At 41.5% G+C, this 144,179-nt stretch overlaps 1 protein-coding gene and 1 pseudogene across 4 annotated transcripts; both read left to right on the top strand.

Moving 5' to 3' along the window:
• The first annotated feature begins 13,703 nt into the window (after positions 1 to 13,703).
• Positions 13,704 to 23,440, top strand: LOC131235121 (IAA-amino acid hydrolase ILR1-like 3). Of its 4 annotated transcripts, none has more exons than XM_058232256.1 (5): positions 13,706 to 14,207; positions 15,624 to 15,660; positions 16,083 to 16,390; positions 18,328 to 18,456; positions 21,442 to 23,440. In XM_058232256.1, exons 1-5 carry the CDS (start codon positions 13,836 to 13,838, stop codon positions 21,814 to 21,816), a joined length of 1,221 nt encoding a protein of 406 aa, XP_058088239.1. In that variant the 5' UTR covers positions 13,706 to 13,835; the 3' UTR covers positions 21,817 to 23,440. The 4 variants fall into 4 exon arrangements, with proteins under 4 accessions (XP_058088240.1, XP_058088239.1, XP_058088238.1 ...); XM_058232255.1 differs by having other exon boundaries at positions 13,721 to 14,207; positions 15,624 to 15,749; positions 16,076 to 16,390; XM_058232258.1 differs by having other exon boundaries at positions 13,965 to 14,207; positions 15,604 to 15,749; positions 16,076 to 16,390.
• A 39,877-nt stretch (positions 23,441 to 63,317) lies between these two features.
• LOC131235503 (IAA-amino acid hydrolase ILR1-like 7) lies at positions 63,318 to 88,315 on the top strand (annotated as a pseudogene).
• The last annotated feature ends 55,864 nt before the right edge of the window (positions 88,316 to 144,179 follow it).

Here is a 144,179-nt window from a genome sequence, read left to right as displayed (position 1 = left end):
CATGTTTAATTGTTCTGCTTTATCATTACTGCTTGATTGAACTGATAACATGTTAACCTTTGCTTTATTGTTCCACTGAGTTGATCACTCACTCCCACGTTCTGAGGCGGTGTTAAACACCCACCAGACTCTGTCTTAGTTGCTGATGTTGCAGATATTGAGGCAACCTCTGAGGCAGAGCGGGAGACTGATGATGATGAGGCTGCTTTCTCTTTTATGCAATTTTCAGACGGGTTCTAGTGAGCCTCGTTCTGATGCGCGGGATGCTGGAATTTCTTTTGGGAATTAAATGATGTAACCTGATACTTGTAATTTTGATAGTAACGCTTGAAATACGACCTGGTATGTATATGTACTTCAGGGATTTGCACTTGTACACATATATTTCTATAAGTCTTCCGCTTGCTTTCTTCACTTATCCCTGAATTATATTTGCTATTTGGCTTCATCTATTATTCCATGTTTTATGCACTAATACAGACAACATACATCCATCATTAAATATGTTGCATAAGTGATGTTTTGGAACTCGGGAGCTGAGTTATGCTCGACCCCCGAATTTCAGGGCGTTACAATTATCGGATTAGATAGGATAGGACTTCGATTCCAATTGTGTGATCTCATTAAATCAAGTAAAATAATATTAAAGAAACTATAAGTGGATCCTTGGTACTCTAGTGTGATATTTCTGATGGTTTCTTCATAATTACTTTTTTAAACTAGATTTTAGTAGTTAGTTTAGATTCTAGTTCTAGTTCTAACATATTCCAAAAATCGCACAATAGCAAGTCTATGTGGGTACAACCTTGGTCTCATCAAGTTATTACAACATCGTAGCCCTGCACTTGGGGTTGTCATAACAAGTTTTTGACGTTGTTGTCGGGGACTTCGGTTGTATTTTTCTTAAATACATTAGTATTAGAATTAGGTTAGGATTATGTCTAACTTTTTTTGTATTTCTATATTAGTTTTTTTTATAAATACTAACCTTGTTTTTTTGTAGAAGCTAACATAGAATCATCGATCCGGTAATATCCTTTCAACTCTTCTTGCTATAGTATTTCAGATTTCTTATTTTTCTATAGTTTTTCTTTTTCTGCAGTAGGTTTTAGTTTAGATTTAGGACTCAGAGTGTTTCATGCCCAAGTGGGTCCGTGATAACACTATGTCTCTTCAGTGAAAGAGGATTAGTCGAGGGTTTGCCTATCCATCACCGGATTAGACACACCTTGAGATCCTCTCCGTTAACAGAAAATATGGCTGCAATCAACTTCATCATCCCACTGAAGAGCAATAAGACAAGAATAATGTACATAACGCTCCTCTACCTAGAACTCTATGTGACTATTTACAACTAGCAAGGGCGAGTATACCTTCCTGCATGGTGTTCCCACACAATGCAGAAAATGTGGATTTTAAACTAAGAGTGATCCAACTACTTCTGAAGTTTCATGGACTCGATTCTAAGAGTAATAATATTTCTAAGGACACTTTAAGATTAAAGTTGTTCCATTTCTCTTTAAAGGAGAAAACCAAGTCTTGGTGTAACATCTCGAAAAAATCCGTACAAAGACCCGAGTACCACCTCAGGCAGGAAGACCTAAGGATCGTATTCTGTGGAAATTTAGACAAAAATTAATTAAGCACTAAACTTATTAATCGGTGGAATTAGCTCAGACTACCATTTACATAGATGGCAAGACCTAAAACTAGCAATACTGCAAACTCAACACCACTTAAAAACCTAGGCAAAATCCCGTGAGCCTGTCGCTCTCGGGAGTATATTGAAACTCCGTATCAGACCTGGACCGCACGTCGAAAGTCCGATGACCGTGAAACTATAAGGTTATATCCGTCCTACTGGGCTTGACAGCCATCACATAAATCGAGCCCAGACTATGTCTAGAAACGCATAACTTGAGCCCTAAGTAAAGTGTGTGAGAAATGCGAATATCTTTAAAAAACGTATTGAAACTTAAGTAAATTGGGTCATCCGTTTAAGCGCGAAATTGAGGATTTTGGATCGTCAGTTTCAGACCAAACTTCACCCATGGAAAAGGAAAATTTTTCTACAAGTATCCGTATACTTCTGGCCCCGATCGAGCAAGTACGACCGTTGATTTGACACAGGTCCTCCACGGTCGATCGGCCTATCCAATCGCGCTGAAATCACATCTTAGGATAGATCCATTGTCAGGGAACTTTCTCCATGACGTAAGTGAGTAGTGGACCTCCAGATGAGCCCCGTTCGTCAAAAACAGGCCCCTTTGGTTATAAATTAAATGTACCACATTTACATCAGTTCTGGGCCTATATAAAGCCCTTAAACCACCCCATCTCTCCCTCATACGAATTTTCTAAAAACCCTAAGGGAGAGGGAGAGAGAGAGAAAAGGATAGAAAAGAGGAAGGAAGGAAGAAGGATTCTTAGAATCTTTGCTGGGATTCTTTCCCACAACTCCACGTGCAGATTCACCTCTCCACTTCGCTACACAATCGTTTCCGGTTACAATTTGGGTAAGAAATTCTAACACTAATCTTGATTTACAAATCCTGATTGAGTAATCGATAAACTAGCTAACCTATTTCATGATTTAAGTACCCATTGTTCTGTATTCGAGAACATAGTATTTGAGCCGAGTCTAAATTAAGTATTCCGACGGAAGGTACGGACTATAAACGTTTAGATTATGGTTTTCAATGCTTTCAATATCAGCTAATGATTTATGTCTGACTTGATTACTACCATATGATCTTAATTACGACATTTTTGATATATTATACATGTGTGAACTATGTTGAATACAAGATGCATTCCATGTGTTTGTTGAAATGTTTGATGAACATGAAATTGTGATTTGTGCTTGTCATGACTGTAAACCTAGGATTTACGTTTGTCGAATGTATGACGATCTCTTTATGTAAGGAATTGCTATAATATACGTCATAACTAATCTAGTCTATGTATTTGGTAAAGTGTAGCCTAAGTGTTTGATAAATTGTCTGAATGAGAAATTATTGACGATGTGTACTTATTAAGTGTATTGAGATAGGATTCTCAATTACCATATCCATATGTATAGTTCCTTCATGTAATCTTCATTTCATCTACACGATTTATGGATAAAATGCAATTATTAGGGGACATGTTCAATGTGTTTGGTCAAATGCTCAAATGAGGGATTTATTTGAACTGTTTGTTAAATATTGATATGATTTTCACATGTGTCTACCTATTACATCTGAGTAAGATTGGGGCTACAACGTAGCCCAAGCAATCGGTAACAATCCATGTATAGGTGGCTGAATTAGTCTCGCCACCTTAGGTAACTCGACGAATCCGTGTTGCACGACGACGGTCGATAGTGGTTAGGGCACAAGGAGTGCTTATGCTCTCTATGTCGATTAAGTCAATGTGTGTTCATACTAATCAAACTTACTAAACAAACCAATTGGCCTATTGTATATTTACCATGTATGAACATCACTGCTTGAATCTAAGGTACCACTTACCAATGTAAAAGGCCGTTTTAACCATGGTACCACGATCCTCTAGGACTCATGAGCCGGACATTGTGGTATGGGACACCGTGGTCGAGCTGTCAGCCTACGCTGGGGTGATGAGCCTCATCGTAGTGACTAGTGAGCAACCCAAACTCGTGAGCCGGACATGGTGGTATGGGACACCGTATTCGAGTTACTGGCCTACACTAAGGTGATGAGCCTCCCCGTATTGACCACGAGTATAAACTTTTGAATTTGCTTATCGACTGCTTTTCATTTGGGGTGATGCCCTACAATTTGCCTATCGTATGTGGTTAACTAGGATTGACGACCCTAGATGGATCCTTTGATTTAGGTCAATGATATAAAGGGAGGTACCTTAGCTTCCCAAATTTGTTGTATGAATAAGCCTAAATTAATTACTTAGCTAACACGACCATGCACTGCATTTCATATGCTTTGGCGAGGAAGGTGCACTTTAAGGAGGTTATTATGCGTGAACTTGGTTGTCGGAGTCACTTGTGAGAGAGCTTTGTGCGAGGGCATACATTATTACTGCATACCATCCCTGCATTAACAAGAGTAGTTGGAATGATTTTTGTACTGCTTTATCATTACTGCTTGATTGAATTGATAACATGTTAACCTTTACCTTGTAGTACAACTGAATTGATCACTCACTCCCACCTTGGGACGGTGTTTTAAAACACCAACCAGACTCTATTGTAGATGTAGGTGATGACGAAGCCTATGCATCGAAGTTGGACTTTATAGACGAGGAGGAAGAATTCTCCTACGTTCAGCTCTCAGGCGGGTTTATGTAGACCTAGTACTGATTCGATGGGATTACAGGGACATATGGATTAGATGGACACTTTACATTTTGATATTTTGTTTATTTTGGAACAATACATGTAAATATTCTGATAAAACATGTAAATATTTTTGGAACGACATTTTTGATATTTTACAGCCTGCTGTATGAATCCAATGGATGCTGTGCATTTTGAAAAAAAAAATGCATGGAGCTGTTCCAATATTCTGATATTTACATTTTGATACTTTACAGCGTCCGTGCATTTATTTTTTTCAAAAACACCCGTAGGCGGGAAAGAGGGGGAGAACCTCTCCATTTTGGAAAAAGCTCAGGTCAGCTATGTCTGACCCGAGTCAGCAGTCCGGTGCACCGCATGTGCACACGCCCTGTGCACACGCATCATGTGAGTGGGATCCACAGTGATGTTAGAGAGAAATCCACACCGTCCATTAGGTTCGTTCACTTATATAAGGCCATGATCTTGAGAATGGGGCTGACCTAAATCTTAAGTGGGCCATACACCTAAATTCCTAGACTTAACGGTAGATTTCTGTAAATCTAATGGTTGGATCATCCCAGGATTGAGCGTCAACGGTCGAAGCGGTCCAAATGGTCATAATAGATTACTAATTACTAATATTAATATTAATTTTGTTACTATTATTACCCATTACTATCATTGACTTACAATACTAAGAATTTCATTAATGAAATTTGTCATATATAGTTTATTTTATCATAGATTATTAATACATTTAAATTATATGAATATAGTGAGGAAGAATGAAGATTAACATATATTATTTGGGGTATTATTCATGTAGTTATATCTGTCTTATGTTTTAAATTTTATATAAAATGTTAAGTTGTTTGAGTCGTGTTATTTATCATAAATTCTTATTAATTTACATCATATAATTTTTTATGGTTCGTAATTTATATAAATGACATTGCAAATGTATAAATATATTATGGATTATAATCATACAACGTTTTACTATGAAATTTTAAATATTTATAAGGTGTATGAGTAACATGTCAAGCTTGTATTTATACTAAGTTTGGTTATACTGTTACACCCGAGTATTGGAAAGTAGGGGTGTTACAAAAATCCCGCCTCAAACTAAGAGAGCATATCCAATATGATTTTACCCAAAGATCACATCGATCGAGGCGGGCTCGGTGATAAATTTATGGGAAGATTTGTATTCAGATAAGATTTTTCAGTGATTCTAGTAAATCCCATGAATCTCACATAATACACATATCTTGACATCGCCGGATAGATCCTATAAGTACTTCCACTATGATCAAAGGGGGTAAGCAACAAAAACTCTAAGGTTCTTTTTTTTTTCTGTCCTAACTTAAGTATATGAGGGTTTACAACCGTGATCAGCACATGAGGTCTTCTATATCTTGTCTTTGATGATACACTAGTGGACTCGCTTTTGTACCAGATCAAATCTGTTCACCCAGGTTTTAGCGTTAACAATATCCACTCCGTCCATTCTAGTGCTACCCTCCCTCGTGTCCACCATCCATTACCGTATATCAGCCTAATTTCTGTTATGCCCCTTCATCCTTGTCGATCCCACCCCATTCAAGTGTTGGAAGTCATATATAGAACACAGTAAACCTCACACGCAATGTGTGATGGGCATCCCTGGTCACTGTGGTTTAGCTCAACTAAGTTCTGGATCTAGCTGATCTTTTCCATTCCACGATAGGTCGTGAAGAGACAAGTCTGATGGATGGAGTGGATGCTGACACAACGTAAGTAAGCCCACAGATCTGGGCTGCTACAGGCACTGCGGACAACAATCAACTGGTATTGTAGAGGAATCGAGTCCATCCACATAAGACATTCATTGCATGTAAGCGGTAGGCCCCTATTTACAAAATCACTTCATCACCTGACTCCAAGGGATATATTTTCATCTCTGTAAGGGATCCAATTAAGTGAAGCCCCTACCATGGCCTAACTTGATATTTATTTTAATCCACACCATCCATCCATTATATCATATCATTTGAGGTCGTGGACCCAAAAATGAAGCAGATCCAAATTTCATGTGGACCATACCTTAGGAAATAGTGGTAATTGTAAGTGCTAAGATTTGAGCACACATAAGTTGTCAAATTTTGTAAAGAGAAAACCACTTTATAAAAAGAAGATCAAGCTCAAGATCAGCTTATGTTCAAGAGAAGATCAAGCTCAAGATTCACTAATATTCAAGAAAAGATCAAGCTCAAATTCAAGATGAAGTTTGAGACTAAGTTCAAGTCAAAGAAGAATCAGATATTTGATATATCTCAAGTCTTATAAAACCCTAGGAAGACCTTAGGACTATGTGCTTTCAAAATTGTTTAAATATGGGTTTTTATACTTGTTTTGCCTAAAATTTGGCCACCCTAACTTTTGGTTCGGCCAGCCCAACTTCAAGCCCTAAGCAATAACAAGTTTTTGTTGAAAATTCGGCTAGCCCGAGTTTTGGTTCGACTAGCCTGAGAAAGTTCGGATTAAATTCCAGTAGCATCATCTTTTGAAATTCGGGGGAATTCGGCCAACCAAAGGTCAAATTCAACTAGCTGAATTGTGTTGTTTGGCCAACCGAAGTTGACCTCGAGCCATTCGAATTTTGGATAATCCTTATCCCGCGCAATCCAAAATCCGTTGAACCGAATCCATTGAACTTAGACTAGTCGAAGCCTGATTCGGGCTAACCTAAGTTCCAACTTCTTTGCCTATAAATTGAGTTCTTCTCTTATTTCGAATTACACAAGTTAATTATCAGAATTCTTCTGCAAGAGAAAGAAAAGCTCAAGTTATTAGTAAGCTATTGGACAATATTTATAATTTAATTTGAATAGCTTTTTAAATTTTCTTTTATCTGAAATCTTTCAAGTTTAATCTAAGAGAGTAAACCATACTCCTCTTTTGAGATCTAAGAGAATTGATTTAAGTAGTTTTTTGGGTTTAACATAATTAAAATTAATAGAACCCTACACCCATTCTATCTGATTAAACACGACACCATCTACATTTAAGAAAGAAGTTGTTCTGCTACAAGCTTCTGCTATATCTTCTACAGAGAAGATAAGTATACATTCTTTAAACTCTTTTTAGGTTTTTCTGAGATCTCTTGTAAGAATCTCAGTTTAAGGTTTTGTCTGAGATAGCCTGGTAAAATCTCAATTTGAGTTTTTATTGTGAAGTGCATGGAAATCACAATAATTGTATAGGGTTTTTAAACCCTGAGAAAACTTTTTCATAGTAAAAGCCAAAATTACGATGAAAGTAATTTTGGGAGTGGAATAAGTGTGGTTGTTTTTAAAACACCGAACCACTATAATTCTTTATGCCATGTGGTGAATGCCTTATTTTTATTTATGGTGGATTGAATGTATTTAATTTCAGTTGAGTGGTGAATGTTATAATTATTTTATTTACTCTCGCAAGTTTGAAGTTCTGATTTTAAAGAAATTCGTGAAATAAGGTTGTCCTGCCTAAAACTTTAGGTGAAAGTTGTCTTACGAATTATTTGGAATCAAGGTTTCAATACTCAAGCAATTGAGATCTTTGTTTTATTTACATATTCAACACTTATTTTGATTATTTGGCATTGTTCTATTCACCCCCCTCTAGGACATTGTAAACTCTCCTTTTCGGTAATTGACCATTAAAAATTTACTGTGGACCAAACAAGTTTTAGATCAGCCTGGTATTTGTTTTGTTCCCCTTCATCCAAGTTTGTGTGACCTTATTTACAAGTTGGATTTCAAATAAACGCAATAAAAACATTACAGTGGGCTTAGGAAGTTTTTAATGGTGGAGCATTCAATCACCACTGTTTCTTATGTAATGGTTCGCCTAAGATTTGAATCCGCTTGGCTCATGCCCTAAAATAATGGGAAAATGAATGGACAGTGTGAATATAGAATAAGTCAATGTGGGCCCCAATAAGGGCCGCACCATCTTGGGTGAGGCTTACGTGCTATTTGGTAAACTGAAAAAAATATCTGAAAATTAATTGAAATGTGTAAAGCTTTAAAATGCTGAATTTTAATATTTATAGGTATTGAAATTTTTGTTTGATATTTGAAAATAATTATTTTTTAACAAAAACTTTGTTTTGTAAATATAAATTAAAAATATTTGAAAATTGACAATTTGTTATATTTGCTCATATCATCCTAATTTCTATCTTTTCTAAAGTATTATACAAAATCTGTTATTGATCTCCAAATTTGGCACACCTTTGATGCTTTTAGTAAAATTTTAATATTTTTCCTAACAAATAAAGCTAAGTAGATAAATATTCTAAATGTTTTATGCTTGCCACACAAAAGAACATGAATTGATTGTGTAAAGAGGCCAGTAAATAATACTCTAAGGATATGCACGGTATATTTAGATCTTCAATTTCCACGTTTGGTATCTAGTTCTATAGTCCAACAAGCACATTGGTGAGACGGGTCACACCATTGATGAGTTCCATTTTAGATGAAGAAATAAGTCAAAATTCTATTTGTTAGGGCCCATCATAGATGGCTTGTAATTCTAAAGAATCACTTTTTAAGGCAATCAACCATCCCGTCGATGGCTTGGAAAAGAATTGATCATAAAAAAAATAAGGCCAAATAATGGATGGATTGGATCATCCAATTGGTGCGGTTTTACATGACAATCCATGAAATGGATTGGATCATCTGCTAGCATTGAATAAAAGCGGATTGCCATTGTGTACTGAGTATGTGGGGGCTCACTGTGGATGCATGTATCTTATCCACACATTCCATCTATTTTTGCAAATCATTTTAGGGCATGAACCCAAAATTGAAGCAAATCCAAAGCTGAAGTGGACCACACTGCTGTTTATTTGTCATCTAGCGTGTTCATAATGTCATATAGATTTAGAGGAAGAGAAAACAAAAATCTCAGTTTGATCCAAAAAATTCTGTATCCCCTAAATTTTTTTAACCATAAGTATTTAATTCACACCGTTTCCTGTAGTGTTGTCCACTTGGGCATTGGATACGCTAAAATTTTGAGCTTGTACCCGTGATGAGCTTTTAAAAAGTGGATGGACGGCATAAATTAAATATATACACTATGATATTCCTCACAGAATTTACTTAGGTTTGTAGGCAATTCGCTTTGCTATTGGCTATGAACCATAAAAAATGAGGTGGCCCACTTTAATATCCATGTGAAATCATGTAATCCATACTGTCCCACCATTTTTCTGACTTATTTTAGGACATGAGCCATAAAATGAGGCAGATTCAAATCTAAGGTGGCCGGCTTCATAGGAAACTGTGGTAATTGAATGCTCACCCTTAAAAACCTCCAAAGGGCCCTAAAAATATTGGATGAAGCTGATAGTGTTTTCCCTTCATCCAGTTTGTGTGACCTAATTAATAGGTTGGATTGAAAATAAACATTATAGTGGGCCTTAGTTTTTAATGGTGGGCATTCAAGAGTAGAACACTTGTAAGGTATTGACATGTGAAAGTTTTATGAGCCCCACCATGATGTATGTGTTACATACACACCATTCATTCATTTTTTCATATCATTTTAGCCATGTGTGCAAAAATGAGGCAGAACTAAAGCTACCGCACCACAAAAATAAGTGGGGGATCGAACATCTACTATTGAAAACTTTACGAGAGCCACATAAGTTTTGGCTCAAGCTGATATCTATGTCGTCCAGATCTGTGTGACCTTATGAACAGGTATGATGACAAATAACATCACATTGGGGCCTAGAAAGGTTTTGAAGGTGGGATTGATTGCCCTTATTGTTTTCTGATGCAGTCCACTTGAACTTTGTGTCTACCTCATTTTCCGTCTTATGCTCTTAAATGCTCTGCCAACATCATTGGAGGGTGTGAATATAACATATACGTGATTGTGGGTTCATTGAACTTTCCCAGGTAGTAACATAATCGGTTTTGAAAGCTTGGAAGGGTAGTATTGTCTTTTCAAAATGTTGGCGGATATACAAAAGCCAACTGTAGTCCAAAAGTTTAAAGCCAAATCGCTTACCACATTGACATTTTAAACTCGAAAAAGATGGTTAAGTGCTTCTTGCATTGACATTTTGGTATTCTCTTTCAGATTTTGAACCTGAAAGGAGAGCAAAATAGCATAAGAATACACATTTAGGCACCGTAATTTAATTTTTAATTTGAGAAACAAATAAAATATCTCATGCATTAGCTTTTTGTTACCCTTGCTTATACATTTAAACTGTACCATTTATCACCACCTCAATGTTTGGCATTAGGAATCATTAACAAGATCTTAAACTTAGAAAGAAGGGAAAATGTATTATGGATTGGTATTTTGATGTCTTTACTTAGATTTTTAACTTAGAAAGTGGGTAAGGGTCTATTTGGATGCTACTAAATTTGCAAAATTTATGAATTTGACAACTAATGTGTTTGGCTCGGCATTAACTCATAAATTCACTAAAGGCCTGTTTGGAAGTGAGATTAGGTGGTGTGGAATTGTATTTGATCTATGTGTTTCATTTGGCATTTGGAATTTGATAGGATGTGGATTGAATTAATCTAAGTATTTGATATTTCAATTTCAATAGAAGTAGAAGATACATTGAGATTTTTGGTGGAATTCAAAATCCATTGCATTTGTAGACCCTACATTGATGAATGTGTTTCATCCATACCATCCATCCATATAGGCCCTTTACATGTGGCACTCAAGTTGCGTATGAATATATGTGACCAAAAACAGTTATGAAATCTAAAATTAAAGTTGAACAAGAAGGTTAAGTGCTTCTTGCATTGACATTTTGGTAATCTTTCTCAGATTTTGAAAAGAGAGCAAAATGCCATAAGAATACACATTTAGGTACCATTACTTAAATTTTACCTTGAGAAATGGAAAAAATAAAAATAAAAAATGGCTTGCTTGTAAATTAAACTTGTACCATTTTACACCACCTCAAGGTTAGGCATTAGGTATTATTAACAAGATCTTAAACTTAAAAAGAAGGAAACATACATTAGGGATTGGCATTTTGATGTCTTGTCTTAGATTTTTAACTTAGAACGTGAGTAAGGGTATATTTAGATGCTATTAAATTTGGCAATTAATGTGTTTGGCTTGGTAGATACATTCAATAAAGGCTTGTTTGGAGCATGGGATTAAATGGTATGGAATTGTATTTGATCTATGTAAATTTTAGTAGGCAATTGGAATTTGATGGGATGGATTGAATTAATCTCAAAGTATTTGACCTTCCAATTCCACCAGAGATACATCAAGTTTTTGGTGGAATTCAAAATCTATTACATCCGTGGACCCTACATTGCGCGTGTTCCATCCACACCATCCATCCATCCAAATGGGCCCTTTACATGTGGCACTCAAGTTGGATATGAATATAGGCGACCAACATCAATTATGAAATCTAGTCTATTGATCACAGTTCCAACATCCATCGTCGATTTTACTATTTTCCTAAAAGAAATAATTTAATCCTCAAATGTGAGATTGGATGATCAAAATATCATAATATTTCTAGACATAATCATTATGTAATAATAGTGTTAATTGTATTTAATGTAATTCAATACCACTTAATCTGGTATTCCAAATATGCTAGGCTGACCTAACCCAAAATGGCTAGAGCTTGAGTTATTAAACATGGCTCAGGACATTTTCTTAGTGCATGCTATAGAGTACACCAGTATTAGTAATGTAAACTATAAAGCTCATATTTTAGTTTAGGATATATATATAGGGAAAAGGTACTATGCGCTTGACCTCACGATAAGCTCCCGTGAGGTCGAGCTGTGTGGGCCCCACCGTGATGCGTGTCGACCATCAACACCGTGCATTTGATGGGTCCCCTTTAAATTATGGGCTATCCCAAAAATCAGCCGTATGCGGAACTCAGGTGGGCCATATCATCTAAAATCATGTGAAGACACCATTAAAACATAAAAACAACTTGGTGGGGCCCACCTGAAATTTTCATGCGTCTGAAACTTGGTCTGAACCCTCATCCAAGTGGGACACACATAATGGATGGGCTGGATTTGCAAACCACATCTCGGTGGGCCCAAAAATTGATTATGAATGTTTTAATGGTGCACGGCCCCTTTCTACTTCTGTATGTGGTGTGGCCCACACAAGTCATGGATTGACTTGATTATCTACAGCATTTGGGTCTCCTCTTCCATCAATTAATATCTGTAAATGTTAATATATTAAAAAACCATTAGTAAAAAGAAATTTACTCTGATCAGCAAACGGCATATATATATATATATATATATATATTTATGAGACTAAGTTGCAGAACAAAGAACCGATCTATACATTAATGATATAAATAATAATGACTTATCTTGAAGTATCTATGAGTTGACTCAGCTGAGTTTTTATGGGAGTATTCCAATTTTATTTAAAAATTTTTTTTTTTTTCTACATACAGCAGTAGATGAGTAATTTATTTCAGATAAGCAAGTATGAGTTATGATTAATTAGTAGTTATTTTTTTACTCAAAGTTATTTAATCATTTCAGCTACTCGTTCTTTATATATAGCTTTTTTACCATTCATAAATTGTTGAAGAGAGAATCAAGAGAAGAAGATAATAAATACCTTGTTTAATTACTAAACATACATATATGTTTAATAAATAAAAATTAAGCTAATCTACTCAAGGCATAAGTAGCTTTAGGTAACTTAAAGGTCAAAGGCCCTATAAGTTCACTCAGTGTTGGTAAGCTTAGCCTCCAAAGTCCAAACCTTCGTCGCAAGTCCCTATTGTGGATAAGCTGCGCCGCCACCTCACCCAAGATTGTGCGGCCCTTAGCGTGGGGACGCCTTGATGCATGTATTCTTTATCCACACCATACATCTGTTCTGCCAGGTCATTTTTGGGCATGAGCCCAAAAAGAAAGCAGATCCAATTCTCAGATAAACCATACCATAGGTAACAGTGTGGTGGTTGAAGGCCCTATCATTAAAAACTTCCTAGGCCCACTGTACTGTGTCGTAATGTTTATTTGCCATCCAACCGGTAGATAAGGTCATATAAACCTGGATGAAGGGGAAAATAAAAATGAAGCAAATATCAGCTTGATCAAAACGTTTGTGGCCCATTAATGGTCAATCACCACTGTTTCCTACGGTATGGTCCACCTGAGAATTGGATCTGCATCATTTTTGAGCTCGTGCCCTAAAACGATATAGAAAAGTAGATGGACGGCGTGGATATAGAATATTGCATCAAGGTGGGCCCCACCGTCTTGGGTTAGGTCTGGGCCGCACCTGATCCGCTCCCTAGGTCCGCCCCCTTTCTCTCTGGACATGCCCCATCAATTACGGGGCCACCATCCCAACAGTCTAGATCACCAAGCTATGGGCCCCACATCAGAATATCATGAAATATCCCATGTTGTTAGGATCAATTAGTTCAATTCATCATCAACCAAAGGCCTCTCCAACTACCAGATCTGTCTAAGTCTTCTCAATGGAGTTTCCACCTCTTCTTCCACCAACCACACGCCTCCTTCTCTTCTCTTTCATGTCTTCCACCTTGCTCCTCTCATGGGCTTCTCTGAATTCGTCCCCCCAAATGGAAATTCTCGTTGGGAAACTCCTAGAATCGGCGCGAGATCCGCATTTCTTCGAATGGATGAAGAGTGTAAGGAGAAGGATCCATGAGCATCCAGAGCTCTCTTTTGAGGAGCATAAGACGAGCGAATTGATACGATCGGAGCTCGATTCGATCGGGATCGAGTACTCATGGCCATTCGCGAAGACGGGCGTCGTCGCATCAGTCGGGTCAGGTGGACCGCCTTGGTTTTCTCTAAGGGCAGATATGGATGCTCTTCCTTTGCAGGTATGTAGGGCTATATACCGAAAATCAGTGTATAGTTTTCTCTACTGTCCTTTAATGGGCCATCTTTCCAAAACTGCACAAATTGAATGATCCCAACCGTTCAATCCATGGATAATTGTTGTTTCGAAATGAGTGACAGTAATTCAACCAGCTCTATCATCTTATTGATTGGGGCAGAACCAATCCAATGATCCCAACCGTCCAATCGATGGAGCCGCAGTATTATGACTCCTGACTGATACAACAGTAAAGAACATGCCATCAATCAGGCCAACCAAAAAAAAATAAAATGATGGGGCACGCTGGAATGGGAGATACAATCTATCTATACACCAATTTTTTTATGTATAGCGGATCATTTTAGGAGTAAGTGATCCGGGGTACCGCGTGTTTGCATTCACTGCCGCTTGATGGCAACTGACCAGCAGCGATCGGCAGGGCCCGCCACATGCTTGATGAAATGGTCCTGCTCAAATTAGCCCCACAAATGCCTAGAAGTGGGTCCCACTCATCACCACATTTGATCACAAGCGTCCCACTTGTCCGCAGCATCTGTCATATCAGATTGTTGGTCAGTGAAATGCATAGTGAATGTTTGCTTGTATACAATACACACATGACTGTTCCTCTTTCAGAAATGAAAGGATGAAACCTACTCTGCCTTAATGTCCCATGCTTCTTTAATAAAATTATCGTTACTCTTCAAACTAAAGAAGTACTGGAATGTAAATCTATAAAAATCAGGAGTATCATATAAAATTCTCTTAGAAGAAATATAATTTTCTATACGTACTAACAATGATGTATATAGATAGTCAAGTGGTGCTCTTTACCTCTGTCAAATCCTTCATTTTCAAGTAATCCTCATACAAATCAATCCATCTCTACTAAAAAATTTCACCTTCTACTCAATTTATCAATGGGTGACGACCACCAATCTCAATTTTTTATATTTATCCCAAATGTTTGTTTGAATAATTGATGTTTTATTGAAAATTGTGTTTAATTTTTGGCCTTTATTCTGAAATATACAGAGTTTTAAACATTTAGTCAATTATATGATTTGTTTTCCGAACATACCAAGTTTTGCTGACTATGGGTGGACCATGAGTGTATGTTGAATATAGGCCATTGCTCATTTTCTCCAGCCGTCGATTTATCTCAAAAATACAATGCCCACTTGATGATTTTTGGGCCAGGACATATCCAGAGTGGGCCATTGATGATTGGTGGATCTCTTACTCACATGCCAAGCTAGTGCATGAACCGTAAATCGCATCTTCAATCTATCGTGGTGTGAATTGCCTTAGCATTCCTCTTTTAAGTGTATATCAGAGACTTGTCTTTAGTCTATAGTTTGTATTTTCTCTCCATATGGATGTTTAATCTCTTACAGTGATGATGACTGTTTTGAAGGAGCGGGTAGAATGGGAGCATAAGAGCAAGCACAATGGTAAGATGCACGCTTGTGGTCATGATGCCCACATAACAATGTTACTTGGTGCAGCTAAGTTGCTTCAATGCCGAAAGGATGAAATGAAGGTAAATCCATTGCCAGTTCTTCTCATAGTTTTAAAACTTGGTGACTCGGCTCGAAACCCGGCCAAGTCAACTTGACTTGGTGAGAAATTCACAAACTTAAATGAGAATTGATCACCTATGGGCGTCTGCACCAGTGGTGCATGGTATTTTCAGCCGTTGGATTCATTAATTGTTTTTAAAAAAAAAAAAAATCATTACCCCATTTTAAGCATCATCCAATGGCTAAAAATGTCATGTACCATAAGGAGTGGTGCGGGCACCTGTAGGTGATCAGTTCTCAACCTAAATCTCATGAGTTTGATCCTACCTCTTCCTTCCCTTCGAAGGGCACAGTGAAGATTGTTTTCCAACCGGCTGAGGAGGGTCAGGCGGGCGCTTATCATATGTTACAAGAGGGTGCTCTCGAGAAGGTAGATGCAATTTTCGGACTACATGTGGATCCTAGTTTGCAGAGTGGTTCTATTGCTTCAAGACCGGGTCCCATTATGGCTGCATCGGCCCCCTTTGTAGCCACAATTCAAGGGAGAGGTGGGCATGCAGGAAAACCACACAAAAGCAGAGACCCAGTACTTGCCGCATCCTTTGCCATCCTTGCCCTCCAACAGCTTGTTTCTCGAGAATCAGATCCTCTTGAAGGCAGAGTAAAATTCTTCACTAGCCACTGCATGTTTAGTATACTATGTGGGCAGGGGATAACATACATTTGTAACAACTCATGCACTGTACACCTAGCATACGTGTGTACCAATCTAGACCATCCCAAGTTATGGGCCCCATTGGATATGAACGCATAGCCTGAAAATCACAGTTGATCAGGTGGTAATAACCGTCCAGTTCACTGGATGAATTTGGATGGCTGGTGATTTTATTTCTAGTCATAAACTTTGTGGCTACCACTTGGGCTGTTGGGAAGGATTGTCCAATCGGCCAAATTGTCAGGCTATGCTTGTTCATTATGGAGCCTGCAGTATTGACAGCCTGGATTGGCATATGCATGCATGCCCACAAGTTACATACAGTAGAAGGGCTAGACTGTAATTTTCTTTCGCTGCGACTCGCTGAATTAGGGTGCATTTGGTTGCACCCAATATCATGAAACATTGCACCAAATTAGACTGATTAACCATGAAATTCAATTGCACCCAATATCATGAAACATTGCACCAAATTAGACTGATTAACCATGAAATGCAATTACACCCAATATCATGAAACATTGCACCAAATTAGACTGATTAATCATGAAATGTCATCGTATTTCATTATATTTGGTTAGACCTGCTTAACGACGACATTATGATATCATGTGCTCCCTCTCTCTCACGGGCATTTTATATCATTCACGTGACCCACATGAACTTTGGGTTGCCCCATCCTCATGGTGACATGGTGGGGCCCACTTTGTGTATGGTCCTACATTGACTACTCGCACAGATTGGACAGCCTGGATTGGCATATGCATGCATACCTGCAAGTTGCATACATTATAAGGGCTAGACTAAATCTGCCTTTGCTGCAACTCAAAGATTAAGAATGAAATATCATCATCACCTTTCATGATATTTGGTGCAACTAAACACACCCTTAGCATGGTTTTGAATATTGGTATCGGTGGGCATATCAACCCAACTAAAAATGGATACAATACATGCATCACGTATCGATATTGGACTGTATTGGTCAAAAAATCTTTTAGCCAAAAAATTGCGGAAAAAGATCAGAAAAAATGGAAAAAGCAAGATACTCAAGAATCCTCTCTTCTTTTTTTTTTGACATGTATATGATGGTGTATCATACCATTCTTTTATGAGAATATTGTCTGTCGGCTTGACTTATTAAAAGTCAACTGTTGGCTTGACTTATTGAAAGTCAACTGAATGAACGCTAATTGAATACAAATCAAGAAGGATTTGGTAAATTAATGCCCATTACATGAAATAAAATAAAAAGAAGATGAAAATATGAAAAAAGAAAAAACGTAGATGGTTCTTTATAATTTTTCTTGTAGTGTTCATTCCACTTCAGTTTGTTGGATCTCACGCAAACCTTTTGTTCTGATCCCAAAAATAAGCCTAGATCTAGTCTAAAATGACTTCCTAAGCTTCTTCCATGGTTCCAATGAAAAAGGAAAAGGAGAACGAGAGGAAAATTGGAAAAAAAAAAAAAAAGGTTTAAATATGGCCCTTTATGGTCGTTTCAGCCCATATCAACATGCATCCAATATGGGCCAACATGGCCCCTTTTTTTAGGGTGGGTCGTTTTGACCTTGTACCGGCCAACTCAAGCCAATACAACCCTTTTTCTTATGGTGGGCCATTTCCCCCCACATCACATGTCATACCAGGCTAATTCAGATACAATACAGTCGCATCAGGTAATACGATACCTATATTCATAACCATGTCCCTTAGTGATAGTCCTCTTTGAAAATGTTTCCATACTGTATATAATGATGTTTTCATTCATTATATGGAAGTAGAGTCTCAAAGTTTTTTTTTTTACCAGAATAATCAAAGTTGGTTAAGATCTATTGACCCTCATTGCCTCTGCTGACAAGTCTACTCACCAACTGATACAGGTAGTCTCAGTTGGGTTTATATACGGAGGCGAAGCACATAATGTAATCCCAGACTCAGTGAAATTTGGTGGAACTTTTAGGAGCATGACAACTGAAGGACTCGATTACCTATTCAAAAGGATAAGAGAGGTAACAAGTTTCATGTTTCATCTACAAACAAAGTTGTTCTAAACTTTTCACTGTTGTTTAAATGGTCAGCCCTTCGAAAGATTTTCCTGTACATGGTTCAAGGGGATCTTTGAGGGGTGTGTGGAAGCTAGGGCTGCAAGTTGACCCAAACAGGTCGGTTGGGTTGGGGCTCAAAAACTCCAACCCAATTTGAAATGGTGTTGGATTCAGGTGGAGCAAATTCGGGTTGGGTCAGGTTGTATTGGGAATAATCACATATATTTGTGTCAGGTCAGGTTGGGTCGGGCTAGGGTTGAGTATAGCGGAATTTAGTTGGAAGTCGGGTCGGGTCGGGCTTGGGTTGACCCTCAACCTGACCCAACCCGCCGAGTTGCAACCCTATAAGCTCCTGGACATTCATCAGCTGGACCCACCTTGAACATGCCCTGGCAAGAGAATTAGTCTGGTCAACTCATTAGATGTGGGCACTACTAGACTAAGGGCCTTTTTGGTTGACTAAGGGCCTATTTGGTTGAGACTGAAAATGCATTCATCTCATTTTATTTAATCATAATTATGTATGAGATATGCTCCAATGCTTTTAGAGAACTATATATTATAGTGCTCCTATTTGCATTGGGAACACTTTCTCCAATCCATTGATCCAAAACTGTTTATTTGGTCCAAAACACACACATAATGGGCTACGATGTGAACATCTAACCAACCAGACAAATACTGACCATTTGATCAATAGGCTTTAGTATGGATGATCAAGATTGTTTGCACAATAATATGCTCAACAATTTTATCCATCTATTTCTTAGGATCAATATGGATTGTTTATGATATTAAAGAATAACTTTTGTTAGGCAATTGTAACGTGAAATCAATGTTGATTAGATCATCCGATCAGTGCGATTTTTGCATCATAGCCCTTGAATTGTGCTCTTGACTTTATCGACAGTTTTAAATCAATCAATTGGAATGTTCGAGTGAACCGATACAACTAGGAGCACTGCAAATTACAGTGCTCTGATACCATTGGAACATTTCTCATTATCTATTAGAGATCAGTTTTTTGGTATGAATGATCTTCAATACATGCGAGGCGTGTATGTGAGCTTTAGAGAAGCTCGAATCTCCTTGGCCGTTTCCTTCCATGTTTATAGTATGTTTATGCCGATGTGCGGATATTTTCTTTGATAGGTAATAGTATCGGACTGTCCGATGAATTTATGAACCAGATAACCGAATTTTCTCCAAAATGTATTTAATTTTCTAACTATCTAATATATATGATAGATATATTAGAATGTATGTAATATGAAATGATCTTACATTTAGGTGTTTGCAATTATTTTTGAGGGCCAAATGTCATGCGTAAATAGAATAAAATATATAAATAATATTTAAAATGGCACCCCATATATGTAATATGCACATTAACATGTTCTACTATGATTAACACATCATATGACATCATTAAAACAGCAAAAGAATAATTAAAAAATGATTTTTAGAAATTTCAAAAAACGGGCGAAATAAATGCGTAAATAGAAAAAAATATAAAAAAATATAAAATGGCACCCCAAATATGTAAATTGCACATTAACATGTTCTACTATGATTAACACATCATATGACATCATTAAACCAGCAAAAGAATCATTAAAAAATGATTTTTTGAATTTTCAAAAAAAGGGCCGAAATAAATGCGTAAATAGAAAAAAATATTAAAAAAATATAAAATGGCACCCCAAATCTGTAAAATGCACATTAACATGTTCTACTATGATTAACACATCATATGATGTCATTAAAACAGCAAAAGAATCATTAAAAAATGATTTTTCGAATTTTCAAAAAAGGGCCATAATTAATGCGTAAATAGAAAAAAATATTTAAAAAATATAAAATGGCACCCCAAATCTGTAAAATGCACATTAACATGTTCTACTATGATTAACACATCATATGATGTCATTAAAACAGCAAAAGAATCATTAAAAAATGATTTTTCGAATTTTCAAAAAAAGGGCCAAAATAAATGCGTAAATAGAAAAAAATATTAAAAAAATATAAAATGGCACCCCAAATCTGTAAAATGCACATTAACATGTTCTACTATGATTAACACATCATGTGGTGTGATTAAGTCAGCAAAACAATCATTAAAAATGATTTTTCGAATTTTCAAAAAAAGGGCCAAAATAAATGCGTAAATAGAAAAAATTATTTAAAAATATAAAATGGCACCCCAAATCTGTAAAATGCACATTAACATGTTCTACTATGATTAACACATCAAATGGCATGATTAAAACAGCAAAACAACCATTAAAATTTGATTTTTCGAATTTAAAAAAAAGGGGCCAAAATTCATGCGTAAATAGAAAAAAATATTAAAAAATTATTAAATGGCACCCCAAATCTGTAAAATGTACATTAACATGTTCTACTATGATTAACACATCATATGACATGATTAAAACAGCAAAACATATTAAAAAAAGTATAAATACCTATTTTTGACGAACTTCTGAAAAATGGCCCACCAAGCTTTGATTCAAAAAAATCTGTAATATAATGTGTTTTTATCTCAAATACCTAACTAAGGTTGGTCGAAATTAGTAGTAGAAGGAGTGAAAAACAGTTTGGAAGCAAGAGGTTTCCAAAAAACAGCAATAAATGAGCTAAAAATGAAAAAAAAAAAGTTACCATTACGGGCCCGTAACGGCCGATACGGGGACTTTATCGACAGTTTTAAATCAATCAATTGGAATGTTCGAGTGAACCGATACAACTAGGAGCACTGCAAATTACAGTGCTCTGATACCATTGGAACATTTCTCATTATCTATTAGAGATCAGTTTTTTGGTATGAATGATCTTCAATACATGCGAGGCGTGTATGTGAGCTTTAGAGAAGCTCGAATCTCCTTGGCCGTTTCCTTCCATGTTTATAGTATGTTTATGCCGATGTGCGGATATTTTCTTTGATAGGTAATAGAGTCGCAGGCAGTCGTGCACTGTTGTACCGCCACAGTGGATTTCATGGAGAATAAACGGATACCATATCCAGCGACTGTGAACAATAAAGCAATGTACGAGCATGCAAAGAGGGTAGGGGAGATCCTACTTGGAAAAGGCAATGTACGCTTGAGCCCAATGATCATGACAGCTGAAGACTTCAGTTTCTACACACAGAAGATGCAGGGTGCGTTCTTTAGTATCGGCATAAAAAATGAGAGCGCAGGGTCAACCCAACCATTGCACTCTCCATACTTCTTCCTCGATGAGGGAATTCTTCCCATAGGAGCTGCCTTGCATGCTGCCGTTGCAATCACTTACTTGGATAGCCATGTCGTTGAGTCCTGACCAGTAAACAACTTGAGACCACCCTTGATTTACACAAGGACCAACCTGAATTTTAAACAGCCTGACCCTTCATCCAGACCAGCCTCTACATTTTTGGATTTGCAAAACACAAGCTCCACTTAAATCATATCATTTTCTACAGTTGTCATTACCATTTGAACTGATGTATGAAATATATTTTGCCATCTAGTCATTGGTGTCAGAGTCATGACATGCCAAAATTCAGATTTTGCATGTTCCATCTTAACCTTCAGCTTTGTATAATTTATGCATCGTTGATTCTCTTCTTGGAAAGTCAACTCTCTTGTATCTGCTTTTATTTTCGCATCTTCACCAACAGATTTCGAATTTGGAAATTCTCCAACACCATTGCATCTTGATAATTCATAATATGGTGTTTCCTCCATGAAATCGCACCAGTTAATAACTTTCTGTGTGCATGGAACTTTTCGAGTTAGGCGAAGTATTGTTGTTTTTCAACCTTCTCATTTTTGACGAAGCTCTTTATAATAGATTCATTATTATTGTTCTCTATCTTCTTGAAATTGATGCAGTTGAAGCTTAAGAAATTAAAGTCAATGGATTTTAACTCAGGAACACAAATCTTTAAGATGTCAGGCTTGTGTATCCCACCTTTTGTATCTTCAAAATATTCTTGGACCAACTTCTCCAATTCTTCAATATTTCTCCAGTTTTCCATCCTAAAAAAGGAAACGAGATTTTTCAATTTCAATGTCCTCATTATACTATTTAGTCAACTCAAAATTGCCAGTCATATTTCCTGCTATTGCTTCCTCCTTTACCATAAGACTAGAAGTGTCACAGGATCCTTCACTTTCAACTTCGTTGAGTTCATCAACCATAGCAATTTTAAATGAAGCTCTGAAGAACTTCAAAGGTGAGTGGACCAAGAATGAGTACCTAATCAATCTCATTGACACCACCAGCCACATTGACCTCTCTTCCAAGGTCCCAGCTGCGCTACATATTACCAACGGTTAAGCGATTCTGGTGGATTGTGTTCGGGCTTGTCTTGACTCATAACAAGATGGATTGTTGTTTCAACGAGCTTCAGGTTGATGGGAAGCCTATCAGAGCTTGTGTTGAGTCATTGACGATGCCAATGCCATCATTGTGACCCATGAAGGTCTGCTTCTTGGTGATGTTCGAGTCTTCCCGGAGAAAGGAACTGTCTCCTTCACCAGTTTGCATGGGTGGGCCTTTACTCTGGCCAACTTATGGGCGACAACTTCTTCAACATGGCCACCATGGAATGGACAGACAAAGAACATCGGATCCTCTGCCTGCAAGTGCAGCTGTTACAAACATGTCAAGGATATCATCATCTCATGCATGAATGATCACAAGGACAACTTAATGACTCTTTTCTACACAAGTTCCGTGTTAGTATCATGTGTAAAGAGAAGCCGATGTCTAGGAAGGTGTTGATGGAGTGCGTGATAACTACTACCTTCCCAAAATTGAATCATATCCAAAGCTCAGGTGGATCACACCACAGGAAACAAGTGCATACAATCTAGAAGCCAAATCAAACCGAGCTGAACCAAGCCGAATCTTGAGTCGAGCCGAGCTGGTACTACCATGGTTTGATTTTGGTTTTTTTTTTTTTTAAACGAGCTTGATTTCGAGGCTTGGTTTGGTTTAAACTTCTATTCAAACCAATCCAAACCGAGCTTTTTCAAACCAATCTTAGCTGAGCTTTCGAGTTGGCTTGGTTTGTGTCCAGCTCTAACTCTCACATTGCATGAATCAGGTTATTTTTGCTATTAGGGTGTGAAGAAGTTATTTTGATTGAAAGATAAAAAAAATTCATTAGAAGGCAAACCTCTCCCCTTTGCAAATCGCCTAACTTAATTTATAGATTGCTGAATAGAGAGCCAAACTGCCTTAGTTCTCAGTCATAAATAACCGCTCATGTTTTTTTTTTTAAATCTATATTAGTGCTTGGTGTACAGGCGTTCAGTTCAGATTGAGTTGTGAAAGGCTCTGGCACATGTACGGCTTTGGCACACGTAAATCCATACATACCGATGACTGAATTTGAAGCCCAACACCCACAAAACTTGGGGTTACTAGAAATTCACGTGGTGCTTTTGCTATCTTTGGAAGAATAATGCATGGACCACATTTAAAAACGGTGAGTTGTTGGGTGCCCCTACAAGTCAGTGACCAATGAGGGACGTGATCCATGGACAACAACTTGCACTGATTATACAACCGAGCCAGTGATCATATGCCATTCGTGTCCCATCTTCAATTTGTACAAGTGGGGCCCATTTTTCTGTGATCCAAAACCAATGATACGGTGGGTCAATGGTGTACGACCATGACGGAAGGGGGAAAAAAAAAATCAGAGACAAAAAATCCCATACCGCTCACTAGGTGGGCCAATAAAGAAGCGGTCAAGAAAGAAAGCACTACTATGATTGTTGATGCAAAATCTGGATCACCCTCCACTCCGCATGGCACACCTTCGGGGGACCCTAGTCTTGCACAAAGGATTAACAAAGGAGACCTTGGCTAAGCCGGGGGACTCTCCGATGCCTAAGTCAGGTCAAGGGAATCTGGGTCTAAGTTGTAGAGTAGAGAAAGTGCAAGATGTTGCGTACCTATAGCAATGGGGTCTTACTGTATTTATACCTAAACATTGGACAGTCTGGGTCCGTTAATCTCGGCACGATTTGCTCAATCAATGTGATTTTCATATCGTGGAGATATTAACCGTAATCTAGCAATTATGTGGCGTATCGTGGCGTATCGTGTCTTAGTGGAGCATATCCGTGGACGAGATATTCGGGCATGTTTGCATAAGGGGGTTTGTTAGTTGGGTGCAAGGGACGTATATGTCTAGCCTCGGCCTCGGACCTTATTTGGAGCCCAGCGTGATCCCGATCCTAAGCCTCGGACAGTTTATGACCGCCTTGACCTCAGACTCAAGGTGCTATGACCCCTTTGTCGACTTATCAAATGAGACGGTTGGGGGCCGAGGTAAGCTTTGACTTGGAACGATGGTGAGTTCGGCCTCCTTGTTCATCAATCATACATCTCCGAGGTCTCTTTTCCATGCTCCAAGGTAGATAGCAGACTTGATTTATATTTTCCCATAACAAAAGCCCCCTACTCTTTTAGTCTGAGCGCGGACTTGAAGAGTAAATACATGGGAAGATGAGTCGATACTCGTATCTCGGCTGTCGATTGAGACGATCGGGCTATAATTAATGTGATTTGCCCCTCTGACCTCGCGTGCAACGCAACGGCTACGCCTCTTCAGTTCTCGTCCTCTCTGTAAGGGCCTCGTCGCGACGGTTATACTTTGCAGATGGCGGAGCGCGGGGAATGGCGCCACATGGGCTAGGAGACCGGAAGGGTGCCTGCGGCATTGAATGACATTAAATGTCAAGGATCCTCTGATTTCAAAACGTGGGCTCGGACATATCGCTTCCTTCCACGTGTCCTCACGGCATTGATGCTGAGTCGTATCGGCCTTCGGTATGGCAACTAATAATGATGGCGCCGTTCGATGGGGCAATTATATAAACCCCTCTTCCCCTCATTTCCCTACTTCTAGCATTTCATCTCTCTGCCTTTACGGGTCTCCGTCGGAAATCGCTTTTGCCGGAAATCGTCTTCGTCGGGAATCGCCTGTCAGAAATCTCCCTTTCGCCGGAAAAAGGGTTCCTGACAGTTCAGGAAGGAGATTCCGTCTATCAGAAGGTCTCGGCGCCAACACGACCTCCACTAGGAGGTGTCAGTAGCGTTGCTGTGAGTCTTCCAACACTTAACACATTTTCCTCTTATGTTGAGCGACTCTGACGAAATGAGTTCGGTCCGGGGAGCTGGTTCGGAGGATGAACGACAGACCTCTGCTTCGGGATTCGGAGAGTCCGAAGGCCCCTTCGAGGCAGTACCTCTTCTCAACCCAACTCTGGTCCGAGGATCTCAGAGGGATAAGAGTTGTGGCAAACTAGCAAAGAGGGCTCTTCGCGACCCTGCAGGGCGATCAAAAGCAGGCCCCCGAGGAGGTAGAGATAAACCACTGGTCCCTGGGGGATCAGTTATGACTGAGTCTCAAATGGCTCAAATCCATGAGGATTATCAGATCCCTGATTCGGTTCGCATCCGAGCCCTAGCCCCCACAGACCAAGCAGGAGCTCCAGCTAAAGGAGAGATTGTCATCTTTATTTGTGCTCTCCAGTGCGGGCTTCAATTCCCCTTCATCCTTTCCTGCGTGAGTTGACAGCGCAGCTAGGGATCGCGTCGGGGTAGCTAGTCCCGAATTCTTGGAGGACTCTGGCATCTACCTTCTTCCTCTGACATCAAGCAGGGAACCAGAGACTAATGTCAGGGGAATTTTTGTTCTTATAAATGGTCAAATATAATAACATGGACAAAGCTTGGTGGTACTTTTCGGCTAGACCCCCATGTATTCCAGGCCTAATAACGCAACTTCCTTCTTCCACTAAAGACTGGAAGGGGAAGTGGTTCTGGGCCTCGGGTGAATAGGAGACCCTAGCCTCTGAACTGGGTCGACTAGAGGCGCGAGTCCCCACCAAGTTCGCCAACCCAGGTCGAACTTTTTCCTTTAGTTGTATTGCACATTCAGTTCTTTCTTGTACCCAATCTTATTGATCGTTTCTTCTTGCAGTTCAACCGAAGAGGGCTCCTAATCTCTCCGCCTTCCATAAGCGTCAGGTTGATTGGGTGTGGGTGATCCCTGCGGATCAACGTACCTGGTTTAGGCTCATTAACCCTGAGAATCTGGTGTCATCCGGCTTCTGCAAAGTTCAGCCTACTCTCTTTGCCCTAGGTAAGCGGGGTCAGAGATATCTGAGATTGGTTGGCTACCCACACTGTGCTGATTTTCATCCCCCCTCTTTTTGCAAGGATGGAGGTCCGTGGTTCAAAGAGGAGAAGGCCTCTGTGTCCTCCGATGGGCGTTGTCCTTTCTTCCGAACCGAGGGCCCAGGCGGTGTCGAAGAAGAGGAAGGCTCCAGAGGCCGAAGTTGAGGAAACCCTAGTCATAGGCTAGGCCAGGATTGCACCTGTCGTAGTTCCTCCGGAGATTGCCCCTCATGTTGCTCCGACCTCTGCTTCCAGGGCCCTGGAGATTGGGGCTCTTGCTCGAGTTGGGGTCCCAAAGGTCGGGGCTCCTGCCCGAGTTAGGGTCCCAAAGGTTGGGGCTCCTGCCCGAGTCAAGGTCCCAAGGGTTGGGGCTCCTGCCTGTGTTGGAGCCATCACCATTTCGTCACCTTCCGCTGAAGAGCAAGCCCCCGAGGCAGGTCCTTCTGGGCCTGAGAGGGAGGTAGTAGGGGAGACTCTTGGCGAAGTGGCCTCTTCGCAACCTACGGTCCCTTTTGCTGAAACTGGACCCATGCTGGGTCGCACCGAGGTCCTGGTCGGTCATGTGGACGCGCCTAACAAAGTTGTTCAAGCTTCTGCTACCAGCAGAGTCAGGGGAGCTTCCACACCCTCTCCAATAGGGGGAGCTTCCTCACCTTCTCCAAGGAGGGCTTCTGCGCCTTCTTCTGGGGGCCCGCCTCCTGGTTTTCACATGGCTCAGCTGATTCCCTGGGCAGCCAAGCATGCACCTGAGGTGCAAATCGCCAACACCCTCTCCTGCCGTCATGTCAGCTTCGTGAATGATTATGCGGTCGTAATGTATCAGTCATTGCCGATGATAATAGAAGTAAAGGAGAGGCTGAAGGAGATGGAGCAGCTCGAAGCGGAGCGGGCCAAGTTTGTGGTCAAAAGGGCAGAACGAGAGGCAGAACGGGCCAAGTTCGATAACGAGAGGGCTGAGCAAGATGCTCAGCGGATCGAACTCGAGAAGAGGCTAGAGGCCTTGGCTACGGAGCAAGAGAGGCTAAGGAAAGCTGTCGAGGTGGGTCGGGGTGAGAGAACTGGTACTCCAAGGAGAGGTTAATCGACTCTAAGGTCGTTTGGACATTTCTAAGCCCGAGGTCAAGCGTCTGTGTTAGGCCAACGAAGACCTAGAGTTCAGGGTCATAGAGGCTGAGTCGGGGATTGAGGTGGCAAAAGAACAGCTTGAGTCAGAGCGGATGATGGCTAAGAGTCGTTTGGCCCAACAGCGGTAGGTCCTTGAAACTTTCGCATCTGCAAAGAAGGCTTCCTTATAGGCAGAGCTTGAGGCTCAAGCGATCTCCCAAGTGGCTGCAGCCGTGGCAGAGTATAAGGACTCCGCAGAAAGGGCTCAAGAGCTGGATAAGTTATATTATTATGGTTACGATACCAGTTTTGATGCTTGTCTAACCGAAGTTAAAAAACTCTATTCGGCCCTAAACCTTGACATTCTTATGGTGGATGCTGCCAATCGCTCTGAACCTATAGCCGCAGACATACCCGAGGGCGACCCTCCTCAAGATGCTCGGGTCGTCGGAGTTGTTGCTGTCGTTCAACCCCCCAATTCCACAACTGGCCCCTCTGCTCAGAAGGATTGACGCCTTTTTCCCTTTTTCTTGTAATTTTTCAATGACGGATGATACAGTTTTACATTTTAATCATAGTTGCTTTTTGGGCAGTACTTGTTGATCACCGAACCGATTTGTTTGCTGGTTTGTTCATTTTAGAGCATTGTCGAGCTGACTCCTTTGCGGGTCAGCCCATCTCAATGCCGTCTCGTAGAACTTTGAATCTTGACGATGTAGTCATTGTTTGGTTTGAACCCCTAAGGGGTCGGCCTCTCCCATGATTGGCTAGCAACTTTTAATGTGTCTATTAGTCGAGCGATGAGTCGACTCCTCTGTCAGGGAGTCGGGTCATCTCCCGGCTTTTCCCCTGACAATGAGGAGATGCCTTGTAGAATTTTCATGGGATAACCCTCAGACCTCCTCTTTTAAGGGATTGGCTCGTTTAGTGTGCCCCTGATGAGAGGCAACTTTTCCTTAGTAGATAATTTGTTAGTGTAGAAGAGATGAACTTTATTACTAGCCTTAAAGGCTGGTTGCCCGGAGACACTTATTGAGTGCCTTAAAGGCCAGTCGCTCGGAGGCGTACATTTATTGGGGGCCTTAAAGGCCATTACATCAAGGGTAGTAGACTTTTAGGTGCTCGGCGTTCCAAGAGTGAGAGAGCTGACGTCCCTCAAGATCTTCTAAGTGGTAGGAGCCTAGTTTGGTTGATCGAACCATGCGGTAGGGCCCTTCCCAGTTAGGCCCAATTGCTCCAGCCCTCGGCTCGGCAATGTTCTGAAAGACTCGTCGCAGGACTAAGTCCCCTGGATGGAACTGCCTGGTCTTGACATTAGTGTTGTAAAATCGAGTTACCCGTTGATGTTAAGCAGCGGCTTGGATTCTAGAGACTTCCCTGGTCTCTTCAAGTAGGTCTAGGTTGGTTGTCATCTGTTTGGTGTTCTGGTTCTCTTGATAGTTTCTGACCCGAGCCGTAGGGAAGCCTATTTCGACTGGCATCATTGCCTCTACGCCGTAGGATAGTGAGAATGAGGTCTCTCCGGTAGAAGACTGACCTGTGGTCCTGTAGGCCCAGACGACAAATGGGAGCTCCTCGGCCCAACTGCCCTTTGCTTTTTTCAATTTATCTTGAGATGAAGTTTGATGACTTTGTTAACAGCTTCTACTTGTCCATTGGATTGAGGGTGTCGAGGTGAGGAATATGTGTTGGTAATGCCGAGCCCCTGACACACGCCTCGGAACTTATTGTTGTCGAACTACCTGCCGTTATTAGACACAATGGTGCGCGAAATCCCGAATCGGCAGATGATATTTTTCCAGACGAAATTAATTACCTTCTGTTTTGTGATCTTTACAACGGGCTCAGCCTCGACCCATTTGGTGAAGTAGTCGACTGCGACGATGGCGAACTTGACTTGCCCCTTTCCTGTGGGCAGGGGGCTAATGATGTCAATCCCCCACTAAGCGAACGGTCATGGACCGCTCATAGGAGTCATTTTCTCTATAGGTTGCCTTGGCACAGCTGCATAACACTGGCATTTGTCGCACCTTTGAACATAGTTCTTCGAGTCTTCCCTGAGGGTTGGCCAAAAATACCCTCGTCGTAGTATATTCTGGGCCAGGGCTCGAATGCCAGAGTGGTTTCCATAGATTCCTTCATGAATTTCTCGAATCACATAATCTGCCTCGTCAAGTCGAAGACACCTGAGGTAGGGTTAAGAATGCCCTTTCTTATATAGGATACCGTCCATGATGACGTACTGCACCGCTTTGACCCTCAGACGTCTGACTTCCAGCTTATCCAAGGGGACCTCGCCAGAAGTGAGGTATCCATAAATCGGATCCATCCAACTTGAAATGTCATTCACTGGGTTGACCTTTTTTTCTCTATCTGGTCAATGCTTGGATGCTCTATGAACTCCACAAGGATGACTCGCGGTATCTTCCCTTCCGTGGCCGAGGCTAGCTTTGCTAGCGCATCGGCCCACGAATTTTCTGTTCTAGGGATCTGGTGGATGGTGCAGCTCCAGAATCTTTCTATTAATTTCCTTGCCTCATCTAGATAAGTAACCATCCTTGTCTCCTTGGCCTCATACTCGGTGGAGATATGGTTCACCACCAGCTGGGAATCGCATCGGACCTGGAGGGACTGGACTCCCAGGCTTGCCGCCAGTCTGAGTCCTGTAAGCAGGGCCTCGTACTCTGCTTCATTGTTCGAGGCTTTGAAACCAAGTCTGATTGCATACTGGATGGGTGTGGAATCAGGCGCAATTAAGATAATTTTCGCTCTAACATGCTTGGCATTAGACGACCCGTCTACATAGAGAACCCATCCTGGCTCTGATAACGCCTTTTAATCGCTCGGGAGATCAGGTGGGGGAGTCGCCTCGACTTCAGTACTGATCTCGCCTCCGCTAGGAGTGGTGAATTCCGCAATGAAGTTGGTCACGGCTTGACCCTTAGTTGTTGTCCTCGGGCGGAACTTGATATCAAACTCACCCAATTCGATGGCCCACTTGGTTAGCCGATCCGAAACTTCAAGTCTCTGAAGAACTTATTTGAGAGGAGAGTCTGTCATCACCACGACAGAATGGGCTTGGAAATATGGACGTAGTCTCCAAGCCGAGACGACAAGACTAAGTGTCAGCTTTTCCAGAGCCAGGTATCTCGTCTCGGTGGGCATCATGGCCTTACTCACATAGTATACAAGATGCTGCTTCTCCCCTACTTCTCTAATCAAGGCTAAGCTGACATTTGAGGCCAAGACCGCGAGGTACAGGAATAGAGGCTCACCTTCTTCGGGTTTGGACAGCAGGGGTGGTGAGCCTAAATGTTGTTTCAATTGCTGGATGTCCATTCCGCCTTCTTATGACCCTTCAACTACTGGAAAAAGCGGAGACATTTGTCCGTAGCCCTGGAGATAAATCGTCCGAGTGCTGCTACTCGTCCAATGAAGCATTGTATCTCTTTGATAGTCCGAGGTGAACTCATGTCGAAGAGTGCTTTGATCTTTTCAGGATTTGCTTTAATACCCCTGTGGCTAACTTGGAATCCGAGGAATTTATCGGAGCTGACTCCGAAGAAGCACTTCGAAGGATTCAGTTTCATTTGGTATTCTCGGAGGATGGCAAAAGTTTCTCTGAGATCTGTCAGGTGATTAGACGCCCTGACACTCTTTACCATCATGTCGTCGACGTATACTTCCATTGTATGTCCGATCTGCTTGGCGAACATTTGATTAACCAACCTTTGATAAGTGGCCCTAGCATTTTTCAGGCCAAATGGCATGACCCGGTAACAGTAGAGTCCCTTGTTCGTGACAAAGGTTGTCTTCTGCCTGTCTGGGGGATGCATCATGATCTGGTTGTACCCGGAGTAAGCTTCCAAGAAATAAAGTAATTCGTGTCCCGTTGTGCTGTCCACCGGCTGATCGATCTGGGGCAACAGGAAGCTATCTTTTGGACACGCCTTGTTTAGGTCCGAGTAGTCTACGCAGACCCGTCATTTCCCGTTAGCCTTCTTAAGGAGGACCACATTTGCGATCCACTCGGGGCAATGTACCTCCTCTATGAAGTCGGCATTGAGTAGAGTGGAGACTTCATAAGCTATGGCTTCATACCGCTCGACGTCAAATGGTCTCCTCTTTTACTTCACAGGTTTGTGATCCGGGTCCGCGCTTAGCCTGTGGACCATGACGTCTGGAGAGATTCCTGGCATATCTTCATGCGACCATGCAAAAACGTCCTTATGCTGCCTTAGAAAGGCTAGCATTCCTGACCGCTGCTCGAAATTTAACGATGATCCGAGTAGACCCGTTCTGCTCGGATCAGCTTCCTCAAGTGCAACGGTCACCAACTCCTCCATGGAGGAGTCTTCTGCGGGTCCTTGAGGGTCTAACATGTTAACAGTGAGTGCTTGCTTGACCGACCCCTTCTTGACCGTGATAGCTTAACATCTCCGAGCCTCGCGCTGGTCGCCTCGAAGATAGCCTATCTCGCCCTTGACGGGGAATTTCATCATCAGGTGATAAGTGGAGACGACTGCTCTCATTGCATTGAGGGAAGGCCTACCTAGAATGACGTTGTGCACGGATGACACGTTGACAACTAGGAAGTCTACCATAAGGGTGACTTGATGTTGCCCTTCTCCTGCAGTCACAGAGAGGGAGATGGCTCCTTCGAAGATTACTCTTTACCCAGCAAAGCCATGCAGGGGGGGTCTTCACAGGTCTAAGGTGGGACCTTGAAATCCCCATCCTTTCAAAGGCTTCGGAATAGATTACATCGGCCAAGCTTTCGGTGTCGACTAAGATGCGGTACACACTGTGAAAAATGGAAAAAAAAAAAAGAAGATGAATTTTGAGACGGTTTTGGACCATCTGCAAAATTCCTTGGTTTAAAGACGGTCAGAATCCGTTGTTAACTACAGAGAAAAGACGGCTATCGACCGTCCAGAATAAAAGACGGTCTTTAACTGTCTTGTATGCAGTCATCTGAGACAGTCAAAGACCGTCCGCATTAGAGACGGCCATTAGCAGTCTTATAACGGTCATTTGAGACTGTCAATAATCGTCTGCATTAGATACGGTCCTTAGCTATCTTATAGGTAGTCATTCGAGACGGTCAAAGACCGTTTGTATTAGAGATGGTCATTGGTCGTCTTTTACTGGTAATCTGAGACTGTCAAAGACCGTCTGCATTAGAGACGGTCCTTACCTGTCTTTTGAGACTGTCAAAGACCGTCTATATTAGAGATGGTCCTTAACCCTCTTCTAGCCGTCATTTGAGACTACCAAAGACCATCTACATTAGAGACGGTCCTAAACCATCTTATCCTTCCATTACCATCACACATTGGAGCATGCTTTAATGTGGGGTTACTGTGGAGGCCACCTTCATGTATGTATTATGTATCCAGGTCAAAAATTGAGAAGTTTAAAAAAATTATGAATTTCAAATATATATATATATATATAGTTGAGAAGCTTAGAAAAGTAATTAACAACGTTTAAGAAAATTTTAGATTTTGAAAAAAAAAAAAAGATTTTGAAAAAAAAATGATATTTGAAAAAGAAATTTTAAAAAATTAAACAAAATTATGAAAAGATTGACAAATTTGAATAAAAAATATATTTTAAAAAAGAAAACTAGATTTTGTATTTTAATAAGAAAAATTGAAAAGTTAGATAACAAAAGTGAGATTTTGATGATGTGTTGTATATCCTTACCGCCCATATATTTCTCCAACCCATTTTTCGGCCGGGTATAATAAATTGTGTAGATTTAAATCTTAAGTGGACCACACCACTGGAAAGAATGATAATATAGTACCTCACCATTAAAAATTATAAAGAGCCCATCGTAAGGTTTTAGTAATGTTTATTTGCAATCCAACTTGTTAATAATGTAAAGAAGATCTAGATGAAGGTAAACCACAAAGTTCAAATTGATCCAAAACTCTTGTGGCCTTTAAAAGGTTTTTAATGGTTATTCATCATTGTTTTGATTGGTATGACCCACCTAAGATTATTGAGTTCTTATGATTTGAAATCACATCTTAAAATATGATGGAAAAATATATGGACGGTGTCGATATACATAAAATATATCAAGGTGGACCCTATACAATTAGAGTAACACCCATGAAGGAGTTACCTAAATAGTGAAATGGTACTATAAGGTCACCTCATGGGAACTAATTCCCATGAGGTTAATCTGTGTGGGCCCCACCATGATGTGTGTAGAACATCAACACCATGCATTTGATGTGTCCCCTTTAAGTCCAAAAATCAGTCATATACAAAACTCAGGTGGGCCATAGCATCTAAAACTATGTGAAGACATCCCTAAAACATATAAAAGCATTTGGTAGGGCCCAATGAGTTTTGGATGTGTATGAAACTTGGCTAACTCCCCATCCAAGTGGGACACACATAATGAATGGGCTGGATCTATGAATCACATCTAGGTGGGCCCAATAAATGATTATGAATGTTTTAATGGGAGGGTAACCCTCTCAACTATAGTATGTGGTGTGGCCCACCCAAGTCATGGATTGACTTTATTTTTAAGTTCGTGGCCCACAATAAATGGTGCATCTGACTGACGGGGTCGATCCAAAGTTCAAGTGGACCCACCATTAAAAAGAGTGGGATAGTGACACCCACTATTGAAACCTTCTTAGGGCCTACTGCGATGTTTATTTGAGATCCAACCTGTTTATAAGTTAATACAAACATGGAATAAGGGAAAACATATATATTAGCTTGGTTGAAAACTTCTACGGCCCAAAGTAAGGTTTTAATGGTAGGCATTCAATCCCCACTGTTTTTTGTGATGGGGTCCACTCGAACTTTGAATCTGCCTCATACTTTGGCTCAATCACAAGAAGTTTTTAATGTTGGATATTCAATCAACACCATTTCATGTGGTGTGGTCCAAATACTTGGATGAATAGGAAAAACAAATTTCATATTGATCTGAAACTTTTGTGACCCCCGAAAGGGTTTCAACGCACATTACATCTTACCCTGTCGTATCTAGTTAGCAATGACACAGTGAATGTATTTGGTTTCTCCACACTGTTATGCCATTTTTCCAGATCATTTTAGTGGTTGAGCCCAAAATTAAAGCATATCCAAAGCTCAAGTGGACCATACCACAAGAAACAGTGAGAATAATGATTTCCACCGTTGAAATCTTCCTATGGCCTACAGTGATTTTTATTTGTCATCCAACTTGTTCAATAGATCACAAATACATGGATGAAGGGAAAATTAAAATATCAACTTGATCCAAAACTTCAGTGGCCTACCAAAATTTTTCAATGGTAGACGTTCAGTTTATACTATTTCCTATGATGTGGTCCACATCAGATTTTTATAGGCTTCATTTTTGAGCTTATGTAATAAAATTATATGTTAAAATGGATGGATGGAGTGGATAAAATGAATAAATCATGGTGGGCCCCACAGGATTTACTCAGTATGCTTGGGAACGGATTGGCTACTCCCCCTGACACTAGCCAATGGCTGGTGGTCGATGCTCTATGGCCCCCACCATGATGTATGTGTTTCATCCATGTCGTCCATATATTTTTACAGATAATTTTACAATATGAGACCAAAAATGAGATATATCCAAATCTCAAGTGGACCACATTACAGGAAACAATGTTAAATGAGCGTCGACCATTAAAAACATTTTGGTAGCCATAAAAGTTTTGGATCAAGCTGATTTTTGTTTTTTCCCTTCATCTGGTCCTGTATGACCAAATCAACAGATTGGATGTCAAATAAACAGTACAGTGGGCCTTAGGAGGATTTTAATGGTGGATATCCAATCACTATTGTTCTCATGTGGTGTGGACCACCTGAGATTTATATCCCTCTAATTTTTGGCATAAAGCTCTAAAATGATCTTTAAAAATGGATGAACAGAATGGATGAAACACATACATCATGGTAGGGCCCACAGAGCACCGTCCATGGTCCTGCCCAAAATTGGGTGCGCGCTCAAAACAACAGAGCCGCGCCCAAATCCCTCTGCCCTCTCTATCTCTCTCACCCCTGCCCTCTGCCCTCTCTCGCCGCCCTCTCTCTCTCTCTCTCTCTCTCTCTCTCTCTCTCTCTCACTCCGTCCCGGTCCCAGAGACCCCTAGCCCAGAGGTCGTGCGTCGCCCTCCTTCCGACGACGGTCTGACCTCTCTCTCTCTCTCTCACCCTCTCCTCTCTCTGTCTCTCTCTTCCCGGGGTGTAAATTTTGCCCTAAATCCCCAACCCTATCTCCCTCTCACTCTCTCGATCTCCCTCCCCCTCTAAGCGCGGCCCAAATCCCCCAAAACCCTAATCTCTGTCTCCCTTTATCTCTCTCGATCTCCCTATCCCTCTCGATCTGCCTCCGTTTCCATCTCTCTCTCTCTTTCTACCTCTCCCTCTCCTCTCCCTCTCCCTATCTCTCTCAATCTACCTCTCCCTCTCCTCTCCCTCTCCCTATCTCTCTCAATCTACCTCTCCCTCTCAGTGCATCATCTACAGCAGCAACTCATCGTCTCCAGCATCATCTTCAAATCCGGCGATCAAGCTCTTTGGGAAGACGATCCCATTGTAGGATGGTCAGATTCCGGAAGAGAAATCTGATCTCTCCTCGACGTTGGATGCCGCCAATGAGAAAAAAGGTTGGCTTTCTTCGAGCTTTTCTCTCCCTTTTTTGTAATTTTAGATCTGTTTTTAGGGCTTTTTCCTAATGAGGATTTGAAATGGTTTTATCAGATTCAACTTCCTTTCTTGGTTTTGTGTATAATGGGTATTAGCAAAGATTATATGCATGGTAGGTGTTTGTTTTTTGTCTAATGAAATGCTCTTTTATTGTCTAGTATGATTCTTTCCGATTTTATGGTTGGTTTGTGCTAGTATGGTGAAATGTTTGTGTGGAATTGGCCTTCAAGAGCTAGAAAATAGGGGATGTGAATTTCTTACTACCTCTGTTATAGGGAGTCTATTTAACTGAATTCTATGTGCTTTCCACCTTGATGTTTGGCTAAAATTTGCTTTGTACATCTCTTGTACAAGTTCATATTAGGATTTGAGCCTAAAAGTCATGTGGATCTGAAGTTAAGTGGGCCATACTATAAACAATAGTGGGGATTGAATGATCACCATTGAAACTTTATTGGGGATTGAATGATGGGTGCTTCTATCCTAATGTGAACTGGTTAAACTGATAGATGGATTGGATATCACATGGATATTGCTATTGGCTCCATAGAGTTTTTGGTTACATGAGCTCTTGTAGCAAGAAATTCATGTTTGAAAATAGGGCCTGGAATTTTGCCACAAGAACATTCTTGCAAGTAGGCTTAAATAGGTTTCTCATTTTTCTTTGTGCAAGAATGAAATGAAGTCTTGTATTAGATCTTGACTGTTGTATCAAGTTATGCTCATATTTAGCTCCATTGTTTGGTTGGATGGTTGTATTGGTGCCTTGATGTGGATGGGAACATGTCTGTTAGTTAGTTGGTATGATAATTCCCTCCAATCTTAGTCCTTTGATTTGGTCAACCCCATCAGATGTAGGGCTGAAATTTGTTTGATAAGTCATTCTATGTTATTGAATTGTTAGCCTACTTGTAAAAATTGAAATTTTGACTATTCTATATTATTAAATTGTTACCTTACTATCCTTCATGAAAAAAAAATGTTGCAGTGAACGCTTGGTGGAATGAATTCCTTACTTGCAGTTGAACGCTTACTTTCCATTCTCCTTATTTCTGGAGTTCCCACAATCATCTTGGGGATGGATGTATCACATGGTTCCCCAGGCTAGTCTGACGTGCCATTAATTACGGTGGTAAGATAAGATGCATGATTTTCCTTTTCAACTGTTAGTCATAGAGTGACAGTACTTGTTTCAATTTTCTTGGATGGATGATGATTGTATTTGCGAATATAAATGAAAATAAAGAACTTATAATATATATATATATATATATATATATATATGTTATCAATGGAGGATACCTTGGTTAGGGGGACATGAAATTCTTGTAGCTTATGGTATGGTGCCCCAATATTGGTTGTATGTTACTAGTATGTAGTAGATAATACTAGGTTCAATAGTAGATAATACTTGTCACGCCCCAAACCCGAAAATCGGATTCACAGGAATCCGATCACCGAACCCGATGTCGACAGCCTCCGTAGTACCCCATTCTCAGCTCCCAGCGTTCATATGCTAGGTTCCAATCCTAGGATCCTACAAGGAGGATTTTCCAACGTACATTTGTCTCATAAGAAGCATAACCACAAGTATACCCAAATCATAAAGGCAACATCATCATCACATATCCACTAATATAATCATTTGAATACAATGCTGAAAGGGAAATACATATATCGAAATCAAAGCTCTAGAAGACAGCTGCACACTCCAAGCTCAACACTACTACAACCTAACGCCACCTGCACACATCTATCGTATATAAGCTTATAGAAAGCTTAGAGAGTGGTGAAAGTGTGTGCACAGTAAGTGCCAAGTATACCATAAAGCCCATAAATTATACATCATTGGAATAAGCGGAAATACTGATAAGATCATGAATCATACGATATTAGAATAATCAGAGTAAGTGAAAATATACTGGTAAGTCCATGAGTCATATAATATCAGAATACGCAATATAGATCAGCAATGTAAATGAGGAGTCATGGAGAGCCGAATATCAGATGCAGAGGGTACAATGCAATATGTAAATCCTGCTAAGTCCGTCTAGGCCATATAAGTATAGAAAACATAACGACCCAAAATGCCATATGAATGCAGATGCAATATGCGATGCGAATGAAATGACTAAGCTAGAATGTGAGGTCGGGATGATAGTACGTAGTATCACAGGCTATGGGGTCCATCATAAGGGACTTTTGTCTAAACCAGTCCCATACCTAAATTTGGATAGTCAGACTCAATGTGAAAAACTCCTGGTCTCAGGTTAGTCGTGCGCCCAACCGAAATCCTGGTCATGCGAAGGTACACGTAACAAATAGTTACGCACCACCAGCCCGAGTGGATCATGAATGAATAAATGAATGAATATGTAATTCCTGGTCAATAAGTCCACATATCAGTATAGTTCCTCTCTGGGATCATCACTGGGGTCTAGTACACTCCACGCCACTTGCCGTCCCATCAAGCACACAACTGGGTAAGTGGAAAAGACCTCACTATCGGCCTAGCCAGTAGTCTGTCAATACCTACCCAGCTTGTCGATAGCGGACCTATTCCTCGAGCTAGTCAAACTCAGCCTAGCTATGCCTACTCCCTCGAGCGGGTAAGGCCACACCGCCTCTCAACCGACCACGGCACAGTGGGAGACGCGGCCTCCTAGTATTTGGCACTCGGGTGCTCATGTATATCCACTCGGTCTCGACGTTGGGGCATCTCTGGTACCAAGAGGGTTTTAGGAATTTTCACCTAGGGCTATCTATGGCAACCCGATGCTCAAACAGATTTCCCGTGTCCCATCTGGCCATCCATAATATGCCTGTGGAGGCTACGGCCCTGATGTCGCTAGGGCGTACAGTAATCATAAGTCACAATGCAAGATGCACGAGTCATACAATCCAGTCACGCATCAATCCTATGCATACCGTGCACTCACGCGAGATAACCTCCGCCTATCAGGGAGTCTCATAATAATCTGCCCAATGACATATGCAATGGTCAACCACACATCATAACAAACATGCAGATGATGCGTATGGGCATGTATCATGATGTTATGCTGTCACATACTCATAATCGGTATCAATAATCGGTATTGATAACCGGCACTGATAATCGGCCTCGACAAGCAGAATCGGTAATCAGCCTAACAAAGGGCTGAAGGGAAGGTCACAGTGAGGACATTTAACCATCATTGCCCATTAATGTGGACATTCAACCAACATTGCTCCCAAGGAGTGGCCCTCGTGGGGCCAAACTTATAGTGGGCCTAATCACAGGGGCCTCATATATACATCGAATAGGCCGCACCAATTGGGCCTTACATACATTGCAATGGGCCATAACCCATGGGCCTCGCATACCTCACAATGGGCCTCATAACATGGGCCTCATATATATATATATATATGTATATGTATATATATATATATAGGTGGGCCTCAACAACGGGCCTCATACACCTCAAGGAGGGCCACAACAATGGGCCTCATATACATTAAGGTGGGCCTCAACAACGGGCCTCATACACATCAAGGTGGGCCTCAACAATGGGCCTCATACACATCAAGGTGGGCCTTAACAATGGGCCTCATACACATCAAGGTGGGCCTCAACAACGGGCCTCATATACATCAAGGTGGGCCTCAACAATGGGCCTCAACAATGGGCCATAAACATATCAAAGGTGGGCTTCACAGATGGCCATAAACATATTAAAGGTGGGCCTCATAGATGGGCCATAAACATTCAAAGGTGGGCCTCACAGATGGGCTTAAACATATCAAAGGTGGGCCTCACAGATGGGCTATAAACATATCAAAGGTGGGGTCCACGTTCCCTTATTGGACTGACAGAGTGGATTACACTTACGTTACAGTGTGTTGCACCAACCATCGTCCAAATACGGACAGTGTGGGTATAAGATACTTGCATCAAGGTGGGTCCCACGTGGGGCCCACTAGATATAATATATATATATATATATATATCAACGTGAACCCACCACGTATATAATATAATATTATATACAATATAGTATATAAATACATCAACGTGGTTCCATATGGGGCCCACCTCGTTCATATATATATATATATATATATATATATATATATACAATACATATATAATATAATAATATATAATTATTATATAAACAGAGTCCAGCGTCCATACCTGGACGCTGGACAGATAGTTGGATTAGAGTACATTTGTCAAGGTGAAACCCACATATAGGGATGGACGATGTGGATATAATAAATACATAAAGGTGTGGCCCACCATCCAGATTTGCTGGCCGGTGCAAATATACCATGTACATCAAGGTGTGGTCCACCAGAACTTGCTGACGTCAATCACACCAGCCGCCTGCTGGTGTGTGGTATGCCAACCAATCCACTTCCAAATAACAGGTGGGTCCCACGTGGGGCCCACCATAACGTTGATTTTCCATCCAATCTGTTGATAAGGTAACACAGACCCGTATGAAGAGGAAAAATAAATTTCATAATGATACAAAACTTCTAGAGCCAAAAAAGGGTTTCAATGGTATACGTTCAACACCACTGTTTCCTGCCGTGTGGGCCACCCCAAGTGATAATCTAATTCATTCACTATCTTGGCCACCTCGAATGAGGTCAAATAGACTCTGACTAGGACTGGTTAGGATGACAAGGGATTCCAAAGAGAGCCTTAGAGTGTTTCAATAGATGGGCATCAATACCCTTAGTATGGCCCACTCGAGACTCATATTTGCCTCAAAATTTTGGCACATGGCCTAAAATTATAAGGAGGAGATGGTGGACGGTGTGGATTAAACAAATTCATCATGGTGGGGTCCACATGTGGTGGCAACCCAGTAAGGTTTCCACCCTCACCGTCACTGGACAATAGAGTCCAGGGACTTACTTTTTTTCTTCTTCTTCTCTTTCTTCCTTTATTTTTATTTTATTCTACTATGTGGGGCCCACAAGTAGATAATCCATTTCGTCTATTATATCGACCAGCTCTTTATGGACTAAAGGAGTCTAATAATGGATAGGTCCACCACTTATACACATAATAGTAGGTATTAGAAAATTCCAACAGTGGGACTTTGTTTCCCTCGGTGCGGCCCACTAAGAACTAAGATTTGTCTCATTTTTCAACTCATAGCCTAAAACTGCATGGGGAAGGTGGTGGACGACATGAATTAAACAAATACATCAAGGTGGGGTCCATGGTTGGGACGCCCCCACCCCACATCTGCATGGTTGACGTGAGAGGATGCTCCCACTACCACCATCGGTTGTGGTGTGGTCCACCTGATGGTTGGATCGAGTAGATTTCTGGGCTCTATGGCTAAAATGTGCCAAAAAATGGACGTATGGTGTGGATCTAAGAAATACATCAATATGGGTCCCATGAGTGAAAACTCACTCCAAACCTCCCATTGAAAAAGTAAGAAATGAGGTGGGTAGCCCAACCCCTTAGCATTTGTGGTATGGCCCACCTAGGAATTGGATTGGCTTCACATTTCGGCTCAACGCCTAAAATGGGCTGGGGAATGAAATGAAATGGACGGCGTGGATTGGGTGCATACATCAAGGTGGGGCTTACATGGACAACCCGAACCTAAACGTAAACCTAAATCTATAACCTATAACCTATAACCTTTAATTTATAACCTATAACCTATAACCTATAACGTATAAACCTAAACCTATAGCCTAAACATAAACCTATAACCTAAACCTAAACCTATAACCTATAACCTAAACCTAAACCTAAACCTATAACCTAGACCTAAACCTATAGCGTAAACCTAAACCTATAACCTAAACCTAAACCTATGACCTATAACCTAAACTTAAACCTAAACCTAAACCTAAACCTAAACCTAAAACCTAAATGTATTCTCAAATCCCTAAACCTATAACCTATAACCTAAACCCAAACCTAAATCTATAACCTTAACCTAAACCTATAACCTAAACCTAAACCTATAACCTAAAACTTAAAACCTAAACCCGAACCTGATTTCTTAAACGTAAACCTTAACCTATTCTCAATTCTCTAAAGCTATAACCTATAACCTAAACCTATAACCTAAACCTAAAACTAAAACCTAAACCTAAACCTAAAACCTAAGGGCCTGTTTGGCCGGGCAGACTGGATGGGATTAGATTGTATTGGAAGGGATTGGAAGGAGCAATCTCGGGATTGGTCGGGCGTGCCAAACAAGCATGTTGAACTTCTGCCTAGATTGGAGCAATCCCATAGGATTGCCAGCAATCCACTGACATCACCATCATTACCTTGAAATCCACCCAATCCCTCCTAATCCCATCTATTTTGCCTGGGACATGTTTGGGTGGACGGATTGGAAGGGATTGGCCGAGCGTAATCCTGGGATTGGCCAGGTGGGCCAAACATAATCGGTGGTAGATTCCCTGGATATAGCAATCCCATGGGATTGCCAACAATCCACTGACGCAGCAATCATTACCTGCCATCCACCCTAATACAATCTAATCCCAAGGGATGGGCCCGTCCAAACATGCCCTAAATGTATTCTCAAATCCCTAAACCTATAACCTATAACCTATAACCTAAACCCAAACCTAAACCTATAACCTTAACCTAAATCTATAACCTAAACCTAAACTTAAACCTTAACCTATAACCTAAACCTATAACCTATAACCTAAAACCTAAACCCGATCCCGAACCCGAACCCGATTTCCTAAACCTAAACCTTAACCTATTCTCAATTCCCTAAAGCTATAACCTATAACCTAAACCTAAACCTAAACCTATAACCTTAACCTAAACCTAAAACCTAAATGTATTCTCAAATCCCTAAACCTACACCTAATCCTAATCTCAACTCCTTAACCTAAACCTAAACTTGAAAACCCAAACCTAAACCCGAACCCGATTTCCTAAACCTAAAACTCAACCTATTCTCAATTCCCTAAACCTTAACCTATAACCTAACCTAAACCTAAACCTATAACCTACACTTATAACCTAAACCTAAACCTATAACCTAAACCTGTAACCTAAACCTAAACCTAAAACCTAAACCTAAACCTAAAATGTAAATGTATTCTCAAATCCTTAAACCTAAACTTACACCTAATCCTAATCTCAACTCCTTAACCTAAACCTAAACCTAAACTTGAAAACCCAAACCTAAACCCGAACCCGATTTCCTAAACCTAAACCTTAACCTATTCTCAATTCCCTAAACTTTAACCTATAACCTAACCTAAACCTAAACCTATAACCAACACTTATAACCTTAACCTAAATGTAAAACCTAAACTTAAACCTAAAATGTAAATGTATTCTCATCCTTAAACCTAAACCTAAAACCTAAACCTATAACCTTAACCTAAACCTAAACCTATAACCTTAACCTAAACCTAAAACCTAAATGTATTCTCAAATGTTATAAACCTAAACCTACACCTAATCCTAATCTTAACTCCTTAATCTAAACCTAAAACTTGAAAATCCAAACCTAAACCCGAACCCGATTTCCCAAACTTAAACCTTAACCTATTCTCAATTCCCTAAAACTAAACCCATAACCTTAACCTATAACCAAAACCTATAACCTAAGCTCAATTTCCTAAACCTTAACCTATAACCTAACCTAAACCTAAACCTATACTCAAATCCCAAAACCTATAACTATAAACTAAACCTTAACCAAAAATCTATAACCTATAACCTAAACTCAATTCCCTAAACCTTAACCTACACCCTAACCTAAACCTATACTTATAACCTAAACTTATTCTCAAATCTAAACCTATAACCTAAACCTAAACCTAAACCTATAACATTAACCTAAACCTATAACCTAAACTTATAACCTTAACCTAAACCTATTCTCAAATCCCAAAACCTATAACGTAAACCTAAACCTAAACCTAAACCTAAACTTATAACCTACACTTATAACCTAAACCTGTAACCTATAACCTAACCTAAACCTAAACCTATAACCTAAACCTAAACCTATAACCTAAATCTATAACCTATACCTAAACTTAAAACCTAAATGTATTCTCAAATCCCTAAACCTAAACATACTCCTAATCATAATCTCAACTCCTTAACCTAAACCTAAACCTAAACTTGAAAACCCAGACCTAAACCCGAACCCGAACCCGATTTTCTAAACCCAAACCTACACCTATTCTCAATTCCCTAAACCTTAACCTATAACCTAACCTAAACCTAAACATATAACCTACACTATAACCTAAACCTATAACCTTAGCCTAAACTTAAAACCTAACCTAAACCTTAACCTTTAACCTATAACCTAAACCTAAACCTATTCTTAAATCCCAAAACCTATACTTATAACCTAAACCTAAACCTAAACCTTAACCTATAACCTAAACCTATACTTATAACCTTAACCTTAACCTATAACCTAAACCTATACTTATAACCTTAACCTAAACCTATTCTCAAATCCCAAAACCTATAACCTAACCTAAAACTTAACCTATAACCTAACCTAAAACTTAACCTATAACCTATACCTATAACCTATAACCTAAACTCAATTCCCTAAACCTTAACCTATAACCTATAACCTATAACATAAACACAATTCCCTAAACCTTAACCCATACCCTAACCTAAACCTAAACCTAGCTATAACCTACACTTATAACCAAACTATAATCTAAACCTAAAACCTAAGCTTAAAACCCAAATGTAAACCCGATCCTGAACTCGAACCCGAACCCGATTTCCTAAACCTAAACCTTAATGTATTCTCAAATCCATAAACCTAAACCTACACCAAATCATAATCTCAACTCCCTAACTTAAACCTAAACCTAAACTTGAAAACTCAAACCTAAACCCGATCCCGAACCCGAACCCGATTTCCTAAACCTAAACCTTAACCTATTTTCAATTCCCTAAACCTATAACCTATAACCTAAACCTATAACCTTAACCTAAACCTAAAACCTAAAACTAAACCTAAAATCTAAATGTATTCTCAAATCCTTAAACCTAAACTTACACCTAATCCTAATCTCAACTCCTTAACCTAAACCTAAACTTGAAAACCCAAACCTAAACCCGATCCCTAACCTAAACCCGATTTCTTAAACCTAAACCCTAACCTATTCTCAATTCCCTAAATCTATAACCTAAACCTTAACCTAAACCTAAACCTGAACCTATAACCTAAACCTAAACCTTAACCTATAACCTAAACCTTAACCTATAACCTATAACCTATAACCTATAACCTAAACCTATAACCTATAACCCAAACCCAAACCTAAACCTTAACCTATAACCTAAATATAAAATCTAAATGTATTCTCAAATCCTTAAACATAAACCTACACCTAATCCTAATCTTAACTCCTTAACCTAAACCTAAACTTGAAAACTCAAACCTAAACCCGATCTCGAACCCGAACCCGATTTCTTAAACCTAAACCTTAACCTATTTTCAATTCCCTAAATCTATAACATAAATCTAAACCTAAACCTTAACCTAAACCTATAACCTATAACCTAAAACCTAAACCTAAACCTAAAATCTAAATGTATTCTCAAATCCCTAAACCTAAACCTACACCTAATCCTAATCTCTAATCCTTAAACCTAAACTTACACCTAATGCTAATCTCAACTCCCTAACCTAAACCTAAACCCGATCCCGAACCCGAATCTGAATCCCTAAACCCTTAGCCTAAACCTAAACCCATAACCTAAACTTAATTCACTTAACTTAAACCTAAACCTTAACCCAAACATATAACCCGAACCTAAACCTGAACCCGAATTCCTAAACCTAAACTTATAACCTATAACCTTAAACTAAACCTATAACCTATAACCTAACCTAAACCTAAACCTATAACCTAAACCTATTCTCAAATCCTTAAACCTATAACCTAAACCTGAACCTAAACCTAAACTTATAACCTAAACCTATTCTCAAATCCCTAAACCTATAACCTAAACCTAAACCTAAACCTTTAACCTATAACCTATAACCTAAACCCAAACCTAAACCTACAACCTTAACTTAAACCTAAAACCTAAACCCAAACCTAAACTCGATCCTGAACCTGAACCCGATTTCTTAAACCTAAACCTTAAACTATTCTCAATTCCCTAAAGTTATAACCTATAACTTAAACCTAAACCTAAACCTAAACCTAAACCTAAACCTATAACCTTAACCTAAACCTAAAACCTAAATGTATTCTCAAATCCCTAAACCTAAACCTACACCTAATCCTAATCACAACTCTTTAACCTAAACTTAAACTTGAAAACCCAAACCTAAACCCGAACCTGAACTTGAACCCGAACCTGATTTCCTATACCTAAACCTTAACCTATTCTCAATTCCCTAAACCTTAACCTATAACCTAACCTAAACCTAAACCTATAACCTACACTTATAACCTAAACCTAAACCTATAACTTAAATGTAAAACCTATAACCTAAACGTAAAACCTAAACCTAAACCTAAACCTAAAACTTAAATGTATTCTCAAGTCCCTAAACCTAAACCTAAACCTATAACCTACAACATTAACATAAACTTATAACCTAAACCTATAACCTACAACATTAACCTAAACCTATTCTCAAATCCCAAAACCTATAACCTAAACCTAAACCTTAACCTATAACCTATAACCTATAACCTAAACCTATAACCTATAACCTAAACTCAATTCCCTAAACCTTAACCTATAACCTAACCTAAACGTAAACCTATAACCTACACTTATAACCTAAACCTATAACCTAAACCTAAACCTACAACCTAAACCTAAAACATAAACCTACAATGTATTCTCAAATCCCTAAACCTAAATCTACACCTAATCCTAATCTCAACTCCTTAACCTAGACTTAAACCTAAACTTGAAAACCCAAACCTAAACCCGATCTTGAACTCGAACCCGACTTCCTAAACCTAAATCTTACCAAGTTTATTACTACATCACAACCCTATACTTAGGGAGTGAACACCTAAACCTATAACCTAAACCTAAACCTTAACCTAAACCTAAACCTATAACCTTAACCTAAACCAAAACCTATAACCTAAACCTTTAACCTATAACCTATAACCTAAACTTATAACCTATAACCTAAACCTAAAACCTAAACCTAAACCTAACCTTAACCTATTGTTGTTTCTATATTTTTTTAAACTCTCTTTTAATTCATTGCTTAATTTCAATAAGATTATACATAATCTGTTGCAATGGAAAAGAAAAGGGCTTAGTTTTGAGTTCTTTTAAGCTTCTTTATCATCCATGCATAGCACTACAAACCTTTACTAAACTGTAACTCTAATCGGAACTTTATGTCCAATCTGATTAAGTGCATTAACATCTAATACTATCCTATTCATTTGCAGGATAACATTGTCGTATTTATGGGCCCTTGTGCTGCGATTCTTGTTCTCATCATCATTGGACTCTCATGCATAGGAATCAAGGATGTATCCCTTTACCACATGCCCCTTTTTACAAAGCTTTAATTTTTGTTGTTGTTTCTATTAACTTGAATTAAAACATTTTTTTGCATTATTTCCTTACATTAGTTTTATTTTAATGATCAGTTTTATTTTAAAAAAGTGCGCCCACTTTTTTGGAAAAAAAAAAAAGCAAATGAAGTTTCTGCAATTCTTCATGATTCTGAATTATAATGTTTTGTTGATTAAATATTTTTTTATTAGATGAAAGACACAAAAAGAAAATTGTTGCTGATTTTTTTCCTTTTTTAAAAAATTTTTAATGCAAGAAATTTTCTGATGGCTTAAGCCGTCTATATTTTTCTAAATATTCAAATCTGAGATGGTCCATAACCGTCCTTTTAAGGTTCATCGGAGACGGCTCATAATAGTCCTTTTTAAGGATGGTCCATGACTGTCCTTTTAAGGTTCATTAGAAACTGCTCATAACAGTCCTTTTTAAGGACGGTCCATGACCGTCCTTCTTTACAAATGGTCCATAACTGTCCTTTAAATTTCCTTCAGCAATGACAGTTCATGACCGTCCTTTAAGTAATACGACACCGCAAAATAGGACGGCCCATGCGACGGTTCAAAACCATCCTTTATTGTGATTTGAGATGGTTTTCAACCGTCCTTTTTTTTACTGTTTTGACGTAGTGACACCTTGCGGTTCGCTATGGTCATAATAACTACCAGGGCATCGTCGTGCGGATGTTGGATTCCATGCGCATCTTCCTATGTGAAGGTCAGACTGTACGGGTTGACCCAGAGTTCCTTACTAGGCCGCTCGGTTAAGTGGACGTAGTGTTTCGGATTAGACTTCCGAGAGTGGGCTTTTCGGGCACAGTTCGAATCTCCTCCACCGGATGAGCCCTCGAAAATGGTGCGAATTTCGGTCGGCTCTTCCGTGGTGTTATTCGGCTGTTCCCGCTCTCGCTCTTTCCGAGCGGTTCTTTCTCCCTTGATATAATGGCGCAGATGACCCTTACGAATAAGGGTCTCGAACTCGCCCTTAAGGTCCACGTAGTCAGCTGTGTTATGGCCGTGATCCTGTTGAAAGCGGCAATATTTACGTTTGTCGCGATGTTCCGGGTCGGCCCTCATACAAACAGGCCAATTTAGCAACTTTTCTCCTCGGATGTCTAATAGAATCTGTTCGGTGGATGTGTTAAGGGGGGTGTAGGAACAGAACTTTTCCTCCGGCCTTCTGCTCGGGCGACGATCGCCAGGGGCGCGATCATCGAGTCCTTTGCGGGATGGTTGAGTTTCTTCGTTCCTTGGCCTCTTCCCTTTACCATTTAGCTCTGTCACTTAGACATTTTTGCGGGCATTGGAGAATTCTTCGACGTTAGTATACTTTTGAGCTCTGGCAACGAGTTCTGCTAATGTCTTTGGTGGATTCTTTCTAATGGAGAAGGTGAATTTTTCTTCTTTTAGGCCGCTAAATACGGCAGCGAGTGTCATCTTGTCGTCGTAATCTTCTACTAACAATGCTTCTTCATTGAAGCGAGCAATGTAGTCCTTCAGCGACTCCTTCGGCTCTTGCTTGATGGCGAACATGTGAGTATTGGGCTTTCGAATCCTCTTACCACTTATGAATTGGGTAAGGAGTAGTCGACTCAACTCTGCGAAGGAATTGATGGAATTAGGTTTGAGCTGCCGGTACCAACTCTGAGCGGATCCTGTAAGGGTGATCGAAAATCCACTATACAACATCGCATTCGTTGCCATCTGGATTTGTATCCATGAACGATAAGCCTCCACGTGCTCGGATGGGTCACCAGACCCGGAGTACTGAATGACGAAAGTTATCCGAAACCTCTGTGGCATTAACTCATCCATGATTGCAAAGGTGAAAGGAGGCTCGGTCTCTTCCATCATTGCTTGAACTGCCGCGAGAACTGATGACAGTAGTTGCTTCTTCTCCAGTGTCTGAATCTTGTTGCTGAGTTCTGCGAACCATTCTTCCCAAGGATCTTTATTCTCAGCTACTATCTCCTGAGTGTTTTCTATTTCCGGAGTTCTCCTTCCCCTCCTCCGATCCAACTCGTAACGGAGATCCGTCGGCGCCAAGGCCGAGGTGACTGAGGTGTTCGTCGGAGCTCAAGTTGTTGTGTTCCGAGTTAAAGCTCGGATTTGGGTCGAGGGAGGATTCTGGATAGAAGCCGGTGCCCGAGGGGGTTGATGCAGGGGCCCCTCAGGCCTCGTACTCCTCGGCGCAGAATGAGCTTCCACAATCGGACCAATCGGCTCAGGAATTGGGTTTTCCTGAGTGGGATATGGCTGTGGCTCCTATCGTTGTTGCCTCATCTGTTTGATCTCGCCGCGTAAGGCTTGTATTTTACTTTGCATGGCACGATACTTACTCACCTGATTGCGAGAACGCTGGGAAAGCCCTAGGGCTGACTCGGTGTGAAGCAGTGAAGAGGAGCGAGTCTACTCATTTTGCTTCAGTTCCGCGGCTGCTACTTTCTTCTTTCCTCTTGCCATTACGTTTAAGAACATGAACCTGACCTTTTGTATCAGATTCCTACAGACGGCGCTAAAAATGTTGATGGCAAAATCTGGATCACCCTCCACTCTGCACGTCACACCTTCGGGGGACCCGGGTCCTGCACAAAGGAGTAACAAAGGAGACCCTGGCTAAGCCGGGGGACCCTCCGATGCCTAAGTCAGGTCAAGGGAATCTGGGTCTAAGTTGTAGAGTAGAGAGAGTGCAAGATGTTGCGTACTTGTAGCAATGAAGTCTTCCTGTATTAATACCTAAATATTAGACGGTCCGGGTCTGTTAATTTCGGCACGATTTGCTCAATCAATGGGATTTTCAGATCGTGGAGATATTAACCGTAATCTAGCGATTATGTGGTGTATCGTGGCGTATCGTGTCTTAGTGGAGCATATCTGTGGGCGAGATATTCGGGCATGTCTGCATAAGGCGGTTTCTTAGTTGGGTGTAAGGGACGTATATGTCTATCCTCGGCCTCGGACCTTATTTGGGGCCCGGCGTGATCCCGATCCCAGGCCTCGGACAGTTTCGGACCGCCTTGACCTCGGACTCAAGGTCCTATGACCCCTTTGTCGACTTATCAAATGAGATGGTTGGGGGGCAAGGTAAGCTTCGACTTGGACCGATGGTGAGTTTGGCCTCCTTGTTCATCAACCATACATCTCCGAGGTCTCTTCTCCATGCTCCGAAATAGATAGCAGATTTGATTTATATTTTCCCATAACAATGATTGTCATCCAACCAATACTAGTCCAAATATTCTCGTGGAGTTATTTGATACTCTGGAAGAGTGTGATGGTTGATACACAGGAAACTGTACATGAGCCATGTATGAACTTAAATTAAACCTATGTCCTTGAGACATGCTGTTGTTTTCATTTATATAGGTGGGCATAGCAGCCGGAATATGCACCTTTACTACGAGAAACTGAAGGGGTGATTGATGGCAATGTACCGGAAATCCGGGCCATCCGAGAGGTGGGACACAGTTGGCACCGACCCTTGTATGAAGATATGGTCAGCCCATTAATCAAATGAACGGTTCGAAGGATGATGACTGGCATCTTATGCTCAAGAGGCAATGTTGCCCACCAAATGGGCCGTGATTGTTTTCTCTGGAGCATGTCCAAGGTGGCCCCCACCTTAAGACGGGCGGGTCCCACACAAATGTGCTGCGAATTTCCTCATCAATCTCCTCTTCCCACGTGTGCCAGAATAGGCAGGTACGGATTGTGGCTTGCACATAAGCATGCCCAGATTGACACACCCATTAGGTGGCCGCACATGTACGCTTGTGTATTGGCCGTAATACAAGTGCAGCCCACCCGATTAGTTCATTGGCCTGATTTATGGGCCAGGGAAAAATTTCAACCTGCCCCAGCTAAGAGATTGGCTATGCTCGTGTGTTGTGGACAGAATTTTCTATTTATCAGTGGACAGAATTTATTTCTATGAAAAAAGATTAAAAATTAATATTAAAATATTCATATAATAATTGATCCTCATCATAAGAGAAATATATTTGAAGGTATAGATATGATATGATATTATATCTTCGATGTTATTATCTGAATGGACCCTGTATTTTGGTCCAACCAATTGGACTGAAGATCCCCTCGTCTGGAAAAAGACACCAGCTGAGTAATTTACTGGCAATTATGAGAAATTATAGCCTCTACTCGTCAGCAAATTCTACATTTTACTGACGCACATTATTCCGTACATTTTGGCCCATATTTAAGTGATCCAAACCATTGATCTTCTATATTAGTAATATTTTAAAGCTTCCTTAAAATATTTATGAATTATCTATCTAAATATTCAAAATTTAAACGTCCAATAAAATACTAACATAGACACGTCGAATAATAATAGATTTAAAATAATTTTTGTTGGGGAAAAATATGACAAGTCTGGAGACCCAGTTATGGAATGGACCAATTCTACTGACACAGCCCGAGGATCCGAGGTAATGGGTCTAACTGAGGCATGAAAGTAAAGCTTAGAGAAGAGACTTAACTCGGATTGCAGAAAATAAATTCCGGCCGAGAGATAAAGAGTCAAGAGCCATAGGCTGAATACATAAGACACATAAAATTATCTTGGATAACGAGCCAACAACGTCTAAAGGGGATCAACTAAGGTCCAAAGTCTAGAAGTCACCCGATCGATTAGAAAACCGACTCATATTAAGTCGGTTGTAGTTTCAGTTATCGGAATAAGGAGTATCGGTTATGAGCCGACTCTGTTTCATCCGATAGAAGATAAGAAGCCATGTCCTTGCAGCTAGCCAAGACTCATCTATTACTAGAGTCGGTCAAGGCCGAGCCGAGCAAGGAAGAGATGGAATAAGCATGAATACCGTCGCGAAAATCTTGTGAAAGGATTCTCAACCCCGATAATCTCGGGATCGGGAAGCATCAGTAAGTAGATTGCAATCAAATCAAATCTCCTAAGATTGGGAAGAGAATCCTTACATGGCAGGACCTCTTACTCCTATAAAAGGAGGACATCTCTAAGATCAAAGGTACGCAAAAAACCCTTCTAAAAACCCTTCCTACACTATCCAGTCACTGACTTAGGCATCGGAGGGTCCCCGGCTCTAGTGAGGGTCTCCTTTGTTTCATCCTTGTGCAGGCGGTAGATCAGAAGGAAAGCCCACCAGTTTTTTGCATCAACAGATTGGCGTCGTCTGTGGAAAACGGTATAAAAAGTCATTTTCCACGCTCTATCCAGAAGCTGTAAATGCGCTCTAATGGTGATAACTAGAAGAACGGTTCAGGAAGAGCCAAATGAAGCCGCTATTACTGGACCACCGGGTGCAAGCGAAGCCCAAGGAGCTCAGAATCAACCCGACAACCGCCAGGATCCCGCTACTCATCCAACAGCCTCTGCTGTGACAAGAAATACCCAACGGAACCGAGGTAATGGGCGGCTGGATAAAGAGGTCCAAGAGCTTAGATCTGACATAAATGTCATAAAACAAATGTTGGAACAGATACATCAGCAACAAGTTTAGCCCTATGCTTAGACAACCAACGTCCCACAACAAGTCACCGACCCTGAGCCTATCACTCCGCGATTGGCGGTCCCTCAGTGAAGTTAGCCCCACGGTCCGTCCGAGCCAGCACCGGCTCATTCCGCGACTGCCGTGCTGCCCCCCACCGATCTCCGACACGAGATCGATCGGCGGAGGCGTAGTCAGCCTCCGGTTGAGGAAATGGCAGAAAACGACGAACCCTATAAAGTTGACCTCTAGGATTTCAGGAAAGAAGTACAGGAAGAAATTGCGGACATGAAGCAGAGTCGGAATGCAGATCAAAATAGGCCTGAAATAAAGGCACCCCCGTTTGTGGAGGAAGCAATGCAGGCTCGACTACTGGAATGGTTTCTTCTTCCACAAATTACACCTTTCACCGGTAAAACCGACCCAACTGAACACATCGAATGCTTTCGTACATATAAGGAATTGCATGATGCCTCGGATGCTGTGATGTGCCGAGCTTTTTCCCTCACCTTAGTCGACGTAGCTTAACTTTGGTTTAAATGGCTGAAACCAAAGTCCATTAGCTTGTTAGCAAAGCTCAGTGATGCATTTCTCACCAATTTCATTGGAGGGGGAAGAAGTTGAAGGCCCCTGCGCATCTGAACAACATAGTTCAGAAGGAGAGAGAGTTACTGAAAGACTACATCAAGCGTTTCAATTTTGAGTCACTCCAAGTTTGAAAACATTCAGAGGAGACAACACTCAATTCCATCATGCAAGGGGTCAGGGACAAGCCATTTCTGGCATCTCTAGACAAGAATCCGCCTATGACTCTGGCTGAGTTTATGACTCGATCGGATAAGTATGCAGATGCCGAGGAAACACGGAATTTACGTGAGGCCGCCCAGAGCACGAAAACCTCGACCAAAGAGTCAGCCAAAAGGAAAGTTGACTCGGCCGGAGGGAAGAAGCGCAAGAAAGACTGAACGCGCGATGAACATAAGTCGGGAAAACGACCCAACCGGAAGTTTTCGGTATACACTCCACTCAATAAATCACAGGAGCAGGTGTTGATGGAGATTAAGGGTGAAGGATTTGTCAGTTGGCCGAATAAGCTTCGAAGTAATCCGAACCGGCGGAATAAGGATAAATACTGTCACTACCATCGTAATCATGGCCATAATACGAGTGATTGTTATCACTTGAAGGAAGAGATCGAAAGGCTTACCCGAGAAAGCCGACTCAGAGAACACGTCAAAAGAACTGGAAAAGCGGAAGAACGCCCAGGTGACAACCGATCCACAGAGGAAATCTGGACTATTGTCGATGATCCCCAAGGCGGAAACGACTCAAATAATGCTCGAAAAAATCACGCTAAGAGCATCAGTCGACCCGAGTCTGAGATCCTGATCATAGCTTGGCCTTCGAAAGAAAAGAAGAGAGAAAAATATTGTATCTCGTTCACCGATTAAGATGCTCGAGGCATTCACTATCCCCATGATGATGCATTAGTCACCACTCTCACCATCACGAACCGAAGGGTGTTCCACATACTCGTCGATATAGGATCGTCTGCTAACGTGCTGTTCACTCAGGCGTTCGACAAAATAGGTGTTGAACAATCGGCATTGTGGCCGGTTCGTACCCCACTAGTCGGATTCTCAGGAGGACAAATACTCCCAGAAGGAATCATCTCACTGCCACTTATTGCTAGAAACCCTCCGCATCAGGCGACAGTAATGGTCAACTTTCTGATAGTCGATCATTCGTTCGTCTACAATGCTTGCTATACTCGGCCGACCCTCTCTGAGTCTCCTCAAAGCTGTGGTGTCCACATACCACCTCTCCATGAAATTTTCGACTGAGTCGAGAGTGGGAGTCGTCAAAGGAGATCAGAAAGATGCACGGTGCTGCTACGCAATAGCCGTAAAAGCTCCAGTCGAGGTATCCATGATCGAGTCACTGGACCCTTGGGTCGAAACTCACGAACGAGGACAACCGGTGGAGGACCTTGTCTCGGTACCTTTGGTCGAGATAGATGAATCCAAAACGGTGCGGATTGACTTGTCTCTGTAGTCACCCCTAAAAGATAATCCGATAGCCCTGCTCCAATGATATGCCGATGTATTAGCATGAAGCCATGAAGACATGTCAGGGATCAACCCTTCGGTGATGACTCACCGACTCAACATCGATCCGACCTACCGACCAATTCGACAGAAGCGACGCCTGCTCGGCCTTGAAAGGTATGCTATCATAGAAGAAGAGGTCAGCAAGCTCCTTAAGGCAAAATTCATAGAAGAGATATACTACCCATAATGGGTAGCTAATGTCGTACTTATGAAGAAAGCTAGTGGGAAGTGGCGAGTCTGTATTGACTATACCGACCTAAACAAAGCCTGCCCAAAGGATAGCTTTCCTCTTCTGAGGATCGATCAGTTGATAGATAGCACTGCAGGGCACGAACTCCTTAGTTTTATGGATGCTTACTCAGGATATAATCAAATTGTAATGCATCAATCTGATAAATCAAAGACCACATTTGTCACTGACAAAGGTCTTTGTTGTTATCGTGTGATGTCATTTGGTTTGAAAAATGCTGGGGCGACTTATCAAAGATTAGTAAACAAAATATTCACTCGGTAAATCGGCCGAACCATGGAAGTATACATTGACGACATGCTTGTCAAAAGTATACATGCGGCCGACCATATAGCCGACCTAGAAGAAATGTTCCTGATCTTACGTAAGTTCCAAATGAAGTTGAATCCGAGCAAATGCGCCTTTGGTGTAAGCTCGGGAAAGTTCCTCAGATTCTTGGTCAGCCAACGAGGGATCGAGGCAAATCCGAAAAAGATCAAGGCATTGCTCGACATGGAGTCTCTGAAGATGATCAAAGACATATAAAGGCTGACCAGACGAGTACCCGCACTCAATCGCTTCATCTCCCGAGCTACCGACAAATGCCTCCCATTCTTTAAACAACTGCAGGGACGACAAATGGTGGATTAGACGAAAGAGTGCGAAGTAGCGTTCTAGCAATTGAAGTCTTATCTCAGATCTCCACCTCTCCTGTCGAAACCCGAACCAGGGGAAGCTCTGCTGTTATATCTAGCAATGTCCGATGCAGAAGTTAGCTCGGTTCTGATACGGGAGCACGAAGGAAAGCAGCTGTCAGTCTATTATGTCAGCAAGGCACTGTTATCGGCAGAGACAAGATATCCACTCCTGGAAAAAGCGGCCTTAGTCCTAGTAGTCTCCTCGCGACGACTTCGGTCATATTTCTAAGCTCATACCATTGTCGTTATGACCGACCTCCCTCTGCGTCAGATCCTTCAGAAACCAGAAGCATCCAGTCAACTTACGAAGTGGGCGATCAAACTCAGCGAATTCGACATCCAATACAAGTCAAGAGTAGCAATCAAAGGGCAAGCCGTGGCCAACTTCATTGCTGAAGTGACACCACAAACCGATCCAACGACTGCACATGCTACCGAGCCTATTGAGGCTACGATAGCTTCTCCCCAGTTAGCACCCGACCCAATCCCCTGGAAGTTGTATGTCGACGGCTCCTCCAACTCGAAGGCAAGCGGGGCAGGAGTCGTCCTGGAAACTCCCGATCAAACCTACATATAGTATTCCTTACGACTTGGATTTTAAGCCTCGAACAATATAACAGAATATGAAGCTTTATTGCTCGGCCTCCAACTCGCAACCAGTTTGGGTGTTATTCACTCAACGTCTTTAGTGATTCGCAATTGGTCATCAATTAAGTCACCGGTGTGTATCAGACACGTAAAGAGTAATTGAAAGCATACATAGAGAAAGCCAAAGAGCTAATCAATGGATTTCAACAATGTGTGATTACTTGGATCCCCCGGACAGAAAACGCTAAAGTCGATCTACTAGCGAAACTTGCCTCTGCTGACAAAGACGAAATACCCAGGTCCATTCCAATCGAATACGTCGCTAAGCCGAGTATCAATGAACCGGTCAGCTCGACCGTATATATAATTAATTCGGAACCTACTTGGCTCGACCCGATCGTCCAATATCTCGATAATGGAGAATTTCCTGAAGATCGTGCCAAGGCTCGACGATTGAAGATCTGAGCTTCCCGTTACACTATACTCAATGGGGTGTTGTACAAGAAAGGTCATTATGCTCCGTAATTACGATGCCTAAACCCCAATGAAGCTAACTATGTACTCCGAGAGATCCACGAGGGAATTTGTGAAAAGCATTTAGGAGGACGATCACTCGCACATAAGGTTTTACGTTAGGGGTACTATTGACCTACCATCTAGCACGACGCTCGTAACCTCGTTCAAAGATGCGACAAATGCCAACGGTTCGCGGCCATTCCGAGGCAACCCCTAGAAGAACTGACTCCTATGACCGGTCCTTAGCCCTTTGCACAATGGGAAATTGACATCATTGGACCACTCCTTATGGGGAAAGGTCAGACCAAGTTTGCTATTATAGCAGTGGACTACTTCACAAAGTGGGCCGAGGCAGAGCCATTGACAATGATAACCGAACAGAAGATCACGGACTTTGTTTGAAAAAATATTATCTGTCAGTTCGGGATACCCCGAACTATTATTACCGATAATGGGAAGCAGTTTGACAATAGGAGCTATCGAGAGATGTGCGATAATCTCGGGATCAGAAATGTATATTCATCGCCCCATCATCCTCAGATGAACGGACAAGTTGAAGATCAACAAGATTATCAAACAACATCTCCGAACCAAGCTCAACCGAGTTAAAGGAGCGTGGGCTGAAGAACTCCCGAAGATACTGTGGGCATATCGAACAATGGCTCGAACCGCTACGAGAGAAACTCATTTCTCCCTTGCTTATGGCTCGGAAGCCGTCACTCCAGTCCAGATCGGGCTACCTACAACCCGAGTCAGTTCATTCAATAAAGAGGATACTGAAGAACTCTTAGCTCTCGGACTCAATCTTGTGGATGAACAAAGGGAAAAAGCTCGGCTACGAATGATGGCTCGACAATGAGAAGTATCTCGATTCTACAATGCCCGAGTCAAGATCAGACGATTCCGAGTTGGAGAGATGGTCCTCTGAAAAATATTCCTAAATACCAAGGAAGTTGGTGCAGGCACACTGGGACCCAATTGGGAAGGACCCTATGTCGTTTCAAGCACCATCCGACCTAGAACGTATTGGCTGGAAAACCTATATGGGCAGTTACTACCTCATCCCTGGAACGCCGAGCATCTCAAGATCTACTACCCTTAGATCGGCTAGTCGAGTGTTAGAAAAAGTTTAAAAAAGTAAATAATGGAAAAACATGTAAACCGAGTCAGTTGAATAAAACCATGTATATTCATTTATCATTCCAAGTGTTTTACATTGGGTTATATTAGGCTCTACTACAGCATTACATTGAGAAAGTGATAAAAATAAAGGCAGAGACTATCGGCTTCAATAAAAGAAATCCTCTCTTAGTTGCAGATGCTCTCGGGTTAGCCCTGAAGATTGGTGTGCTTGAAGCGCTTGTGTGAGTGTCAAAACTAAGTGTTGGTGTGAGTGCCAAAAATGGAGCTAACTCAGTAGGTGGCCGATATTCAGCTACTGCCACCACTTGGAGTAACCTCTGGAGCCGCCTCGGACTCGACCTGGTACCAGCCGTAGCATCAGCAGACTCGGTAGCCTCGGCCTCCGGCCCCTCGAATCTAAAGGCACCTTCATCAAATCTCGAGAGATCAAGGTTGGAAAAAGATTGCTTCATCAGTTGGATACAAGCTGTGTACCCACTCTGATATAAGCGGTCCCTCTCATCCGAAAACTCTTGGGACTTAAGAAAGGCTTTTACGGCCTGATCCTTGGCCTCATCTTTGGCCTGCTCAATTTCTGCCCTGGTCTCAGCCTTGGTCCGAGCCAGCCTCTCATCGTAAGAGGCGTGAGCCTGACGAAGGCGTCGACTCTCCTCCTGAGCCTCTTTCAATAGTGAGGCTACGTGGGCATACTCGGCCTTGGCATCGTCAGCGGCCTTCCGGGCGAGTCCCAAGTTGCCCGACAGCAAGCTGACCCAAGCCATGGTAGCTTCAATCTGCGCCTCCTACTCCTTAACTCGCTTCTCAGTGTCAGCAAAGTCCAAGCTACCCTTAAGCACGCAAGGGGCAAACTGCAAAAAGAAAAATTCGAGGTCAAGACTAAGTCACCGAGACAAGTGGGAGACTATTTAAGATGGTAAAGATCAAAGACCTTACCTCAAGCAGCACCTTCGCCACATGAACAAGAACCCGCCTCGAGGGGGAGCTACGGAGGTCAGCGTAATCCGGCTCTCCCCCGTGAGAGATGGCCCAAGGGACCATGGTCGATACATCCCGCTGAAGGGGCGAAGGCTTCTGTTGAGTCATCTCCCCTCCCGAAGCCTCTTCTCTATGCTCCTCTCTCAGTTCCAAGACCCGCTCTGCAATGGGTCCTTGCTCAAAAGCCACCTGAGACTCAACAAGAACCGCACCTGCCTCTTTCGCCCTCTCTTCGAGGTCAGAAAGCACGACCACAATCGGGATGACCGGAGTAGTGGCAACAGGGGCGGATGGCCCCTTAGCCTTTGAAGTCGTCTTCAGCTTCTTTGAAGGCCGAGTATCCGACAGAAGCGCCGACCTCGGTGGGGCCTTCATCTTTGAAGCTAGTTTTAGAAGGGGCTGAGCTTCAGCCATATCTGCATCAGGCGCAAAATTAGACAAAAAATCAAAAGAAGTGTGTTAAAACAGCTAGAGAGTACTTGTCACGGACGAGACTAAGCCCGAAAGAAGAAGACGCTCTGGTTGAAGAAGAGTCTTCCAAGACCGATCCTCCGGACTTAGCGCATTCAGATCCTTGATTCGAGCTATAGCACCAGCTTCTAGCTTCGGCCTTTTCTTGGAAATATCTTCAGAACACATTCAGTCAGACTCAAAAATATCACAACAAGAAAATACAGAGAAAGGACATGTCGAGTCACCTGCTTCAGAGAACGCCCAAGGAACATGAGGTTCAAAGAGCCCAGACTCAGTAGTCTCCCAGCGACCGCACGCCCAAAACCACCTCTCCTACAGTGCTTGTTAGAGGTAGGAGGCTCGGTTATCAAAGGAACGCCCTTATTCCGCCAAGCGCACAGGAAGTACCAGCCGGGCTGTTGAGGGTTTGGCCGTACTTGGTATAGATAGAGGAACTCATCAATAGTTAGTGAGGGTTGTTCTGTCTCAGCCCACAGTACCGAACACCCGAACAAGTTCCTCCACCCGTTGGGAATTGTCTGCCCGGGAGCGATCTGGAGTTGGGAAAGGAAATCCAGAGTAATGGGTTGAAGGGGCAGACGTAAGCCGCATTGCATGGTGACTTGGAAAATCGCGGCCATCCCAGCAGGGGGATGATCGGGTAATTCACTCGGGAGGGGAAGACGTAGAATAACTAAGTCCGCCTCAGTTAAGACCGAAGGGACCGGACCCCTTTGCTCATCTCCAGCCTCCCCTCCCTAGGCAGCCTCCCCTTCCTCGTTTGTCGACTCAGCGACCCGAGCCAATCTCCTAAGAGGAACCGACTCAATGGTTTCCTCAAATTCCTCATCCTCTTCCTCCAAGTCATCCCCAGGAGGATTAAGTCTCCTAGGGGCAGTTGACAGTGACACGCCACCGCTAGAAAGACCTGCCAAAGCAGGATGTTCCGCTGAAGTTCCAGAGACTCTTTCAGAAAACTGGAAAGCTTCATTGGCACGAATCGCTATCTCCGTCAGCAATGAGGGCGATTCCGAGACATTCCAGAGATGTATCACTTTGTCCTCATCACCGAAAATTCCCTCTCGGGGACTTGAAGGACCACGCATTGCCATTAAGATTGAAAAGGAAAGGGAGGGAGAGAGTTAAAACTCACCGAAGAGGCAAAAAGCACACAGACAAGGAAGCGAAGAGAAAAAGGGAGATGGAAACAACGGGGAAAACGACAACAGTGAAGAAAAGAAAACGAGAGAAGGAGTAAATGCGCAAAAATGGGGAAAAGGCGTCCCGCTCCTTTTATAGCCCTGCCACGAGGCAGGGGCATTTAAGGAGGAGTCGAATCGACGCCTGTTTTGACTCCCCCGCCCGACACATGGCGCACGTCGACTAACGCAAGTAACGCCTTCACCACGCGTCCGATGCTCATAAGCGGACGAAACGTTCTGACGGCTGTCCACTCGTGCGACCTCGAGCATCGAATCAACGCATGTTGGGGACGACATAAGAAGCGTTAAATGTTCCATCATAACCTTGGTCTTCGATGCAAACCGACTTAGAAACTCGTTACTCATTAGTGTCAACACGACTAACACAAGGAGTAAGGGGGTTTACTATTGGGGAAAAATACGATTAGCCCGGTTATGAAATGGACCAACTCTACTAACACAGCCCGAGGATCCGAGGTAACAGGTCCAACCAAGGCAAGACAGTAAAGCCTAAAGGAGAGACTTAACTCGGATTGCAGCAAATAAATTCTGACCGAGAGATAAAGAGTCAAGAGCCATAAGCCGAATACATAAGACACATAAAGTTGTCTCGGATAACGAGTCAGCAACGTCTAAAGGGGATCAACTAAGGTCCAAAGGCTAGAAGTCGCCCGATCGATCAGAAAACCGACTCATATTAAGTCGGTTGTAGTGTCGGTTATTGGAATAAGAAGGAGTATTGGTTATGAGCCGACTCTGTTTCATTCGATAAAAGATAAGAAGGCATGTCCTTGCAGTCAGCTAAGACTCATCTATTACTAGAGTCGGTCAAGGCCGAGCCGAGAAAGGAAGAGACGGTATAAGCATGAATACCGTCCCGAAAATCTTGTGAAAAGATTCCCAACCCCGATAATTTCGGGATCGGGAAGCATCTGTAATCAGATTGCAATCAAATCAAATCTCCTAAGATTAAGGAGAGAATCCCTACACGGCAGGACCTCTCACTCCTATAAAAGGAGGACATCTCTAAGATCAAAGGTATGCAGAAAACCCTTCTAAAAACTATTTATACACTGTCCAGTCACTGACTTAGGCATCGGAGGGTCCCCGGCTCTAGCCAGGGTCTCCTTTGTTTCATCCTTGTGCAGACAGTAGAGAAGGAAGGCACACCAATTTTTTGCATCAACAATTTTAACTGATCTATATTTATATTGGAAATCTGAAATAATAAGTCCCATCTTTTAAACGGTCTGGATCATACAGATATATCAGATAATGTAAGAAATCTTGCGCATGTATATATTACGAACCGCTCTACCGAACCTCGCGCTAGCTAGGTACCTACGGGGTTACTTTCGGAAACCGAAAGCCATGTGGATTGAACATTCATGAGATCAAGACCGTCCATTAGGTACGGTGCCTCATGTTAACCATTGAACCCAAAAAATATTATAATTAAAAATTCAGGTAGGCCAAACCATTGGAAAGAATTTGGATGAAACGCTGGCCATTAGTATTTTGTAGGACCCACCATGGTATTTATATATCATCCAATCCATTCATCTTATGTTCCTCATTAGAATAAATGAATTATCCAAAATTAACAATATTTAAAAGCTCAGTTTGCCCATTCTACGTGAATTTACTGGTTTTATGTATAATATTTTTTGAGTGGCCCATATTATGGTTGAATCAGCCTAATTTTTGGGATCAAGGACAAAATAAAGGTATTGAGTCTGATGGACAGCGTGGATTTTAATAATTTTAAGTATTTTCTCCAAGTTAGAGAACCTAACCCAGGTAGGTACCTGGCGAGGTACGCTGCCGTTAATATTGTAGAGATGGTCTGATTAGCTCTGCCTGCATTTGTCTCCCACTCCAAGATTCTTCAATGAAGTTTCCTTCTCTTCTTCTCTTCTCTCTCATGTCTTCAACCTTCCTCTCATGGGCTTCCCAGAATTCATCCCCCCACATCGGAATTCTCGCCGGGGAGCTCCTCGAATCGGCGCGGGACCCGCATTTCTTCGGCTGGATGAAGAGCATAAGAAGAAGAATCCATGAGCATCCAGAGCTTGCTTTCGAAGAGTATAAGACTAGCGAATTGATCCAATCCGACCTAGACTAGCTTGGGATCGAGTATTCATGGCCGTTCGCAAAAAGGGGCCTCATCGCTTCGATTGGGTCTGGCGGGTCCCCTTGGTTTTCTCTAAGGGCAGACATGGATGCTCTTCCTTTGCAGGTATGTTGGTTTTTGAAGACAATGGATGATTGAGTGGATAGATATACACTGGAGCTCGGTGTATAGTCATCTTGATGGGACCATGGCCTGAAACGTAGAGAGGTAAAGTTGGGACTCCCAAGTCTTTAATCAATGTACCTTTTCTGTCCGCCGGTGCCCACAATTTTTTTACACCAAAACTTTGTGTCTAACCTAGTGTTTAGTCTAGTTGGCGGGTCAAAATCTGAAGATTACGCCAATCAAATGATGCCAACGGTCCAATTGGGATTTTGACTAGAATCTGATTTTAGTTTCATGGCCATTCTATCAGACGGCTAGATTTCATGGGCATATGCACCGACCACACGGATATGATTGTTGCACCGAGTTGCCCAGTATACCTTTCAAACAAGATGTTGTAAGATGTCTTCAATCCGTCTGTAATTGGGTTTGTCGATGGTCTGTCATCGACAGACCACTAGATCCCATCGAGGAGGTGCCAATCCCATCGATAGCCCGCTCAATCCCATTAATGAAATTTATTTATTTATTTATTTATTTTTTTGTCTTTGCTCACTGGACAGTTTTTTTGTCTACATTGATTCGATTGAAAATGGCTTTGATGCCATCGATTGGTCATTGATAGCACTCAATCCGATTAAAGCTCCCATCGACCGACTTATGCAGTTTTACAAATTGCTGGTTTTATTTCCTAATTCGATTTTATTCATATTTAAGAGTTTGTAATCGGAGACTAGGGTAGAGAAATGTGCTTAAGGATTTTGTGAGCAAGAGGAGGTCAAAGCTAGGGTTTTTTGTATAGTTTTCAGGATTTATTATAGGATCAGTAAGTTCTTTCATCTCTTGTAACATTGTTTATTTTAGTGGATTCGTTGTCGTTTTGTATTGTGGTTTTTTTTCACGTAAAATCTTGTGTTCTCTATGTGCTTGGTTGTTATCTCTTATTGTTTGATTCTAACTCAAGATTACTTTTAGGGTTTTGAGTTTTTTGAATCTGAAAACATGTCTTTTAAGGGATCTAATATTAAGTATAAAATGGAGAAGTTCACTAGGAGAAATAACTTTGAATTATGAAAGGTTAAGAGCTGAAACGTACTGCATTTATAACTGATGAAGAGTGAGATGAACTAGATGAGAGGGCTACAACCTCGATATAATTATTTCTAGAAGACAATGTCTTATATAATGCCTTAGATTGAAATATCCCCACAAGAATATAGATTAAACTTGATAGTTTGCACATGAAGAAATTCTTGAGGAGCCGTCTGTACCTTAAGAAGTAATTTTATAATCTTAAAATGACAAAAAGGCCTGATATTAATGAACACATGAGCACTTTCAAATTTCATGACAAATGGGACCCCTCAAATGCATGGTATTGATGTCTGGCACAATCATGATGGAGCCCACGTAGCTCGACCTCATGGGAAGGTCCCAGGGGGTTTCATGGGAAGAAGCATCACATGCACCTTTGCACACATTTCATGGGCCTCTAGTTTGAACAGTCCATGTGATGCAACATCCCATGAAACCCTTGGGACCAATTTTCATCATGATCTAAAACTCTGGTGGGCCATAGGAAAGAGAGATCCAAATCAAGGGAGGAAATTGTTTTCTTTTGCCATGGCCCACCAAAGATTTAGATCAAAGTAAAAGTTGAGCCCTGGGGTTTCATGGGGTGCTACATCACGTGGACCATTCAAATTTTGAGCTCACATCATGTATGATGCATTCTCAAAAAGTTCTCGTGAGAACTCGTGTGCTGCTGAGCATTTGGCTATTTATATAGTTTAGATTCTCCTCCATTCCAAACGGGCCACGAGTATATCATGTACTTGTCTTCAGTCTAGAGTTTGAATTATCTTAATTTGCTTATTTGTGTCTGATACCTTGCAATGACGATGGTCGGCTTAGAGGAGCTGGTGGTATGGGAGCATAAGAGCAAGCACGATGGTAAGATGCATGCCTGTGGTCATGACGCCCACGTTACAATGCTACTCGGGGCCGCTAGGTTGCTTCAACAACGTAAGGATGAATTGAAGGTAATCCGTAAACAGTTCTAATATCACTATACATTCACTACTTTTTCTTTGTTCTTTTTCTTTTTCTTTTCTTTTTTTACTTTTTATTTTTGGGGATGCTTGATAGTTTGAAGACCGTCATTGAAATTCCATCACACAAACAAGAGAATTCCTGTTTCAAATTCATGAAACTGAACCAAATAGTAGGACACGTCTACATTGATGATGCTTTATATATAGTAGGAAACTTAATGACTGTTTGGATGTATCCCACAATGTGGATGGGACCCAAAATGAGAATTCAGTGAAACAACATGGAGCCATTTTCATCACATCTACATTTTGAGACCCTTATAAGAAATGGGTCTGCCTAGCGAATCCTCCCATCCACATTTCTCAGGACATGATGAGACGCCTGAGAATTCAGTGAAACAACATAGAGAGATTTTCATCGCATCTACATTTTGGGACCCTTCCAAGAAATCAGTCCATCTAGTGAATCCTCCCATCCAAACATCTCACGACGTGATGAAATGCCTGAGAATTCAGTGAAACAACTTAGAGCCATTTTTATCTCATCTACATTTTGAGACCTTTTCAAGACATCGGCCATCTAGCAAATCCTCTCATCCACACTTCTCAGGAATTGATGAAAGGCTTGAGAATTCAGTGAAACAACTTAGAGCCATTTTCGTTACATCTACATTTTGGGAGTCTTTCCAGAAATGGGTCGGTCTAGCGAATCCTCCCATCCACATTTCTAAGGATGTAATAAAACGCCTGAGAATTCAGTGAAACAACTTGGAAATATTATTTTCATCAAAGCTGCATTTTGAGGACCCATTCAAGAAATGGGTCCGCCTAGTGAATCCTCGCATGCGGATTTCTTAGGAACATGATGAAACGCTTGCTCATCCAAAATGCCAACACACATATACCACCATCCACATTTTGTGGTCCATTCAGTGAAACAACTTGAACGCATATATCATCACATCTGCATTTTGGTCAGGCCCTTTCAAGAAATAGGTGCATCTATAGAATCCTTCCATACACATTTCTATGGATGTGATGAGACCATCGCTCCCCTAGAATGTAGATGCCCATGAAAAAGAGCCCGAGGCCATGCACCAACATTCGGCATTCCTTGGCACCAATCTACATTTCAATCTCCATTTGCCATGGCAGGTGTGTGGATAAGATAACAGATCACCGTTTTCTTCCTGAGGATAATCCTTGAATCCACAATGAGAGAAAAAAAAAAAAAACTAAAAAAAATGTCTCTAAAAATGAGTTATAAAATTAATATATTTGAGTGGAAAAATGAATGAAATACCTACGATGAACTTAATGGCCTTATAATAGCAAAAAGACACTAGACTCCTAGACTGAATAATTAGGAAACCTTTATGGAAAAAAAAAATTACTTAAAAATAATAATAATTTACTTAAAATAGTAAAAAGACACCTAATCTTACTCAAACATGTAAATAAACTCTTAGATGATGTAAAGGACTTTGAACCATAACTGAATTCTTAAAACTCTTAAAAATAGCAAAACTGTAACTTACTAAAATAAAAATAAAAACTATTTCTTTCAAACTAGATCAAATTTTGCCACATATTCATGATTGAGTTTCTCAGCCCAATATCTTTCAATATTCCTTGCTGACCATGAAGTTCTGTGTCACTTGTTCTACATCATCATGTTCTTTTGCTTTAAAGGGGACCGTGAAGCTTGTTTTCTAACCAGCAGAGGAGGGCTATGCTGGCGCATACCATATGTTACAAGAAGGTGCGCTTGAGAATGTACAGGCGATCTTCGGAATACATGTTAATCCTGGTTTTCAGACTGGTACTATCGCTTCAAGACCGGGTCCCATTTTGGCTGCATCGGCACGATTCCTGGCCACAATTCAAGGGAAAGGCGGGCACGCAGCAAGTCCACACAAAAGCAAAGATCCGGTTCTTGTCGCATCCTTTGCAATCCTCGCCCTCCAACAGCTTGTTTCTCGAGAATCGGATCCTCTTGACAGCAGAGTAAGATTCTTCCCTCATCTCCTGAAGTTTCCTATATTACTTCGTAGCCTAGATTGAAATGTGTTACAACTCATCCATTGTGTGTGTTGATTTCATTTATTTGGGTGCACCAAATGTCATGAAATTTCATGATATTTGGTGCAACCAAACACACCTTTATTTATTTATTTTGTATGTGTATATTTCATTTATTAGGGTGCATGTGGTTGCACCAAATATCATAAAATTATTTCAGTGTCTCATGATCAATCACTCTAATTTGGTGTAAAATATCATGATATTGTGCATGTGCAACCAAACGCACCCATAGTTTGTGTTTGTGTATGTACCAAATAAAAAAAGTGTGCTTGTGTGGAATACATGTATGAAAACAATGTGGATGGACGCAGAGCCCAAACATTGATATTGATCAGATGATTTTAACCATCTTAACCGTCTTATTTCAACCACTGAGCACCCAACGAGTGTAATTTTCAGGCAATGCTCTTTGCACCATTTGGACTGTCCGGATTGGAACGAATGCATGACTCATCTGTCGGTGGATGAGTTGCAAACTAAGTTAATGAAATTTGTGTTTGGTTGCAATAAATTTCGTGAAATATCATGAAATTTTGCATTGACTTAGACTGAAATATTATGAAATTTCATGATATTTGGTGCTACCCAACGGGTATTAAGATATTTTCTGTTGGCAGAGGAAGAATTCCTTTATTTCTTCTTTCCATCGACTACTACAAAATATGGAAAAAAAAAATTAAAAAAAATTGTAGTAATAGGCGAAAATTATGGTGATTCAGTACTAGACTATGATACAGGACATGAAAATTAAATATGATATGCGAGATTTCAGGCTTAAGATCACAATAGTTTAGAAACAATTACACAAATTCCATATCCCATATGAAAACCCAAACATTTAATTAAAGGGAATTTATGCGGGTCCGGGCCTAAACATGGTAGGGCTGGATCAATAAAAATTATGAACCAAACGATACTCAAATATAAGAAATAATTATCCACACATGCATAGTAATCAGTCCCTAATCCAAGAGATTTAAAAATTCCAATTTGGGGAACCCTAAGGTAAGAAAATGGGCATGAAATTGGAGATTTGAGTAATTTAAGGTTAGATTTAGGGATTTTGGGTGAAAGCGGAGTGAAAGAGGATCCAAGAAAATCAAGAAATTGAAGCTCAAGTGGCTTGAAAAGTTTCCAGAATGCAAGATCATAGGGTTCCCACCATCTGATCAGTTCGAAACTCCATACGTGGCCTGAGGACCATAAATGAACTGTACACATCAAATTTCAGCCATTGGATCCCTTTGAAAGTGACCCAACGGACAGATCAGCTCATAAATCAGTGATTTGGGGCCCACCTGCTATCTGGATAGGTTTCAAAATTGGTGTCAACGCATTAAATGAGATGAGAATACAGATGGTCGGAGCGGATTTCTCACATGCATCAAGCTGGGACCCACCGTGCGTACGTGGGAGTGCACATGGGCTGTGCACTCGCAGTGCACCGAGCAAAGCAAACGGTCCAACTTGCGTTTGACCGCAAGTCCCGCCCGCAACGCAACAGAGCCCGCCTCTGTTTACAACAGACGGACGAACTGTCCGTCCGCCATCTAAGTATGGGCCACCAGCAAGATGATCGGGACCGTCCATTTGTTTCGGAGGGTCAAACCGACCATACATATAAGGTTTTGCCTGATCTATGCTCGCATACACAGGAGAATACTGCCCAAACGTGGGACGGACGGCTGAATGAAAGCATCCATGGACCACACCGATTTTGATCCAAAAACAGTGATTCCCGCCTGGTTTTTCGAGCAGAATGCAGTGGACGGCGTGGATTTCTCAAAACAAAAGTGATGTGGGCCCCACCATCAGTACAGCCAAGAGCGTTACGCACCCTGTTTCGCAGCCGGACGCTGTCCGGTTTTTGCGGCAGGTTGTGCGCTCGTGGGGGCGATCGGATAGAAGATCTGATCCGTCCATCATGTAGCTCATTCAACAACGTCCCAAGGGACGTTGATTTTACGGACAGAATGCAAGGAAAATGGGAGTGGGAGGCTCCGAATTTGACTGCGTAAGGTTTATTCACGCAGCCGACTCATCTGCGGACTGCTGTGCGTAAAGAGAGCTTCCGCAGCTGACTCGTCTGCGGACTCCAGCCCTCCACCGCCCCTGGATGTATAAAGGAGAGGGACGGCCAGTTGTGGAGAGGAGGAAAAAAAAAGGAGAAAGAAGGAAGAAGGCAGTTAGAACGTGGCTTGGCTCGTTTTTTTTGGGACGACTGGAGGGACTTTTGCTGGGAGAGAGGCTTTGGACTTGAGCTTGGATCTGGAGCAGGGAGAGAGATAGAGAGTAAAAGGTTTTTTTCCTTTTTATCTTTGTTTAAGGGTTAGCCGCATCATGACGGGCTAAACCTCTTAGCTGGGGCTAAGAGGTGAAGCTTGTAGCCTGATGGGAGCTTTTTACTTATGTTTTTTTTCTTGTTTAAACTGAATTGATGTTGTTTTTAGTTTAATTAAAGGAATATTTTTTTTGTCTTTAATGGTCTGTTGTGACTGAAATTACAATGGATCTGCAATGGCCTTGAATATCTCCTTTTCCCTTTTGATGTATATGACGTCAGGAAGCCCTGTTGTTCACCATCGTCTCTTAGGCATGGTCGGATGATGATACCCTTCCTAACTTTCATGCATTGTTGATTGGTTGGTAATTAGTTTAATTCTGTTGTTTGCTTTGCCTCGTGGGCATGGGTTGATGATGGAATCCATTCTAATTCATATACCTTTCATCTCTGTAAAAAACTATATTAGAAGAAGTTCAGTTTAGTTTACATGATGATGGCATAAGATCTCCCTGATCTCTACAAGTGGATCCTCTGAATCCCCAGTTTCCCTTCCTCTGAATTCCTTAAGTTTAGATTAATCTCTCACCATTATTCATCAATTTACATTGGATTTAGATTACATCTTTTGCTAGTTCTATATCTAGTTAGTTTCAGATCACGTACAAGTTTCAGTCCCTGTGGATTCGACCTCGGTCTTACCGAGTTTATCAATAAAAATTATGAACCAAACGATACTCAAATATAAGAAATAATTATCCACACATGCATAGTAATCAGTCCCTAATCCAAGAGATTTAAAAATTCCAATTTGGGGAACCCTAAGGTAAGAAAATGGGCATGAAATTGGAGATTTGAGTAATTTAAGGTTAGATTTAGGGATTTTGGGTGAAAGCGGAGTGAAAGAGAGGAGAGAGACGAACCAGAGAAGTACCGTACGCATGGACAACAACAATGGCTCAGATGCACGTGCGTGTGATCCAGGCTGCACGTATGTGGGGCCTACTATTCAGAAAAAGGCCACCTTGGCCCTGGTCAGCCAAGGATGGACCATGAAATTTTGCTATGGTGAGGAGAATTGCTGCAATAGATGATTGATTCAAAGTGTAGATGATGGGGTGAGATGAGAAGAAGGGATGGTAGAAGATGGGTAGTAGAGATGGCGATGGATGGGGGCGAATCGGGATAGATATGGCTTCGCACCATGATAGTTAACCCTTCGATGAAGGGAGGGCTTTGCACCCAATTAGGCTTCACAACTCAGAGAGTAGGAAAACGCAGAATTTTTCTTAATCTTCAATGAATGAAAAGAACTACAAGGGGTGCCTATTTATAGGGAAAATACTATACCCCAAAAACTCGAACCATGTGCGCAATCTATTACTTGGTGATAAAGTAAACTAAAATAAAAATCAAATAAAAAAATCTAAAGCGTTCACGATGTTTTAAATAATAACAATAAGTAAAACCTAAAATATAAAATCAATCCGACGAGTGAGTCACGATCATGAGATCCCATGATGGGCTTTTCTTGACTATCAAGCTCACCCTTTTGAACCAAAACTTCGTCTTCTAGCTACGAGGCCCTTATTAGACGTCGTCATCAAGCCAGATCGATGGTGGAGCCCTCCTTCTGTGTACGTACGTGCGTAGGGGGGTGGTGTGTGTGTGCGTGTACGTGTGCGTGTACGCATGATGTCCTCATCAATTCTCTCCGGCTGCAAAGATTTCGCCACTAGTGAAATAAAACTCGTAAACCGATCCAGGATGTCAGAATCAAGTCTTTGAAACTCTTCCTCAGTGAGCCACGTACTATCTGAAGCTGGGCGTGACTTCTATTTAACCAGGTACTTCTGAAACCCGCCGTCCGATGTGGATATTATCTGATGGTCCAGAATATCCTTTATTTCCTCTCTAGGTGTGGAAAGGGTAGGTATGTGAGGTGGAGGTTGAGAAAATGGGTCGGGAAGGGTAGATATGGGATGTAGTAGCTGGGAAGATGAATCAGGACAGGTAAGTATGAGAGGTAGAGGCTGGAAAAATGGGTAGGGACGAGTAGGTATGGGAGGTAGATGTTGGAAAAATGGGTCGGGAGGGGTAGGTATGGGACGTAGTAGCTGGGAAGATAGGTCGAGACGGATAGGTATGGGAGGTAGAGACTGGTAAAATGGATTGGGAGGGGTAGGTATGAGACGTATTAGCTGGGAAGATGGGTCGGGACGGATAGGTATGGGAGGTAAAGGCTGAGAAAATGAGTCGGGAGGGGGCTATGGATCAAGGGAAAGGCCTGATGAATCAGGATGGTTAGGCGAAAGGCTGGACAATGCATCAATGGCCCCTTGAAATGCAACTAGATCCTCCATATTAAATGTTGAACTAATTACCATGGAGGGTGGAAGGTTTGCCACATACACATTAAGACCGTTTCGTTTTATAATTTTGATAGGTCCAGTGCTACGCGCTTGTAACTTACGAACGGCTCCCGGAGGATACCACTCGGGCCTGATGCGGACCATCATAGAGTCCCTCACATTGAATTCCTTGAAAGATTTATACTAGTCTGCAGAAAATTTGTAATGTTCATTACTAGTAGTGATCTTCTGCCTGATTTCTTGATGTCATGAATGAATGTAATGCACAAAAGACTCTGCAGGCTCTGACGACCTATGGGACAGTGATATAAGGACAAGATCAATAGGTTTCTCAGGTTTATAACCAGTAACGACTTTATAAGGACTGAGACTTGTGGACCTATCGACAGAACTATTAAACGCAAACTCGACTGTAGGTATTACGGTGTCCCATATTCTGATGTGCTCTATATCCCTCCTATGGGGAGACTCATCCGGTAGATCATCAGGAAAGACATCATGAAACTCATCCACTACTGGAATGGCCTCAGTAGGTAATTCTACACTAGCCTCTAGTGCACTCTCTCAGCCACGAGGCCGCACCTGTACCCCTCAAAATAATGGTCTTGATGTCCCTCATGGGGTGGGGGTACAGGTGCATGCCCATGACTGATTTCTTGGCCACCTTCATTCATTGGTCTATCCTCCTGGCCACCTGCCTGAGATTGGTCATCTTCCCTAATGGTGGGGTTTGTCCTGAGGGAGGTCTCTATTTGGTCAAGGCGTTAATCTATATCTTGTTCCAAGCATTTATCCCAAGACTCGATTTGCTAAGACAGCTTGTTTAGTGACTCTAGCAGTTGTTCCATGTTTAGTGTAGGGTGTTAGCCAAAACCATGACCCATACGTGTGGGCGTACAACTTGCAACTCTACCTAAGGACCTTCTACGATGATATATGGGACTAAATAATCGTATGAGATTCTATATGAGGGAAACTACACATTGCTACTAAAATCCAGCAATATAGTTGTTAAAATAAAGAAATAACAGAAAGTTACAGCAATGTAAATTGCTAACTTCCTGCTAACAGAAATTTCAGCAACTAATATCAGGGACTATTGACTCCTAAAAGCTACATATGATTAATTGAATGCATGATGGACTCAAAAAAACTAGCCCTAAACATGTAATGTATTCTCTTATAAGAACCCTAAGCTTTGATAGCAAATTTGATGCAGGACATGAAAATTAAATATGATATGTGAGATTTTAGGCTTAAGATCACGTTAGTTCAGAAACAATTACACAAATTACATATCTCACATGAAAGTCCAAACGTTCAATTTAGGGGAATCTATGCGGGTCCAGGCCTACACATGATAAGGCTGGATCAATAAAAATTATGAACCAAACAATACTCAAAGATAAGAAATAATCATCCACACATACATAATAATCAGTCCCTAATTCAAGGAATTCAGAAATTCCAATTCGGGGAACTCTATAGTAAAAAAAAGGGCATAAAATTAGAGATTTGAGTAATTTTGGGTTAGGTTTAAGGATTTTGGGTGAAAGTGGAGTGAAAGATAGAAGAGAGACAAACCAGAGAAGTACCGCACGCGTGGACAACAACGATGGCCTAGACGCACGTGCGTGTAATCCCGACCGCACATGTGTGGGGTCCACTATTCAGAAAAAGGCCACCTTGGCCCTGGTCGGCCAGGGATGGACTCCAAAACCCCCAACTCTTAGCTTGATCCGATGTTCGGTTTTTGCATGGTGCTCCGCCGAAGTTTCAGCCCTCCTATAGGGCCAGATTCTGAAATTCTGCTATGGTAAGGAGAATTGCTGCAATAGATGATTGATTCGAAGTGTATATGGTGGGGTGAGATGAGAAGATGGGTAGTAGAGATAGTAGTGGATGAGGGCAAATCGAGATAGATGTGGCTTCGTACCACGGTAGTTAACTCTTCGATAAAAGGAAGGCTTCGCACCCAATTAGGCTTCACAACTCAGAGATTAGGAAAACACGGAATTTTTATTAATCTTCAATGAATGAAAATAACTACAAGGGGTGCCTATTTTAGGAAAAATATTATACCCCAAAAACTCGCATCATGTGCGCAACCTATTACTTGGCGATGAAGTAAACTAAAATAAAAACCAAATAAAAAAATCTAAAGCGTTCGCGATGTTCTAAATAATAACAATAAGCAAAACCTAAAATATGAAATCAATCCGATGAGTGGGCCATGATCATGAGATCCCATTATGGGCTTTTCTTAACTATCGGGCCCACCTATTTGAACCAAAACTTCGTCTTCTAGCTAGAAGGCTCTCACTGGACGTTGTCATCAAGCCAGATCGATGCTAAGGGCCTCCTTCTACATACGTACGTGCGAGGGGGGGTGGTGTGCATGCGCGTGTGCGCATGATGTCCTCATCAGACTAGCTGCATCCAATACAAATGTTTATGTGTTCAGCTTAACATACAAATTGACGTGTGAGGCCCACCATGTTGTTTTAATGACATCCAATCCATCCATCATGTTCTTCCTCTCCCATTCTCCTCGTTTCACGAAAACTCCGATCAATCCAAAACTCAGGTAGGCGACACATGTAAAGCCATTCCTATAACATCTAAAATCACATGTCGTGGCCCACCTAAGTTTCATGATGGCCGTTTTTTTTTTGTTTTTGGTGTCCATTGATAATTTCCAGATGCATCTTTTTAAATGGATTAGATGGAATATACAAAACAACGTGGGGCCACATACAATCTGGAAGGTTATTAATGGTCAGTACCTCCATCCTAACTGTTCCATCTAGTGTGGTCCACATGAGTTATGGATCAGCCTGATTTTAATTTGAGCCACAGGGAAAAATAAAGGGGACACAAATGATGAATGGATCAGATGTCATGAAAGCATCATTAAACAGCCCTGCATATCAATCTTTATGTTAAGCCTAGTGCAGAAACATGTGTACAAGATACAACCTCAATGTGCAATGACTGTTTAGTCTGTCAATATATACAGGAATGTTTGAGAATGTACATGTTGAAAAACCATAGTTTCCAGTAACCAAACAGACCCGAAAATTCTATCGGTGGTCCACAGTAATTGCTTTTGACATGTGTGCAATCTCAACCACAGGTAATCAATCTCAGTTGGATTTGTTAAGGGTGGAGAAGCACACAATGCAATCTCAGAGTCTGTGAAGTTTAGAGGAACTTTCAGGAGCATGACAGCTGATGGTCTCTCTTACCTCTTCCAAAGGATCAGAGAGGTAGTAAGATTCATATGCAACTACAGTCATTTGAGCATAGTGTCCACTGATCCAGACCATTGAGTGATAGATGGACCCCTATGAGAATGGGACCCAGGTCCCAAAAATCACCCTGGTGGGACAATATGAACTGTTAGGACTGCCTTCAAATGGAATTTTAATAATAAAATGTGAACGAAAATTCCATGTCGCTATAGGAAGAGAAAGGTTTGACACAGGGAAGGATGTGAGGTTGAGCACCGTCTTCCTCAAGAGGATAACTATTCGGAATCCACGGAACTTCTCTGGACTCCTCACAGAGACTTCTCGAATCCACGAGGAAAGAAAGCAGAAAATAGAAATAAATTCTAATAAATTCGAAATTGATTAATGAATGAATAATAATGAGTTCACGACCCTTTAAATAGGGGTACCAAGCAATGGGAAAGAAATCAAAATCAAACTACAACTAAAACTCCTAGAATCTGCGACTTGCTATAAATAGTAAACTATTTATATACGGTCGTGATGTCTACTAGTGCGCAAGGTTTTTGGCCAAAAATAGTGTCCTATTTGGCTTCACCAAACCGTTCTCCTAATTTTCTAAGCTCTTTTCACGTTGAATGCAACTCCTAAAGCCCAACGGATGAAGAGTTATAATTAAACTAAAACTTACTATTTTTAGTAAAAATGAAATTAAAATAAGGAAACGACAGTCGATTTGGCGGTATTTCGTAAATTCAGCTTGGGCAACCTGGCATAGCGGGGTTGGTTGGCTAAAGTAGCTCGTTCTACCCCAAAATCATATATTTTACGTCAGATAATTCATTCCGAATTGCGAGATACGCCCGATTTAAGGTCCGATGGTCTGGATCACTTTTGTCGTCGACCGGGCCTTTTCTAATCCATCTTAACCATGTAACTGTCCGTGACCCACTCTACATCAGTCTCCTCTACCTGAAAAGAACTCGTCCTCGAGTTCTCGTCTTTCTGATCTGGTTCATGATACTCGGTCAGGTCCGCGACAGTGAAAGTCTGTGAGATCGCCATATCACCTGGAAGATTAACAACATAAGCGTTGTCATTGACCTTTCGGATGATTGGTACCAATCCAATCTTTTTATTCTTCAACTTGTTGTATGTTTCGGCCTGAAATCTTTCTTTGCGCAGATGGACCATTACTTTGTCTCCCACCTCGAACACTTTTTATCGCTGATGTTTATCCACTTGCTCCTTGTACTTTTCGTTCGAGGCATGTTGCTTGGTCTGTACATCCACATGAATGCCCATGATCCTGTCTGTCATATGTTCTGTTGTAATTCTCATGCCTGGGAGCTTGGGCAGAGGGACCAAGTCTAGTGTGTGGTGAGGTACTCATCCATAAATAACCTAGAACGGGGATTTTCCTATCGAGCGGTTCACCATGTTGTTGAATGCAAACTCCGCTTGAGATAAAACTAAATCCCACTGCTTTGGTTTTTCTCCTAAAATACATCGAAGAAGGTTTCTCAATGTGCGATTCACAACCTCAGTTTGCTCGCCAGTCTTTCGGTGGTAGGCACTGTTAAACTGAAGTTGTGTATCGAATCGAGTCCACAAAGTCCGCCAAAAGTGGCTTATGAACTTCGTGTCACGGTCAGAAGTAATAACCTTGGGAACCCCATGTAGCCGCATAGTTTCTCTAAAGAATAGATTCACCACTTGTGTTGCATCGAGAGTCTTCTTGCATGGAATAAAGTGCGTCATGTTAGAGAAATGATCTACAACTACAAACACCAAATCCATGCCGCGTTGTGTTCGTGGGAGACCAAGCATGAAATCCATAGATAAATCCTCCCAAGGGCCATTAGACACAGGTAACGGGGTATAGAGGTCCGTATTATGAGATTGCCCCTTGAAGGTCTGACAAATATAACAACGTTGAACTGCCTTTCCTATATCACGTACCAATTGCAGCTAGTAATACCATTCTTCCACAAGAGCTCGCATCTTATCTTAACCAAGGTGTCCACTAAGGTCACCTCCATATAGCTCTTGGATTATCTATTCCCTTAGCAAACTATTGGGGATGTACAGTCGATTTCCCTTGAAAAGGAACTCGTTTTGCATATGTAAGTCACCGGGGTGACCTTCTTGGCATCTAACCCATGCATCTTTGAAGTCGTCATCGTCGGCATAGATGTCTTTGAGGCGCTCAAACCTGACAACCTCATTGCTCATAATGACTAACAAAGTTGCACGATGACTCAGCGCATCGGCTACTTTGTTTTGTTGCCCTAACTTGTGTTTTAGCATGACATGAATTCCTGTAAAAATGAGGTCCATCTAGCATGCACACGGTTAATGTTAGCTTGACTATTAATAAATTTGAGAGCTTGATGGTTTGTGTAAAGTATGAATTCCCTTTGAATCACATAATGTCACCAGTGTCGCAGTGCCTGAACCACCATGTACAACTTGATCTCATATGTAGACCACTTCTTGTGTGCATCGCTGAGTTTCTCACTGTAGAAGGCTACAGGTCTACCTTCTTGAGACAAAACTCCCCTAACCCCGACATATGAGGCATTACATTCGACTTCAAATAATTTGTCGAAGTTGGGAAGTACAAGAACCGGGGTCGTGGATAATCTGTGCTTGATTTCGGCAAAGCTCCTGTCGACTTCGTTAGTCCACTGAAACTGCCCCTTTTTCATGCAATTTATGATTGATGACACAATGGTACTAAAATTTTTCACGAACCGACGATAAAATGTCTTCAGTCCTTGAAAACTTCGTACTTTGTGAATATTTGTGGGAACTGAACATTCTCTGATTGCCTTCATCTTTTCCTCATACACCCGAATTCTCATGGATGTTATGATAAAACCTAGAAACAATAAGCTATCAGTCATGAAGCTGCACTTTTTAAAATTGAGATACAATTTATTTTCAGTGAGCACTTGAAGGACCTTCTTAAGGTGTTCCATATGGGTGGTTTCGTCTTGACTATATATCAAAATATCATCGAAATAAAGCACAACGAACCACCCAATGAAAGATTTCAGAACTTGGTTCATCAATCTTATGAATGTGGTAGGCGCATTCGAAAGACCAAAGGGCATGACCATCCATTCGTACAATCATTCCTTAGTCTTAAAGGCTGTTTTCCACTCATCACCCGGCCATATTCGAATCTAATGGTAGCCGCTTCTTGGGTCCAATTTAGAGAATATTTTTACACCCTCTAGTATGTCCAGCATATCGTCCAACTATGGTATAGGAAACCTGTATTTTATGGTGATTTTGTTGATGGTTTGGTTCTTAACACACATGCGCTAATTCCCATATTTCTTTGGAGTTAATAGAGCTGGTACGGCATATGGGCTCATGCTTTCTCGAATAAGACACTTACGGATCAGCTCCTCCACTTGTCCTTGTAGAATCTCGCACTCATTCGGACTCATTCGATAATGAGGACGATTGGGTAAACTGGACCCGGGGACAAAGTCGATATGGTGTTAGATATCCCGCATGGGAGGTAACCCATCGGGAAGGTCATCAGGCCGGATTTCTTTGAATTCATGTAACAAGGGCCTTAGTCTTTCAGGGATGATGGTAGGCTCGAGTTCTTACCCTTTTACAATTAATGCATAAGCCTGTCCTGTCTTTGGATTCTTCCACGAATGGATGAACTATACGGTTTCAAGTGGTTCATCTGGATCCATAGGAGCCAATATGGTTTTCTGGCTGTCCTTGACGAAGCGGATTGGTGCTTTCATCTGCCTGGTTCGTGTAAGTTGCAGTTGTTCCCACCAAGCTGAAGCCCCACCATTCAATTTGTAGGCCACAAGCTTGACCTTCTTTGCTTCAGGGATGTCCATATATTTAAAAAATCGCTCAACTTCAGAAAGTCAATCGAGGAAATCCTCAATGTGTAGTTAGCCATTGAAGTTAGGAATATCAACCCGCATCTTGAATTCTCGATTTATTCGATTTACTCGATCGCCACCTTGTCTGGGGTGTAGGAAGATTATGTCATCGATCTTCTCCTCACTGGATCCTCCTTTCTCGGGAATGACCCTTAGATGCACTGTCGATACTATCCTGCGATCAGGGTGATTACGAGTTTTAGCAATTGGTGGTGAATAATTATCACCAGAACACGGAGTTGCCTTAGGGTTTCCGCCAAGAGATCCGCTATGCGGTCGATGGAAGCCTGCAACCCTTGCATGGCTTGCCGATTCTCTTGCTGCGTTACTTTGAAAGCTGCCGCCATTAAAAGTAAATTCCCTAGAGCACCGCCCATGGGATTGTTGCCCAACCCGTCGTTAGAAGCCATTTATCTGAGGAAAAACCTCACTTTGATACCAAATTAATGCAGGTAAGGAAGTGAGGTCGAGCACCGTCTTCCTCAAGAGGATAACTATTCCGAATCCACGGAACTTCTCTAGACTTGTCACGCCCCAAACTTGGAAACTGGGCTCATAAAATTCCTGATCGCCAAATTCGGCGCCGACAGCCTTCATAGTACCCCATTCTCGGCTTCCAGCGCCCATTCGCCAGGTTCCGATCCTGGGATGCTACGAGGAGGATTTTCAACGTCAGTTTGATTTGTAATAAGCATAAACAAAGGCATAACCCATAAATAACAACCAAAAACTCCATCACATTTTCACTAGATCAAAAACTTTACAAGTACAATGAGCATAAAGGGAAATACAATGATAATGAACAAAAAGCTCCAGGATGATCTGCTATACGCTACTGCCTCAGCGTTGCTATGGTCCAACGTCACCTGCACGCAATGGTCGTGCATAAGCTTATAGAAATCTTAGAGGGTGGTGAGAGTGTGTGCGAAAGGTAGTAATACAGTTATGCAGTATCAGAGTAATGCAGAATATGCTGATGAATCCATGAATACCATTAGCCGTACCAAGGTCATACGATGCAAAGCATGAATGATGTCGGTCATACCAAGGCCATGAGATGCGAGATGCAAACCAAGCACACCAATCCTCATCTAAGTCCACATATCAATACAACTCAACTCTGGAATATCACTGGGGTCTAGTACACTCCAACTAGATTGTCTCCCCATCGCGCGTAATAAGGTGAGTGCAAGAGACCTCACTATCTGCCTGCCAATATCGGGCTCGGCTCGTCAATAGCGGACTCATTCCTCGAGCTAGTCAGACTCAACCTAGCTTTGCCCCCTCTTCTTGGGCGGGTAAGGTCGCACCTCCTTCCAACCGACCACGACACAGTGGAAAGCGCGACCTTCTGGTAATCGACACTCGACGCTCATGTACCTACTCGATCTAGATGTTGGAACAACCTCCTGGTACCATAAGGGTTTAGGGACTTTCACCCAGGGATATCTATAACACCCTATGTAGAACAAGATTTTCGGTATCCAATCCTGCTAACCACGATACGCCTGTGGCGGCTACGACCCAGATGTCGCTAGGGCGTACAGTAATCATGTCACACAATGCGAAATGCATGAAGCACACTATCCAGTCATGTAGCAATCTTGCGCGTACCGTGCTCTAATGTGGGCAACACCGCTTATCTGGGAGCCCATAAACAATCTGTCTGAAGATACATGCTATGATCAGTCACTTCTCATATCAAGCATACATATGATGTGTATGATCATGAACCATGGAACTATACTAACATATTATATGGTGATAGATACTGTTCATAACAAAGATGGGCCTAGACGGCCTACAAGTATGGGCCTAACAATGGACCCTAGGGAGAATTATAATGCGGACATTTAACCAACATTATTCTTATAATGTGGACGTCAAACCATCATTACTCCGAAGGCATGACCGAATCAAATGAGCCGAATTGAATGGGCCGATCAAATGGGCCGAATCGAATCAGCCGATTTAAATGGACCGATCAAATGGGCCGATAAAATGGGCCAAACCAATGGGCCAAATGTATATCAAATTGGGCCCACCCTTATGTATTTTGAGATCCGACCTATTCATAAGTTATCAAAGAGAGATGAAATGAAAACAATTACCAACTTAATTGGAAACTACCGTGGCCCTTAGGAGTTTGAACGGTGGATGTCACTGTCCACTATTTAAATGGTGGGGTCCACTTGAACTTTAGATCTGACCCGTTCTTTTGCGCACGCCATAAAATGATATCACAAGTAGTTGGACGGTATGGATATAACACATGCATCATGGTAGGCCCCACCACCTAAACAATGGGCCTTGAAGATAAAACACACTTCCTAGTGGGGCCTACACGTAGGATAGCAGTGGGTCCCACAGAATTGGACGGTGTACAACAAGTCCCACGGACCTAGTTGACGCCAAGGGAGCAAGAGCAGCTACATAACTGCTGGACGTGCAGCCTCAGCTGATTAAAGATACAGAGGTGGGTCCCATGTAGGGCCACCCTCATATGATATAAAGTATATATATATATATATATTAATATATTATAAAGTCAGCTGCTATACATGCAGCTTGTCTGCATTAAAAGGGAGAGCTGGGTCCACGTAGGGTCCACCATCTTACATATATATAATATAAAATATATAATTTTTATATATAATATATAAAATACATACATATGATATATGCTGACATCCAGGCCATTGGACAGCCTGGATAGTCACATGCATTAAGGAGGGCCCCACACGTGGGGTGGGTCCCACCGTCCAAGGATGGTGGACACCACTCGTACATGATGGTGTGGCCCACTCCAAATGGATGCACGGATCACGTGGGTGGGTCCCATGGACCCCACCGTCAGTTGACACTTCTCTGCTAGTCACCCTCACTAGGGAGCGATACCAAGGCCTCAGCGTTGTGATGAGGTATCTGCACTCAGTCTGCCAGTTGAGCTATTGGATCTGGGTGTGGATGGATATCAAGGAAGGCCCCACACAGACATGGGCCCCATCGTCCAAGGCGGTGGACAGTTTGGATAAAACACATACCCTATGGTGTGGCCCCACACGTGGGGTGGAGGGTGTGGATGGGTCCATAGACCCCATTGCCAGTTAACACTTCCCTGTTTAGCACACCCCCTGTCAGTCCACACTTCACTGTTTAGCACACCCCACCACAGTACACACCTCACTGCAAGTCCATGTCCAGCGTCCCTGGACGCTGGACAGTGTGGATATGACATAGGCATCATTGTGGGTCCCACTTGGACGTGGCCCACTAGATTTGGATCAATCCGATATTTGTGTTTCTCCTACATCCAGACCCACCTAAAGGCGGTCAGCAAGGTGGGCCCTACGGATGGGACGGCGTGGATCATACATCACAGTGAGGTCCACAATACATGAGAAAGAGAGAGAGAGACATCGGCGAGGATCGAGGGCCCCCGCCACTATAGGCCCCTCTTTGATACAAAGCCTATATCAAGGTGGGTCCCACCATAAGTGGGCCCTTACATCACAAAAATTAAAGAGATGAAGATCCAAAATCACCCACCGTCTTCTTCTTGCTCCCTTGTGTTCCTTTACTCCTTAGCTTCGATCCTAATGGAGAGATAAAATTTTGAAACGGGAGATGAGAGAACGAGAAGGTGGGCCACACTTGTTGCTTGGGAGAGCTTGGAGAGGCTTAGACGTATGGTATCTTGGTTGCTTGAAAATGAGTTTGAAAAAAATGAGAGAGTGATGGTTGTAAAGAGAGAGAGAGAGAGAGAGAGAGAGAGAGAGAGAGATATGGGTGATGGATGTGTAAGAGACTTTTTGACTTTTGTGGTAGATGATGTAAGAAAAGTATGGGTGTGTAATAACCTTTTTGACTTTGGGGGTTGCTTGGGGAAGGGTGTGAGGTGATGGTGTACTTGGTTGAGGTGATTGGTTGATGGGTTGATGCATGTGATAAGTTGTAGAGATTCTCTCAGAATTCGTACTTGTAGTATTTTCCCCGAACTGAACGCGGGCCCACATCTCCTAGCCTAGGTATCGCCTCGGCGCGCGAGACGCGGCATCGAAACCACGGCGACGGCACGGTCGCTAGGGTACAAGTGTCGAGTTGAGCCGACTTTGGTTGACGGCGTGTGTCTTAGGGTCGCGCGCAAACTTTGGATAAAGGTCGAAGGTTGCCGGAATTCGACCGGGAAGATCGCGGAAGCCTAAGGAGCGATACAGTTTAGGATACGGGGCTTACAGGACTCCTCACAGAGACTTCTTGAATCCACGAGGAAAGAAAGTAGAAAATAGAAATAAATTCTAATAAATTCGAAATTAATTAATGAATGAATAGTAACGAGTTCACAACCTTTTAAATAGGGGTACCAAGCAATGGGAAAGAAATCAGAATCAAACTACAACTAAAACTCCTAGAATTCGCGACTTACTATAAATAGTAAACTTACTATTTATAGACGATCATGATGTCTACTAGTGCGTAAGGTTTTCAACCAAAAATAGTAAGTGTCCTATTTGGCTTCACCAAACTGTTCTCTTAATTTTTCTAAGCTCTTTTGACGTTGGACGCAACTCCTAAAGTCCAACGGATGAAGAGTCATAATCAAACTAAAACTTAATATTTATAGTAAAAATGAAATTAAAATAGGAAAATGATGGTCAATCTGGCGATATTTCACAAATCCGGTTTCAGTAACCCGGCATAGCAGGGTTGGTTGGCTAAAGTAGCTCGTTCTACCCCAAAATCATATATTTTAAGTCGTCGACCTGGCCTCTTCTGATCCATCTTGGCCATGTAACTATCCATGACCCACTTTACATCAAGGTTGGACGACTAGTTACTTCATCATAGTCCAACATAGGTGGGGCCAATCAAATCAACGGTCTTGATCACTGAACCATGGAGCTGCTATCATTTGTGTTCTTATACAGACTCGATGTTAGAGCGTATATAATAGAGTCAGGTAGTAGTAGTCCCGGCCCACGGTATGTACGTCATCCAAACCATTCACTAGAGCTGGGCATGTCTGACCCGATCCATTGGATCCAACCTGACCCAGCCCTATCCGAACCGATCAGAACCGAACCGACGGCCTGTATCGGTGCGGATCGAATTAGGTTATTCAAATCCGAATGTTTTTCGGATCAAAATCGAATCGTGGTCAATCTGGACCGATCCGAATGGATCCGATCCGATCCTACCCGATCCGGAGTAGATAAACCATGTGCATTCACGGTGACCCCAACAGAATTGCTACTGCTCCTAGTTTTGAAACTAAACAAGAGAGAGAGAGAGAGAGAGAGAGAGAGAGAGAGAGAGAGAGAGAGAGAGAGATTTCCAAGTTTACACGGTACTTAAGTAATTTAAAAAAAGAGAGAGATTTTGAAAGAGGGGAGAGAGTTTACTCTTACACTATTTTTGCTTCAAAAAAAACTGATCGACATAAATTTGTGGGCCCCATTGTCATGTATACGACATATCCGTGTCATCCATCCATTTCATCAAAACATTTTAACCCATGAGCCAAAGAATGAGGCAAATCTAACATTCAAGTGGCCCACACCAAAGTAAATAGTGGGCCCAAGAAGTTTTTAACGGTGAGAGTTCGAATCCATTTTTACTATGTTGTGGTCCACTTGAACTTTGAATCTACCTCATTTGTTGGCTCATGCTCTAAATTCATTAAGCATGATGGATGAACGGTGTGGATAATCTAGGTACATCACTGTGGGCCCCACATATATTTCGCAGCATCCTCCCGTTGGAACCTTACCTCAAAAAAAATCAAACATGCCATGTGGGCCCCACCACGATGTATGCGTCTCATCCATGCCGTCCATGTATTATTCTAGATCATTTTATGGTATGAAACCAAAAATGAGGTATATACTAATCTCAAGTAGACCACATTATAAGAAACAGTGTTGAATGAACATTGACCATTAAAAACTTTTTGGGGTCATAAAAGTTTTATATCAAGCTGATCTTTGTTTTTTCCCTTCATCTGGGTTTGTATGACCTAATCAATAGATTGGATGTTGAATAAACAGTATAGTGGGCCTTAGGAGGATTTTAATGTAGAATATCCAATCATTATTGTTTTCCTGTGGTGTGGTCCACCTAAGATTTTTAACCCTCTAATATTTTTTTATCAAGCCTTAAAATAATCTTTAAAAATGGATGAACGAGCATCAATGAAATACATACATCATGGTGGGGTCTACAGAGCAGTGACGACCGGTGGCAAGGGAGTAGCCCGTCCATTTCCAGTACAGGGCTACAGCTGTACTGGTGCGTGACGCGTCTGGCACCTCGAGCTCTGAGTTGTACCAACGGTTCAAAGGAGATCAAAGTTATATAGGCTCCACAGTGATGTATTTATTATATCTACACCGTTCATATATTTTTAGAGATCATTATCCAAAAAATGAATAATATCCAAAAATCATTTGGACCACACCACAAATAAAAGCAGAGATAATGATTTTCACCATAAACAATTCGAATGGTTCACTTGATAGTTAGATCTATCTTATTTTTCGTCTCAAGCATTCATACGAGCTTGCCAAATGGATGGACGGTTAGGATATAACACCCCATGATCAGACCCACAGAACTTGCCAACATCAATCCAGCACGTTAACATAGCTATGCGCCTCGAGCTCTGAGTTGTACTAACGGCTCAAATGAAATAAAAAATTACATGGGCCTCACAATGATGTATTTATTACATCCATACCATTTATCCATTTTTCGTGACATTTTAGAGCATTAAAAAAAAATTAATCATTTCCTAAGCTCAAATGGACCACACCGAAAATAACAACGGGGATAATGATTTTCACCATTAAAAAATCCGATCCATACCCAACCCGACTTGGTTTCCCGAAGGCCAACCGTACATTGGATCGGTTCGGGCCAGATGTCCCGGAGTCGGTCCCGGATCGGATCAAGTTCGGATTAGACTATATACATTTCGGGCCGGATCAAGTTGGATCCAATCCGATCCGACTCAACCCGATGCCCAGCTCTACTGTTCACGCAACGGATTACCTCATATTATCCTGAAATGTCAAAAAAAACAGCCTGATCCAGCAGTCGGGTGGGCCGACACACGGGGATCAATATGAGAGAGGACACCCACCCTTGACTTTCATAAGGGCCTACCTGGATTTAAAAGTAGCCTGAGTTTTGGTCTGGACCCTTCATCCAGGACAGATGAAGGGTCGGTCTTAGTGACCTAGATTCCATGAACGCAACATGGTGGGCCCTCCCCACAAATCAAAGATGGGCTTTCCCTCCTCCCAACTTGTATCCCATGTTGTAGCCCACCTAATTTACAGATCGGCCTGATTTTCCGCTTCTGTATGAAATATGTACTGACACACCTAATGAACGGGTTGGATTTCTTCATGCGTCAAGCGGGCCCTACACCTTGTTTGGTGAAGATACAAAAAGTACTGAGGGTGCGTTTGGACATGAATGGAATTGGCATTGGACCGTGTTTGGGAAATCCAGAAATCGCGATCCACAGCCATTTGGAATTCGAATTGGCAATGCCGAACATGCAGTAAACTCCCACAAGCTCATAGAGAAGCAGGTATTTTAGCGTACTGAGTTACTCAGTAGGCAATCCGCTTCTATGTTCAGGAGGTTTTACAAGTCCGGTGGGCCCCACTGAAAATCAAGGCAGGGGTCCACTCCCACACTATTCCTTTCATGTCTCCACCTGACGTTTGGATCAGCCTGATTTTGGGGCCATGAGGGTTTTCTGAGGTGACACATCTGCTGAACGGGATGGATGTGCTCAAAACATCATGGTGAGGTGCAGGTGAGTTGGACTGATGAGTATGACACATTGGCATGACTGTGTGAGATCCGGGCCGTTCATCAAATGGGTCCCCACCATAAACATGGACATATATGAAAAGAAAAATGACAATGTGACGGATGGTCCATATCCAGTGCACACATGTGATCCACGTACGGCTGGTTCTATTCGCATTGAATGGCGAAGAATCCTGTCCATCTAACACATGTGGGCCCCGCTTGTCACTCCTTATTGTTGATAGGTCATAGAGGCGCAGTCAGCCGTGCACCGTTGTTCAGCGACGGTAGAGTTCATGGAGAAGAAACTGATACCGTACCCAGTGACGGTGAATGACAAATCAATGTATGAGCATACAAAGATGGTGGGAGAGGAACTAGTTGGAGAAAACAAGGTGCATTTGAGCCCAATGATCATGGGAGCTGAAGACTTCAGCTTCTACTCGACTAAGATGCCGAGTCTTATGTTTTGGGTTGGGACGAATAACAAGACGTCGGAGCCCATCCCGTCACTGCACTCTCCCTACTTTCATCTTGATAAGAATGCTCTTCCCGTAGGAGCGGCTCTGCATGCTGCGGTCGCCATCACTTGGACAGCAAATCTGGTGATTTCTAAGTGGTATGTACTTTGGGCCTTTTTTTTTTTTTTTGAAAGACCCATGGCCCACTTAAGTCCATGCAAACTTCTTATAGGGCACGTCCCACCAACGCCCATAGTAGGGCCAACAATGATGTGAGCCCATAGTTCACCGTAGAGCTCAACATATGCTCAAAGGTTCATTCATTCCATGGCTTGACAACATTTTACCGGAGATCTCCGAAATTTCAACACCATCATCGCACTTGTTACTAATTGTATGTAGGGAAGAAAGTTCAAATGGACTAAAGCAACATATCAAAGCTTTAGTGCCATAAAAAAGAAGATGACATGTGCTCTAGTTCTTTCACTTCCAAACTTCAATAAAGTCTTTGAAGTGGAAAATGACATTTAAATGTTGGCATTGTCGTGGTTTTAAGTTAGGAAGTAAAGTCGATCTTCTTCTTTAGCTAGAAAGCTTAATGATGACGGAAGAACTACTCTTATGGGTGTCAGTGGGTCAGGCTCAGGCCTAAAAGTCAGAATTTTGAATAGAGCCAGCCCGACAACCCGTCTCAAAACATTTCAAAATCCAGGCCGAGACCTACCCCAAGTTCGGCCCATTGACAACCTTAACTACTCTACATATGATCTCGAGTTCAATGTGGGGGTCTAGGCGCTACGACAATGGAGACATTACCTAATTCATTGAGAATTCACTCTACTCGGATTATGAAGTATTGAGATATTTCAACTCTCAAAAGAAGTTGGGCGCTTGTAGCATAAAGTCACTACAAGAGCGCTGCTAAAATTCCCAAAACGCGCCAGCGTAGATATTCTCGGCAGAAGCTTCACCGGCGCTAGAATACTTTTAGCGGCGCTTATCTGAGAGCCGGCAATTGTATGTTGTCTTTGCGGACAGAAGCGCTGCGAAAATTCTATCTAAGCGCCGGTAAATCCCCGTTTTTACACTTTTTTCACGGAAAAAGCGCCGCTAAAAATCTACGTAAGCGCCGGTAAAACTTTTTGTATAGTTTAAAATGGCCCAACAAGCAAATAATATTTTTTATTATATATAATTCAATTGAAACCTGCATTTTTTTTTTAAATATTTGAAATATAAAATATGATACAATACAATTAAAACTGAATATTAAACAAAATTTATATTACTTCACAATTAAAAAAAATATAATATTTATTACAATAAATTAAAAATGGTCTTGAATAAATAAATAAAAAGAAATCCTCTATATGGTCTACTCATAGCACGAGTGGCGTCAAAAGGCTAAAGTGCTTCTAGGCCTAAATTCAGGCACAATTGATTAAAATCCTGCACACAAGAAAAAAAATAAAAGAGTCAAAGAGTAGCATTCAACAAATTGATGCATGAAAAATTATCAATCCTTTGATCCTATCCTTAAAAAGTCAAAAACTATCAAAGCAACAAATAATCAAGTTGTGTTGTAGAAGAGACCACACATCATTTATTCCTCAGCCCATTGGATTGATTTAGCATTCTTTCATTGTATCTGCTTTAGGTGACATGGATGAAACTGGATGGTATCTAAGATGTGTTGAGAATCTAAGAAAGAATTTTCTACATAATGATCACAATAATAGTAGTAAAGGAACAGATTTAGAAACTTGAGAATCTATTAGCATCTACAACAACTCTCAATTTAATTACAATCTAATATTAAAAAAAGAAAAAAGAAAAAATCAAAGAATAAGGCAACTTAAGTAAGCATTCATGAAATATGACAATCGGAGTATTTAATCACAAAAGTAACAAGTAATGGTGAAATTTTAGCAATTAAACTAAAATTCCAGCAGGTTTATTCAATTTCTATGATCAATTTTTTAGCAAATATTTGTGTTTGTTTTTCTGTAGTTTTTGTTTCTTTGTTTTGTTTTTTTTGGCCTTTGGCCTTAACAAGATCATCATCTTTCCAAATAAAAAATCAAGCAATCTAATCACAATTCCCAGCATTCAAATGTAAATTCCAACATGTGTAAACTTTCTTCCAGTTAGTGCGAATCAGTGTCTAGCAATAAGAAATTCCAAGCAATCAATGAACTGTCAACATGACAGACCTATGTGCAGATATACTAAAAAAAAGAGAAGCCTTCAACTTGTATATAAAAAAAAGGTTTTGAAATACCTAAAGAGACTGTCCACACATCACACGAACATACCTAAAGCGCACACCTTCTAGTCACCAAAGCCATTGATTTGGTGGGCCTCATCATGGAATGAGACATGAGACAATTACAACCAATGGTTCATATTTAATGGAGACCTTGAATAGTTGTCATTATTCAATAGGGGAGGTGACAAGATTACAATCAAGAAAGTTGTGTTTTATAACACAGACAACTCGCAATGATTCTCTTCTTGCAATTGAACTACCCACCCCTTTTGCTATCATCGAACATGTGCGTGAATGCGGTAACATGTAAACAGGGGCCTGCAATAAAGAAACAACATCCATCATTACATGGCCATACTGCACTTGAGTTGTAATTCTTACAAGGTCATAAAACTAGGAACTATCAATGCCTGAACTACTGAGAGGGATAACCAATTTATATCTTATTAACCAGAACCATAGTAAAGTCACAAACCCAATCAAAACTGCCTGAACAGCTGAGAGTGATAGCCAATTTATATCTTATTAATCAGAACTAAAGTTACAAGTCACAAAGTCAACCAAGACTTTGAAATATTCACAATTATTCTTGCATATAAATAATTTTGAATTGCAGAAGTGTCCCACAAATGAGAAAAATAAAAAGCCTTCCTGCGTAAATTGTTACTTACCTTCCTTAATTATTAGAAAGACTTTCAAAGAAATAACATGCCTACCATTTTCAAAGAAATAAGAGGTCATTTTAATCCAATGAATACTGGAGACTGTCGCAGTACATAAGTAGCATCTTCACTCAACTGTACCTGCTCCCATTTGATAATGTGTGAAGAATCAAGAATGTATTTCTTCCGCATTGATATATGAAATACGTTGTGCACGCCTGCAAGTGGCGTGGGTAAAGCGAGGCGGTATGCTACCATACCCACTCGGTCTAGAATCTGGAATGGACTAATAAATCATGGCGTGAGTTTTCCCTTCTTGCCAAACTGAAGGGCTCCCTTCATAGGGCAAACCTTCAGTAATACATGGTCCCCAACTTCAAATTCTAGTTGTTGCCGCCTTGTATCGGCATAACTCTTTTGTCTGCTCTGGGCTGTAAGAAGTTGACGCTTGAAAATGTCGATCTTCTCTAAGGTCGCCTGTACCAAATCTGGGCCAATCAAACTCTTTTAACAACCTCTGCCCAGTAATGGGGTACTCGACATGGGCACCCATACAATGCTTCGTAGGGAGCCATGCCAATGCTCGCTTGGAAGCTGTTGTTATAAGCTAACTCAGCATAGGGAAGGCAGTCATCCCAACTATCCTTGAAATCAAGCACACAAGCTCGCAACATATCTTCTAATATTTGATTTACCCGTTCCATCTGCCCGTCAGTCTATGGGTGGAATGCGGTACTGAACTTCAGTTTCACACCCATTGCTTCTTGGATACGAGTCCAAAAGATAGATGTGAATCGTGTGTCTTGATCCGACACGATCTCTATAGGAACTCCATGCAGACGTACTATCTCCTTGATATACAGCCTGACCAAATCGTCTGCTGAGTTTGAGACTCTAATCGGGAGGAAATTGATCCTAAGCCAGGTCCCGCGCACCGACGTCGGCTTGGTCCGAAAGTTATATCATAGCGACCGCGTCGTCTCCGGGGTTCCAACGCCGTGACTTGCGCACCGAACCGATACCCAGGCTAGAAGATGCCGATCAGCGTTTATTCCGAAGAAACACCGCGCGTTGCGGATTTCGAGGGAATCTCTACAATTAGTCCCATCAATCAACCATTAAAGCATCCCATACCTCAAGTACAACAACCCATCTCCACCTTTTACAAAAGTCTACCCTCTTTCCACCTCACCACTCCTCTTTTTCCCATTTTCAACATTAACCATACCTCCTTTTACAATTTTCAACCCAAACCATCCCCCATCACTCCATCACCCATCTCACTCCCTCTCTCTCTCTCCCTTACAAGTCTCTCTCTCATTCCATACTCTCCCATAGCAAAATTCATACGTATGGTCCTCCCATGGTGAGAAAATTTCATTTGTGAGGCCCACCTTTCCCACCCCTTCATCTCTCATCTCAACCATCCATTTCCCATCTTCCTCCATCAAAGAGTAGCACAAGGAGCTAAGGAAGCCAAGGGAGCAAGAAGATCAAGCGGTGGGTGTTTGGATAGGATAGTTTTTGACGTTTTTAAGATGGGCCAAGTGAGGCCAACCGATCAATGGTTCGGATCTCACTTTGGACCCTATAATGTGGCCAAAGGCCCACTTGGATCATCATGATCATCCCATGATGGGGCCATTCTCCATGGACCCCATCATGATGTTTACCTTCTTGCATATTTAGGGTCATCTAGACCGTCTGATTTAGTGGAGAAGGGATCTCTACCGTTGAATTTTAATTTAATGGGTCCACATGTAATGGGACCCACTTGATGTATGATTTAGTACAAGGGAGGGCCCATAGTGCCGGGGTCCCTCCATCACGCGGATCTTACCCTTTATCTCTCTCTATCCCTCTCTCTTTTTATTTTATTTTATTTTTTTTGTCTTTTTCTTGTGATGATTATGAGGTTAGGTGGCCCACTTGAATGGACCCCACCATGTAGTATGTATTGTATTTGAATGGGGCCCACCTTATAAGTATAGTACCCTCACCATTCATCAGTGGTGGCCCCCTGAGCAGGCCACTTGTATGGCAGACCGTCCAGCGTCTCTGGACGCTGGACGTTGCAATGGGAAAACACAAATAAAAGCTTGGTTCAAGCTCATGGAGGAGGCCCATTCATGTAGGCCCCACCTTGATGCATGTCTCCAATCCACACCATCCATTCCCTTCCCAAGCCATTTTTAGGCGTTGAGCCCAAAGATGGGACCGATCAGATTTTCAGGCGGGCCATAACATGGTAAACGGTGAGTTTACCATTGAAATGTCCCATATTATTTCTATCCACTGAAACAGGCCCAATATTGGGCTTGTTTTGACTGTCATGAGGCAAGGAGAGCCATTGGACGGAGCAGATCTGCAAGAGGTGGACCCCACCTGCAAAATCCTTAAGAAACCAAAAATCAAAAAAAAAAAAAAAAACTGTAACACAGCAGCATTGCTGCTGTGTCAGAAGGCGCAGCAGGCAGCGCCTGCGCACGGCGTCCGGGCGGACGGACGTTCCCACAGCCACCCACGGCTGTAGCCGTGGGCCCCACCTTGACGTTTATGTGCCATCTAACCCGTTCATCGGGTGGGCCACTATCTGACGTGGGCCCACCCCAAAAATCAGACTGATCCAAGATTCGGGCGGCCCACATCAAAGGAAACAGTGTGAATTGGACCATACCGTTGGAACCCTTTTTGGGCCCACAGAAGTTTTGGATCAGGGTGAAATTTATTTTCACCCTTCATCTAGGTCTGCTGGACCTTATCAACGGTCCGGATGGAATATAAACATTATGGTGGGCCCCACATGGAGCCACATTGATGTATGTGTTTCATTCCCACCGTCCGCCTGGACGGTGGACGTAGAGCCACTGTGATGAGTGTGTGGGCCCACTGTGATGAGTGTGTGGGCCCACTGTGATGTGTGCGTGTGTGTGTGTGTGTATATATATATATATATATATATATAATATTATATTTCATATAATATTATATGTATTATGTATATATGTATTATATACTATATATATATTATATACTATATTATATGTATATATTTTTACTAATGTTGAGGCCCGTGATTGAGGCCCACCTTGATATATAGGTAAGGCCCACCTCAGTACTTGTGACCCATGGTTGAGGCCCACTTTGATGTATATATAAGGCCCATGGGTCGAGGCCCATTTAATGTATTAGGGGCCCATGGGTCGAGGCCCATTTGATGTAATGGGGCCAATGAGTTGAGGCCCATTTGATGTGCACATGGGGCCCAATTGGTGAGGCCCATTTGATACATATAAGGCCAGGTGAGTAGACCCATTTGATGTACATATGGAGCCCAATTGTCGAGGCCCATTTGACACGTGTAAGGCCCATAAGCTTAGGCCTATTTGATATGTTCTGAAGCCCCCGGGTTATAGCCCATTGCAATGTACATAAGGCCCATTGGTGTGGCCCGCTTAATGAATATAGGCCCATATGATACGGCTCATTTGATGTATTGAAGGCCCAATGGGATATACCAAAGGTCCATTGCAATGTGCAATCCCGACATGATTTATGACAGTCGTGCCTTGGGAGCAATGTTGGTTTGACGTCCACATTGCAAGTATAATGTTGGTTAAATGTCCGCATTATGCCTTTCCCTAGGGCCCATTGGCGGGCCCATGCGTGTTATGTGCAGGTCCCCTAGGCCCACCTTCGTTATGCATGTCATCCATCCTATATAGCATGTTTAAATTCCATGATTCATGATCATATGCATCATATGTATGCTTGATATGAGAGATGACTGATCATAGCATAAGTCTTTGGGTAGATTGTTCAGGGACTCCCGTATAGGGGGTGTTGCCCTACATGAGCGCACGATACGCGCAGGATTGCTGCATGACTGAATAGTGTGATTCATGCATTCGCATTGTGTGATATGGTTACTCTACGCCCTAGCGACATCAGGGCCATAGCCTCCACAGACGTATCGTGGTTGGCAGGATTGGATACCGGAAATACTGTTCTACATGGGGTGCGATAGATATCCCTGGGTGAAAGTCCCTAAACCCTTATGGTACCAGGAGGTTGCTCCAACGTCTAGACCGAGTGGGTGCATGAGCGCTGGGTGCCGATTACCAGACGGTTGCGCTTTCCACTGTGTCGTGGTCGGTTGGAAGGGGGTGCGGCCTTACCCGCCAGAGTAGGGGCAATGCTAGGTTGGTTCGACCGGCTCGAGGAATGGGTCCGCTATTGACGAGCCGAGCCCGATATTGGCAGGCGGATAGTGAGGTCTTTTCCACTCACCTTATTGCGCGCGATGGGGCGGCAATCTGGCTTGGAGTGTACTAGACCCCGGTGATATTCCAGATTTGAGCCGTATTGACGTGTGGACTTAGATGAGGATTTGTATGCTTGACTTGCATTTCGCATTACATGGCCTTGGTATGGTCGACATCATTCTTTGCACCGCATGGCCTTGGTACGGCTAATGGGATCCTTAGCATTCATCAGCATGTTCCGCATTACTCCGAAACTGCATAACTACATTATCACCTTGAGCATACACTTTCACCGCCCTCTAAGCTTTCTATAAGCTTATGCACGACCGTTGCGTGCAGGTGACGTTGGATCGCGGCTTGGGCGCGTAGCTGATCTTTTTGGAGCTTTTGGTCTATCTTCATTGTATTTCCCTTATGCACAGTGTACTTGTACAGTTTTTTCTTATATTGGAAATGTGATGCAGTTTTTGGTTGTTGTGTGTGGGTTATGCCATTGGTTATGCTTATTACGAATCAAAGCGATGTACAAAATCCTCCTTGTAGCATCCCGGATCGGAACCTAGTGGATACGAGTCCAAAAGATAGATGTGAATCGTGTGTCTTGATCCGACACGATCTCTATAGGAACTCCATGCAGACGTACTATCTCCTTGATATACAGCCTGACCAAATCGTCTGCTGAGTTTGAGACTCTAATCGGGAGGAAATGAGCCGATTTCGTCAAGCGGTCCACAATCACCCAAATGGAGTCATGTTCCTTCCTTGTTTTCGGCAACCCTGAAATGAAATCCATAGAGATAAAATCTCATTTCCATTCAACTATAAGCATGGGTTGAAGTAAACCAGGAGGTCGGCGATGCTCGGCCTTGGCCTGGTGGCATGTGAGGCAACGGGACACAAAGTCTGATATGTAGGCCTTCATGTTGTTCCACCAGTACAAACGTTTCATGTCTCGGTACATCTTCGTACTATCAGGATGCATTGCCATCCTCGAATTGTGAGCATCTTCTAGAACTTCCTTTTTCAAGTCATGAAGTTTCGGGATGCACAGGCGACCACGATAACGTAAGCCCCCATCCGAACCAACTCTCCATTCAGACTCTTCGCTATCGATTGCTTGCTCTCTCATCTTCATCAACCATTCATCTTCTCTCTGGGCCACAATAATTCGGTCATTAATAAGTGGCTGCAAGTGGATGTGTGAGACGCTCTCGAATGACTCCTCTACTGTAAGTTTCTACTCAAAGTCTCTCACGAATTCCACCATGTTCCACTCTCCTATCAACAGCGGATTTGCAAATGCTATCGTCTTCTTACGGCTCAACTTGTCTACCACAAAGTTGGCCTTGCCAGGATGGTGGAGACCTCAAACTTAAAGTCTTTTAAGGTTTTCATCCATCGTCATTGCCTCATATTTAGGTCTCTTTGCATGAATATGTACCCGAGGTTCTTGTGGTCGCAAAAGAACTCGAACTCCTCTCCATAGAGGTAATGTCTCCAAAGATAACAGCCGCCAATTTCAGGTCATGCATTGGGTAGTTCTCTTTGTGTTTCCTCAATTGTTGCGATGCATTGGCAATCACCCTGTCCTTCTCCATAAGAACACAACCCAAACCAACATGAGAGGCATCAATGTAAATGGTATATCTGACCCCCTACTATGGCAATACTAGCATGGGTGAAGACGTCAACTTGTCCTTCAGTTCCTGAAATGCTGCTTCTGCCTTCTCATTCCAAGCAAACTTAAGATCCTTCCGAGTGAGCTGAGACAACGATCTGGCTATCTTGGAAAAGTCCCTAATAAATTGACGATAGTAACCTGTCAGGTGAAGGAAACTCCTTACAACCGGGCTGCTCCCAGTCCTGAACTGCTGTCACCTTAGCAAGGTCTACAGCTATTCCTTCCTTGGACACCACATGTCCCAGGAACTTAACTTCTTCTTTCCAGAAGTCACACTTCTTATACTGAGCAAACAACTAGTTCTTCCTGAGAGTATCAAAGACTGCTTGCAGGTGCTCCTCATGATCTTTCTAACTCTTGGAGTATATTAGGATGTCATCTATAAATACAATGATGAATCAGCACAGATACAGCCGAAACACCCAGTTCATAAGGTCCATGAACACGGCCGGTGCATTTGTGAGTCTAAATGACATCATAAGGAACTCGTAGTACCTAAAGCTGGTTCTGAACGCTGTCTTCTGCATGTCCTCATCCCTGATGCGCAACTGGTGACACCCTAATTGTAAGTCGATCTTAGTGAAGTATTGTGCCCCTTTTAACTGATCGAACAAATCATCTATCCTGGGCAAAAGATACTTGTTCTTCACTGTCACTTGATTCAACTTATGATAATCAATACACAATCACAACGATCCATCCTTCTTCTTCACAAACAACACAGGTGCTCCCCAAGGAGATACACTCAGTTGTATGAAGCCTGATTCCAACAGACTGTCGATTTGTCTCTCTAATTCCTCCATTTCACATGGAAGCATGCGATATGTCAGTAGCGAAATAGGTGTCGCACCAGGCACAAGGTCGATAGTAAAGTCGATCTCGCACCGAGGAGGTAGTCTAAGTATCTTTCTGAACAAGTCCATGAAATCTGGGACTACAAGCGTGTTCCCAAGAGTCGGACCATCAACATTCTCTAGCAAGGTAGCATAACAACTGATATGGTAGTACCAACTGACCTGAACTAGGAAAGTAAAGGTCCTGCCCTCAAATCCATGAGCTGTCACCACTCTAGTATCACAATCGATCTCTGCCTTCATCTCGGTGATCCAATCCATACCGAGGATGACATCGTAATGACACAGTGGGGCGACGATTAGGTCAACGAGTACTGTTCTGCTCCCTAAGTCTATTGAGCAACCCTTACAAATCTTGGTAGTGTTTGAAAAGGTCCTTGTGGCGGTAAGGAGTCTCACCCTAACCATAGGAGTAGTTTTCATCACTAGTCGCTTGACTGCTGCACATGATATTATTGAAATAGTGGACTCAGTGTCCACTAACAGAAATACGGGTGTACCTTGGATGTGGGCAGTGACTTCGAAGGCTAAAGGCACTGTTGCTGTTGACTCAGCTGCTTCAGCCGTAAGCGCATGCACTCACGCCTGCTGAGAACGATTCGGTTGTGGTGCCATAGGTCGTTGAGGCGGCCTAAATTGAGGTGTAGGTGGCCGGTAAGATGGTTGTGCAAGTGGCACTGATCGTAGAGGTGGAGCTGAGATAGCCTGTGGCATTTGACGGTTGATTTTCTGAGGAGGCGTGAAGCCATTGTCCCTCATCTTGGTAAAGCAGTAAGTGTCAGTAAGGCCCGACCTCTTGCAGTAGGTGCACCACAGATCTAATCGCCTAGGCTGTGTCGGCGGAGCGATAAGCCTGGGAGGCGAATCTGCCGTGGCCTCTTGCCGAGGAACAGTTTGCTCGGCAAATCAAGTTGAGGCCTAGGGCCCATAGGTACACATGTACGAGACAATTTGTCCCCATCCTGCTCAGCTTGCAGAGACATATTCACTAGCTCAGCATAGTTGGGAATGCTAATGCAACACATCTTTGTGCGGATATTGGGCCGTAGACCATCTAAGAAACGCCACATTCGCATCGGTTCGTTTGCTAGTATCAAATGAGCGTATCTGGCCAGCTCCGTAAAGCGATTCTCATACTCTTCTACGGTCATCCCTCCCTGTCAGAGGTGAAGAAACACTCATTCTCATTACGGTGCATGAGGGGAAATTACTTCTCATGGAAGCAAGTCTCAAAGGCTTCCCACGTCCATACATACCCAGCAGCCACTATTCGTAAGATGCTGTCCCACCATAGACTAGCCTCCTTCTTGAACATGTACATAACCAACTCAACCTGTTTTACCTCAGTGCAATGCAATGGCTTTAGCATCTTAGAGATGCGGTCAAGCCAGTACTCGGCCTCCTCAGGTCTGTAAGTACCTGCAAAGGTGGGAGGTTAGAAGCGCTGAAATTGCTCAAATAACCCACTAACATTCATATTTCCAACAGGGTGCACAGGTGGTGCAGGAGGGGCCACGTTCATGTTCTGGGCAAGGGCCCTCGCAATGGTGGTCCAAATCTACTGCTGCTGCTGCATAAGGAGCATCATTTGCTCAACCTATCGGGAGGAGGAGCCACATGTTGCATGTGTGGCGTCGATGAGGACACACGGTTCTATTTCGGAACCGGTGGTGCAGAAGGTGTCCGCCCATTAGTGGGGCCAGTGGTCGGCTGTGAATCTTGTATAGTGTCACTGTCAGGGCCCAAGTTGGGGTCCATGTAGCTATCGCTCAGGGAAGGTGCCCCATCAAACGATCCGCCAAGTGCAAGACGTGTTATACTCTGAGTGGCCTTAAGTGGCATTCCTTATATACAACATAGGATGCAACACGTGTAAGATTTTGAATAATTATACTCAATTTCTCAAGCATTCTACACATTTCATAACAAAATGAGCTTCATGCATTTCATTTAACTAAAATTATCACAATACATGAGATGTAATCTTACATGGATCATGACAGAAGATGCATGTGAGCTAATCTAAACAAAGATTTAAACACTAAAACATATTAACCACTCTACCATACTAATAAGCCTATCAAGGCTATAACATAAAAAGGCAAGAAAATGAAGAAAACCCAAAGACAACTATAATATATGACTAGTCGTCCAAATCTGATGATGATGGAGGAGCACCCTTGTCCTGCATATAGCACAAGAGAGCCTTTAAGGTGCGGGACACCTTCTTAAACCTTTGTTTCATATAAGCCTGACTCTCATCAAGCTTTTTCTTTACTTCGGCCTGGGTCTCTTTGACCTCCTATCTCAGGGCGACTTGGCTCTCCTCAAGCTGAGCCAAGCAGGCTTCTATAGTAGCTCGATCATAGTGGTGCTCTTGCGTAGTAGGAGGAGAGCCCCCATCAGAGTCTTGGGCCTCCTCTTCTTCTTCTTCTTCCTGTTCTTCCTCATCACTTCTCTCTTATCACTTCCTTTATCGCCTTCTTCATCTTCACTCCCCTCATCCTCTTCACTTTCTTCCTCTTCCTCTATCTCGTCACCATACTCATCAAGTCGAGCTTGATGTTATCGTGGCCCAATGCCCATGTTGTTGAGTGTAGTATCATTGATGAAATGAATCGGCACAAGTTCATCCATGTTAAGTCTGTAGTCAAACTCATGAGCAATCTTGCATATAAGTCGGTCAAATTGGAGTGAAATATCCGTCCTAATGGAGTTTGCAGCCTGAACTATCTGTAATAGTATGTACGTTGGCAGACACAGCTTGTCTCCCTGCCCAGCTCTGTATAGAAAGTCCACCATTAAACGCGTGCATTCGCTACAATTGCTCTACCTAGGATACACATTGTTTGTGAATGTGTAGTGGAGTAGGCAGAAGTTAGGAGTCATCTCAGATGCTGGGAGGCAATTACCTCGCTTCCACTGGACCAGTCGGCTGTAAAGAAACCACTTGCGGCGATCTCTTTCTCGTATACTCTTGAGATTCTTCTCACTAGTATGTACTTCTCCACATGGAATCCCCATGATTTGGGATATCATACCAACATCGACAATGGCTTCCCGCCTTCCCATGGGGATGGTGAACTATAGAGGTTCTAACAGTGGATCTCGTATGTGGGCGTAGAAGCCTCGAACAGTGTTCACACACCCACGTGACTTGCCCTCAAATATGGGACCCCACCCGGTGTCCAATAGGAGGTCTATCACCAAATAAAGCCCAAATAGTCTTTTGTCCATGTGTGCTTCGAAGATAACTCTACGACCTTAAAACCTACCATGTGTGATGCCTGCTGGCAGAGCTCTTTCGATAAGAATTTGGGGATCGAGATCCCGCTTCGTCCTTCGCTGGCGCTCAACACTAGTGATAGCCTCAGTGCCTCTCTGCTTCCTTGGACAGGTAGGGCGGCTAGGCCCGGCTTCATCCGCGGGCGCCCTCTTCTTTTTCATGAGGGAAAGAAGCGTCGAGAGGGAGAAAATCATGACAACTAGCTCGAAAAGAGCCATGGAGTTAAGAGAGCTTGCAAGATGAGATGGGTGGGAGGATTTTGAGATTTTTGGACACAAAGGTGGGTTTGTGTACTCAAATGTGAAGAAATAAAGGGGATAGGAGATGGGTTTTGATGAAGATGGTGGAGGTGGGTATGTAATGAAGAAGAAGAAGAAGATATGAGAATGGAGGGGGGATTTGAGGTGAAAAATCAAGTTTTTGGAGGGGTTGGAAGGGTTTAGAAGCTAGGTGGGGGTTAGAATGAACCAAAAGGGCGCTTATAGAGGGTCCCACATGATTTTGGTGGGCCCATACATGTGCAAAAGGTCAGCGGGCAGCCGGACCCGCGAGCTCGACGTGGCTCGCTGGACCAGACCGCGAGGCCTCGCGGTAAGTGTGATGCCATCGCAGTCCCCTGGACCTAGGGGGATGGCATCGCTCTAGGGGCAATGGCATCCCCCTCCCGGGGTGCCGAAAATGTGCGCCCCCCCCCCCCCCCCATGTTCCACCGTTTTGTGTTGTTTGGGTCCTCGAGTCCGTTTAAGGTGGTTTCGGGTTCCATCTCGTGCATATTCACTCTTTTGGGGTTATTTGAGTGTGGAGTACGCCAAATTATTGTCTAAACCCATCGATTGATGGTCTAGAAAGGAACTGGGATCATCTCACATGATCACAGTTGCATACGGGTCATATTTCAATGGTCAATTTCGCTCGTCTGCGAAACTTGGAATTCTACGATTATTTCTATATTTTATCGCTCCCTCCTAAGTCAAAGTACGTCAGTGTGCATTATGTTACAAAAACCCAGGTTCAGTTTAATCCAAATCATGCTCTGATACCAACCTTTAACGCCCTGAAAATCGGGGGTCGAGCAAAGCTCAACTCCCGAGTTCCAATGCATCACTTATGCAACATAGATAATGATGTTTAAATGTTGCTCATATTAGTGCATTAAACATGAGTGAGATTACACTAAAACAGCATATCATACTCCAGAGATGATCAAATTTAGTAAGTAAAAGACTGTGATAGATATATAAAGTATATGAGTGGTTATAAATGCCCAGATTATGATCATGTCACCAGGCTAAATATATACATGTTTGTCCCAAAATATACAAAATGACAAAGTGAAATGTCTCACTAATTTGTATCCCTGCAATCCCGTCGATTAGTACATGGTCTACATAGACCAGCCTGATAGTTACATATAGGAGAACTCCTCATCGTCGTAGAAGTCAGGTTCTGCTTTGTAAGCCTCACTATCATCTGCAGCTAAAACAGAGTCTGGTTGGTGTTTTAAAACACTGTCCCAAAGTGGGAGTGAGTGATCAACTCAGTGGTATTATAAGGTAAAGGTTAACATGTTATCAATTCAGTCAAGTAGTAATGATAAAACAGTACAACAATCATGTCCTAAGTACTCTTGTTAATGCAGGAATGATATGTTATAATGATGCATGCCCTCACCTGCACTCCCTTAGCGACATCATCTCACGATCGCGCATGGCAAACTCCTAAGCATGCACTTCCTCACCAAAGCACATGCAATATGGTGTATGGTCATGTTAGCCAAGTAATTTATTTAGGCTTATTCATATAGCAGATTTGGGAAGCTAAGGTACCTCCCTTTATATCATTTACCCAAACAATGATCCATCTAGGGTCGTTAATCCTAGTTAATCATATAGGATAGACAAGTGATAGGGCAACATCAACCCTAATTTAAAAGCAGTGGATATGCAAGTTCAGGTCACTACTGGAGGCTCGCCACCTCAGCATAGGCCTAGTTTATACTCGAGGACACTATGGGAAGGTTCGTCACCTTAGCATAGGCCGACAGCTTGAATACAGTGTCTCATACCACCGTATTCGGCTCACGAGTTTAGGTTGCTCACTGGTCACTACAGGGAGGCGCATCACCCCAGCGTAGGCCGACAGCTTAACCATGGTGTTTCATACTACCATGCTGGGCTCATGAGTCTTAGCGGATCGTGGTACCAAGGTTGAAACGGGCTTTACATTGATAAGTGGTACCTTAGATTCAAGCAGCAATGTCCATACATGGTAAACACACAATAGGCCAATCGGGTTATTTGTCAAGTTCGGTTTGTACGAGCGCATATTAAATTGAGCGACATGAAGCGCGTAGGCACTCCGCGTGGCCTAACCACTGTCGACAATCATCGTACAACTCGGATTCGTCAAACGTATCCAATGTAGCGAACTAGTTTGACCACTCAACCGGGAACCGTTACCGATTGCCTGGACTACATAGTAGTCCCAATCATACTTAATTACAATAGGTAATCACATGCGATAGTCAAAACAGTATTTAACAACCATTTCAAATACAATTCTCATTTGGGCATTTTAACAAACATATTGCACATGTTATCATACATATACATTTCATCCATAAATCACGTAGTAGCAAGATAGGTTACATGAAGGAAACTGTAACTATAAATGAGGAAATTGAGAATCTTATCTCAACATCCTCGTTAAATATATTTCAACAAACATTTTCTCATTCAGACATTTTATCAAACACTTAGACTACACATTTCAACATACATATAATAAATTAGTTATAACATATATTATGACAAATCCTTTCACCAAGGAGTTGTCATACATACAACAAACATGAATTCTACATTAATACTCATGGGAAGCATAAATCATAATTTCCTATTCATTCAAACAATTCCACAGACACATGGAATGCATTTTAATATACAACTTATTTTACACATACATGATATATCGAAAACATCGTAACTAGGATCATATGACAGCAATCAAGTCAGACATAAATCATTGCTAACATTGAAAGCCTTGAAAACCATAACCTAAACGTTTATAGTCCGCACCTTTCATCGGTACGCTCGTTACGAACTCAGTTTGTACACCACGTCCTTGTCTGCGGCACAACGGCTACCTAAACATTGAAATAGGTTAGCTATTTCACCGATTTCTCTATTTGGATTCCTAAAATAGATTAGGGTTAGGATTTCTTACCCAAAAATGGATTTGGATTCGACGGTGTAGCGAAACGGGAGAGATGATTCGGCATGTGGAGTGGTGGGAGTGATTCCCAGCAACAAACCACAGATGTCTCACACTTCTCCTCACTCTTTCCTCCTCTTTTCTCTCTTCTCTCTCCTAGGGTTTTAGGAAATTCGTATGGAATGAGAGAGGGGTGGGTTTAGGGCATTATATAGGCCCACAACTAAGTCAATGGCCCCATAGCCATGGTATACTTAAGGTATAGACAAAGGATGGCTGTTTCGGGCCAACGGAGCTCATCCGAAGATCCATTGTTCGCATACGGTCTGGAGAAAGTTCCCTAGCAATGGATCTGTGCTAGGTTAAGATTTCGGTCCGATCAGATTTGTGGATCAACTGTAGAGGACCTGTTTTAGTTCAACGGTCATCGCCACTCGATCAGGGCCACAAGTGTACCAGTATGTGCAGAAAAATTTCCCTGATCCAAAGGTGTAGTTGGGTCAAAATCTGACGGTTTGAAACCTTAAATTTGGCCTGCAAGTGAATGGCCCAATTCACTTAAGTTTGAGTTCATTTTCTATAGATATTCGCGTTTCTCACACACTTCGCTCCAGGCTTAAGTTGTGTATTTTTAGATACTATTTGGATTCAATTCCTGTGATGCTTGACAAGCCTAGTATAGCGGTCATAACCTTATAGTTCTGTAGTAATCGGACTTTCGACGCACAGTCCAGGTCCGATACGGAGTTTCAATGTGCTCCCGAGAGCAACTGGGTTTTGAGATTGATCCTAGGTTTCTAGGTAATATTGGGTTAGCGATTCTAATGGTTTTGGGTCTTGCAGTTCGTATAGAAAGTGGTTCAAGTTAATTCTCCAATTTATTTAGTTTAGTACCTAATTAATTTTCATCTAATTTCTAAAGGATTCGGTCCTTAGTGATTTCTACCTGAGGTGGTACTCGGGTCTTTGTATAGATTTTTTTGAGACGTTACAACTGGTCGAGGGGGTAAAGATCTCCTTGCTAGAGTTCGAGTCGAACCTTGCTCGACTGGTCGAGCCAGTCTCCACGACCGGTCAAAGAACCACTAGAGTTATTAGAAAATTCAAGTAAATTTCTGGACTGGTCGAGCCAGTGCCTGGACTAGTCGAACCATGACTAGGACTAGTCGAAGCAAAGCCTAAAATAAGTACATTGACCCAATATAAATATGCAACATTAATGACCTGAACCTAATGTCTTTCTTGGGTTATGTATACCTTAAATGTGAGCATAGAACTTGTAACATTGGACGCTTCGGTAGATAGTATACCTGAGGCACTTTGAAGCTTTATCTTGTACACTTTAAAGCTTGAAACTTCTGTACTTGATCTTGAGCTTGTAAACTTGAACTTGAGCTTGTGTACTTGATCATGAACTTGATCATGTAATGCACTTGGACTTGAACTAGTATTTGCAATCGCACTTGCACTCGGTCTTGTGTATGAACTTGATTTTGTATTTGCAGTTGAACATGCACTTTGATTTGAAGTAGTAGTAGCACTTTGATGTTGATGTAGATAACTTGAAACTTATCTTCGAATGAAGGTGAACTTTCCATCTATCAAACAAGTCAATCACTCTCAAGCGGTTTGTCACAACAAAATTTAACAACACAGGGTGTTAGATCTAAAACATAGCACTTACATATACAACTATAAATCATATATTTAATATATAATTTGTAGTTAAATAGTAGAATTAAGCATAAATCAAATTAAAGTATTCAAATATAGGTATACACAAGTTTAGAATTCCTCAAATAATCTCAAATTCAACTATTCAAGTAATCAAGAATCATGTCCAAGTAAATTACTTTCATAAAATAGAAATCAAAAACTTGAAGTCAAGAGTCATATACAAGTCCACAAAAGTTTACTATCCAATTATTGAAATTCAACTATTGAAGGTAATTAAAAATCAAAGCAACCCAACCCACTGCCCACACCCTGACCTAACCCGATGCTAACCCAACTTGAACTCGACTCATGTACAGCTCTACCCTGACCCAACCCGACGCAACCCAACCCACTGCCCACACCCTGACCCAACCCGATGCTGACCTAACTCGAACTCGACTCATGTACAGCTCTACTGACCTAACCTGACGCAACCCAACCCACTGCCCACTCCCTGACCCAACCCGACACTGACCCAACTCGAACTCGACTCATGTACAACTCTACCTTGACCCAACCCAACCCACCGCCCACTCCCTGATCTAACCCGACGGTGACCTAACTCGAACTCGACTTGTATATAACTCTACGCTGACCTAACCCGATGCAACCCAACCCACTGCCCACTCCCTGACCTAACCCAACGTTGACCTAACTCGACGCAACCCAACCCACACCCTAACCCATTCGACGTTAACCCAACCTGACGCAACCTAACCCACACCCTAATCCTTCAAGTTAATCATGAATAGTAGGACAACCTCATTTCTAGAACGTTTGTAAATATCAAAAATTCAAACTTAGAAGGTGGCAAAGGAAATAATTTAAATTATTACAACATTCACCATAAGTGCATAAAAGGAAATTACAACATTCAGCACCACACATACATCACCATAAGCATCTAACAAACACCGAGAATTATAGTGGTTCATGTGTGTACACCACCTATTTGAAAAGCAGCCACACAACTACTCCACTCCCAATATCCTCGCCCACGTGATATTAGCTTTCACTATCAAATAAGGTTTTTTAAGGTTCACCTTAAAACCTTCACAATTGTGTTTTTACATAGGCTTACACAATTACAAAACCCCCACACTCTAAGATTTTTTGGCATATCTCAGACAAAACCAAAAATGAGATTTTCCTGATTGAACCTCGCAAACCACAAAAGATACACAAAATTAAACAATACTTATCTAAAGATTCTCCGTCTAATGAAGCCCGGTAGAACCAATCCGATGTAGATGTAGATATTCAATATCCAATTTCACAAATGAAAGGGTTCTAGGTCTAAATGATTTTTAGATTAAATCAACCTAGGCTAGCTTGATTTGATTTTTATCTCAAAGAGAGTAAAATCACAATTCCCTTCTTTAATGAAATAGAGTTGAATGGAGATCATAAAATAAAATACAAAAAGCTATTTAAGAGAATTTAAAATGAACACAATATAGCTTAAGAAATTTAGGAACTTATCTCTCAGAGTGATGGCTTGATTATGCTTGGAATGAATGAAAAACTCTGAGATTCGTCTTCTATTTAGAGGTTAAAATACTGTTCACTCGACTGGTCTAAGGGTCAGTTCGACTGGTCGAAGGACCAACCACGTTTCAAAATTTCTGGTGCAATAAGATAAAATCGTTACTCGACTGGTCGAGTGGCTTGCTCGACTGGTCGAGTGGCCTACTCGATTGGTTGAGCAACGCACTCGACTGGTCGAGTGGGACCAAAAAATCTTACTGGACTTTGAGTCAAGCCTGCACGATTGGTTGAGCACTGTTCTCTCGACTGGTCAAGCAGTCTCCATGATTGGTTGAGAGTCCAATAGAAAATTTCAAAAAGTCAAAACAAATCTTGGACTTGTCAAAAAACTTCTTGGACTGGTCGAGCCAGTGCTTGGACTAGTTGAACAAAGACTAGGACTAGTCGAGGAAATGACCTATAAACTTATGTAATGACCCAAATAAAATATGAAATAAATATGACCTAACCTATGGTCAATCTAGGCTCATCCATACCTTGTTTGTGAGTTTGAACCATCGAAACATCGATCGCTTCGGTAACTCATTCACTTGAAATACATGAAGCTGGTGTTCCAAATCTTGAACTTGAACTTGAGCTAGGGCTTGAGTTCTTGATTCTTTAAAGTAGTAACAATGACCTTTCAACTTGAACTTGAGCCTTGAACTTTTATTCTTACACTTGAATTGTAATCCCTAAACTTCGATAACGTTCTTCAACTTAAATACATAGAAAAGTTTGGCAATGACGAAGATGACTCACAATGCATGAAGTTGATCTATCCATCTCATCAAAACAAGATACAGATTCCAAGTAGTTTGGCACAACAAAATTTGACAACTCTGGGTGCCAGATTTAGAAGATAGCATTTATAGTCATCTAGTGGATGCTTCAAATCTCTAAACAGTGGCCTATCAAGATCATTCGGTTATGATTCTTGATTGAGGAAGATGAGGTACAATTCTTGATTGAGGAAGATGACATGTAACAATGGAATATTTGAATCCAAAATAGATATCTTCACTCTGCTTCTTGTGGATGGCTTAGATCAATGTAATGGAGCTTGTGGACCCCACAAATCTAAGATTTGACGAAGTTAAGATGGTGGGTTCACATGAGGAAAAGTTCAGTTGTTCACCGCATGATGCCACTAAAAAAATGGGATTTTGAATTCGATAAGGGTTCTCTCGATGATGTTGCATGAAGAGATATGGTTATGGATGATTGAGATCTTGTCAGACTTGTTAGTCTATGGATGCGAAGTGCAGAAGGATCTGGCTTCCATGATAAATTGTTCTCAGCTGCTACATGTTAGCAAGCAGGAAGAGAGAGATTCTGAGATCTGTCACACAATCTTAGTCTGGCTCTCATGGATGATTGTTCGGGATAAGGTGTCGATGGTCCCATTGATTTAGTCTATATAAACAAATCACTTCATTGATCAGAATGTGAAAGAAATGGACTGCGGCTTTTCAATTTGGCATGCTAGTTTTCACACATTGATCTTTACATGACTAGTGAAGGATAGTTAAGATCAAACGACTGATATTCGTTGATGGTGTCTCACATGAATTATAGAGGATTGCTCTTTCGGGAAGAAAGACATAAGGAGAGATTTTCATTCTGAGCATTGTTCACTCACTAGGATTGGAATTTGGCTTCTCTATTTGAATATACAAACGTGTGTTGGAGTTCCCAGCCTTGGTTTTGCACGTGGGAAGTCCATGGCCCACCTTGCTCATGGTTTGGATTCAACGAAATTTGATTTGAATCAATTATTCCTACCCGAATGGCCAAAAATGATTACATCTGAGAATCAACATTTGGATCTTGCAAAAATCATAAACTGGATGTCTTATTGTATCCATTGAGGTGTTTGTCTGTAAAGGTATCGTCAGATTTTAAGATCAATGGTTGGAATGTGTTTTAATCATGCGAGGGTGCATAGTGTAAGATATATGAATGGCTACCAAGTCTTTTGGTTTTTAGAAATTAAAGATCTTGTAAGATTCCTCTAGGTGATATTTGGGCTCCAAAAATAGGTCTAGACATGCCCTGATGTAATATTTAAATTGGTACTTTTGTTAAGGATCGGTTGTGGATCAATATGTTGGTCGTTGGATGACCTTCAGGCGGGTCATTTAGAGGATACGATACATAATTTGATGGATGGTGGATATTGTGAGTTATGTCTTGAAATTGATAATGTATGACTCAATTGGACCAATTAAGCATCATGTGAAATTTGTCAAGATCGGGCTCCTAGAAATAGGTTTTCTAAGGTTCATTGTTGGGTTTAAGCATATACACCATGGAAACTATGGATGATAAATGGTATATTTTCAACTCTTATAATTGGATTTCAACAGTAAATAATGTTTATGTATCATGATTATGATCTTAAGTTCAAATTCATTGATGATCAGGTCTAAAGGCATGGATCACATCGAGAGTTGATTTCATGATAATGTGATGGTCCATCTTAAAAATCAATGGTTAGATGCCTTGGTATATGGATGAAGAATATTTGTACAGTTGGATCGATATATGATTAAGTATATGGGATTATCTTGAGGTCAATTGTATGAATGGCCCAAATTCATGATTAACTTGAAGGATTGTACTGGTCGTTTAAGATGAAAACCGAGGGATTAGCTCATCTTTGTAATTGGATTGATTTGAAGCATTTAGGTGCGATATCACATATCTCAACGGGCTGATTTAGATCATGGGTTGAATGATCATTAGTGATGTAAACCTACGTTGAGAAACCAATGGTCAACCAAAAGTGGATTGATCTCAAACTTTACGGGTCTGCTATGGGTATTACTCTCTCTCTCTCTCTTTTTTTAGGTGAACATGATGGACAAATTCTCCAATCTTAGTTCCTGGCATTCTCGGTAATCATCAAGTTAACACTACAGTATCAAACTTAAAGTCTAAAAGTATAAGCTAGATGTGAAATATGAAATTCATGAATCAATCAATGTCTAAAATTTTCAGGTAAGAATTAATAAACTAAACTCAACCTTGAAATTTATTAGATAACTAGAATACAAGCTTCAAAAATTCTCAACATTAAGTATCTTATTATTTTAACTATCATATTATCTTAAAAAACACCTAAGACTATAGAATTAGACTTTCAAAATTTTCAAAAAATTCAACCTAAAGTTCACAATTCAACAAGAATTGAAGATTTTTCCAAAGGAAACCCCACCCCTAACCTAAATATTACATTATCCTCAATGTATGAAATATATGCAATAAAAGTAATATGAGAGCAATTCAATTGTAACCAAGTATAAGGTAGAGAGTACCGAAAATGGCGAATATATAGAAGTTCTTGAATTTTCCAAATTGGCATGAACAACAAAGAAACTCCTAACTATTTTATTAAAGAAAACTAATCATAAAAAACAAATAAACTAATCTAGGAAAGCAAAGAGAAAACTATTTATTTGTAATAGATATTTTTCTCCTCTAGCCAGTGTCTCAATAAATTTCTTAGCAAGCTTCTCAACAAGATCATCCAAAGGCCCATTTTACAATAGGCTTAGATATCCTAGAGCATGAACATCTAGAGAAATTTATAAACCTCAATAAAAGTTTTCAATCAATATTTAAAGGCATCTAAATTGTATAAAATTCACCTATGACATAAAAATTTCAATATCAGTACACCACGATGAATCAGAAATTATAATTAATTGAATGCCAGAAAAAAATCTTAAGCTAGTGTAGTCTCAATGAAATGAAACCCGAAGTTTTAATCTTTGAGTCAAATCACAGCTCCTCTGCCCTTAAAAGTAAACACTTGCAATGTATCGTCCATGGTCTTTGTTGGTGGGGGCTCATAAGTAGAAGGCTCTTGGGGATAATTGTTAACATCCACAGTTGGTCCATCTCTCCAACTAGAATTTTGATAATTCCTTCAATCGAGACCATATGTATTATATGTAGGTGCAGTTAATGGTTGTTGATAAGCGTAACCTCCCACATAAGAATCACACATCGTCATAATCGATGGAACATCATATACTTCATTTTCCTCATACGCAGGTCAAATCTCAATCGTAGTTCCAATTAATTTAAGAGACATAGGGCACTTCCTAACATATTGATTTGACAACCCTTCAATAAATATCCTGTCTCTTAGAAGTTTATTAGAGTTATCTTGTGACCACTCAGGCATGAACATGACAAAACCCTAATTATAAACCTAAACCTAAAAGACAAAGTCCTACAACAAATTAATGAACTAAAAAAGAATTGAAAGAGGTGAGGAGAAGATGTTACTGGATGGGAGAAACTAGAATTAAGGAAATCCTACAAAATAGAAAATAATGTTAGTGATCTATAACCCAGAAAAAAAATAATCAGGAAAGGCCTTAAAATATAAATTTTCAAATCAAACATTAAGATTAAATTCTGAAATTAGAAATCCTAAGAAAAAAAAAAACCCTAAATCAAAATCCTAAGTTAGTTCAGCAATCTAGAAAAATATATAGAAAAGGACTAACTAAATCCTAATTTAAAATTAGGAATTAAACCTAAAAACTGAAAACCTACTGTGTTCGCGCCACTCCCCGACAACAATGCCAAAAACTTGTTAGGCAATCCCAAGTGTAGAACTACAAAGTAATATATTCTCAGTGAGACTGAGGTTAAACCACGTGAGAACACAACTAGAACTAGTCTACACTTAAGGTCTAAGGATTTATCAATCCAATGATTAAGGTAAGGGTAAAAACAATAAAAATAAAGCAATAAGGATTCATGGATTCACTTTTAGCAATTACAATGTATAATTTATTGATTCATCTTCCATAACTCAACTAGAATCGGATTCTAATCCATTCTAATCGGAAGATCAAATAGTTAAACCAATCTCAACATCTAACCAAGTATGACTTCAATTGAATGATTCTCTTATGAAGCACTCAGCCATCAGTCACATGGAATTCTAAGCATCTATTATGCCCAGAGTCTACAATAAGTCAAGGAATTTTACCGATCGATCGTTCTATAATCAAGCATTGTAATTGCACTTTCAAGCATTCATTGTAATCGGAGTCGACAATGAAGCAAAGATGAAACAACACAAAAGCTTTAAAGTAAATTGAAATATATTTTAATTAGCTATCATTATGAAATCTAAAAGTATGAATCCACAAACTAGAACATCATAATAAACTAGAAGCTTCACCCATTAGCCTTAACTAAGAGATTAGCCAAGCATTGCTAACTAAAAAATAAAGAAAAACTAAACGATCTCCTATAACCCGTGAAGAAATCAAAGCGAAAGGAGGTTGTCGGCGCTCCACTTAAGCCTTCTCTCCCTCCCCAAACCCTATAAGATATTTAGAACGTCCTAAACAACTCCTTAAATAGATAAAAGCTCCAAACTTATGCACTTCACTAGAAATTTGCAAACCGACTTTGATTTACACACTTGCGCACGCTGTCGATGGGAGCTTCGATCTGATCCACAAGTCACCAATGGGAGTCGATGGGATCGAAGAGGTCTTCGATCAGATTGATTGGAAACAGAATTTGTCCAGCAAATAAACTTAAAAAATCATGAATTTCTTGATAAGATCGAAGCTATCTTCGATTGGATCGAAACTGTCTTCGATTGGATCAAATGGCCGTTTCTTTGAATTTTTGGACTTTGTCTTTCTGACCCTACAGTTTAATGACTTTATTTCCCTAGCCCTTAATTTACATGATTTCTTTTTCTTCATTTGATCTTTCGTTCTTCATTTTTTTACACTTAATTTCCTTGATCCTTTAGCATTTCAAATCTTTGTTCATGACCTTAGAATCTTCAATTCTTTGTTGTGGATATATTTTGAGCTTTAATTAATCGTTTTAAGAATATTTTCATCCTTAAATTCCAAATTACCTCGCATGCACAAAACATTCATTAGTATATCAATTTAACACTTAAATCACCCCAAAACCGGACCAAACCGAACCGTGTGCACCCCTAGTCTCAATAGACGGAATATGAATTATCGGGTGATTGTATTTAATGTAGGTTGTGTTCACATGTATATAGTAAATTAGATTTTCATGATAACACCTGAGGACTTTCAATACCCGAGTAATGAAAAGTTTAAGATGTTAAACTTTTTTATCTATGATTTAATCATTAAGATCTCATTGATTCGATAACTATGTCGCACCACTTTTGATTTGTAATTGGCCATTTAAAGTTGAAAACAGAAGTTCGCTTGTTAGAAAAACTCCGCACAAGGTAGTTCTCTCACACGGAGTTTTTCTTTTCTTTTCTTCTTCTTCTTCCTCCTTTAAAAAACAAAAAAAAAAAAATTTATTGGATTGAAAAGTTTTGAATTTCAATTTATTTTTATTTTTTTTCATTTTTCAACTTAATTATGAGGCGTCCTATGAGCTCCATAAGATTTGGGAACTTAAACTAGGGTTAGGTAAGGGTCGGGTTAGGTGGAAGCAGATTGTATGGTGCATCATGCACCACCAACCTCCATGGTGTATGTATGTGGCAGGCGAAGAGGAGTGTGTCAGGTCCTTTGGCCCTTTAATGCATTAACAATGGAGAGGAGATCAAAGTTTCGTGGGACCCACAATTATGTATTTATTATATCCACATCATCCATCCATTTGGCCAGATCATTTTAGAACATAAGCCCAAATATGAGTCATATCTAAAGCTCAAGTGGACCATACGACAAATAGCAGTGGGGACAATGATTCTCACTGTTAAAATATTCGCAGGGCACACCATTATGTCTATTTTTCATCCAATCTGTTCATAAGGTCACGCAGACCGGGATGAAGGGAAAAAACAAATATCATGCCGATGCAAAACTTCTGCAGACCCCTAGGAAGGTTTCAATGGTAGACGTTCAATCCCCCACTACTTTCTGCTGGTCCACTTGAGCTTTTGATCTGTCTTATTTCCCTCAAGCATTATAACAATCTCGCCAAATGGATGTGCGGTTCGGATATAAATACATACCTCAACGGATTGACTACTCCCCCTACCACTAGCCAATGTCTAGTGGTCGGTGCTCTGTGGGCCCCACCATGATGTATGTGGTTCATCCATGCTGTCCATTTATTTTTCTAGATCATTTTATGGTATGAGTCCAAAAATGAGGTATATTCCAATCTTAACTGGACCACATTACAGGAAACAGTGTTGATTGAACCTCCACCATTAAAAACTTTTTGGGAATAAAAGTTTTGGATCAAGCTGATCTTTGCTTTTTCTCTTCATCTAGGTCTGTATGACCTAATCAACAGATTGGATGTCAAATAAACAATACAGTGGGCCTTAGGAGAATTTTAATGGTGGATAACCAATCACTATTGTTTTCCTGAGGTGTGGTCCACCTGAGATTTATATCCCTCTCAATTTTGGAATCAAGCTCTAAAATGATCTGTAAAAATGGATGAACGGCATGGATAAAAGACATACTTCATAGTGGGCCGGCAGAGCACCGACCACTAGCCACCGGGCTAGTGGCGGGGGAGTTGGTGGGGCCAAGAACTTGGTGACGTCAACACACCACCGAGGTAGGGGGTGTGTGGTACACCAGGCAATCCGCTTCCGGGTTAGGTTGTGATGGAAATAATCACATATTTTTGTGTCAGGTTAGGTTGGGTCGAGCTAGTGTTGAATACAGAGGAATTTCGGTTAGAATTGGTTAGGGTCGGGTTGTCGGGTCCTCTTGAATTTGGTTGGGCTCGGGTTGATCCTCAACCGACCCAATCTGCTGAGTTGCAACCCCAATGAAATTGTAGTGCTAATGGAAGCTTCTAGACACTTAACATGCATTCATTTCATTTTATTAAAATGTAATTGTATATGACAAATGCTCCAATGATTTTAGAGCACTTTTAAATTATAATGCTCCTAGTCGCATTAAGAACACTTAGCCCAACCTATTGATCTAAAGAATAACTTTTGTCAGGCAATTGTATTGCCAAATCAAGATTTGATTAGATGATCTAATCAATGCGACTTTGCATTGTAGCCCTTGAAATGTGATATAGACTTAATGGACAGTTTCAAATGAATCGATTGGATTGTCCAAGTGAACTGAGGCGACTAGGAGCACTGCAAGTTATGGTGCTTTGAGAGCATTCGAGCATTTCTCATTTTGTATTAGAGATCAATTTTTTGGTGGGAATAAAAAATATAACCAACGGTTTATTAGAAAGACTCAAATCTCCTTGGCCTTTTTCCTTTCATGTTTATATTATGTTTATGCCGGTGTGTTGATATTTTTCTTGCACGTCCCCAAAATCACTATTTAGGAATGGTTTTAAATCGTTCCTAAATAAGGCGTTGCAAACTGTTTTGGAGACGTTAAAAATTTTAGAAACGGTTTTTTGGAATGGTTCTAAACGATTCTTAATTTGGGAACACATTTTAAAAAGTATTTTTCATTATTTAGGAACGGTTTTGAACCCTTCCTTATTTAAGAAGCATTCGTAAAAGCTGTTTGCAAAAGCTAGTAATTTTTTTCCGATTGGAGCCTATATTTTTTTAAATATTTGAAACCCAATGAATGTTACAATATGATTAAAAATGAATACTAAATAAGTATTGTAAGACTTTACAATAATAATTGTTGGGGAAAAATATGACAAGTCCGGAGATCCGGATATGGAATAGACCAAGTCTACTGACATTGTTCGGGGTTCCGAGGTAATAAGCCCGACCTAGGCGAAAGAGAAATGCCTCAAGAGACTTAGCTCGGACAGCAGGAAATAAACCTCAACCGGGATTTATAAAGTCATAAGCCATAGGCAGAATATAAAAGACGCATAAAGTTGACTCGGATAACGAGCCAGCAACATCTAAAAAGACCATTTGAGGTCCATAACACAAAAGCCACCTAACCAACCGTAAAACCGTCCAATATTAGGTCGGTTACAGTGTCGGCTATCAGACTAAGAAAGGATATCGGCTACGGACCAACTCTATTTCATCCGACAGAAGGCAAAAAGCTCATTCTTGCAGCTAGCCGAGACTCATTTATTATCAGAGTCGGTTAAGGCCGAGCCAAGCAAGGAAGAGACGGTGTAAACGTAAATACCGTCTTAAAAATCTTATAAAAGGATTCCCGACCCCGAAGATCTTGGGATCGAGTAGAATCCATAAACAGATTACAACTAAATCAAATCTCTGAGATATTCGGAAGAGAATCCCTGCACGACGGGACCCTACCAATCCTATAAAAACAGGAAATCTCTACGATAAAAGGTACGTAGAAAACCCTTCTCAAAGACCTTCCTACTTTCTCCCGTTCCTGACTTTAGCATCGGAGGTTCCCCGGCTCTAGCCAAGGTCTCCCTTGTCTTCTCCTTGTGTAGGTAACAGGCAGGAGGAAGGCGTACCAGTTTTTTACATCAACAGATTGGCGCCGTCTATGAGAAACGATACAAAAAGTCATTTTTCAGGCTCTATCCAATAGCTTCAAATGAGCTTTAATGGCGAGAACTAGAAGAACTGTTCAAGAGGAGCCGAATGAGGTCGTTGTCACTCGATCACCTGCAATTGAAGTACCACCGGGTATGAATGGGGCTCAAGGAGCTCAAAATCTACCTGACAACCGACAGGGTTCCGCGACTCGTCCGGTAACCTCTGCTGCGACTAGGAATACCCAGCGGAACCGAGGCAATGGACGGTTGGACAGGGAGGTTCAGGAACTCAGATCCGATATAAACGTCTTGAAGCAAATGTTGGAACAAATTCATCGTCAGCAAGTCCCATTACCTCAGCGTGCTGAAAGTCAGGCGATAAACGCTCCGCAGCAATTCGCTAACCCTCAGCTGTTGCCCCATGATCTGTTCCTTAATAGAGTCAGCACTATGGTCTGTCCGAGTCGGCACCCGCTCAATCCGTGACTGCTTCGCTGCCCGATACCAACCTTCGACACGAAATAAATTGAAGAAGGCGTAGCAGGCCCCCTGTTGAGGGAACGGTAAAAAGTGATGTACCCTAGAAAGTCGACCTCCAGGACTTTAAGAGGGAAGTGCGGGAAGAGATTGCAGACATGAAACAAGGCCGAAATACACATCAGACAAGGTCTGAGGCAAAAGCGTCTCCATTCGTAGAAAAGATATTGCAAGCTTAGTTACTAGAATGGTTTCATCTTCCACAGATTACACCTTTCACCAGCAAAACCAACCTAACAGAGCATATCAAATCTTTTCGGACGTATATGGAACTACACGATGCCTCGGACGCTATAATGTGCAGGGCCTTCTCTCTCACTTTAGCCGATGTAGCTCAACTTTGGTTCATGTCATGCCCCAAACTCGAAAAACGGGCTCACAAAATTTTTGATCGTCGAATCTGGGGCCGACAGCCTCCGTAGTGCCCCATTCTCGGATCTTGGCACTCACATGCCCGATTCCGATCCTGGGATCCTACAAGGAGGATTTTCAGTATGATTTTTTTTTGTAATGGAACATAACTACAAGCATAACCAAGTCACAAAACAACATCACCACATATCCACTATATCAAAAACTTTAAGTACAATGCGGAAAAGAAAATATAGGGTAATCAAAAACTCCAAAATAATCTGATGTGCGCTCCTGCCTTAGTGCTGCTGCGATCCAATGTCACCTACACATAACGGTCGTGCATAAGCTTACAAAAGCTTAGAGGGTGGTATAAGTGTGTGTGCAAGGCAAGCGCCAAGTGTACAATATCAGAGTAATGCGAAAATATGCGGTAAGTCCGTGAATGCTATCAGCTGTACCAAAGCTATATGATGCAAGGCATGAATGCTATCGGCCATACCAAGGCCATGAGATGCGAGGCCTATGTAGCCAAATGTCATATGCGAGATACAAAGCAAGCATGCCAGTCCTCATCAAGTACACATATCAGTACAGTTCCTCTCTGGATATCACCGGGGTCTAATACACTTCACACTGACTGCCTCCTCCCTAGCTGCATAGCCAAGCAAGTGGAAGAGACCATACTATCGACCTAACCAGTAGTCTCCCAATACCTACCCTGCTTGTTGATAGCAGACTCATTTACGAGCTGGTCAAACTCAATCTAGCTTATAGCCCCCTCACTTGGGCGGATAAGGCCATACCCCCTTCCAATCGACCATGACACATTTATAACAATGAACTACGCAAGACATAGATTGAGGTTATGACACCACAAAATTTGACAACCAAAGGAGCATAAAACCATAACACTTACAATCCTAAGTGCCCGTAGTTCTAGAACTAAGTATTTCTGGTATCCGATATAGCCATCCACGATGTGTCTGTGGAGGCCACGACCCTGATGTCGCTAGGGCATGCAGTGATCACGACACACAATGAGAGATGCATGAGTCACATCGTCAGTCATGCAGCAATCCTGCGCATACCGCGTGATCATGTGGGGCACTCCGTCTTATAAGGAGTCCCGTAAATGTCTTAGCCCAACGGCTTATGCTATGATTAAATATTCCTCATATCAAGCATACATATGTGCGTATGGGCATGAATCATGGAGCTATACTAAGCATGTTATAAAGTGATGAACTGTCCTTATAATGAAGATGGGCCTAGATGGCCTCCACACAACAAGTACGGGCTTATCAATAAGCGCTAGGGAGAGTTATAATGCGGACATTTAACCAACATTATTCTTACAATGTGGACGTCAAACCAACATTGCTCCCAAGGCACGGCCTGCCATAAACATCATTATATATACCACGATGAAATCACACATTGTAATGGACCTATATGCATCTCTTTGGGGCCTCGACCCATGGGCCTCCAATACATCAAATGGGCCTCATAACTTGGTTCTCATATATATCAAGGTGGGCCTCAGCGGATGGGCCATAACTACATCAAGATGGGCCTCATATATATACCAAAGTAGGCCTCAACAACGGGCCACAAATACATCAAGATGGGCCTAATCACTTGGGCCTTATATATATACCAAGGTGGGCCTCAATGGACGGCCACAAATAAATCAAGAAGGGCCTCATACATATACTAAGGTGGGGTCCACTTGCACTATAAATCTGTCTTATTTTTAGTCTCAAGCCTGTAAGACAAGCTTGTCAAATGGTTGGACGGTTTGGATGCAACACATGCATCATGGTGGGTCCCATGAAGGCCCACCATCATGTATATATAATATAATATAATATATATATACACACACACGCACACACACCAGGTGCAGCCCCACACGTGGGGTGGGTCCCACCGTCCAGTGCTGTGGACGGTGTGGATAAAACACATACATCATTGGTGGGTCCCACGTAGGGCCCACTGTAACGTTTATCTGCCATCCAATAAGGTCACACGGACCGGACTGCAAAGGAAAAATAAATTTCAAATTGATCCAAAGCTTCTGTGACACCCAAAAGGGTTCCAACGGTGGACGTTCATTATCACTGTTTCCTATAGTGTGGACCACCTGAGTCCCACACATGGCTGATTTTGGGAGGGTCCACTGACCCAAAGGGGACCCGACAAATGCACGGTGTGGATGTTCTCACACATCACGGTGGGGCCCACGGTAGGGACCCACGTCCCTATCCATTCACGTACGCAGCAGCTGGCATCACGGCAGCAGCAGGTGCTGTTGCCTAATATGTAATTTTTTTATATAAAGAAAAGGGTTTTTCTGAGGTTTTTCACATGTGGAGCCTGCATCAGCAAAATCCACCCTAGGCATTGGATTTTACGGCTCGAGAAAGACCAAACTAGTCCAATATTCAATATATTTTGGTGTATCAAAACATCAGGTCGTTTTCAACAGTTAAAACACTGTTTTCTACGCTATGGCCCACTAGAACATCAGATCAACTTCATTTTTTGGCTCAACGCCTAAAATGAGTTGGGAAATAAGATGGATGGCGTGGATGAGATCCATATGTCAAGGTGGGGCCTGCATGAGCAACCCTCTCCAAAGCTTGAGAATCAAGCTAATATTTTTGTTTTCCCAGTTCACGTCTAGCGTCCACGCATAAGACATACATTTGAAGTGGGCCCCACCTATAGACGTGGGCCACCCAAAGGTTGGATGGGTGGGTAATACATACATTAAGATGGGGTTCATCTAGGTGGGCCACATGGTCACATCATCACATAAGACAAAAAATGAAAAAAAGAGAGGGAGAAGAGAGAGAAAGAGGGACACGTGTGATGGAGGGACCCCGACACTATGGGCCTTCCTTTGCAATCAATCATACATCAAGTGGGTCTCATTACACGTGGGCCCATCAAATCGAAAATCAACAGTGGAGATCCTTTCTCCACCAAGATGTCAGGTGTAGATGACCCTATTCATAAAAGGAGAATAAACATCATGATGGGGTCCATGGAGAATGCTCCCATTGTGGAATGATCATGAGGATCAAGGTGGGTCATCGGCCACACCTAGGGTCCAAAGTGAGATCCATACCATTAATTGGTAGGCCTCACTTGGCCCATCATCAAAACATGAAAAATCTAGCCTAATAAGCACCCACCGTTTAATCTTCTTGGTCTGATGGAACGCCGAACTCCTTGTGCTTCACTTTGATGGAAGACGATGAGAGTTGAATAGCTAGGATGAAAGTTTATGGGATGGGAAAGTGGGCCACATAGAACACACTTTCTCGCATCGAATGCTTGGACGTGTATATTTTTTTGTTGCTTGGAATTGTGTTTGTGAAATAAGAGAGAGAGAGGGTTGTAAGGAGAGAGAGAGATGGGTGATGGATGTGAGATGATGGTGTACTTGACTTGAGAGTTGACTTGGTGGTTGCTTGATTGGGGAGAAAGAAAGCATGGGTGCTCTTGTACTTGACATGAGATGATTGATTGATTGATGGGACATGATGTAGATATTTTCTTGATATTACAAACGTGCGGTGTTTTCTTCGAAATAAACGCCGGCCCACATCTCTTGGCTAGGGTATCGGATCGGTACGCGAGACACGGCATCGGAACCGCAGCGACGGTGCGGTCGCAGTGGTACAAGTCTCGGATTAAGCCGACTCAAATCTACAGGATACGACTTAGGGTCACGCGCAAATATCCATTACAGGTCATAGATTGCCAAAATTTAACGGGAAGGATCGCGGGAGTCGACGAAACAGTACAGCTAGGATACGGGTCTTACAGTTCAAACAGTTGAAACCAAAGTCCATCAGTTCGTTCGCAGACCTTAGTGACGCTTTTCTCACCAACTTCATCGGAGGAAAGAAAAAGTTGAAACCACCTGCACACCTAAACAACATTGTGCAAAAGGATGAAGAGTTACTGAAAGATTATATCAAGCGTTTCAACTTTGAATCGCTCCAAGTCTGGAAGCATTCAGACGAAACAACCCTTAACTCGATCATGCAAGGCGTTAGGGACAAGCCGTTCCTAGCATCCCTGGACAAAAATCCACCCTTAACTCTGGCTGAATTCATGGCCCGGTCAGATAAGTAAGTAGATGCCGAGGAAACTCGGATCATGCGCGAAGCTGCCCAGAACGTAAAATCCCGACCAAAGAGTCAGCAAGAAAAGAAGTTAACTCGGCCGTTGGAAAGAAGCGTAAGGAGGATTGGGCATGTGATGAGCGTAGGTCGGGTAAGCGACTTGATCACGAATTTTTGACATACACTCCACTTAATAAACTGCAAGAGCAGGTGTTGATGGAAATTAAGGGCGAAGGATTTTTCAATTGGCCAAATAAACTCTGAGGCAATCCGAACCGATGGAGTAAGGACAAATATTTCCATTACCATCACGATCATGGCCACAATACAAGTGATTGTTATCACTTAAAAGAAAAAATTGAGAGGCTCATCCGAGAAGGCTGACTCGGAGAGCATATCGAAAGGACCGGGAAAGCAGAGGAATGCCCGAGTGACAACCGGCCCATGGAGGAGATTCGAACCATTGTCGGTGGTCCGGGAGGCAGAGGCGATTCAAACAATGCTCGGAAAAATTATGCCTGGAGCATTAGTCGACCCAAGTCTGATATGCTGATCCTAGCTCGACCTCTAAAGGAGAAGAAAAGTGAGAAATATTGTATATCATTTACTGATGAGGACGCTCGGGGCATCTACCACCCGCACGATGATGCATTGGTCGTCACCCTCACTATTGTGAACCGTAAGGTATTCCGCATCCTCGTGGATACAAGGTCGTTTGTAGACGTTCTTTTCACTCAAGCTTTTGATAAAATGGGTGTCGAACGATCACTGTTATGGCCAGTTCACACCCCCTTGATTGGTTTCTTTGGTGGCCGAACGCTCCCCGAGGGAATCATCTCGTTGCCACTCACTGTTGGTAATTATCTGCACCAGGCGACAGTAATGGTCAACTTTTTGATAGTCAACCAACCATCGGTTTACAATGCCATAATTGGCCGAATTGCTCTAAGCCTTCTCTAAGCTGTGGTGTCAACTTACCATCTCTCCATGAAATTCCTGACTGAGTCGGGAGTAGGAGTGGTAAAAGGCGACAACAGGACTCACGGCGTTGTTACGCGACGGCCGTAAAGGCTCTAGCTGAGGTAACCACGATTGAATCGGTGGATCCTCGGGATAAGATATACAAGCAAGGACAACTAGCAGAAGACCTCATCCCAGTACCCCTAGCTGAGATAGACAAGTCCAAAATGGTACAGATTGGCTCCTCTCTACAGTCGCCTCTAAAGGACAAGTTGATATCACTGCTCCGACAATATGCTGATATATTTGCTTGGAGTCATGAAGATATGCCTGGGATCGATCCTTCGGTAATGACTCACCGACTCAACATCAATCTGACCTACCGGCCGATCCGACAGAAGCGACGCCCACTCGGCCCTGAAAGGTATGCCATTATTGAAGAAGAGGTCAGCACGCTCCTCAAGGCCAAATTCATCGATGAGGTATACTATCCGGAATGGGTGGCTAATGACGTACTTGTGAAAAAAGCCAATGGAAAGTGGCGAGTCTGTATTGACTATACCGACCTAAACAAAGCCTACCCAAAGGATAGATTTCCTCTTCCAAGGATTGACTAGCTGGTGGATAGCACGGCGGGACACGAACTACTTAGCTTTATGGATGCTTATTCTGGATATAATCAAATTGTAATGCATCAGTCTGATAAATCCAAGACTACCTTTGTCACTGACAAAAGACTTTATTGTTATCATGTGATGCCATTTGGTTTAAAAAACGCTGGAGCGACCTATCAAAGATTAGCGAACAAATTATTTGCTCAGCAGATCGGTCGAACCATGGAAGTACACATTGATGACATGCTCGTCAAAAGTATACACACGGCCGATCATACAGCTGACTTAGTAGAGATGTTCCTCACTCTTCAGAAATATCAGATGAAGTTGAACCCGACCAAGTGCACCTTTAGTGTAAGCTCGGGAAAATTCCTCAGATTCTTAGTCAGTCAGCGGGGAATTGAGGCAAATCCAGAGAAAATTAAAGCATTACTCGACATGGAATCACAAAAAACGGTCAAGGATATACAGAGACTGACTGGACAAGTAGCTGCACTCAACCGCCTCCTCTCCTAAGCTACCGATAAATACCTCCCATTCTTCAAACAATTTAAGGGTCGACAAATGGTAGAATGGTTGAAAGAGTGTGAAGCAGCGTTCCAGCAGTTGAAGTCATACCTCAGATCTCCACCTGTATTATCGAAACCTGAGCCAGGGGAAGCTTTGTTATTGTACCTAGTGATTTCCAATGCAACAGTAAGCTCGGCTTTGATACGCGAACATGGAGGAAAGTAATTGCCGGTGTATTATTTCAGTAAAGCATTACTGCCAGTGTATTATGTCAATAAAGCATTATTGCCGGCAGAAACAAGATATCCACCTCTAGAGAAGGTGGCCCTAGTCTTAGTCGTCTCTTCGCGATGACTTCGGCCATACTTTCAAGCTCACACTATCGTCGTCATGACCGATCTACCGCTGCGTCAGATCCTTCAGAAACCAGAAGCCTTCGATCGACGAACGAAGTGGGCAATCGAACTTAGCGAATTTGACATTGAATATAAGCCGAGAGTAGCCATTAAAGGACAGGCTGTGGCCGACTTCATAGCTGAAGTTACACCACAAGTCGATCCGTTTACCGAGCTTAGAACTGAACAATCGATGACTGCTTCTCCCTAGTCAACGCCCAACCTGATCCCCTGGAAGCTCTATGTCGATGGCTCATCCAACTCTAAGGCAAGCGGGGCAGGTATTGTATTGGAAACTCCTGACCAAACCTACATGCAATATGCCTTAAGACTTGGATTTCAAGCCTCGAACAATACAGCAGAGTATGAAGCCCTGTTACTCGGCCTCTGACTCCTCGCTAGTCTGGGTGTTACTCATCTCAACGTATTCAGTGACTCGTAGTTGGTCGTCAACCAAGTCACCAGTGTTTATCAAACACGAAAAGAGCAACTGAAAGCACACATGAGGAAGGCTAAAGAGTTGATTGATGGTCTTCAATTATGTATTGTGACTCGGATCCCTTGAACAGAAAATGCTAAGGCCAATCTACTAGCAAAACTCGCCTCTGCTGACAAAGACAAGATACCTAGGTCCGTCTCGATTAAGTATGTCGCTAAGCCAAGTATTGATGACCCAGTTAGCTCAGCTGTACATGCAATTGCTTCGGGACCAACTTGGCTCGACCCAATCGTCTAATATCTTGTCAATGGGAAGTTGTCTGAGAATCGCGCTGAGGCCCGACAACTGAAGATCCGAGCCTCTCGTTACACCATACTAAATGGGACGTTGTACAAGAAAGGTTTCTTCGCTCCCTTGCTGCAATGCCTAAATCCTGATGAAGCCGATTATGTATTGCGGGAGGTCCATGAAGGGATCTACGAAAATCACTCGGGAGGACGATCATTAGCACATAAAATCCTACGGCAAGAGTACTATTGGCCGACTATTTAGCACGACGCTCGTAAGCTCGTCCAGAGCTGCGATAAATGCCAACGATTTGCGACTATCCTGAGGCAACCCCCCGAGGAGCTGACTCCTATGACTGGTCCTTAACCCTTCACACAATGGGGAATCGACATCATCGGACCACTCCCTCTGGGGAAAGGCCAGACCAAGTTTGTTGTCTTTGCAGTAGACTACTTGACAAAATGGGCTGAGGCCAAGCCATTGGCCAGGATAACCGAACAGAAGATCACAGATTTTGTATGGAAAAACATCATCTACCGGTTTGGTATACCTCAGACCATTATCACTGACAATGGAAAACAATTCAACAACAGACAATACCGAGAAATTTGTAGTAATCTCAGGATTAGAAACGTTTACGCATCTCCACATCACCCTCAAACGAACGAACAGGTCGAGGCAGTCAAAAAGATCATTAAACAGCATCTCCGAACCAAACTCGACCGATCTAAAGGCGCATGGGCCGAAGAGCTTCCTAAAATATTGTGGGCATGCCGAACTACCGCTCAAATAGCCACAGGAGAAACTGCTTTCTCCCTTGCATACGGTTCGAAAGCCGTCACCCTGGTCGACATCAGGTTGCCTTCACCCCGAGTCAACTCGTTTAACGAAGAACTTTTGGGCTCTTGGACTTGATCTCCTAGAAGAACAAAGAGAAAAAGTTTGGCTACAGATGATGGCTTGGCAACAACAAGTAGCTCGGTTCTACAATACCTGAGTCAAGATCAGAAGTTTCCGAGTGGGTGATATGGTCCTCTAAAAAATGTTCCTAAACACGAAGGAAGTTGGTGCAGGCACACTGGGACCCAATTGGGAAGGACCCTATGTCGTCTCAAGTACCATCCGACCTGAGACATATCGGTTGGAAGACCTAGCTGGGAAATTGCTGCCCCATCCCTGGAATGCCGAGCATCTAAAGTTCTATTATCCATAGATCAACCGTCAAGCATTCATGAGGACTAAGTAAAACAGAAAGCTTGTAAGATGAGTCAAATGAGTAAAAACGACGAAGTATATTCATCAAATGATTTTGGCATCGGATTACATGAGTGTCCACAGTGGAATTACATTAATAAAACCATAAAGATAAAAGCATAAAGAGTCGGCTGCAATATGTTGAGTCCCCACACGGTTGCAGATGCTCTCGAGCCCGCTTGGTGTGCTCAGAGTGCTTGACATTATACTAGCTCCAAGGTTCATCAGGAGCTAACACAGGAGGTGGCTCGGGCTCAGCTGCTACCACCGCTCGGAGTGACCCCCGGAGCTGCCTCTGGCTCGACCTCGATACCAGTCGTAGCGTCATCAAACCCGAATGGTTCGGCCTCTGGACCTTCAGACCCAGAGGCACCTTCATCAAATTTCGAGAGATCAAGGTCGGGGAAGGCTTCCTTCATCGCTCCTACACACTTGGTGTAGCCGCCCTAAAATAAGTGATCCTGTTCCTCTAGATACTCTTAGGACTCAAGAAAGGCCTTTACGGCCTTGTCCTCAGCCTCTTCTTTGGCTTTCTCGATTGCAGCCCGAGTCTCAGCCTTAAGCCGAGCCAATTTCTCCTCAGAAGAGGCACGGGCCAAACGATTCTACCGACTCTCTTCCTAAGCTTCTTTCAATAGCGAGGCCACGTGAGCACACTCTACCTTGGCATCCTCGGTGACCTTTCGGGCAAGCCCTAATTCGCCAAATAGAAGGCTGACCCGAGCCATGACAACTTCAAGTTGTGCTTCCGCCTTCGCTGCCCATTTCCAAGCCACTTCAACATCCACCGCTTGACTCTGAACCTCAGCCAAATCTATGCTAGACCTGGCAAGCAAGGGGCAAACTGCAAAAGAAAAAGGCAAAGTTAAATTAAGACTGAAGGAATCAACGAGACAAACGAGAAGTCCGAGTCTTACCTTGAGAAGGATTTTCATAGCATGAGAGAGAATTCGACTCCCGGGAGCTTCAAAGAGGGAAGCGAATTCTTTGTCGCTCCCATGTGAAATGGCCCAAGGGACCATGTCCGATACAGCCCGTCAGAAGGTCGATGTCTCCTGTTGAGTCATCTCCCCTCCTGAGGGCTCTCCCCTCTGCTCCACCCCTCGCTCCGGAACCTGCTTGACAACAGGTCCTGGCTCAAGAGCCGCCTGAGACTCGGGAGCTACCGCTTCCGCCACTTCCACTCCTTCTTTAAGGTTGGGGATTATTACCGTCAGGATCACGGTCGAGGTAACCGAGGTGGCTTACCCCTTGGCCTTCGGGACCGTCTTCGGCCTCTTCAGAGGGTGAGTCTTGAACCGAGCCTCCGACCATGGAGGGGCCTTCATCTTAGAAGTCAGACGAAGAATAGGCCTTGCCTCAGCCATTTCTGCGTCAAGAGAAGCAAGAGAAGTAAAAAAAGGTTGGAAGAAAATGCAACCAGACATAGAGAAGTTACCTATCACAGTGGAGTCCAAACCCGAAAGAAGAAGGCGCTCCAGCTGAAGAAGAACCTTCCAAGACCAATCCTCCAGACTTAGCACCTTCAGATCTTTGATCTGAGCTAGTGCACTGGCTTCTAGCTTCGGCCTTTTCTTGGGGATATCTACAAAATGCATTCAGCAAGACTCAAAAGTATATTAGCAAGAAAAGATAGAGAAAGGACACGTCGAGTCACCTGCTTCCGAGAACACCCGGGGAACGCGGGGTTCGAAGAGTCCTAGCTCGACAGTCTCCCAATGACCACATGCCCAGAAGCATCTATCTCTCTAATGTTTTGTTAGAGGTAGGAGGGTCGGTTACCAAAGGTCTGCCCTTGTTCTGCCAAGCACATAGAAAGTACCAGCCGGGCTGCTGTGCATTTGGCCGTACTTGATATAGGTAGAGGAACTCATTAATGGTCAGTGGGGGCTGTTCACTCTCAGCCCACAACACCGATCATCCGAACAAGTTCCTCCACCTATTCGGAACTATCTACCCCACCGCTATCTAGAGTTGGGAAAGTAAATCCTGAGCAATGCCTTGAAGAGGAAGATGTAAGCCGCATTGTAAAGAAACTTGAAAAATTGTGACTATCCCAGCAGGAGGATGGTTGGGTAATTCACTCGACAAAGGAAGGCGAAGGATGGCCGAGTCCGGGACATGATACTCGACTCAAATTCTGTCTAAGTCCACCTCAGTTAAGACCGAAAGGACTAGACTCCTCTGCCCGTCTCCAACCTCTCCTCCCTCGGCAGCCGAGTTAATAGCTTGAGCTAATCTCCTAGTGAGAACCAACCCATCGCCTCCCTCAGTTTCCTCATCCTCCTCCATGTCTTCCCCAGGAGGGTTAGGCCTCCTAGGGGTAGTCACCAGCGACATACCTCTATGAGAAGGATCTACCGAAGCAGGACGCTCTACTGAAGTCCCAGATATTCTCTCAGAGAATTAGAAAGCTTCATTGGCACCAATCGCCATCTCCACCAGTAGCGAGGGCAATTCCAAGACATTCCAAAAATGTCTCGCTTCACCCTCATCGCCGAAGGCTTCCCTCCCAGGGGCTTTGAGAACCTCGCATTGCTGTGAAAAGTAAAAATGAATGGGAGGGAGAGAGTTAAAACTCACCGAAGAGGCGAGGAGTACGCGAACGTGGATGCAAAAAATGAAAATGGAGATGAAATGGCGAAGAAAACTGGAACGATGAAAACATGATTGGAAGAGAAGAGAGCAGACGTACAAAAATGAAGAATGTGTGCCCCGCTCCTCCTTTTATAGCCCTGCCGCATAGCAGAGGCATATAAGGAGGAGTCGAATCAATGACTGTTTCGACTCTCCCGCTCGACACGTGGCGCATGTCGACTGACAAGAGAACCGTCCTCGCCACGCGTCCAGGCTCATAAGTCGGAAAGACACTCTGACGATTGTCCACTCGTGCGACCTCGATTAGTGAACTGACGCGAGTTATGGACGACGCAAGGAGCATTGAATGCCCCATCATAACCTCGGTCTCCGATTCAAGCCGACTCAAAAAACTCTTTTACTCCTCTGCATCAACCCGGTTGATACAAGGAGTAAGGGGGCTTACTGTTGGGGAAAAATATGACAAGTCCGGAGACCCGGATATGGAATGGACCAACTCTATTGATACTGTCCGGGGTTCCGAGGCAATAAGCCTGACCTAGGCAAAAGAGAAATGCCTCGAGAGACTTAGCTCGAACAACATGAAATAAACCTCAACCGGGATTGATAAAGTCATCAGCCATAGGCAGAATATAAAAGAAGCATAAATTTGACTCGGATAACGAGCCAACAACATCTAAAAAGACCATTTGAGGTCCATAACACAAAAGCCACCTGACCGACTATAAAACCGTCCCATATTAGGTCGGTTACAGTGTCGGCTATCGGACTAAGAAAGGATATCGGCTACGGACCGACTCTATTTCATCTGACAAAAGGCAAAAAGCTCATTCTTGTAGCCAGCCGAGACTCATTTATTACCAGAGTCGATTAAGGCTGAGCCAAGCAAGGAAGAGACGGTGTAAACAAAAATACCGTCTCGAAAATCTTGTAAAAGGATTCCCGACCCCGAAGATCTTGAGATCGGGCAGAATCCATAAACAGATTACAACCAAATCAAATCTTCGAGATATTCGGAAGAGAATCCCTGCACAACGGGACCCTCCCATTCCTATAAAAACAGGAAATCTCTACGATAAAAGGTACGCAGAAAACCCTTCTCAAAGACCTTCCTACTTTCTCCTGTTCCTGACTTTAGCATCGGAGGTTCCCCGGCTCTAGCCAGGGTCTCCCTTGTCTTCTCCTTGTGTAGGTAATAGGCAGGAGGAAGGCGTACCAGTTTTTTACATCAAAAATAATAATAATAATATATTTACAACAATAAGTTAAAAATGGTCTGAATACATTAAAAAAAATAAAAAATAAAAAAAATCCTACATGTGGTCGACTCCTAGCTTCGACAATACAGCTAACTATCTACGGCCTCTTTGTCCACACATCATTTCATCCCAGCAGTGTTAGTACCCATCTAAAAAGGTCACTGCCAAAGTCTCCATCTGCAAGTTTAGGAGAACAAACATGTCAAGAAGTCAAATAAATACCATTTATTTTACCCAACATGGAAAACAATGGCTGTTTTTTTATATAGAAAAGAAAGCATTATATTCCATGACACAACGCTGTTGTATTAACACAAACATCATGAGTATAGCAGTTGTTAGTCTGTCAAATAATGGCAGTTATTGAGAAAATACTGGCTATTAGTATTTGGCATTTTTCGTTGCATAACATAATGAACTGTTTCCATTATAAAAGCCTTTATTTTTATGACCTCTTTTTCTGAAACCTCGTATTTGTAATTGCATGGAGCAGGAACCCAAATGCCATGAAGCTGGTGCATTGTCAATGCATCTATGCAGAACTGTATTAAAGGAAAGCAGCATATATGTATTTCATAATTGTAAGGAAGCAATTGGTCTTTGGCTTGGTATAGATGCCTTCCCCATGTGAGAAAGACCCAGTATCTGAGGCATGGTGTGGCTGCCTTTGGTGCAAGGTGGCAATAATTATAAAAAATACCAGATCTTTTGGCAGATCATGACATTACCCAATTCCATGCCAAAGAGGTTTAAGAACCTTCATCACATCTCCATACAACAGTACCCCCATATGCAATGAATGGGATCCAATGTAGATGGGGGAGGAGTGGAAATGGAAAAATAGATCAACTAACCGAGAAGCAGCCCAATCTATCAAGATTCCGAACCCTTCAGTCATAACCCCCAAAGAGACCGAAGCCATGAAGCGGTTCCATCAGTCCAGAAAAATCAATAAGCTCCTCATCTATCAAGTTTCGGCAAAAGCGAGGCACTCACACCACATTGTCACCCTCCTATAAATCTCTAATCTCAATACCAAGTTTTTAAATCACATTCTGAAATCTAATCCTAGCGGTTAGAAGCGTAAATAGATGGAGAAATTTAAATCAGCTCATCACTTGATTTAGGTAAGTTTCATATATATATATATATATATATATATATATATATATATATATATATATATATATATATAAGTTTTGCTCCTCTTCAGCCAACAACATTATCTTGTTGAAACCAAAAGATGCTGAATTAATGAAAATTCTCATGCCTATTGCAAGACAACTAATAGCTTCCACTAGGTTTCTTTTTTGCTGTTAGCTACCATTAGCATTAACTCTGTCCAAAGTCTTCTTCAATGCTTCACCTGTCTGCACACAGGTATCATCACTCGTGATCATATTTCTAAATCAACTTTTTTCTGCACAAACTTAATTTCAAGCATATACTAACCCCATTCAAAATTTCTAATAAGAATTTAAAGCATCTAATCATTCTATTCTTCATCACGAACATATGAAAGAAAAGAAAATTGTACCTAGCCAATAACTAGCATAACACCACTGTAGAAGAGAGCTTCTCATGGATTTCTGATCTTGCATCAATCTTTCCAAATCACGTTTCCGGCTCTCTTGCACCTCTGGACTATATTCGAAATCACGAACCTGAATTTAAAAATTATTTAAAAAAATAAAAATAAAAAATAAAAAATAAAAAAAGGAAGAAAACATCACATAAAAGCCTGTTGATAATAGACTGGCTAAAGAAGAATTTCCATATATAAAACTAGAATTATTGGTTAACCATTTCAAATAGTACCTATAATCAAATGTTGGAAAACACCTATGTAGGACATTCACTATCAACTCCACTGTAGCAGAATTTGCCATGGCGGTATCTGTCATGTGAGTATGTTGAACCTGTATATCAAGATAGTTATGGACCATCAAAGATAGCTTGCAAGAAATTCGTAATTTATAAGAATGTAACATTCAATATGAAAAGTTCCAAATTTATACCATAAAGATTTCCAATCTGGAGCTGAAGCTCTAGTTGCCTATGAAAATGGAAGAATGCTACAGCAACTTTTTTGCCATCATGCATGCAAGCAGCATGAACCTGTGTGAGGGAAGCACTTGCTAGTGGAACAGGATCAAACTCAACAAAAATTTGTTCCATAAAAAGATTGCTTCATTCAGTTGGTAAGTTTTGCATCAATTGAGCATTTAATCAATCTACAAAACTGCTCTTCACAAAATAAATAAAAATAAAAATAAAAAAAGATAAAGATAAACAGACAAGGCAATACACATCAACTAGTCAGTTGCAAATCAAAAAAATCAAAGACAAGAACACGAGGTTTTGGCTGTGTATTTTGGTGAGACAAAATATTAACTATGAAAATCTCATGTATCCAAGATGATATGAATAAAGAATTTGCCAAACAATGAAAGAAAAAGAACATACTTCATGTGGCATACTCCCAAGCTCTTTCATGAACACTTCACAATCTTGATCATAAGAAGAAACTTAGCATCTATTCAGCATGGACTGTCTCATTGTCTGTACATATTCTTGAGGAAACAAGTAATTCCTACAAGAGAGACCAGCAACGAGAAAAGAAAATTGAGGAACGTTGCACAGATTGAGTAGTTAACCACATATTAAACACACATTGAGCAGTTTACTCTCTCTCTCTCTCTCTCTCTCTCTCTCTCTCTCTCTCTCTCTCTCTCTGGTGAAAGGGTTGAAGGCCTGATTTCTCCTACAGGGAATCAACCTGTGTACAAGGTGTGGTTTTTTTTTCCTCCTCTTTTTCTTTTCTTCACACGGTTTAATGCTTTGCATCTGCCTTTTGTATATGCATCTTCATAGTTCCATGCAGATACAGTTTTTGGGCAGTTTTTCATAGGCTATGGAAATGAATATTTACTGATCTGTTTTTGGTTAAATTTCTGAAATGCTTTGAATGCAAGAAGATAAAATGGCAGTGTATTTATTCCAATACATGGATTTTCATGTCTCCTAGGGTGCCTTGAAGGTATCTTATGTAAGGCCGCTAGGTCTGACAAACACCATTGAAGCTGAGATTTTCCTTGTAAGGTAGGGCATCAGATAATTAGCATGTGAAAATTACCATGCTTCTCTGCAATGACCCTGAAAATTTTGTGCCAAGACCCGAGTACTACCTCTATTTTTCCTTAGAAGCTTATTGGGGTAAGTAGCGTTAAACTCAATTGCTTATGAAATTTGCATCAATCACTTTAAATTTGATCTGCATTACTCAAAATCTGTAGAATAGTTGGCACTAGGTTACTCTGAAATCTGGGATTCATTGCTAAATCCAGTTGCTCTTGGGAATTTTTGAAAGTTTTGGATCAGACCTGGATCGCGCGTCGTAAGTCCGATAGCAATGATCTTAGGTTGTATTGGTCACCATGTTGGACTTGGCCATCACCTCAAAAATCAAGTCCAGATGATGTTCTGGGTCGATTTGATTGAGTCCGGAGTGAAGAGTGTGAGAACGGTGAGAAATTAATGTGATTTTATGAAATCTGAGTCGTGTCGCTTGCGCGACGATTTTAAGCAATCTGACCGTTGGATTCTGACCCAATTTCACCATCTGATTAGGGAAGATGGCCCAGGGATGTCCTTGTGCTTGGGGACCTGATCGAGTTTCGGTGACTGTTGAATTGAGTGTGGTCCGATACGGCTGATCTGAAGATCCGATAGGTACGAAAACTCAGCTTGACCTAGATCCATGGTCAGTGAGCTTAAGTCCGACCTCTCGTGGAAAAAGGCCCACCGGAAGTGCTCCGTTGGATCGAGAGAGGCCTGTTTTGGTTATAACCTAAGTATACCTTGGCCCTAGGGTTATTTTCATCAATGTTAGGCCTATATATAGACCTTAAAACCCTAGCTCTCTTTTCCATACGAATTTCCTAACCCTAGCTAAGAAAGAGAGAGGAAAAGAGAGAGAAAGTGAGAGAGAAGTTGGTGAATCATCTTAGATTCTTTCCTGTTCTTCTTCATCCTTGAACCTTCACTTTGGAATCGTTATTCCGGCGATTCTGAGTTCTTCTTTGGGTAAGTTAACCTAAACCTAATCTGTGTTAGAGCTTAGAATAGTCTTTGTGTTGTTGTAGCTCATTTTTATTCTTGCTTTAGGTTATCTTGTCGCCGTTGACGAAGACATATCGTCTGAATCAGTTCGGTGTTCCATTTCTGGTTAAGGTGCGGACTTTAATCGTATAGGTTATGGTTTTCAAGGCTTTCAATGCCAGTGAATGGTTTATTCTTGCTATGGATGAGATTTCACATGTCAAATGTTATGTTTATGTTAAGTTCCTGATATGTATGTGATTCATTGAGATTTGTGTATTCTATGTGTATGTATAAAGTACCGTATGTGTATAAAATATGAACTTGTGTTTGCCATGATTATTTGTCGTGTACTTATGCTAGATGTATGTGTGATAACTCCTTGGTAAACGGAATTGTCCAAATGTGTGTATTACAACATACGTCATGTATGCGAACTATGTATTCTAAGTGTTTGTAGAAATGTCTGAATGATCTAAAGTGTAATATATTATGCTATTTGCGGGCGTTGAGAAGCGATTCTCAACACTCCTATTGTTGTGTATGATTTCATACATGCAAGTCATATTTTTTGTTGTTTAATTTCAAGTATTACTTATGTTCAAATCCATGTTAAGTTGTTATTCTTCAAATGCTTACATACCACATGATTTGAGTTGTTGTTCCATTACTATTTTAGATTGTTGAGATGGATATCTGTTGTGGTGGAATGTGTTTGGGACTATGAATTAGTCCAGGAAATCGGTAATCAGGAGATTGTGGCTGAGGTTGCTTTCGCCACATAGGACGTGATTTGACGAACCCGAGTCGTATTAGAGTTGTTGGCAATGGTTTGGCCACACGGAGTGTTTGCGCACTCTATGTCGTTCAACCCAATGTGCGCTCGTGCTAGTCGAGTTCGTCAAGTAACCCGATTGTTCGATGTATGTTCACCATGTATGGACGCTATTGTTTGAATCTAGGGTACCAAACTTACTAGTGCAAATCCTGTTAACCGTTGTACCTTGATCCGCTAAGACTCATGAGCACCATGGTCGAGCTGTCGGCCTACGCTGGGGTGACGAGCCTCCCCGTAGTGACCAGTGAGCAACCAAACTCGTGAGCCGATTATGGTGGTATGAGACACTATATTCATGCTGTCGGCCTACATTGATTGGTGACGAGCCCTTTGTAGTGACCTCGAGCATACCTGGATACCGCATTGAGGTGACGAGCCTTAGTGTAGTAACGAAGGTATGATAGGCGTGCATTGATTGGTGACGAGCCCTTTGCTACGACCTAAAATCATATGATCGTATGAGATTGTCTAGGACTGACGACCCTAGAATGGATCACTGTTTGGATGGTGATATGAGGAAGGTACCTTAGCTTCCCAATCCTGCTGTATGAAAAGGACTAATAACAACTTGGTAATCATGTTCATGCACCGCATTTGCATGTGCTTTGTAGACGTGGCGCACTTTGAGGCGATGTCATGCGTAACGTAAGATGAAGACGCTGAGGGTGTACGCGTGAGGGCACGCATCATTCTTCATACATACTTGCATTAACAAGAATACTTAGGACATGTTTGATTGTTTTGCTTTATCATTACTGCTTGATTGAATTAATAACATGTTAACCTTTGCTTTATTGTTCCACTGAGTTGATCACTCACTCCCAAGTTCTGGGGTGGTATTAAACACCCACCAGACTCTGTCTTAGTTACAGATGTTGATGAGGCCTCTTAGGCAGAGCCGGAGATTGAGGATGATCAGGTTGCTTTCTCTTTTATGCAGTTTTCAGACAGGTTCTAGTGAGCCTTGTTCTGATGCGCAGGATGCTGGGATTTCTTTTGGGATTAAATGATGTAAATTGATACTTGTAATTTTAATAGTAACACTTGTAAGTTCGACCTGGTATGTATATGTATTTTAGGAATTTACACATGTATACTTATATTTCTTTAAGTCTTCCGCTTGCATTCTTCACTTATCCCTGAATTATGTTTGCAGTTTGGCTTAATCTATTGTATCTTATGTAAGGCCGCTAGGTCTGACAAACACCATTGAAGCTGAGATTTTCCTTGTAAGGTAGGGCATCAGATAATTAGCATGTGAAAATTACCATGCTTCTCTGCAATTAGGAACTCTAGAATGTGATTGATTGACAATCAGTGGTTCACTCTTCTTTTCGGTCTACTTCACATGTTCAAGTTATGACGTTATTGACTCTGCTAATGCTTTAAGAATATGTAAATCAGTGATCTGCAAATTTAATGGGTGGGAAGAATGAATTAACTGAGGAGACTCAGTTATCTCATCATCATCATAGCCTTGTCCAGCTATTTGGTCAGCTAAATTCTCGTGGATCATGATTGCTTCACAAAAGTTCAACGACCAGCTGCATACCTGACGTCGACCCTCATCCTTTTCCCTGGCAGGGGAGCTGTGACCATGCGATGTTTCTCAGATACTTGGATAAGTGTAAGAATAAGGGATCCCACTATTGCAATACTTTTCAAGTATATAATCACCAGAGATACTGGTCAATTTTTTTTAATCATGGATTGCTTTTTTCTTTTTGAATTTTGTTTTCTGTATTGTTCTCATTCTTTGAATTGGATGGAGTTGCAGTATATGCATCTATGATTGGGTTTTTATCATGAAGATAATTGATGGGTTTTTCTAGGTTTTCTAATTGATGGGATCGATGGGATTGGATGGCTTTTCATGTAATAAATGATCGGTCTATTTTGATGGGATTTTAATTTTTGGCAATATTATGAATCTGGAATTGGTTTTTAATTCAAGTTTATTTATTTATTTAAATTTTGGGTAGAATTTTCTTGGTATTTGTTAATTTGCTGCAATCTTGGAATTTGAAGGAAGTTTATGAATGTAGGCATGTTTTTAGTATGGAAACATTAGTGGATTTTTCTCTGTTTTTTTTTTTTTTTTTTTTTTTTTTTTTGAATGAGAAATTTTATTGGATATTTAATGAATTAGCATAGCTGTGAGATCTAAGCACGATATCTTACTTCAAGGCCGTGATGGGTTTTATGTTTTATTTATTTATTTTTGCATTAATTATATGGAAATTTGCATTGTATATGTGTTGAATTTTAAGACAATATTGGGATCTAAACAAGTGTTTTCCAACCCCTACGTAAGCCTTGGTAGGTTTTTGATGTTTTTAATTACTATGCGAGTTAAATTGGTTAAAGATCCAATGGAATCTTTAGGGCTAGAGAATGTCAACAAAATATATTGAGAATTCCATATATTTTTTAAAATTTTTTTAAATACAGGAACTTTTGTTGTCCAATTCTTTTAACCTTTCACAAAAAAAAAATGCATTTTGTTGTCTGAATAGTTTGTTGCTGGTGTCGTTTTTAGAAAATTTCCCCTTGTTTGATTAGGACTTCTGTTAAGATGTATTCGGGTCAAGTGATATGAATCCTTTCCCAAATTATTATCCTTGGTTTTATTAATGCCAAAGCTTTCCTGTCTCCTCTTGATCAGTTTTACCTTAACCCATGTGCTTGGGTCTTAAGACAAATCGCTTTTTTGGTTTCTTGAATTTATGGGGTTGAACTTTTTTTTTCTTTATGCAATTAAGCTTGTGCAGGAGAAAAGTTACATCTAAGTTTTACCATTTGGCTTGACACTATTGCGTTTCATTTTCTATTTCATAGGAGTGGGAAAATCATGCCTTCTACTACAGTTTACCAACAAGCGATTCCAACTAGTGCATGACTAAACCATTGTTGTCGAAATGATTACAATAGACAGCAAGCATATAAAGCTGCAAATATGGGATGTGGTCCATAATCTCATCTCTTTTTTCTGGAAGTTGGTTGCAGGATGAATCTTTGAATGTATTTTCTTGTAGAGATTTTCAATTCAATGTCCTTGTTTCATTGAACTGTAGTAAATCAAACAACTTTTTTTCAATCTTTTTTTGTTCTCTATGTTGATTTGTCTAAGTGGTTCTTGTCGAGATAAATTTATTCTACCCCTTTCTTGCTTTGCAAATAGGGAAATATCCCTATTTGCTCAAACTTTGTAAAAGTAATAGAACGTCCCTTATGGTGGCTGAATCAAGAAAAATGCCCTTGTCTACCTTTTCTTTCTAAACAACAGTGGAGTTGAGCATTCTAGGGTGCAAGACATCCATCAATTCCTATGGGTGCAACCCACCATGATGACTAGACAAACAAGAAATTAGGCTGATCCAATTATTAGGTGGGCCCCTTCATCCAAATGCAAAATAGCAGAATCCATGGACAGCCTTGTCCATGCACCCTTGTGCACCCTTGGCCCCAAATGTGGATGGACCATAACCCAACAATCCTCCCAAAATGGAAAGATGATGCCATCAAGACAGTTGTCCTGCAAAGAGAAAGATAAGAGAAGTGGACCAGCAATCCATGTTCAATGGGAACGAAGCCAAAGATTTGATGGCTAGAATCTCCAATTATGGAGCCTTTTGGGGAATGGTCCATCCAAGGTAAGGGCCATCAGATCAGTGTGGTACAAAAAGCTCATCAGCAAAGAGGTCAACCTGTTTCAAATATACAGCATGGATTCTGACAATGCAATGGATTATGTGGTGCATCAAATGCTTCTTTAGAATGCTGAATGTCTCTTTAATCAAATGAACCATATACTTGTTTTGTTTCGATGTAGCTTGAATTGAAAGATGGTGCTTGTTTTATTTTAGGAATATAATCCTCTCTATTAGAGTTCACTCCTTCAGCTACAAATAAGAACTTACTGAATCATGTTTAATTGTGTGCTTACCTACACTCTTGCTTAATTTATATTTTTATCTCTTCACTTATATTCTTTCGTAGAAGTCCAACTTGTAACTCCTCAGAACTCGATCTGTTATAAGATATTACGGTGTATGACGGTTCCCAATAGGTTAAGTTGCAAGTTGTTATATAAAGTTGGTTGCATATCTTTTATTTTTATAAATGATGCTAATAGTTAGTTGGATGATGAATGGTACTTGCAATTGAGAATGGAAATAAAAAAACTTGTTTATATATACATATATGTGTGTGTGTGTGTCTGTGTGCGCGTGTGTGAAAATAATTATCAAACCAAAGTAGATTTCGACAAAATCATGCCCATATCAAGACTAAAAGAAAAGAAACCCCTCGTGTGCCAAGTTAATTGTTTCTCTTGCCTGTTGTTGGACATTTGGGGCCAGTCGTAGGACCTCATAAATGACATTGATTCATTTCACTAAAGCATGCATCAAATTTTGTTTATTCACTTTAAACACATTTAGTCAGTAGGGTCCAGTCCAACCATCATCTTAACATCTACTCACTTTAAATACATTTACTTTGATTCTACTCGTGGAAACACTTAAATGCATTTTTTAATCAAGAATTGACTTGATTATCATTTATTGCAAAATGGTGTCATTAAGTAACAAAGCATGGATGGACAAACATAGGTTAAGTCCAGAATATTTGGATGGACTTGTGCATTTTATTGAGTTTACAAAAACAATGGTGATGGATTAATCATTATTCATGTCCGCGTGTGAAATGTAAAAATGGGAGTGGGATGTTCACTCTTAGAGTGATTCATGACCATTTTCTCATTAATAGTATTAATAAGTCATACACACATTGGATTTTTCATGGAGAAATTCTTGCGAAAAGTAACGAAAAACCATCATCATCATTAACATTTGATGATCAATTCGATGATGCGTATCCTAGAATGGATGAACTTGTTATATGGCTTTAGTCAATGATGTAAGACCATCTTTGTACCCTTCTTGCTCTAGAGAACTCACAAAATTATTGGTTACTGCTGAGTTGTATAGTTTAAAGGCACATAATGGTTCGTTGGATAACAACTTTAATGATTTTCTTCAATTGCTTTAGAAGTTATCAGTAGGGAACACGTTGTCAGGGAGCACAAATTAAGCTAAGAAGATTATCAGCTTATTAGGAATGACTTATGAGGCTATATATGCATGTATGAATGATTGTATTCTTTATTGGAAATAGTAGAAATATAAACAAAATTATCCGCAATATCATACATCGAAATGGAGGTCAGATTACTTAGCAAAAAAAAGAAAGTGTTCGATATAATTTTAATATCTAAGTTAGCATTTAATGTTAAATATTATTTTAATGTTATCTCATATACCTTTTGTTAAGAAAATTAACAAGTAATCATTTTTTTTACTTTATTTTGTAGTGTGTAAAAGATAGCTAATGCAGGGGCATTTTCACACCGGGCTCGAGTGGGGTTTCCTGTGGAATGCAAGGGCACACTCAGGGTGGGCGGCCCATGTGAGGCGGGTGGCTCGTGTGAGGCGGGTCCCACCCGTGAGAGGCATGTGTCTTATGTGAGGCGGTACCCATGTGATTTGGGGCCCACAAGGGGGGTTCGTCCGAAATCCTAACCCATGTGATGTGGGGCCTGGGCTATGAGATAAAGGGATTGATTTGTCGCTCTAACAGTTTGAGCTTTTAGAGCAAGTGGTTAATTGTCCTACATCCAATTGGTATCAGAGCGGGAGGTCTTATGCTCGAGACTCCTCACTGGGGATGATTAATGCAGGGGCATTTTCACACCGGGCTCGAGTGGGATTGCATGTGGGATGCAGGGGCACACTCGGGGTGGGCGGCCCGTGTGAGGCAGGTCCTACCCGTGAGAGGCGGGTGGCTCGTGTTAGGCGGGACCCATGTGATTTGGGGCCCACAAGGGGGGTTCGGCCGAGATCCTAACCCATGTGATGTGGAGGCCTGGGCTATGAGATAAAGGGATTGATTCGCCGCTCTAACAATTCGAGCTTTTAGAGCAAGTGGTTAATTGTCCTAAATCAATAGCGGAGCAAATGACTTGGCATTATCAACCGAAAGAATATAATAGTGTTATGTGGAATCCATCTGAACCATCAAGTTGAATGGTAATAAATACTAAGTAGCCTATTTCTACTGAGTAATGTCGTATTGAGCATTTAGGGCTTGCAACTAATAGATTTAACCCATTTAGACATCTTAAGAGTATCTACAGTTGGCATGTCATTATAACGTGTGTATGAAAAGAGAATTTTCAATGTTAAAAGTATTAATAACATGTCCGAACAGACTGAGTAAAGACATTTACATCTACCTATAATAGTTGATTGACGAGCTGAAGGATTTGTGGATTAATGGAGTGTCAACGTATGATTCTCATTCAAAGACAATTTTTAATTTAAAAACTATTTTAATGTGAAGAATTCATGATTTTCATGCATATGTGAGTTTATCAAAATGTGTTACAAATGCACACAATAAATCAACATTCAATAATAAAGTAAAAGAATGAAGATCTCCTCTGTTAAGTGGTTCAGAAGTTGAAGCGAAGATAATCAGTATTCAGATGGATATTGATAAATCGAAGGGAAAGAAACAAAAAAGTTATGGTGATGATTCGACTGGGAATATAACTGTCTGGTACAAAAAATTGATTCTATTATACCTGCCATGTTGGAAGGTGATTTCCTTAACTTGTTACTTTCATATGCATATATGTTAGTGAATAAAAAATTAACAGTCCATCATAATTGTGTTTGCTAAGAGTTGTCAGTTCGTCATAACCTAGATGTAATGCATGTTGTAAAGAATGTTAATGACCATCTTCTGTCAATGATTCTAGAAGTCAAAAAGATAAAACTAAGGATATAAATGCACACGAAGATTTGAAAAGAATGAACATAATAATAATTTAAAAAAAAAACTGTCTGCAAGAAACGAATGGCAAAACTATTAAACTAAAAGCACCATTTACTTCAAACCGCAAAGAGAAAGAATTGTTCTGTCAAACATTGCACGACTTGAAGGTTCCAACAGGGTATAGTTCCAGATTTAAACATCTTGTCAACTTACAAACTCTTAAGATAAAGAGACTAAAGTCACATGATTATCACGTCATTATGTGTCAGTTACTACCTATGTTGCTGCGACATGCTTTCTCAGAGCATAAAACGTTGTGAACTGCTATTCAGCATATCTACTTCTTTAACGTCCTATATTTGAAGACGATAAGTGTAGATAATATCATTACCGTTAAACGTCTTATTGTGGCAATGTGTATTTTGGAGAAGTTTTTTCCTCCTTCAATCTTTGTTATTATCGTTTACCTTATGGTACATCTAGCTAATGAAGCATTAACTTATAGTCTAGTTATATTTCGGTGGATGTATCCTTTTGAATGGTAAATATCTAACTTTTACGTGATTCATTTAGACTTCGTCGTCGTCATATATTGATAATATATTATTAATTGGATGCCTTCTATTTAATGAAAATTTATAAAGGATACGTAAATAATAGAGCACATCCTGAAGGGTGCATTGTAGATCATTACATTGTAAAAGAATCTATTTTGTATTGTATGGAGTACATGTCAAATAGTGAGAGAGGAAGTCAAGAGCATACGTGTCAAAGGTTCCAAGACAAGAATAGTGTGTGTAATGAAGAGCCTTTGGATAACGACAAGAATATATACTTAACTAACATACACCATCAACAAGTACGTAGATGGGTTTTTATCGTTATCCAAAGGATAGAACCCATCTACGTTCTTATTAATGTTATATGTTAGTTAAGTATATATTCTTGTCATTATCCAAAGGATCTTTATCGCACACACCAATCCTTGTCCAGGAACCTTTAACACGTATGCTTGTGACTTCCTCTCTCACCATTTGGCATGTTCTCCATACAATACAAAATAAATTCTTCTACCATGTAACGATGTACAATACACCTTTCAGGATGTGTTATATTCTTTATGTATCCTTTATTAATTTTCATTGAACTAATTGGAGGCATCCAATTAATAATATATTATTAATATATGATGACGATGAAGTTTAAATGAATCACATCAAAGTTGGATATTTACCGTTCATAAGGATACATCCACTGAAATCTAACTGGACAGCAAGCTAATGCTTTGTCAGTTAAATGCACTATAAGATGAATGTTAATATCAACAAATGGAGGAAGAAAAAACTTCTGTAGAACAAGTTGCCACAACAAGGTGTTATTTGATGGAAATGATATTATCTGCACTTATTGTCTTTGAGCATATGACATTAATGAAGTAGCACGTGTTGAATAGCAGTTTGCAACGTCTTATGTTCTGAGAAAGCATGTTGTAGCAACACAGGTAGTAACTGACACATAATTAAGTTATTATTTCATGTCAAATCATGTCTAATTAAGTTATTATTTCCTAAATTTTTATTTAATTGGTAAGGATTCAAATCTCATATGCATAGATCCTCCTTGCTTGAACCGACTCAAGTCCAAGACAGTTTGGTGTGGGTGTTGAGTTGAGTTTGTGCATATTGGAGGGGTTCAAGTCGATGTCGTTTTGAATTGACCAAGGTGAGGACTCACCCTTTGAACTTCCTACTTAATTTCATCAATTTGGGCATAGATGGTGATATGATTTCTCTCATTGAGTTACTTACCTCACTATATGAATATGCTAATTTGTTGCGCAATTTATTTCTGTGTTAGATAATGGACATATCTCTTTAATTATAACAAGCATAAATGATTTGATGATAACATGCTATCTTTAGTTGTACATCTATTAATTAATCGTATGTTTGCAACTTGCGTTTAAGTGATGGAATGAATGAAACTTGTCATGAACTTAACATCTTGCGGCCCATATTTGACTTATGTGGCTTGGATGGCACACCTGCCTTACATGGCTTAGATCACACATTGCCTTACATGGCTTGGACCGCATATTTGCCCTTCGTGGCTTTAATGGAACATTAGTGCCCTTTTGTAGCTTGTTGGTTATATTCATATATCTTGTTGATTTTTGGGTCATTATGTGAAGTTCGATATGATTTTCAGGTAGAGCTGAAGTTCACTTGTCGATTTTCTAGCCATCTTGTGGAGTTCA

Source organism: Magnolia sinica, chromosome 19, assembly GCF_029962835.1.
Source record: "Magnolia sinica isolate HGM2019 chromosome 19, MsV1, whole genome shotgun sequence".
NCBI classification, from domain to species: Eukaryota; Viridiplantae; Streptophyta; class Magnoliopsida; order Magnoliales; family Magnoliaceae; genus Magnolia; species Magnolia sinica.
This window is presented reverse-complemented; position numbering and strand designations above follow the sequence as displayed.

What these genes read in the sequence shown, in the direction of transcription:
- LOC131235121 (XM_058232255.1), top strand. Translation starts at nt 13,836, where the DNA reads ATGGAGTTTCCACCTCTTCTTCCACCAACCACACGCCTCCTTCTCTTC. An exon ending in TGGATGCTCTTCCTTTGCAG is followed by an intron (nt 14,208 to 15,623) that starts GTATGTAGGGCT and finishes ACTGTTTTGAAG; the next exon opens with GAGCGGGTAGAATGGGAGCA. An exon ending in CAGATCCTCTTGAAGGCAGA is followed by an intron (nt 16,391 to 18,327) that starts GTAAAATTCTTC and finishes CAACTGATACAG; the next exon opens with GTAGTCTCAGTTGGGTTTAT.